At 55.5% G+C, this 133,227-nt stretch overlaps 9 protein-coding genes, 1 long non-coding RNA gene and 4 other non-coding genes across 24 annotated transcripts; 13 read left to right on the top strand and 1 right to left on the bottom strand.

The window, feature by feature from the left end:
• Positions 1-15,547: 15,547 nt before the first annotated feature.
• On the bottom strand, positions 15,548-19,967 carry LOC104352873 (endosome-associated-trafficking regulator 1-like). The gene is given in 6 exon segments (XM_086480635.1): positions 15,548-15,631; positions 15,721-15,900; positions 16,719-16,916; positions 18,412-18,491; positions 18,829-19,796; positions 19,798-19,967. Coding segments are annotated over 6 exon segments (1,680 nt in total).
• A 3,040-nt stretch (positions 19,968-23,007) lies between these two features.
• LOC147413103 (maestro heat-like repeat-containing protein family member 7) lies at positions 23,008-36,717 on the top strand. Of its 4 annotated transcripts, XM_086480673.1 has the most exons (14): positions 23,008-23,035; positions 23,514-23,656; positions 24,792-24,858; positions 27,276-27,391; positions 27,880-28,015; positions 29,003-29,091; positions 32,488-32,570; positions 32,848-32,945; positions 33,536-33,712; positions 34,001-34,162; positions 35,285-35,386; positions 35,785-35,887; positions 36,154-36,213; positions 36,503-36,717. In XM_086480673.1, exons 7-14 carry the CDS (start codon positions 32,489-32,491, stop codon positions 36,637-36,639), a joined length of 921 nt encoding a protein of 306 aa, XP_086336799.1. In that variant the 5' UTR covers positions 23,008-23,035; positions 23,514-23,656; positions 24,792-24,858; positions 27,276-27,391; positions 27,880-28,015; positions 29,003-29,091; position 32,488; the 3' UTR covers positions 36,640-36,717. The 4 variants fall into 4 exon arrangements, with proteins under 4 accessions (XP_086336799.1, XP_086336798.1, XP_086336800.1 ...); XM_086480672.1 differs by lacking the exon at positions 23,008-23,035 and having other exon boundaries at positions 23,376-23,656; XM_086480674.1 differs by lacking the exons at positions 23,008-23,035; positions 27,276-27,391 and having other exon boundaries at positions 23,376-23,656.
• LOC147413104 (small nucleolar RNA SNORD45) lies at positions 26,175-26,259 on the top strand. The gene has a single exon (XR_015184114.1). It is a non-coding gene; the product is annotated as a small nucleolar RNA SNORD45 (small nucleolar RNA).
• A 1,655-nt stretch (positions 36,718-38,372) lies between the features above and the next one.
• On the top strand, positions 38,373-40,622 carry LOC147413102 (medium-chain specific acyl-CoA dehydrogenase, mitochondrial-like). Its single transcript, XM_086480634.1, has 4 exons — positions 38,373-39,400; positions 39,475-39,570; positions 40,238-40,486; positions 40,542-40,622. Exons 1-4 carry the CDS (start codon positions 39,263-39,265, stop codon positions 40,620-40,622), a joined length of 564 nt encoding a protein of 187 aa, XP_086336760.1. The 5' UTR covers positions 38,373-39,262.
• A 10,851-nt stretch (positions 40,623-51,473) lies between these two features.
• On the top strand, positions 51,474-61,407 carry LOC147413100 (uncharacterized). 2 transcript variants are annotated; one of them, XR_015184110.1, is made up of 8 exons: positions 51,474-51,511; positions 51,990-52,132; positions 53,270-53,336; positions 55,760-55,875; positions 56,361-56,496; positions 57,484-57,572; positions 60,969-61,051; positions 61,329-61,407. It is a non-coding gene; the product is annotated as an uncharacterized LOC147413100 (long non-coding RNA). The 2 variants fall into 2 exon arrangements; XR_015184109.1 differs by lacking the exon at positions 51,474-51,511 and having other exon boundaries at positions 51,852-52,132.
• Positions 54,653-54,737, top strand: LOC147413101 (small nucleolar RNA SNORD45). Its single transcript, XR_015184121.1, has one exon. It is a non-coding gene; the product is annotated as a small nucleolar RNA SNORD45 (small nucleolar RNA).
• Positions 61,408-61,971: 564 nt separating the features above from the next.
• On the top strand, positions 61,972-65,198 carry LOC147413099 (maestro heat-like repeat-containing protein family member 7). Its single transcript, XM_086480681.1, has 6 exons — positions 61,972-62,193; positions 62,482-62,643; positions 63,766-63,867; positions 64,266-64,368; positions 64,635-64,694; positions 64,984-65,198. The coding sequence occupies exons 1-6, from the start codon at positions 62,050-62,052 to the stop codon at positions 65,118-65,120; spliced, it is 708 nt and encodes a 235-aa protein (XP_086336807.1). The 5' UTR covers positions 61,972-62,049; the 3' UTR covers positions 65,121-65,198.
• A 1,655-nt stretch (positions 65,199-66,853) lies between these two features.
• Positions 66,854-69,665, top strand: LOC147413098 (medium-chain specific acyl-CoA dehydrogenase, mitochondrial-like). Its single transcript, XM_086480633.1, has 4 exons — positions 66,854-67,881; positions 67,956-68,051; positions 68,719-68,967; positions 69,597-69,665. The coding sequence occupies exons 1-4, from the start codon at positions 67,744-67,746 to the stop codon at positions 69,663-69,665; spliced, it is 552 nt and encodes a 183-aa protein (XP_086336759.1). The 5' UTR covers positions 66,854-67,743.
• A 10,253-nt stretch (positions 69,666-79,918) lies between these two features.
• Positions 79,919-93,636, top strand: LOC147413096 (maestro heat-like repeat-containing protein family member 7). Of its 4 annotated transcripts, XM_086480685.1 has the most exons (14): positions 79,919-79,939; positions 80,424-80,545; positions 81,702-81,768; positions 84,194-84,309; positions 84,798-84,933; positions 85,922-86,010; positions 89,407-89,489; positions 89,767-89,864; positions 90,455-90,631; positions 90,920-91,081; positions 92,204-92,305; positions 92,704-92,806; positions 93,073-93,132; positions 93,422-93,636. In XM_086480685.1, the coding sequence occupies exons 7-14, from the start codon at positions 89,408-89,410 to the stop codon at positions 93,556-93,558; spliced, it is 921 nt and encodes a 306-aa protein (XP_086336811.1). In that variant the 5' UTR covers positions 79,919-79,939; positions 80,424-80,545; positions 81,702-81,768; positions 84,194-84,309; positions 84,798-84,933; positions 85,922-86,010; position 89,407; the 3' UTR covers positions 93,559-93,636. The 4 variants fall into 4 exon arrangements, with proteins under 4 accessions (XP_086336811.1, XP_086336810.1, XP_086336813.1 ...); XM_086480684.1 differs by lacking the exon at positions 79,919-79,939 and having other exon boundaries at positions 80,286-80,545; XM_086480687.1 differs by lacking the exons at positions 79,919-79,939; positions 80,424-80,545; positions 84,194-84,309 and having other exon boundaries at positions 80,562-81,768.
• On the top strand, positions 83,085-83,169 carry LOC147413097 (small nucleolar RNA SNORD45). The gene has a single exon (XR_015184120.1). It is a non-coding gene; the product is annotated as a small nucleolar RNA SNORD45 (small nucleolar RNA).
• A 1,810-nt stretch (positions 93,637-95,446) lies between the features above and the next one.
• On the top strand, positions 95,447-97,541 carry LOC147413095 (medium-chain specific acyl-CoA dehydrogenase, mitochondrial-like). The gene is made up of 4 exons (XM_086480632.1): positions 95,447-96,319; positions 96,394-96,489; positions 97,157-97,405; positions 97,461-97,541. The coding sequence occupies exons 1-4, from the start codon at positions 96,182-96,184 to the stop codon at positions 97,539-97,541; spliced, it is 564 nt and encodes a 187-aa protein (XP_086336758.1). The 5' UTR covers positions 95,447-96,181.
• A 10,797-nt stretch (positions 97,542-108,338) lies between these two features.
• LOC147413093 (maestro heat-like repeat-containing protein family member 7) lies at positions 108,339-122,044 on the top strand. Of its 4 annotated transcripts, XM_086480670.1 has the most exons (13): positions 108,339-108,368; positions 108,847-108,989; positions 110,122-110,188; positions 113,212-113,347; positions 114,335-114,423; positions 117,820-117,902; positions 118,180-118,277; positions 118,868-119,044; positions 119,333-119,494; positions 120,617-120,718; positions 121,117-121,219; positions 121,486-121,545; positions 121,835-122,044. In XM_086480670.1, exons 6-13 carry the CDS (start codon positions 117,821-117,823, stop codon positions 121,969-121,971), a joined length of 921 nt encoding a protein of 306 aa, XP_086336796.1. In that variant the 5' UTR covers positions 108,339-108,368; positions 108,847-108,989; positions 110,122-110,188; positions 113,212-113,347; positions 114,335-114,423; position 117,820; the 3' UTR covers positions 121,972-122,044. The 4 variants fall into 4 exon arrangements, with proteins under 4 accessions (XP_086336796.1, XP_086336795.1, XP_086336797.1 ...); XM_086480669.1 differs by lacking the exon at positions 108,339-108,368 and having other exon boundaries at positions 108,709-108,989; XM_086480671.1 differs by lacking the exons at positions 108,339-108,368; positions 113,212-113,347 and having other exon boundaries at positions 108,709-108,989.
• Positions 111,505-111,589, top strand: LOC147413094 (small nucleolar RNA SNORD45). The gene has a single exon (XR_015184119.1). It is a non-coding gene; the product is annotated as a small nucleolar RNA SNORD45 (small nucleolar RNA).
• A 1,660-nt stretch (positions 122,045-123,704) lies between the features above and the next one.
• Positions 123,705-125,954, top strand: LOC147413092 (medium-chain specific acyl-CoA dehydrogenase, mitochondrial-like). The gene is made up of 4 exons (XM_086480631.1): positions 123,705-124,732; positions 124,807-124,902; positions 125,570-125,818; positions 125,874-125,954. Exons 1-4 carry the CDS (start codon positions 124,595-124,597, stop codon positions 125,952-125,954), a joined length of 564 nt encoding a protein of 187 aa, XP_086336757.1. The 5' UTR covers positions 123,705-124,594.
• Positions 125,955-133,227: the final 7,273 nt, after the last annotated feature.

Below are 133,227 nucleotides of genomic sequence, written 5' to 3'. Positions count from 1 at the left end.
CCCTCCCCATACCTGCTCCTCCCTCTGGCGGGCCTCGTCCCGCAGCGTGGTGGCCTCCCGCTGGTACAGGGCCAACTCCTTCTGCAGCCAGGCTGCCTTGGCCACTGCCACTGCCTGCTCTGCTCGTGCCAGCTCCACCTCATGCTGCAGCTGCCGCAGCGCCGCTGCCTGCTCTGCCGCCAGCGTCTCCATCTCAGCCTTCAGCATCTTCAGGTCCTCTGTGGGAACAGGGGACACTTGGCACAGGTCGGGGGGGTGCCCCCCCAGGGGTGCCCATTCCTAGAGACTGCCCAGCCCTAGGGCTTCTCATCCCCTCCATGGCGTGCTCACCTGTGGGGTTGGCCACCTGTGGGTTGGTGGGGGATGCCGGTGCCCCCTGCTCACGCTCCGTGTAGGAGGAGGCCCTGCTGCCCATGGCGCTGCTCTGGGGCACCTCACGCTCTGACTTTGTCCCCTCAGCTCCGAGTGTATTTATGCGTGTTTGAGGGTTATGACCTCATAGGTGCTACTGTGACATCATGCTGAGAACATTGTGACCTCACCTGACCCCTCCCTGTCCCCTCCGTTCCCCCCTATATCCGCCTCCATGCCCACCCCAGCACCCAAGCCCCACGATACCCTGGGGCACAAGGTGCCACTGTCCCTCTGCACCCTCCCAGCAGTTCACCCCCGAAAAGTGCACCCTAACATTGCACCCCACTGGCAGTGCACCCCTCTGCAGTGACACCCCCCATCAATGCACACCCCCCCAGCACTGCATGCCCCCGGCATTGACCCCATGTCTCGCATTGGCCGGGTTGGCATCACAGCGCAGCCATGCTTTGCAGGCTCAAGCCAGGCAGGGCAGCTGCCCTGCGGTAGCTACAGGGGTAGCCCATCGCATCATGTCAGGGTCAGTACAAAGGAGGAGGGTTGCTGAGGAGAGGGAGCTCCTGTGAGGCTCTTCCTGCGGGGGTTCCTCCTGCTCCTGCTTTGGCCTCTGCTGAGGACGACTCTGCAGTAGGGCCTGGCATCAGCATATTCCTTTGGCTGAGTATTTTCTGCTTGTACTGGTGGTGGTTTGAGTGAATCTCTTGTCCTTTCACCTAGGGGTCTGCTCTTCTTTTTCCCGGTTCCCCTCCTGGGCTGGTGAGGGTTCAGCGGGTGACAGAGCGACTGTTACCGTTTGGCCCCGGGTGCAGGCTAAACGTGGACAGGGGAGTCCACCCGCATGCCTGGGTCCTCTTCAACACCCTTGGGCCCAGGCTGCGGGGGGTGCGGGTGTGGACACTTGGGTGCTCCAGACCTAGGTCCTCTGGGGAGGAGCATTTGTAGGCAGGGGTGTATCGGGTTCCCCCCGTTTCCCATGTCTGGCGTTGACACCGTTGTTTCCACGTGGCACCATCCCCTTGGGGACCCTCAAAACGACATCAACTGTGCAGGGGTGCATTTAGTTTATTGCTGGCGGGGGGGAGGTGAAGGTGCTGCAGGGGGTGTCAGGGTGCTCCAGGGGAGGTGAGGGTGCTCCGCTGGGGGTCGGGGCCTCAGCCCTTCTTCAGGCAGCCGTATACAAAGATGAGTGTTGAGGCCACAAAAAAGAGGCTGATTGGGATGAGCCTTCGCCTGCCTGTTGTCACCTAGGGAGTGGACGGGGGTCAGGGTCACCCCTACCTCAGTAGCATCCCGACCTCCGTGTCCCCCCTGCCCCCAAACCCACCCTCCCCATACCTGCTCCTCCCTCTGGCGGGCCTCGTCCTGCAGCTTGGCGGCCTCCATCTGGTACTGGGCACAGAGATCTTCTCTGCGCCCCAGCTCTTCCTGCAGCCCAGCCAACTCCTCCTGCCACCGGCCTGCCTTGACCACTGCCGCTGCCCACTCTGCCTGTGCCAACCTCAGGTTCTGCTGCAGCCGGCCCATCGCGGCCGCCTGCACTGCCTGCATCTTGTCCACCTCTGCCTGCATCTGCCGCAGGTCCTCTATGGAAACAGGAGGCACTTTGATCAGGTCGGGCAGCGCCAGCCCCTAGGGGTGCCCATATCTCTGGGGGTGCACAAGCCAGGGGTACCAATTCCTAAAGGGTGCCCAGCCCAGGGAGTGCCAGTTCATAGAGAGTGCCCATCCCTGGGCTGTGTGTCTCTGGGCATGCCTATTCCCAGAGGGTGTCCAGCCCTGGGGGTGCCCATCCCGTCAATGGGGTGCTCACCTCCAGGGTTCCCCATCTGTGGTCTTTGGTGAGAGCCGCCTCCCCCCCTACTCAGGATGCCCCCACTCGGGATCCCAAAAAACTAATCTAGAAACCCTCCCCTCCCCAGGCCCCCAAGTGAGTCCCCAGAAACACTTCCCAGGACCCCACAGTTCAGGAAACCCACCTGGGACACCACCAAGCACCCCCCACACACACAACCCCTACCCTTTTGGCCACTTCCCCAATGCCTCCATCAGATCCCCCCTTCCCAGGCGAGCACCTCATGCCGTGGTTCCCCTCGGTCATGCCTCACCATGCCCACCACCCCACAACACCCGGGCCACCACCCTGACTAGAGTGTCACCCCACTACACAATGGCCACCACCCTGCCATGCAATGGCCACCATCCCACTACACCATGCCCACCATCGCCAACGTCCCACCATGCCATGGCCTCCCCCCTGCCACGTGCCGGTACCTCCAAGTCGTCCCGCATCGGCTCTGGCACCCTGGCACTGCTCCTCCCTCTGGCGGGCCTCGACTGGCAGCGTGCTGGCCTTCTGCTGGTACCGGGACAACTCCTCCTGCAGCCAGGCTGCCTTGGCCACCGCCACTGCCTGCTCTGCCCGTGCCATCTTCAGCTCCTGCTGCAGCCGCCCCAGCACTGTTGCCTGCGCTGCCTCCAGCGTCTTGATCTCAGCCTTCAGCATCTTCAGGTCCTCTGTGGGAACAGGGGGCAATTGGCACAGGTCGGGCGGGTGCCACCCCCTAGGGGTGCCTGTCTGTCCCTAGGGCTGCCCATTCCTAGGGACTGCCCAGCCCTAGGGCTTCCCATCCCCTCCATGGCGTGCTCACCTGTGGGGTTGGCCACCTCTGGGTTGGTGGGGGATGCCGGTGCCCCCTGCTCACGCTCCGTGTAGGAGGAGGCCCTGCTGTCCATGGCGCTGCTCTAGGGCACCTCATGCTCTGGCTTTGTCCCCTCAGCTCCGAGTGTATTTATGCGTGTTTGAGGGTTATGACCTCATAGGTGCTACTGTGACGTCATGCTGAGAACACTGTGACCTCACCTGACCCCTCCCTGTCCCCTCCCTTACCCCTCCATAACTGCCCCCATCCACTCCTCCACAGAATGAAGCCCCACACGTGCCCGGGGGCACGAGGTGCCACTGTCCCGCCACACCCCCCAGCAATTCACCCATCGAAAGTGCACACCAATAATGCTCCCCACTGGCAGGGAGAGGGGCCCTCGCAGCCCTGCCCTGCCCCGCCGTGGGGTCCCTCTCCCGGCAGACATTAGTCCTCCAACTGCCCCAACGCGAGTCCCTCCTGCAGGGCCACAGCTCCCCAGAGCCACCCTGGCGCGGGTCCCTCCCGGGGCTGCTGGCCAACGGCTGGGCCACCGGTAACCTCTGCGGGCTGAGGGGCTCAGCCGCCATCTTACCGCGGCCAGAGGGCACCTCTGCCCGGCGCAGCCCCGCTCCTTCCTCCCTGACCGGTTGTCCACAGGGCTGGGTCTCTCTCATCCCTCTCCTCTCCTCTGCTCACCCACAAAAAAACCCGAACAAACAACTCCCCCCGCAGGTTCTTTCGCTCCTAACTCGAGTTATTCCCGGCGGCACCTTTGGCCTGGCCTTGGCCAGAGGCCGGTCGGATTTGGAGCCTGGGGAGCTTCTCGAAGCCTCTTACAGAAGCCACCTCTGCAGGCCCCTCCCCCACTACCAACACCCCGCCAGGCACCGGCCCCTAAAGCTCTTGTTCACCCAGGTCCCCGGCGCCAGCACACCTGCCACTGAAATTGGGAATAAACCTCTTCACCCCAACGCATTAGTATAAGGCCGGCATTCTTTCTTGCAGTGCCGGATGCACGGGGATGGCTGCACCCAACGTGCATCCCTTGCGTGGTTCCTAAAGGAGGAACCCTTCAGGTTGGCGGCCTCTAATTTAGGGCTGAGCAGGGCTTTTGCACCCCTTGGGTGCCCTTTCCCAGTGCCCCCTGCGCTCCCTCCCCCTCCCACACAGGCACGGAGCAGTTCTGGAGAAATGGCATTTAATGGACCACAGAGCAGAAGTGTCATGAAATCTCCTCTAATATAACAGCACACCACTACCAGCATAACCTGCTCCCCCTCCCCCCAGCCACCTCAGCCCTGCTGTGGCTCTAATGGTCCCTTCTCAGACAATGTCTGGCTACCAGAATCTTGGATTTCTGCATGAGTTTGGCAAGGGGCTCTTCCGTGGTGAGGGGCTTTTGTGTCGCTTCTTCGCCGGCTTTTCTAGCCTGCCAGGCTGGGACGTTCCAGGCTGTGGTGGGGGCAGGTCCGTCCCCGCGTTGCAGCACGGCTCCAAGGGCTCCCTGGTGACGGTGGTGGGCTCAGTAGAGTGGCTGAGGAGGACGTCGCTGCTTGGAGGGATGTTGCTTCCTGCAGGAGCTCCTGCCGGGGTGGCTGTGTCTGAGATCCTGAGGATTTCAAACAACCTCACCGTGTCCTCGTAGTCGGGGACGCATGACGTCAGCACCGGGGGCGCAGCCAGGGGTGCCCCCCCTTGCTGGGGTTGCCCAGGCTGCTGGGATGTTGCTGCCCGCAGAAGCCCCCGCTGGGGTGGCCGCATCGGAGATCCTGAGGCTTTCAAACAACCTCACCATGTCCTCGTAGTCAGCATCACATGGTGTCAGCACTGGGGGGGGGTGGCCAGGAGTACCCCTCTGCCGGAGATGCCCAGGCTGCTGGGAAGGGCTGCTCCTGCCCAGGCAGTTGGCACAGGTTGGCTGAGCCTGAAAGAGAGACAGGAGCCATGGCCGGCTGTCACCTCTGCTCTTGTCCCCAGGCTGACCACCCTACTCCTTAAAAGATACTCCCTTTGGAAGAGCCAGATGAAACCTCTCAGGAGACATGAGCTGTCTTAACTCCTTGCTGAGGTTCCCCACTTTTGCTGCCTTTATGGAGCTGGGCCAGAGCCTCTTCAACCTCAAAAATGGCCCTTCAGTTAAACACCAGGAACTTTATGAGTTTCCCATGTCAACCCTTTTCTCCCTTGCTCTCGTCATCCTGAACAAAGACACAGAAAGACTCGCAAAACCCTGCTATCTCTGTGTCCGGCCTGCCCAACTACAGGTATTACGCTAGAGATCTCCTGTGCCACGATCTGCTCGTGCTAGCCAGCTGCGTCATTCGCAGCAATGCCAAAGCAGCTCCTCTTGGGGAACGAAAACCAAAACAAGACACTACCCATGAGCAGAAACGTGTCTTTTCCAACTGGCATTGGTCCAAAAAGCAGCAACCTGCCTAGCTACAATGGGAAAGGAATACAGTTTCCTTTGAGCACTCTGTACTACGGAGCAGGACTGCCCAGTCTCTTCGACAACTATTCTGTCGGTTACATTGCTCCATTTGCATTTGAAACAGTAAAAAGTCATACAAGCCTCTCTCGATGTGGTCAGAGGAACAGCCACTCTCACAGTGGCTCTTCAAGACTGAGTCCACAAGCTCAGCCAAGACCTGCTGAGCAAAGGCCCACGCTGCTGTCTTCTTGGAGCTCTCCTCCTGTGCCTGCCCTGGTTGTGCCTGCCGGCCCTCTCAAGATTCCTGCCAAGAAAACGCCGCCTGTAAAACATTCTGGCTTTAGCTGCCACTTCTCTGACCTGGAAGAACGACTCCGCAGACAACGTAAGGATCGAGGACATCAGGACATGAAGCATCTGGTCCCTCCAGCCTGTATGTCTGTCAAAAGCACTCCTAGGAGAAAGTGCTGGAAAGCAGGCTCGCATTCAGCCTGTGCAGTAGCTAAACCCCCACGGGCTAGAAGGGAGCTTCTTCCTCAACATACCCGCTTTCTTTTTGGTAAGTCTGAAAACCAAGCGTCTTGTGACTGGCCCAACTCAGCCTTCCCTGCTGCCTTAGCGTGCCCTGATCTCCAGACACGTGGCTTTATTGGGGTTGCAAATAGAGACGGCAGGTAGCCTTGGGGCAAGCGGAAGGTGGTCCGGGATTTTCTGCATTATCCAGCATTCCTATTTTCTGCCCTGCTTGTTAGAGCAAACAGCATATCCTGTTACAGCCTTAGGAGGCAGGATTGAAAAACACAAATGTAGGAGGCTGAATGGCAAGGAATAACACAGGCTTGCCTTTTCTGCTTCCTCCTGACTGGGAATGACTCCTATCATCCACTGACTACTTGGAAATCACAGGTGCATGTGCGCTCCTGCTTAGGCTATAAGGTAGGAGGATGCTTGTTTGAATTTCAGAGCCGTGCGAGTATTCGTGGAGGGCGTTATCATCATGACCGTGGCTAAGCTAACTAGCTGCTTGACCTACAACTGTACGAGGTACAGAAGACAATGGCTCTCCAGCTTGTCCTCTTGATCAGGCATCTAACGAGGCACAGTCACCGGAGCATGACTGCTTCCAAGAAAGCAGTCTTCTGCCTTGCTTTTGCCTCAGAAACTGGCTGCAGATACAGGTTGTTTTGCTGTGGGGTTTGTGAGCCCAGCTTTGCCTCGTGCCTCTCCTTCTTCAGCTTGCCCAGCCGTGGCTCCTTCTCCTCCTGCCAGGCCGGAGAGCAAAGAGGGTGGTCGCTTGAGAGGCACGTCTGCCTGACGTACCATCTCCACCTTTACGTCGCAGTCCCCAGGCTCATCTGAACACAGCTCTGGAAAGCAAAGGCGTAAGGGACGACACGTGTTCGGCTTGGTTGAGCTTTAAAAGTCATGACCCTGCCCGATGATTCAGCAGGACAAACTACATGCCAAGAACGTGCAGCAGAAGGACTCCTGTGAAGTAAACCAGCCAAAACCTACACTCCAGCTGAAGAGCGACATTGTTTGGATCTGTCAGCCCTCTGATGCCGTGTGCTCCGCAACCGCTGCTGCCCTCCTTGGGAGGGACTCGGGGCAGCTCTTGTCACTGTGGCTGAAATGCTATGCCAATGGAGAAAGGCCTCAGTGCCGCTGCCTCAGAGGGGCCCCAGCAGCGGCACTGTTCACAAAGCGCAGGCCATGTCTCATGAGCAGCTGCAAAGAGCAGAGAAAGCAGCCCTGGCTTGTGTTCCAGGATGTGCCCCGAAACCTGAAGAAAGGTCAATTAAACTCTGCAAAACATCACCCTAATTTGCCCTGTTTGTTAACATTCAAAGCCCTGACTCCCAGGATGGGATAAGGGCAACAGTTAGAGAAACACAACCCGAGGCGATGCTCCCAACTGCACCATCAACTGCCTCTTCGAGGTGCATCTGGATCTATGGGCTTTGAGTTGGACATGAAATGAAACCCATCACAGCATGCTACCCGTCTGCACATCGTTGGGCTCCGGCGCTTTTGACTCCAGTTCAGAACAGACAGGGAACTGCTGGAGAGAGGCCAACAAGGTCGATGAAGATAGATGATAAGGGGGGCTGGAGCATCACTTTTATAAGGAAAGGCTGAGGGACGTGGGGCTCTTTAGCCTGGAGAAGAAAAGACTGAGAGGGAACCTTAGTATGCTTATAAAGATGTAAAGGGTGGGAGTCAAGAGGGTGGGGCCAGGCTCTTTTCAGTGGTGCCCAGTGACAAGACAAGGGGCAACGGGCACAAACTGGAGCACAGGAAGTTCTGCCTGAACGTGAGGAAAAACTTTTTTACTCTGAGGGTGCCAGAGCACTGGAACAGGCTGCCCAGGGAGGCTGTGGAGTCTCCTTCCCTGGAGATATTCAAAACCCGCCTGGATGCAGTGCTCTGTGACCTGCTCTGGGTGAATGTGCTTCAGCAGGGGCTTGGACTCGATGACCTCCAAAGGTCCCTTCCAACCCGACCATTCTGGGTGATTCCCCCAGAGCCCCCCCCCCCCAAAAAACTCCCCTTCAGACCCATCCCACCATAAGAAACGCCCCCCCCGCACCACCCTTCCCAGGTGAGCACCCCAAGCTGTGGTTCCCCTCAGCCATGCCTCAGTTTCCCCATTGGGGTGGCTCATGGAGGGAGGGGGACAAGGCTCAATCATCTTCGAGGGTGGCCCCCTCAGTGACCCCTGGACTCCGCTGCCCCCTACCATAACTGCGTGCCCGCCCCCAGCCCACTATCCCGGTTTCTATCCTGGGATTCTATCCCAGCCCAACCTTCAGCAGGCTCAAGCCAGGCAGGGCAGCTGCTCTGCGGTAGCTACAGGGGTAGCCCTTCCCATCATGTCAGGGTCAGTACAAAGGAGGAGGGTTGCTGAGGAGAGGGAGCTCCTGTGAGGCTCTTCCTGCGGGGGTTCCTCCTGCTCCTGCTTTGGCCTCTGCTGAGGACGACTCTGCAGTAGGGCCTGGCATCAGCATATTCCTTTGGCTGAGTATTTTCTGCTTGTACTGGTGGTGGTTTGAGTGAATCTCTTGTCCTTTCACCTAGGGGTCTGCTCTTCTTTTTCCCAATTCCCCTCCTGGGCTGGTGAGGGTTCAGCGGGTGACAGAGCGACTGTTACCGTTTGGCCCCGGGTGCAGGCTAAACGTGGACAGGGGAGTCCACCCGCATGCCTGGGTCCTCTTCAACACCCTTGGGCCCAGGCTGCGGGGGGTGCGGGTGTGGACACTTGGGTGCTCCAGACCTAGGTCCTCTGGGGAGGAGCATTTGTAGGCAGGGGTGTATCGGGTTCCCCCCGTTTCCCATGTCTGGCGTTGACACCGTTGTTTCCACGTGGCACCATCCCCGTGGGGACCCTCAAAACGACATCAACTGTGCAGGGGTGCATTTAGTTTATTGCTGGCGGGGGGGAGGTGAAGGTGCTGCAGGGGGTGTCAGGGTGCTCCAGGGGAGGTGAGGGTGCTCCGCTGGGGGTCGGGGCCTCAGCCCTTCTTCAGGCAGCCGTATACAAAGATGAGTGTTGAGGCCACAAAAAAGAGGCTGATTGGGATGAGCCTTCGCCTGCCTGTTGTCACCTAGGCAGTGGACGGGGGTCAGGGTCACCCCTACCTCAGTGGCATCCCGACCTCCGTGTCCCCCCTGCCCCCAAACCCACCCTCCCCATACCTGCTCCTCCCTCTGGCGGGCCTCGTCCTGCAGCTTGGCGGCCTCCATCTGGTACTGGGCACAGAGATCTTCTCTGCGCCCCAGCTCTTCCTGCAGCCTAGCCAACTCCTCCTGCCACCGGCCTGCCTTGACCACTGCCGCTGCCCACTCTGCCTGTGCCAGCCTCAGGTTCTGCTGCAGCCGGCCCATCGCGGCCGCCTGCACTGCCTGCATCTTGTCCACCTCTGCCTGCATCTGCCGCAGGTCCTCTATGGAAACAGGAGGCACTTTGATCAGGTCGGGCAGCGCCAGCCCCTAGGGGTGCCCATATCTCTGGGGGTGCACAAGCCAGGGGTACCAATTCCTAAAGGGTGCCCAGCCCAGGGAGTGCCAGTTCATAGAGAGTGCCCCTCCCTGGGCTGTGTGTCTCTGGGCGTGCCCATTCCCAGAGGGTGTCCGGCCCTGGGGGTGCCCATCCCGTCAATGGGGTGCTCACCTCCAGGGTTCCCCATCTGTGGTCTTTGGTGAGAGCCCCCTCCCCCCCTACTCAGGATGCCCCCACTCAGGATCCCAAAAAACTAACCTAGGAACCCTCCCCTCCCCAGGCCCCCAAGTGAGTCCCCAGAAACACCTCCCAGGACCCCACAGTTCAGGAAACCCACCTGGGACACCACCAAGCACCCCCCACACACACGACCCCTACCCTTTTGGCCACTTCCCCAATGCCTCCATCAGACTCCCCCTTCCCAGGTGAGCACCTCATGCCATGGTTCCCCTCGGCCATGCCTCACCATGCCCACCACCCCACAACACCCGGGCCACCACCCTGACTAGAGTGTCACCCCACTACACAATGGCCACCACCCTGCCATGCAATGGCCACCATCCCACTACACCATGCCCACCATCGCCAACGTCCCACCATGCCATGGCCTCCCCCCTGCCACGTGCCGGTACCTCCAAGTCGTCCCGCATCGGCTCTGGCACCCTGGCACTGCTCCTCCCTCTGGCGGGCCTCGACTGGCAGCGTGCTGGCCTTCTGCTGGTACTGGGACAACTCCTCCTGCAGCCAGGCTGCCTTGGCCACCGCCACTGCCTGCTCTGCCCGTGCCATCTTCAGCTCCTGCTGCAGCCGCCCCAGCACTGTTGCCTGCGCTGCCTCCAGCGTCTTGATCTCAGCCTTCAGCATCTTCAGGTCCTCTATGGGAACAGGGGGCAATTGGCACAGGTCGGGCGGGTGCCACCCCCTAGGGGTGCCTGTCTGTCCCTAGGGCTGCCCATTCCTAGGGACTGCCCAGCCCTAGGGCTTCCCATCCCCTCCATGGCGTGCTCACCTGTGGGGTTGGCCACCTGTGGGTTGGTGGGGGATGCCGGTGCCCCCTGCTCACGCTCCGTGTAGGAGGAGGCCCTGCTGTCCATGGCGCTGCTCTAGGGCACCTCATGCTCTGGCTTTGTCCCCTCAGCTCCAAGTGTATTTATGCGTGTTTGAGGGTTATGACCCCATAGGTGCTACTGTGATGTCATGCTGAGAACACTGTGACCTCACCTGACCCCTCCCTGTCCCCTCCCTTACCCCTCCATAACTGCCCCCATCCACTCCCCCCCAGAACGAAGCCCCACACGTGCCCGGGGGCACAAGGTGCCACTGTCCCGCCACACCCCCCAGCAATTCACCCATCGAAAGTGTACACCAATAATGCACCCCACTGGCAGTGCACCCCTCTGCAGTGACACCCCCCATCAATGCACATCCCCCCAGCACTGCATCCCCTCCACCTTTACAGCCCCAAGTCCTGGACCCGGGGGACTGTGGGGGCACCCTAGGGTGCTCAGGGAGGTGACCTCAGTGGGGGACTCCAAACCCTGGGATAGTCCTGTCCCTGAGCGCTGGTGCTTGGTAGACCTGGACCCCCCCAGGACCCCCCCTTGGCCCTGGTGTCCTGGCTTGGCCTCCCCCATCCCACCCCAGGACCCCAGAATCCTGTCCCAGAACCCTCAGCGCACCCCAGGATCCTGACCTGGACCATCCCAGGATATCGCAGGGTGTGATGTCATTACTTTTCTACCGGCTTTCTGAGATTTCAGACTGCCTTGCCGATGGCTTTTGGAGGTTTTGAAGAGTTTGGCTTTTCACTGTGGTTTTTGCTCTTCTCTGTAACAGAGGCAAAAGTTCTGGTTGACATAAGAACATCGAGAATCATCCCAGAATGGAAAGGAGAAATCTTGTCCCTTAGGCTCCAAGAAATCACTTGAAGAACTCAGTAGCTGAGAATGACTAAAAGAACCCAACAAACCAACACCAAAACCACCCCAAAACTCCAAAGCCCTTTGTCATGGTTTGAGCCCACCCAGCTGGCAGCAAAGCCCCGCTTTGAGGGGACGGGGAGGAGAAAATACAACCAAAAGGCCCGAGGGTCGGGACTCAGGACAGGGAGGGCTCACTCACCAGCTGTGGGCAGGGGGAAGGACAATTCATCCATCGAAAGTGCACACCAATAATGCTCCCCACTGGCAGGGAGAGGGGCCCTCGCAGCCCTGCCCTGCCCCGCCGTGGGGTCCCTCTCCCGGCAGACATTAGTCCTCCAACTGCCCCAACGCGAGTCCCTCCTGCAGGGCCACAGCTCCCCAGAGCCACCCTGGCGCGGGTCCCTCCCGGGGCTGCTGGCCAACGGCTGGGCCACCGGTAACCTCTGCGGGCTGAGGGGCTCAGCCGCCATCTTACCGCGGCCAGAGGGCACCTCTGCCCGGCGCAGCCCCGCTCCTTCCTCCCTGACCGGTTGTCCGCAGGGCTGGGTCTCTCTCATCCCTCTCCTCTCCTCTGCTCACCCACAAAAAAACCCGAACAAACAACTCCCCCCGCAGGTTCTTTCGCTCCTAACTCGAGTTATTCCCGGCGGCACCTTTGGCCTGGCCTTGGCCAGAGGCCGGTCGGATTTGGAGCCTGGGGAGCTTCTCGAAGCCTCTTACAGAAGCCACCTCTGCAGGCCCCTCCCCCACTACCAACACCCCGCCAGGCACCGGCCCCCAAAGCTCTTGTTCACCCAGGTCCCCGGCGCCAGCACACCTGCCACTGAAATTGGGAATAAACCTCTTCACCCCAACGCATTAGTACAAGGCGGGCATTCTTTCTTGCGGTGCCGGATGCACGGGGATGGCTGCACCCAACGTGCATCCCTTGCGTGGTTCCTAAAGGAGGTCCTTTATATGAATGGGGGTTATTTTGGAAGCAGATCTTGCGTTTGCTTAACAGGCTTTTAATAATTCCTGTCATCCTTATGCTGAGTACCCAGCTTCCCGAGCGATCTAGAACAGCCTCTGCCCCGCAAGGCGTTGCACTGTGTTTCTCCTCTGCTGACTGCTTCATTACGGCCTGCGCTACTGTGACTCTCCTATCTCGAGTCGCCCACCATCCTTCAGGATTCCAATCAGCTTTTAGTATTTCAGCCAATTGATTATCCTGATTCTGACATTCAGGCGTCCCTTTCGGTAAGGTTCTCTGTTTGGACAATACAACAGCTAGGACGCTTTGTTTTGCCACCTCTTTTGCCGTTTCATCTGCCAATCGACTCCCTATATTGACCGAAGTAGGCCCGGCTTCCACAATTTTAGTCTGAGTTACAGCTGCGTAGCCAGCTCTTCATTTCCTTTCATGCACGCAGCTGCTACCATCTGTAAATAATCCCTCCTCAGGGTCTTCTATCGGAGTCTCCTTTAAGTCTTCCCTACTTGAATCGACCTGTTTGCTAGTTTGAAGACAATCGTGGTGTAACACTTCCTCCATTCCAGTCGCAGGGTCTAGAAACATGGCGGGTTAAGAGCAGTAGTTGTCTTCAGTTCCACATCTTGCTCTCGGAGGACCACTTGGTGCTTTAGCATGCTGCTTGGGGATAACCAGTGAACCCCTTTTTGCTCCAGTAAGGCAATTGCCATGTGAGGCACGTAGACAGTCATTTTCTTTCCCATGGTTAACTTTCGCGCTTCTTGGATCAGCAGGACGGTGGCAGCCACGGCCCTTAAACATGCTGGCCATCCTTTGCTGACACGATCGAGCTGTTTAGAAAAATATCCTACAGCTCTTCTCCAGGATCCCAGCCTTTGAGTTAGCACTCCCAGAGCTTGATGGAGTCTCTCATGTACAAAAAGTTCAAGGGTTTAGTTAAAATCAGGTAGGCCCAAGGCTGGGGCAGTCATCAAAGCCTTCTTGGGGCTTTGAAAGGCAGATCTGCACTTGCAGGTCCAATGCGGTCCTTTGAGTCCTTGAGCGTCTCATACACAAGCTTTACAATTAGCCCATAATTAGGAATCCAGGGATGACCCCAAACTCCTGGCACCCCAGCACCCTCAAACCTCAGCACGTCTGAAGCCTCAGCACCTCTGAAACACTGGCAACGCAAAACCCCAGCACCCCACTACCCCAGCAGCCCGATAGCCCAGGCACCTCACCACCACAGGGACAGCAAGCACCCCCATACGTGGCACCCCAGCACCCCAGCCACCTGGGCATCCCAATACCTGGCATCCCAGCACCCAACCCCCAGGCAGCACAGCACGCGGCACCCCAAGACCCCCCCCCCGAAGACCCCTCAGGAAACTCACTCACTCGAGACCCCTCCAGGAGTCTCAGCCACGATGCCCCACTCTCAGGACACCCCCGCTTAGGTCCCACCCCAAAAAGTCACCTAAGAACCACCGCCCCCCAGGACCACAACCGAGACTCCCCAAACACCCCCACGGACCCCAGCCAGGACCCCACCCAAGCACCAACCCCACAGCGGCACCTCCCCTTGGGATCCCCTTTTGGTTTTCCAGGTAGGCGGTGATGAAGTCCTGAGAAGAAGTCCTGGGGCAATGAAGAACCATTTCAGGGCCCTGGGACAACTGGACAAGGGATTGGGAGCAAAGTTGTGTTTCCTCTGTGCCTCCAGTTGAGGGGAACGATGAGGTGGTAAAGAGGAAGAGCCAGCAGATGAATGCCTGCCTGTGAGCCTGGTGCCACCAGCAGGACTTTGGGTTCTTTGATCACGGGTTGATCCTTGAGACAGTCCTACTGTCAAAGGATGGGGAAAACTCCCCTTACAGAGGGAAGAGGGTTCCAGGACAAGCGTTAGCAGGGGTCATAGACAGAGCTTTAAACTGGATTTGAAGGCGGATGGGGATGTATCTGGGCCTGCCAGAGAGGCACCTGGGGGGAATAGCTTAGTACCCGTGGGGCAGCGTACGAGTATTTTGGAGAAGCAAAAGGCCTACCACCCCTCGTGGTGACACCTGTACGCTGAGCTCCCTTCCTGAAATACTCGTACACCAATGCACGCAGCACAGGGGATAAGGAGGAAGAGCTGGGGGTCTGTGTGCGGCTGGTCTCAGGGCCACGATCTCGTCGCGATTACTGAGACGTGGTGGGACAGCTGCCATGATTGTAATGCTGTCATGGACTGCGATGGACTCTTTAGGAAAGACAGGCCACCTAGGCGAGGTGCGGGAGTTGCTCTTTATGTGGGAGAGCACGTGGAGTGTATTGAGCTGTGCTTAGCGGGGGTGACAAGCGAGTTGAGAGCTTCTGGGTAGGAATTAGGGAGCAGGCTAATATGGGTGGCATTGTTGTAGGTGTTTACCACAGGCCGCCTGATCAGGATGAGGAGGTAGGTGAAGCCTTCTACAGAGAGCTGGAAGCAGCCTCACAATCCCAGGCCCTGGTCCTCATGGGGGGCTTCAGCCACCCTGATAGCTGCTGGAAAAGCAACACAGCCAAGCAGCCACAGTCCAGGAGGTTCCTGCAAAACATTGATGACAACTTTTTGACTCGGTTGGTGGAGGAACCAACAAGGAGAGGTGCTGTCCCCTACCATCGCTGCTGACCCCCCATGCCCGCCATGCTGGGAGGGGTCCACCCGGACGCCTGGGTCCTCCTCAACACCCTTGGGCCCAGGCTGGGGGGGGGTGGGGGGGTAGGCACTTGGGTGCTCCAGCCCTAGGTCCTCTGGGGGTGGCAGTTGTGGGCAGGGGTGTATTGGGTTCCCCCCTCTTTCCGGTCTGGCGTCACCATCACCGTGTCACCACTAGCCACCCACTCAGGTACGATCCAGCGGGTGGGGGGTGTGGGGAGCACCCCAGGTGGACAGCAGGTGGCACGGGGGGGACACAGAGTGGTCCAGGTGCCTGCACCACCACCCAGCACCCAAAATACCCAGGGAGAGGGAGGGGATAGAGCGTCACGGCCTGCTTAGGGGGGTGACTGACCCGTGTGGCACATGGGTGACACCCACAGCGGAGTGCACCCATGGCTGGCACCATCACCCCGGAGTCTCTCAAAGCAATGACAACTGTGCAGGGGTGTATTTTTTTTACTGCTGGAGGGAGGTGTCAGGGTGCTCTGGGGGGTGTTGGGGTGCTCCGGGGGAGGTGAGGTGAGGGTGCTCCGCTGGGCGCCTCAGCCCTTCTTCAGGCAGGTGTAACCAAAGATGATTGTTGAGGCCATGACAAAGAGGCCAAAGGGCACGAGCCTGCCGTTGGTCTGCTGGGGAGGGGACGGGAGTCAGGGCCACCCCCACCACGGTGGCACCCCGAGCACCGTGTCCCCCCACCCTCCCAACCTGCCCTCACTATACCTAGCTCGGGGTGTCCCCCACTGGGCACTGGGACTGGGCATCCTTCTGGTCCTTGGGTAGGGGGGACACTGGGCAGGGACACTCTCTGTGTCCCCTGGCCCCTCAGGACACCTGCAGGAGGTGGCGGTGATAGGGGCATGGCTGGGGGGGACATGGCCAAGGAGACAGGGGGACACTGTGGTCATGGCCAGGGGAACAGGGGGCACCGGCTGGGGGCACCAGAAGAAATGGTCGAGGGGACAAGGCCATGGGCACAAGGGGGATATGAGTCAGGGGGGCACAGCAGACTTGGCTAGGGGGCACCGGGGATGCAGCCATGGGCACGAGGGACATGGGGACAGGAGGACATGGCTGGAGGCCAAGGGGGACATGGCCTGAGGGTACAGGGGACATATCTGTGTGACATGGGGGACATGACCGTGGGGATAAGAGAGCCATGAGGACACAAGGGACACGGGCCAGGGGCCATGGCTGGGGGGTAGCGGGGACACGTATGAGGCCACATCCAGGAGGGCAGAAGGGCAGGGACATGGAGGTCCCAGGGAGTCCCTGGGGTGCCAAGGGTGTTATAGGCAGGGGGGCGTGGGTCCTGTAGGTGCCATGGGGCAGTGCCGGTGGCAGCGGGTCCAACGGAGGTGCCGGAAGAGGTGGTGGTACCAACGGTGCTGCAGTGCCCAGAGCTCCTCGCTCAGCGCCTCCTGCGCCCACCGCCTGGCCCGCTTCTCTGTGCAACACCCTCACCTCAGCCCCCCGGCACCGCGCCCCACAGCACTGTGCCCCACGGCATTGGCCCCTGCTGCCAAACCACACCCTGTGCCGCAACCTCACGCCATCCCACCACGGCCACCAACCTGCCATGCAGTGCAGACCATCCCACCATGCCACCATCCAACAATGCTATGCCCGCCATCACACAACACCATGGCCACCATCCCACCACGGCCACAACCCCACCATGCCATGGTCTCACCCCTGCCATTCCCCGGTACCTACAAGCTGTGCAACCTGGGCGCTGGCACCCTGGCACTGCTCCTCCCTCTCACGGGCCTTGTCCCACAGCACGGTGGCCTCCTGCTGGTACCGGGCACAGAGCTCCTCCCTGCGCCCCAGCTCTGCCTGCAGCCCGGCCAACTCCTCCTCCAGCGTCACCCAGAAGGGATTTATTTCCAGAGGGTGCAGAACATCCCCCTTCTTTCAAAGAGAATTAAAAAAAGGGACAGGTAGAGCCAAGAAGGAGAACTGATGGAAAGGAATGGCTTAGGGGTAGCTGAGGAGAAGCCGGTTCGAGCAAACAGACCTTGCCCTGTATATGCCCTGTCTACAGCAGGCAAGGAGCGGCTCAGCAGCAGAGCCCTGGGGAGGATGTCCAGCAGATGTTACGTGCCGAGCCAGTGCTCCCCGAACTGAAGACCCGGGAAACTGAAGACTCAAGACCGAATGCCCAGAGCTGCTGGGGAGTGAAGTGCAGTGAGGGGGTAATGACTCACAGATTAGGAAGGGCTTTGTACACCCGTGCTAATCCTGCACTGTAACCTTTGGTTTACAGCAGTCAGTGCGGAACGCAGGACACAGACAGAGCCAGCTGGTTCACTATCTCCCAGCCCCACCGATGAGCAACCAGTGGTTGCCATATCTGGGACAAATCCAAGCGGTTTTGGTTCAAATCCAAGGTTTAGAGCTGCTTGCAAGTGGTCACGCAGGAGAGAGGAACAGCAAGTCATGTAGTGTGTGATGGAAAAGCTGGTGAGAACCATCCTCGTCTCATCATCAGTGTTGCAGAACGGGGCTTCGTGTGGCTAAGGGTGACCACCAGCTTTCCCCAGGTAGGAGCACAGACTGGAAAGCAGCAAGTAAGAGACCTTCCTCCAGAGACCAAGGTTACTGAGGCAGTTTAAACTCTGTGGCAACACAAACATGGTTGTTTAGACCAAGGATATTACAGGACCAGGAGAAGACAGCATCCTTGTAGTCCAGAACTGACCACATAGAGGAAAAAGTGAAGAGCTGCCCAAAAATTCCCATCAGGAAAAAGCACTTTGGCACTGAACTCTGCCAGCACCCACCCCCTCACGTCAATCAGCATCCGAGTCTTTTAAGAAGGGTCGGTTTGGACAGATAGGGCAAATTTTGTTGTGCAGCTTGGTAAACCTACAGCAGAAGCTGGGGTCAGTATCCTACATTCAGCAGAAATGTTGAGGGATGATGAGGTGATGAAGAAAGGTCACTTCATGCCCACAGATGGTCCTGCTAGGATACAGCTAAGCTGCATCTTCAGTGATTACACGGTGAGTTTGGACTGCAGGGTCCCACGGGTCTTTAGGAGGTGCCGAAGGCAGGCGCTTTAGGTGTACAGCTCTCTGTGCCAGCTCCAGCCAGGAGAGGAAGGGCATCCTCTCCAACCAGAGCCTTCCTTAGCCAGCCTGAATAAGCCAGGCTCATCCTTAGCCAGCACCGGCACTGATACCAGAGGAAAGGCACTGCCACGGCTCACGTGGATACTTCACCACTTCCTAAAGGTTTCTGATCACCACCACCTCCCTTTCCCCAGCTGCAGGAACAAGTGCACAATTTCTAGACTTTCGATTTCTGGCCCAGGCAGTGGCCAGCTCCGAAAGAAGAGGGAGGACCTAAGGAGCTTCTGCTCACTGAAACCACGTACAGCAGCACCCAGATCTCCGCTCCTCACCTTGCCCACCTCACGGGAAGGGGCAAAGGAAGCAGATGAAATGCAAGGGCTTTGCTTATCTCCACTTCTGGCTGGTACAGCTACGGGAAGGGATAGGTACACTGTTTAAGAGCGCTGCAGCTTGTGCTGTTTCCTCCTGGCTCCCACAGAAGCTCAAGTCAGCCGGAGCTGTGGCACAGCCTCTTGTGCAGAGCCCACCACAGCTGAACCCTGCAGCTCAGAGCCTGGGAAACGTTCACTGCTGGCTCCGCAGTGCCAGACCAGAGCATCGGCAGCTGAAACTACATCACTGCCTGCAATTTGTACTCAATCACAAGAAAAGTATTTCCATGAAGAATAAAGACTCTGAATCTGAACACACCCGTTCAAGCTTGTGAGAGCAAATGGTTTTAATATAGGCTGTAGGGGGAGACCTACGGTTTCGGTCCATACACCCATCCGTAGGACCCACAGAGAATTGAGTTGATAGCTCTTTTTCTGCTTCGACTTTGAAAATTTTGCCAGTAGATTTGAGGACGTCAGCAACAAAATGCAGCGACTCCACTCCAGCGGTGAGCTGTCTGACGGACCAGTTCGCACCCGTTATGATCTCATGGAGGCTCTGCAAGGTGAAGTCTGTGTTGTGCTTCACTGCCCCCAGGTCAGTCATTTGGCCCGTTCTTAGGTTTTCGTTCTCCACCTTGGAGCTCTCCAGCTCTTCCTGGAGAATAAAGATCTCCTGCTTCAGCTTCTCCACATTGCTTTCTGCTTCCAGAGCCCTCTGGGTCGTTAGCTGGAGACTCCACTCAGCCTGCTGGACAAAGGACTGTAGCTTTTGGATTTCCCTCTCTTTGGCCAGGCTGGCCTTCAGCTGCCTCTCCAGCGTCTGCACTGGGCACGCCTGGCTCTCCAAGGAGCCCTGCACGCTCCCGACCGCCCTCCTGAGCATGGCATTCTCCTCCCTGAGCATGTCGTAGGCCGGCTGCAGGGATGGGAACTCCCTGTCTCCGATGGCCTCCTCGAGCAGCATGTGGGGCTGTGCTCCCCTAGTGCCCTGTGAGTATCCCAGAGAAGGGTCACTGGCATGGGCCCGTGGGGCAAAGGTGTCCATCCCCAAGCGCTCGCCCACACTGCCCTGGAAAGAGCTGTAGGAGCCACGCGGTGCCATACCCACAGTTGGGAGAACAGGCAACCTTTGATGCACAGGACAGCGATAGGTTCAGCGGTGGTCCTCACCTTTGGACAAGCTGCCAGGCATTTCCATGTCTTTGTACAGTGGTTCCTGAAACTCCTGAGCTTCCTCCTCAAGCTCCAGTGCATGCTTCGCCAACCTCTTGGCATATGTTCTATTTTTCACTCCTTCACGTTTCACCATGTGAGAGCGGCTGGGCTTTAGGGAAAATGGGATCCTCCACCTGACTGTCACTCGAGCAGTCATAGCTCTTGCACTGCGGTGGAGCATGTGCAGGGCGGCAGAAGTAGCTGAGGTCGTTATCATCGTGACCATCATCTTCCAAGCCTTGAGACTCTGGGCAGACCTTCTCCATTGTCCCAGAGGTGCCAAACAGCCGTGACATTTTTCAGGACACTTTGGGCTGCAGCAAGTGGGAGGATCCAAATTATCCTCCTGGAGCCCCGGTCACCCAGGCAGACGACACTGACAAGCAGTGTGGCAGCTTCTGCAGCCTCAGCGATGCTTGTGGGGGAAAAGGCAGTCACCAAAATCCTTCCTTTTAGATCACCATGGAGTTTGGGAGGGAGCGGAGAGGAGGACCAACCATCTGTGTCTTTGCTGTGGAGAGAACAGGAATCACCAAGATCTGTGAGGTCAGCTGTGGGGTATGACCAGGGGGCAGAGGAACCCATCAACTGCCAAAGTGCTTTTTTGGCAGCAGGAGGATAAGCTGGACCCTCATGGCCGCCGAGCCGACCCCAGCTCGGGAATGCTGCCAGTGGACGTAGAGGAAGGAGCTCATGAAGCCACCTGCGACCTCCAGCGTGCAGGGAGCAGCCAGCCCCAGGCAGGCAGCGTGGAGCAGAGGGGACAACCCTGCCCCACAGGCTACCAAAACATTTCCAGCAGCAAGAACAAGAGGCTGATGCCAGGTGCCACATTTTGGTGCCGGGGCTCACCCTGGGCAGAGGCAGGAGACATCCATCACCAGCGCTTTGGCCAGAGGCAATGCCCCGAGCTGGCCAGCCAGGGAGCCGTGGTGCTGCTGATCCGATTCACCCCCGGCTGCCAGCTGGCGCAGGGAAGCATTAATAATACCGGGCGCCACAAATGCAGAGGGGGGAGCCAGGAGATGAACGAAAATAAACCCGCTTACCACTTCCACCCCAACACACCCCCACAGCGCATGGTGCCGCCATGGGAGAGACAGACAGGCAAGCAAGAAGCCCTAGGCTAGCGACTGCCATTGCATTGGGCCGGCGTTGGCTTTAAAGCCCTGTCCTGGTTTGGGCTAAACTAGAACTAATTCTGTTTCAGTGCTTTAACTTCTCGGTTCAGTCTCCTCTAACGGCCCTTTCTGAAACAGCCGCATGTTTTTCCAGACAGTGACTGCTCCCAGCAGTGTCAAGGCCTGATGTTTATAGTTCGTACCAAGGAATGGGATGCAGAGAGGCCCTTGCTTATACTTGTTCTTGTAGCGACCAAAGTCACTGCTAAATCTTGTACTGCGTGTTGGGGTGCCGGGAGTGAAAAGGGTCACAAGTACGAAAAAGGCCGCACCTGCAGGGAGGAGGGAACTGGACAGGTGACCCAAACCTGACCAACAGAATATTCCATCCCATATACATCATATGTAGTATGAAGCTGAGAGATCACGTGGGTCTTGCTCTCTTCTTCGATGGCCAACATCTGAGGAGGACTCTGTCTGTTCTTCCGTCATCGATCCCGATCTGTGCATCCCTGAATCCAGTGCCTGAGTCCAGCTCCTGCATCCCGTCCCTGCCTGCTGCCGAGTCCAGCCTGGGACTGCCCCAGTGCCAGCCCTGCAGCGTGGTGGTGACGTATCGTCATCAGGGTGGGGGGAGCTGGGTTCGGTATTGGTTTTGTAGATATTTGTACATATTGTATATATTTCATTATTTTCCTTATTCTTATTATTATCTGTAACGGGTCTGCGTGGCAAGGTTTTGGTAGCAGGGGGCGTTACAGGGGTGGCTTCTGTACAAAGCTGCCCAAAGTCTCCCCTATGTCAGATATAACCAATTCCTGCCGGCTTTAAGACGGACCCACCGCTGGCCAAGGCCGAGCCCATCAGCGACAGCGTTTTTCGCCTCTGTGATAACGTATTTAAGAGAGTGAAAAAGTTGTCGGGCAGCAGGAATTGCAGCGAGTGAGAGGAGTGAGAATATGGGAGAGGAACAGCCCTGCAGACACCCAGGTCGGTGCAGAAGGAGGGGCAGGAGATGCTGCAGGCGCCTGAGCAGCGATTCCCCTGAGGCCTGTGGCGAAGACCACGGTGAGGCAGGCTGTGCCCCTGCAGCCCTTGGGCGGTGGAGCAGATGACTGCCTACACCCCGGGGAGGACCCCACGCTGGAGTAGGTGGGTGCCTGAAGGAAGCTGTGACCCCGTGGGAAGCCTGCACCGGAGCAGGCTCCTGGCAGGACCTGTGGCCCGTGCAGAGAGGGAAGCCCACGCTGGAGCAGGTTTGCTGCCGGTGACCCCGTGAGGGGGGCTCATGCTGGAGCAGTCGGTTCCTGAAGGACTGCACCCCATGGAGGAGACCCACGTTGGAGCAGTTCATGAAGGACTGAACCCGTGGGAAGACTCACGCTGGAGAAGTCATGGAGGACTTTCTCCCGTGAGGGGGACCCCACATTGGGGCAGGGGAAACGTGTGAGGAGTCCTCCCCCGGAGGAGGAAGGAGCAGCAGAAAACAACAACTGACCCCAACCCCCATTCCCTGTTCCTCCGTGCCGACGGGGGGGAAGGAGGGAGAGAAATCAGGATCAAAGTTCAGCCCGGGAAAGGAGGGAGGGGTGGGGGGAAGGTGTTTTAAGATTTGGTGTTATTTCTCATTACTCCTCTCTGAGTTAATTGGTAATAAATCACATTTTCCTTTAATCGAGTCTGTTTTGCCCGTGACGGTCAATGCTGAGGGATCCCCCTGTCCTTATCTCAACCCCACAAGCCTCTTGGTATTTTTTTTTTTTTTTCTCTTCCCTGTCCACTTCAGGAGGGGAGTGATAGAGCGGCTTTGGTGGGCACCTGGCATTTTGGTCAGGGTCAACCCACCACAGGCGGAAAGGGGGCAATTCCTGAAGGAAAGGGTCAATTTCTGATGGAAAAGGGGGCAACTCCTGACGGAACACAGCAGCCGCCGCCGCCACCTGCACAAACCCCACCCGCTCCACTCAGCCGCGGCGAGCGACCGCTGGTGAAAGGCCCCGCTTCCGCCCGGGGTCCTTCCTCCCTCCCTCCCTCCCTCCCTCCCTGCCTGCCTGCCTGCCTGCCTGCCTGCCTGCCGCGGGGCACCTTCAGCACTGCCGGCCCGTCCCGCCCGCGGCGCCGCCTCAGCCCACGATGCTCGGATCAGGCGAACGGCAGGGCCACCTATAGCGGGCTCGTTCCGCCAGCGACGTCTTGCCCCGCCCCGCGGCGTGGCGCCCTTTCCGGCGCGGGCGGCGGCGGCGGTGGGTGCTGCTGCTGCTGCCGCGTGGGGCGGAGAGGGCCCGGCCCGGGGGCTCGGGGGGCTCCGGGGGGCTCCGGCAGCGATCGCTCCTTTGCGGAGCTGCCGCGGACCCGGCGGGGAGGCTGAGCCCGCCCGGCCGGGCCTGGCGGCGTGGGTCCCGGGTCCGCGGGGCTGCGGGGAGGCCCCGGCGGGCCCTCGGCCTCCGCCGGTCGGGGCGGTCGGCAGCCGCTGGCGGTTCGGCTCGGCCGCGTCGCGGGGGGTTTCCGCGGTGCCTGGGGAGGGTTCGGCCGAGCCGGGAAGCCAGGGGGGGACGTGCCCCGCGGGGAGGGCGGGCGGGCGGAGCCAGGTCGGTGTCCGAGCGGGCACGTCCCGCTGCCGAATTGCCCGAGTTAGCCGGGGGAAAAATCCCGGGTTTAGAGAGATATGAATGTTAAAACTTGTGCCCCTCTGTGATCTTTCCCGTGGCTTTTTTTCCCCAGTTTCCTCTGTGATGTCTCTGTGTTGCTGATGCAAACGAAGGCGTTGAGGGTGTAGAGAGCTGGCAGGAAGAAGCTGGATTGCTCGCTGGAGGCTCACGGGGTAGTTTTTAGATCTTTAAGAGGTAGTGGCTGTGTTGACATGGGTAAGTCTATGACCTTGGGGTTCCTTGGGTGGCGCCTTTGCGTCTGTAGGTGAAGGTGTGTTTGTTTGCTGTGATGAAAGAGGAGGTTTTGTGAAGGGCGGAGTTGTGTCTTGTTCCTTTCTGCAAGGTTCTGAGCTTCGGGTCTTTTCTTGCCTGAAAAAGAAATGGTTCTGCTTGCGAAGAAGGCAGCCTTTGGGCACTTTTCACTGCCAGCAGCTGGATGTGCCAGTGACAGTAGCCCCCGAGTAACGTTCTGTGGTGGCAACCTCCTGGCAGCCAATTGCGGTCTTTACTGGGGTGGGCTGTGAAAGGCATCGCGCTGTGCGGTGTGAGAACACAGAGAACTCCCTGTGCTCGTCAGGTTCTCCCTCGGCACCGCAGCGGGGGACGCTGCGCGAGAGCCTGACGGGAAACCTGGTGCCCCGAGCGTGTGACTCGTGGGGAGTCACGCGGCCCGTGCGGCTCCTGTGGGACGGGGAGAGGTGGCCACGCGAGTCCTGTCCTGTTCCAGCGCGGCCGCGCTGCTCTGAGGAGCGCCAGCCCTCGCCTTCCCCGGGAGATTTGGGCTGGGGGCGCTCCCCAGCCCTGCTCTTGCCCCGCCATCGCCCGTGACGTGCCCACAGGAGCCGCTTGGCTCGTTTCCCGCGGTCTGTGATGGGTTTTGGCATGTATTACCTGAGCAGAACGCTGAGGATGGTCAGTTCAGCTCTGGAGCTGCTCTGAGACCCGGGATGCGAGCTCCTCGTCGCTCCTCTGCGTGCGAGGAGGCTGCGGCTGCGTTTGCGTGCGGCTCCCGCGGCAGGAGGCTGGCGGCGTCTGGGCGCGGCCCTGCCCTGAGCTTGCTGGGGCTGAGCAACGCCATGGGTGTGAGAGGTGTGGGCTGCCTGGCAGGTGTCGCCCCAAGGATTGGATTCCAGTCCCAGGAGGTGGGAAATGCCAAGAATTGCCTGTGTCCGCATGCCCCGCCGGGAGCTGGAGGCACCCTGGGTTGTGGTGGTTGTGGCTGTGCTGAACGCCCAGGGCTGGAGGTGCTGCATTGAGGCAGCGCAGGGAAGCAGAAGGAGGTGTATAGGAGATGTGTGTGTATATATGTATATATGTATGTACACATATCTATGTCTCTCTTTCTCTGCAGGTAGATGTGCGTGTGTGAGCTGCTTTCCCAGTGCAGCTCCCGATTGTGACAGCTTTGGCACTTGACGGTGAGTTTTATTAAATGTCAGACGGGTTATTTCTGAGTCGTGGTGGTCTGAGGGTTGGTTTGGACGCTGAGGTAAGAACTGAGGGTCTGAAGCGAATGGGTCCCTTCCCACGTGCGTGGTCTTCGCGGGAGTGTCCGCACGCGGGCGTGACGCAGGGCGTCTCGACGGGCGGTTCGTCCCTCCGGAGTCGTTCCTGGGAGGGAAAACATTCCCCGGGCTGCAGCCTTAGTCCGTGTTAACGAAGGCCTTGTCGTTGCTGTGTTTTGGCGCTGGGCTCTCCTGCGGAAGGGCTGCAATAACGCCCCGCTGGGGGCGCGGTCTGTCGGGGTGTTTGGGGACGAGCGGTGTTCCCTGGCGGTGGGCAGCACGGGGTCCCGTGGGCCGGCTGCTCCGGACGAAGGCGGCTGAAATTGTGGCGTTCATCGAATCCCGTCGGCACGAGGTGGGGCAGCAAGTGCCAGCCCAGGCCACGGTCCTCGTCTTCTGCCGCCCCTCGGCACATCCAGGGGACTGTCACGGGGGAGGGGTCGACACAAGCCCCTTCATTGAGTGAGCTTTGGTGACTGGAGACTCGGGAGGCGGGTGCTGTGGCAAAAACGGTTTTGGCACCTCGTTGACAAGGTGATACCGTGACTGGAGAACTGGAGGGTTCACGCCCTTAAAAACCATGGTCAGGTTGGGAATGTTGTACTTTTAATGTTCCTTGGGTGACGGTTTTGTCTGCGTTCTCGATAGCTTTTGTGGCAGTCTTGTCAAATTATTTCTTAGCTACAGGTTTTACTGGGATTGTGCAGATAATTACTCATTAAAATCTGTTTAAATAAGGATGCTTGGTGATGTGAACGATAGGACATAGAGTTTTTATATGCACGTGGTGTGTTTACGCTTGGGGCTGTCCAAAAGAACATTGTGGTGGTCGGTTCTTCTGTGGTGTTCCTCAAACCCACCTTTTTTTTCCTGTCTGACTTGAGAACGGTACCGGTCTGCTGAGCAGTTAACTTTCTTGGTGTGCGCTTTTCCCCTGAGGAAAAGGCCTTGGTCTGTGTCTTACTGGTTCACCACAGCCATCTCCCCTGTAGGTGAAGTTTCTCACCGTCTGTTGTGACTTTTGTTATCCTTCTGGTGCAAACGCGGTGGAAAACGATAACCAAAAGGCTCTGGTGCTTCCCGACAGCAGCTGGTGGCTTGTGTCACGTGTTTGTGTCCCGCCTGAAGGAAAACCCCACTGGTGTTAGAATAAGGCAGGGTCCTGCTTTAGGAAGAAGGCGTGTTGGGTTCGAAAGCCTTGGGCGGGCTGGAAGGAGGTCGCCTCCGTGGGTCCGTGATGAGCGCTGGCATGTATGACCTGACCTGGAGTTGATGACTGTCACCGCTTTAGCTCTAGAATTACTCTGAGACCCACGAGACTCCGGTTTCCTTGGGCTGCGCCCTTGGAGCTCTTCCAAAGCGTGGAGCCAAGGTCCTGTCCCAGCCCGGCCCGGCGTGAGGAGAAGCGGCCACCGTGGGAGTTTGCTTCCAGGCGGGCGTCGGGGAGGTCTGGTTCTTGGCTTGGCAGCGGCTGTCGCTGGCAGAGGCCGTCACGGGAACTGGCGGCAGCTCCGGCGCCCGAAGCTGGGCGGTGTGAGCCAATGTCTGGAGGACTCGGTGGGTGACCAGGGAAGGTATTAGTTGTTGCCTTTGATTTGATCAAAGCTCAATGGAGGTTATTTTTTTAAGTTGAAGAATCCGGGGAAAATAATGTCGTTTCTCTTATGGAATACTTTGTGAACTGCTCAGAGTATTTCAGCCGTTGTTTTGGTGCTTCATTTTGTCACTAACACTCTCACGCAGTCTTTAACTGCTCTCAGGTTGAGGCCTTACCTTAGGAAAGGATATGTGCTGTGTATCTTGCTGATCACTTGGACCTGTACCCTGTTAAATCAGGCTCTGAAATGTTTTTTGTCATGCAAATTATCCCTTTTGCCTGGATGTTAGTCCCAGGTAGAATAGTGTTTCACATCGCAGTGGAAAATGCTATAACCTGGCATAAACTCCACTGACAAATGGATAATCAACCAACAGATTCTTCCCCCCCCCCCCCGCCGCCCAGAAATCAGAAGTGATTGGTCTGAAGCTTTTTGTCTTTACTCATGGAAAAGGTGCTGTGGATTTTTAGCCCCTCCCGTAGAAGGTGATGGCTGTTTGAAAATCACATCCTTGCGTTTTTATTTGTGGAAGGGAAGAGACTAAAAAGAGACTGCATCCAGGAGCTTTCTTCTCTTTTCCCCTGAAGAAACTCTGCAGTGTGGTTTCTCTGCACCAGTAGTAGTTTGCAGGATCACCCACACCATTTGCAATGCCACATTTGAAAGAAAAATAACGTTTTGCTTCTCTTGTTTGCTGGTGTCCTGGTGTGTGATGCTGGTGGTGGGTGCTAGCGCCCCTGCAGGTGCTTGGCAGGGGGCGCTGGACTGATGGAGAGAAGCTCTGCTGCTGTGCTGTGCCTTGCCTGGCTGGGGAGGCTGGAGGACTTGCTGACAGACCAGGAGACATGGTAAATAATGCTGAACTAGATAAAGGGTAATGAACGGAAGCCTTAAACTGAAAAAGTGTTTTTTTCCCATCAAAGTGTACCTCACCACCCAGCTGTAAGCGTTTTGCAGAGCTGCAGTTTGATTAGAGGGAAAGAACAGGGTGGAGTTGCTTTGCGAGGCTCACTGGGGAGCACGGGATACTTCACATCGCACGTGCACTGCGACATCCCACGCTGAGGTCACGTGCCGCTCCTTGCGTAATTCTGGTTCCCAAAACACGTACCACACGGATCGTTTCTCACAAGACAACGTAGAAGATCTCTGTAAAAATACTATTGTAAAAAAATAAACTTGCAAGCTTCTCAAGACCACTGTTGGTTGATTAGTCTCCAACTCTTGGTGCTTTTGCCTGATCTAAACAAATCAGAAATGACTGTTAAGAACGCCTACACCCCCATGCCTGTTGTGCGCACCCACTGAATAAATCCTCTCGTTGTCATTTCTCTAGATGAAGGAGGAAGGAGATTTTGGGGTAACGTGATGAAGAGGCTTGTGGTATGGATTTTCCCTGTGGTTGAGAGCCCATTATGGCTTAGCTGGTCTGTTCTGTCCCATTTCAAGTGGAAATAAAGAAGGTTGTCCAGGTAAAGTAGCAAACTGAGATCATGTCTTTCAAGGGTGCTGGTCAGATCAAATTAAAAGTGTTATGAGACCTCAGTGATACTCCAGTAGAACGTAGGAGCTGGCAGGGACAGGAGCAGGGGTGCTGCTGGAGCAGGGAATTCCCAGCATAGCAAGGCCTGAGGAAGGGCCCTGGAGACTGCAGGGCCCACGGGCCAGTTCACCAGCCCTGGGCCCGAGTGCTCAGCCCCAGGGACAGCCCCACACCCAGGGTCAGAGCGGCTCCTGCTGCTGCCCCCAGGGTCGCCACCCCTCCCACCAGCCCTGAGCCAGCCTGCAGGGGCCTGAGCCAGGGTGAGGTGGAGGAGCCTGGAAAACAACTCGTGGACGAGGCGAGGGAAGAAGGTGCAGCGGGTGTGGCCCCTGGGGTTCACTGACCCCCTCAGTTTCGTGTCTGGATCAGTGCTGGCCTTGGGCACGGACTGACCCCAGCTGAGAGCGGGAATTCCCTTTACTAATCCTGCGTGCCCGGGGCTGTTCCTGCCCTCTCCTCCCTGGTGTGACCCGAGCACACGCCTGCCCTGCCTGCTCCTGCCCTGGTGCTTTGGGACCTCGGGGTGAAAGGGAGAGAGGGACTCGTGTAGTCAGGGGGTCTCTTGGGGTGCCCTGGGTTTGCTTTGCTGCTCACTTCTGTGCCGTTTCCTGGGCTATTCAGCGTGTGGGTGCCTAAAGAGGCAAATGAGGCCCTGAACTAATTTCCAGTTCAGGTTTTCCTCTGAGAATAAACCACGCTTCCGTTTTCTCATCGGTCACAGCCTGAAAGATCGACGCTGAAGCAGCACGTGCCTCTGGCGACAACAGGGTGTTTTCACAACAGATGGTTGTGTTCAGTTGGTCCTTGCTTGCTTTGGGCGTAGGAAAACAGTAGAGCAATGTTACCTTGTGGGCACCGTGTGTGTGGTTGTCTGGTTTTCTGCAGATTTATGACTGCTTTTTCTTGTTTCTTTTAGACAAGAAGATGTTGATATGTGCTGCCAAGGACAGAACAAAATGCGCAGAACTGATAAAGCCAGAGGGGCCAATCAAGGAGGGCGTGCAGGTTGGTGCTGGTTTTAAATGTTCTCAAGTGTGTTCTAGCTAAAAGCCTTGCCTTAAACGATTGAAACGAGCTGAGCCATTGGGTATTTTTCATCTTAACAATTCTGTATTGCTATGGACTTTACCAGCCGTAGTCATGGACTCTGGGCCTGTCCTGCAGTGAGCTCAGAACAGGAGTTGAGGAAAAAAATGTGTGATTTTCCACAATGCTGATGAGAGAAGGCAACAGCTGGCTGTGGGCAGGTGGGAACGCAGGGAAATGGGCCGTGTCGCTGAGAATGAGGAAGAGCGGCGTGGGGACAGCCGCGGTGTGACAGTTGTGGTGGCCTGGAGCAGCACGGCACGGGTTTTTCAGGCAGCAAGGCCGGCTGGCAGGGTGGGTGAACGGCTCCTCCCGAGCGTGGAGATGGGCATGGGAGAAGCCAGGGCTGTTGTGTAGTGGGGGGACAGTGGGTAGAAGCTGCTCTCGGGGCCTGTAATTCATAGAATCATCATAGAATGGTTTGGGTTGGAAAGGCCCTTAAAGATCATCCAGTTCCAACCCCCCTGCCATGGCAGGGACACCTCCCACTAGACCAGGTTGCCCAAGGCTTCATCCAACCTGGGCTTTAACACCGCCAGGGATGGAGCATCCACAGCTTCCTCAGGCACCCTGGTCCAGTGTCTCACCACCCTCAGAGTGAAGAACTTCTTCCTTGTATCTAGTCTAATCCTGCCCTCTCCCAGCTTTCAACTATCGCCCCTTGTCCTGTCACTGCAGGCCCTTGTAAATAGCCCCTCCCCAGCCTTCTTGTAGGCCCCCTTCAGGTTCTGGGAGGCTGCTGTAAGGTCTCCCCAGAGCCTTCTCTTTTCCAGGCTGAAGAAGCCCAACTCTCTGAGCCTGTCCTCATAGGAAAAGTGTTCCAACCCTCTGACCATCTTGAGAGCCCTCCTCTGGAGTCGCTCCGGCGGCTGCATGTCTGTGTTATGTTGGGGGCTCCAGAGCTGGAGGCGGTATTCCAGCTGGGGTCTCACAAGGGCAGAGCAGAGGGGCAGAATCCCCTCCCTCCACCTGCTGGCCACAGTGCTCTGGATGCAGGCCAGGAAACGGTTGGCTTGTTGGGTTGGCTCTTGTTCATCTTACCACCCACCAGCCCGCCCAAGTCCTTCTCCCCAGGGCTGCTCTCCATCCGCTCCTTGCCCAGCCTGTGTCTGTGCTTCGAGTTGCCCCGACCCAGGTGCAGGACCTTGCACTTGGCCTTGCTGAACTCCATGAGGTTGGCCTGGGCCCACCCCTCCAGCCTGTCAGGGTCCCTCTGGATGGCCTCGCTTGCCTCCAGCATGTTGACCTCACCACACAGCTTGGAGTCGTCGGCAAATCTGCTGGGGGTGCACTCGATGCCACCGTACGTGTTGCCGACAAAGCTGTTCCCTAGCACCGGTCCCAGCACCAATCCCTGAGGAACACGGCTTGTCACTGCTCTCCCCTCGGACACCAAGCTGTTGATCTGCGGAGCTCCTGCTGCTGACTGATGCGGTTCAGACTGGACCCCCTTTGCTTTCTAATCTCCCTCTCAGAGAAGGAATCCAGCCTTAGCCCCTGATGCGAAGAAGAGTTGGGACCCCCGGTTCTGCCCCAGAGCCGGTTTCTCTCAGCTCGAGCTGGCTTCCTCCGGGGAGGGACACCCTTCTGCTGTTTCCCTGTGCCTTTTAAGGCCTCACAGTGGATTTCATGGGGTGCTCATGGGCCCGTCCACACAGCAGGCACCGACTTTTTGTCCAGTTAGCTGTTTAATAACGCAGCCCATTCCCATCTGCTCTGGGCACAGGGGCAGCCTGAGCCAGTCTGCACCAACAGGACGGGCCCAGACCTTGCCTTTGCAATGTCAGTGTGGTCTGAAGCGGTTTTGGAAGTGGGGGTGTGAAACATGGCACTAGTCACGTGACCTGTTTCATCTAATGAACAGATTTAGCAGTCCCTTGGACATTTTTAGTGGCCACAAGATAAGCAAAAGCACCAGTCAGTGGGGCCGCCCTGTTCGGCCTCAAAATGAATGTGTGGGTCGTCGAAGAATCGGAGGTCCCGCAGAACAAAGCCCTTGGTTGGCGAGGTTTGATCCCTCCTCTGCCCTCTCTGGGGTGCCCGTTGGCTGGCTGTGGGGGGCGCTCCAGGCCCGCCTGACTACAGCAGCCAGTCAAACACAGGCGGTCCGGTCAGGACAACAGGTTTCTTGCCCTGCTGCAGGCTGCACGAGCAGGTACAGGGCTGCTGGACTGGGACCCCCAGGCGTCCTCGGCTCATTTTCAGCTGCACCTTCAGGTCCCTCTTCCCCCCTTTTCTCCTGACCCTCTCCTTACTGGTCTTCTGTCTAGCAGGTGTTATGGTCCCACCAGTTTGACCCCAGGCCAGTTTTCTCCTTTCATGGCCTGCCATCTCCCACAGCTTCTCACTTTATAAAGCGGTTGGCCAGGGGTGATGAAGGCAGAAGCGAAGGAGAGCTTCTGTCAGCCATGAGACCGTAGCTGCCATCCAACAATGTCTGTCCTCTCCACTGCCCACCTTAGAAACCTCGAGAAATCTCTGAAGGCACAAGAAAGGAGCAGCTTCGAAGCTGTCCAGAGCAGTTGGGTGTGGTTTGGGTCCCAGTGAGACCCGTGTGCTTAGAGAAGGCTTTTCTGGATGAGTCATCCAGTTCTCTGTCTCTTAGGCTGTAGGTGAGGGCATTGATTCAAGACATTAAGGCAGTGTAAAAAGAAAGAGAGGACTTCTTTTGGGTTTCGTCTTCTGACAGGGCCTGGTGAGCGATAGGCCCAGTAAGAGTCCCATCGACAGCTGTATCCCCGAGCAGGGACTGGAGTAGAGGAGCAGGCGTGAACACCTTTTGATTCCTGGTGCTGAGCGAGACTTTCAGAGTGGGGGAAGAGACGTAACCGCGAGATGCCACAAAGTGTAGAGATGTGCAGAGAGCACCACACGGAGGGGGAAGCGGGGGTGTCCCAGAGAGGTGCTGGGGCCATGCCAGGGCGCGTGAGCGCAAGGCTCTGGGACAAGCAGGTGGGTACAGGAAGGTCCTGAGGGGACATAAGGGCGGACGGGGGCTTGGGGGCACCCTGCGAGGACCCATGGGCCAACGGCGAGCTGGCTCCTGCCCCCACCCCCGCAGTGGGTGCCCTGCCCCTCCCAGCCCGGGTGGCGTGTCACAGTGGGGCCCTGACCCCCGCCCAGTGTCTTAGTAACCAGTGTGACTGTGGCCTGCAGTGTCTGACGGGACAGCAAGGGGACAGTCAGGAGTGTGGAGCTGGCGAGGAGACCCCAGCACAGCCCACCTCTGTCCCTGCCACCCCTGGCAGCCCCGTGGTGCCAAGGCGTTTCCCTAAGCTGCGCGCCCCCGCACAAACACTTTCCTCCGTTTGACAGGATGGTGGAGAGACCCCCCAGCTACCCCAGCAGCTCTCTGCCAGAGCCCTACGAGATACCCAGGGTCCAGGTGCTGCAGACTGGTGAGTGAGGGGCCTCCAGGGCTGGGCAGGTTTGGGGCCAGCCAGTGTGACCAGCTCGACGCCAGGATTCCCTTTCCTGGTCAGGCTGGCAGCAGGGATCCCATGGGCGGGGAGCACGGTGGTGCTTGAATGTCAGGGCTGCTTGGGGCTGGGAGCCAGCCCCAGCACAGCCTCTCTCTTCAGCTGTGCGGAGTTCAAAGGTCTTTTTGCCCTTTGGGAAGCTCGTTGGCAAAGGGGCTGTGTCCGACTGACTCTTCTGGGTTTCCCCTCTGTGTAGGCAAGACGCTGTCAGAGGAGAACGTGGAGTTCCAGCGTGAATGGGATTCTGAGAGCACCTGGGAGCTTTCTTTGCTCGACATCCTCGACACGCTCATGGTAATGAGCCCACCCCTCACTGGGAGTCTTGTCTGTGGTATGGGCAGGGCAAAGGGACCCAGAATCGCTGACCCTGGGGCGAGGGTTCCTGCTGTCCCCGATCAGGGCCTATCCAAGGGCAGCCCTCCAGTGTCCCAGCAGCTTTCCGAGATACCTGGGCTGGTGAGCGGGCTGTAGTCAAGTGGAGCCGTGTTGGCAGCTGGGGCCTGGGGCAGGGAGTAGTGCGGTGGCTTGGCCTTGCCTGGGCGTCACAATGCGGAGTGATGGCTCCGATCACCCTCCCCGCTCTGGAGGGGGCTGGCGGGTGCCTGGGGAGCCCTCCAGGCCCAGGGGGTTCCCAACCCATCTGCCCCTTGGGGGCGGTCAGAACAGGGAGCGGCTGAGCAGGGGACGCTGCTCTCCTGCGCTCCCTTCCCTTCCTCGTGCTCTCCCCACAGCCCCGCCAGCGGCCACTGCCTGCCAGGAGGCTGCTGCAGTGACTCCTGTGCCACCTGCTGGGGAGCCGGACGGGAGGCCGGTGCTCAGCGCCCAGCACATTTCCAGGTGGCCTTTCAGCGCCTCGCCGTAAGGAAACGCTGTGTTTCGTACAGGCAAAAGAAGTGCTGGTCCTGCTGCCGGACATCATGGAGACCCTGCAGGATGGCAACGCTGATGTCAAGATGAATGCCCTGCTCTTCTTGTGGAGTGTGATGGGTCACCTGAGGAGGGAGGAGGCCAGCCTCGTTGGTGTGCAGCTGGCAGAGAAGCTCCTGCCCCTCTTTGATGATGTAAGGCTGCCGGGGGAGCCTCAGCCCTACAGATGGGCGCCCTGCAGAGGCCGCTGCCCCTCAGCCCAGCCCTGTGGGCAGTGCTCGGGCAGGGCTCCCCTCCTTACTCCTCCTGCTGGGCCTTTCAGGGCTCTGGGGCCGCTCAGCTGCAGCTGCAGATCTGGCCCACAGCTCCTGCGCTCGGGATCCGACCCCAGAGCCTCCCCCTGTACATCAGCCGTGCCAACACGCCTGCTCAGCGTGGGCAGGGAGCGGCTCTTGAAGTCCCTCTGTTCTCCTCCCTACCAGGGGTCCAGCCAGGTGCGGGAGCTCGCCATCAGGCTCTTCGAAGATGTGATCAAGGCTGTGGTGGGGAGAAGCAAGAAGAAGATGAAGAAGATGGTGCAGAGGGTCCTGGTCCTGCTCCCGCTGCTCCTCCATATGAGTGACCAGGTGGAGAGCGTGGCCAAGGTGAGCGGCGGCCGGTGGTGTGGGCAGGGCATGCTGACACCACCGGGGTGGCCTGGGCACGAGGGCCAAGGGCTGCTGGACGTCAGAGTCTGGAAATGTGCGTCACCTCAGGGTCCCACCGCTCCCCTCCTTCTCTGCACTGGTCCCCCCACTTCCTTCCTCCTACCCCCCTGCTGCAGAGGTGGATGGGGAGGTGGGGTCCCCTCTCAGCCGCACTCTCCCTGTTAAGCCCCTCCTCCAGCCCAGCCCAGAGGAAGGGTCCCTGCTGACCCCGCAAGAGCAGGACTGGAGAACCCGGCACCGGCACTTCCCAGAGCTGCCCTGCCGGCTCCAGTGGGGCTCAGCAGCAGCCCGTGGCCACCAGACACACGAGTCCCTACAGGCTTCCGCGCTGTCCCTGCAGGAGTCGGAGGCCAGGGCGTTGAGCCCCAATCCCCATCCCCCAGGGCTGTGCCCAAGAGAGCACCAGGTGTTGGGGCCAGGGCATGTCCCAGCTCCCGGGGAGCAGGACGGCCCCAGGAGCGAGGCCCTGCTCACCCAGGTGCCCCTCCGTGGGGCCAGTGAACTTGGTCTGCACAGAGGGCTGCAGCACTTCCAAGGGGTGGAGAGCCAGCTTGTTGCCCAGCCTGGGGCAGGGGGAGTGGTGGGAAGGGAGATGGAGCCTGGGGGAGACTGGCCCTGCATCGCGGGATCAGAGCTCTGCCCATGCGGAGCCTGGGCTGAAGGAGCTGGGGCAGCCCCGGCTGGGGAGCCAAGCGTCCTGCTGGGGGACGCCCATGGGCCGTGCTGCTGGCTCCGTCCTGCCCCGGTGCCTCTGGCACTCCAGGCCTTGCTGCCTACAGCCCTGGGCCCACCCCTCCTTTGCCCTTCGCTCTGCCCCCACCCCTGGCAGCAGCTCAGCAGCTCTTGAGGGTCTCTGTTCTGCTGGCCGCAGTATGAGGTCCCTGAGCTGGTGGCTGCCCCGTGTCCCTGCCCTGGGCGCTGAAGCCAGTTCAGACTGGGGCCCCCATGCCCCTTCCCCTAAGGGACTGGGAGTGGCTGGGAGCCTGGCCAAGAGGAGGAGGATGCCAGGTCTCCTTCCCTGGGCTGTGGTGCCATCTCCCATCCTCTGCTTCTCTGCAGGCCTCTGGATGCACCCTCCTCACCTGTGTGGAGTTCCTGGGGTGGAGGCTGCCCAGCTACATGTCTGAGCCATATCGGACACAGCTGATCGAAGAGTCCTTGGTGAGGATGACCCCAAACCCCAGGGCTGGGCTGGCCGAGGGCTGCCCCACACACCCATGGGGTGGGCTGTGCAGCTGTGCCTCACCTGCCCTGCTCCAGCCCGCAGCCCAGAGCCGTGTTCTCCCCTGCCTTCAAGCATGGAGCCCCCACGGGCTCTTCTCCAGGCCCCTCACCCCTCCCTGTCCCCAGGGTGCTGAAGGAGACCCAGCTGGCAGTGGGACAGAGGAGTCTTGGCACCCCAGCCCCCTCTGCCTGCGTCTGTCTCTTGAACCTCAGTCCCACAGGGCTCTGTCTGGGGACGGGAATTGCCAGGGGGGAAGGGGGTGCTGGGAGGAGGGACTGGTCCGGCCGAGTCGGGGAGGAGTCTGCTGAGCCCCGTGCCCTTGTGCTCTCTCCAGTTAGCGCACAACAAGAGCAAGGTGGAAGAATACGTGCAGCAGAGCCTGACGTACCTGGAAGCTGCTCAGGCCACCTTGCGAGAGGCGGCCGTCAGGTTCATCGGTGAGCCACAGCCCCGGGACCCTCCTGTGGCAGCCCGGCCCCAATCGCTGCCACCGCGCTGGCAGCAAGGGGCAGCCCTGTGGCTGCCAGAGCCCCAGCTGCCCCGAGGAGGGCCCACCACACGGGTGGGCTTGCTGGGAGCCTGGCTCAGGGCCGCTGCCTCGGGTACTGTCCTTCCCTGGGAGGAGGGTGTGCGGCAGGGCCAGGGGCCGTGCTGCTGGGAGCGTGCTGGGGAGCGGGAGGTCTGACGTGAGCTCTGTGCCTAGGGCTTGCTGCACGGCACCGGAGGAGGCTGAGCAGGGAGACGCTGTTGGACGTCTGCAATGGTGAGTAGGGGCAGCGCTGGGTGTGCCGGGGCTGGTGGGGCAGGAGGCAGAGCCTGGGCAGGGTGCTGCTGTGCCTGGTCCTGCTCCAGGACAGCGCTCCAGGGGCAGAGGAAGTTGCCAGGGGCACACGGGCCATGCCTGAGCAGCAGCTGCCAGCTGGTCTGTTGGTCTCAGCTGCTCCTCCTGGCCAGGGGAGGAGAAGGGTGGGGCTGGCACGGTCTGGAGGGGACTCCTGGGCGTCTCTGCAGGCAGCGGGGGTTCATGGCGGCTCTGCTTCCTTCTCTTGCAGCCCTGCAGCCCTTGGGGAGAGACGCCAGCCTCTCAGTCAGGTCCCTGGCAAGTGAGACTGTCTTTGTCCTGACACCTCTAAAGAAGCAGAAAGCATCAGGATGGAGCCTGCCGTTGCTCTTCTGCTGCTTCAGCTGAGCCTTGGAGAGGTGAAATTATACCTCTGGCCGTGTTTGAATCAATCTGGTTTTTAATAAAGTTGGAGCAACAAGCCCAGTCCCGTGGGGTCCTTCCCAGAGGGAGCACCCCGAGTGCGCTGAGCAGACAGCGTCACTCCTGGCCTCCGCTGCTGCCTGCGGAAGAGCACCCCCAGGCCCAGGGTGTCCTTGCGACAAAGCCCCAGCTGCCCCGTGGGACCACAGAGGGGAGGAGAGAAGCTTTGCCCAGCCTGTCCCTCTGGAGACGCCTCAGGGCAGGAAAAGGCACCAAGCTGGGCCGTTGTCATTTGTCCTGGTGACAAAATCCTCTCCTGCCCTGGGGAGCTGTGCTGGTGTTGGCTGGGACAGAGTTAATTGTCTCCACTAGAGGCTGGTGGGGCTGTGTTTTGGCTTTGTGCTGGAAAGCGTGTGGATAATACAGGGATCTTTAGTTACAGCTGAGCAGAGCTGTGATGGGTCTGTGGGGCAAGGTTTTGGTAGTGAAGGGGCTACAGGGGTGGCTTCTGTGAGAAGCTGCTGGAAGCTTCCCCTGTGTCTGGTACAGCCAGTGCCAGCAGCTCCAAGACGGACCTGCCGCTGGCCAAGGCCGAGCCCGTCAGCGATGGTGGCAGCGCCTCGGGGAGAGCGTGTTTAAGATGAGGACAAAGTTACTGGTCAGCAGCAATTGCAGCTGGAGAGAGGAGTGAGAACAGGGGAGAGGAACAGCCCTGCAGGCGCCCAGGGCAGTGGGGAAGAGGGGGAGGAGGTGCTGCAGGTGCTGGAGCAGAGATTCCCCCGGAGCCCGTGGTGAGGACCATGGTGAGGCAGGCTGTCCCCCTGCAGCCCGTGGAGGTCCACGGTGGAGCAGATAGCCCCCTGCAGCCTGTGGAGGACCCCACAGCGGAGCAGGTGGATGCCCAAAGGGGGCTGTGACCCTGTGGGGAGCTCGCAGTGGAACAGGCTCCTGGCAGGACCTGTGGAGAGAGGAGCCCACGCTGGAGCGGGTTTGCTGGCAGGACTTGTGACCCCCCATGCTGGAGCAGCCTGTTCCTGAAGGACTGCACCCCATAGAGGAGACCCACGCTGGAGCAGGTCGTGCAGAACTGCAGCCCATGGGAAGGACTCATGTTGGAGAAGTTCGTGGAGGACTGTCTGCCGTGGAGTGACCCCAGGCTGGAGCAGGGGAAGCGTGTGAGGAGCCCTGCCCCTGAGGAGGAAGGAGGGGCAGAGCCAATGTGTGGTGAACTGACCCCAACCCCCATTCCCCCTCCCCCTGTGCCGCTCGGGAGGAGGAGGGAGAGAAATCGGGAATAAAGTTGAGCCTGGCAAGAAGGGAGGGGTGGGGGGGGAAGGTGGTTTTAAGATCTGGTTGTATTTCTCATTATTCTACTCTGATTTGATTGGTAATAATTAAACTAATTTTCACCAAGTCGAGTCGGTTTTGCCCGTGACAGTAACTGGTGAATTATCTTTCCCTGTCCTCATCTCAACCCACGAGCCTTTTGTTATATTTTCCCTCCCCTGCCCAGCTGGGGAGGGGAGTGACACGAGCGGCTTTGGTGGGCTCCTGTTATCCAGCCAGGGTCAACCCAGCACAGTTGTGTGCGTGTGATCCCAGTTAGCGTGCTCAGAGTAAAATTCATGCTGCTCACCAAAAAAAACAAACTATTTCTCAGTAAAATGGGATTGACATACTTCTCTGTATCACAGGCCTGTTGTGATGATATGAGGACTACTGAGAGGTGAGGTCTGCAGAAACCACACAAGTAAGAGATCAGCAACACACGAACAGAAAGTGGGCTGCTCAGGAACTAAAACTCCCACACCATAGAAACACGACCTACGGAGCAGAACCCTATATAAAGCGGTGCACAGAACACAGGCTTGAGCTGATATTCAAAAGTCCCAAAGCCACCCCATCCCGTGTGCTTGAGACTTGATTTAAAATAGGAAGAATATGCAAAAATCTTCATGAAATATTCAAATAACATAAACGCCTGGAGTCACATCAGTACAAAGCCTGTGCAAGATTACAAGCAGCATTTTTCTAATCTGATGTGTGTGCCAAATAATAACTTAAGAAGGGTAGCCCCCTGCTGAAGTCTTTCTGCTGCTTTAAGTACAAAATCGATTCTCACAGCTGTCAGTAACAAACCAAGCAATCAAGAAACAAACACCCCAAGGCAGTAACGGTGCTACAAATATTTGGCACACCTTACTTAGACCTGTTACGCCAAATAAAGCACTATCCAAAATCCAGCTTTCAGAGAAGGGCTTTACATTTCGGCAAGTCGGTTAAAATTTTCATAGCAAAGAAGGCTGGTCGCAGAGAAATCAAAGGAGCTATGTCTCTTGAAGGCGTTATTTTAACAAAGCCTGAAATAGCTCTGCTTTAATCCACTGAAAGAATAATATTCAAAAAAGGGTATTTCACAGCGCTGCAGACGATTGGCAAGACCGATGCTGTTGCTTTTAGCCTACAGCCAGAACGAGGAGCGTCCAGGAGGGCATTCCACACCACTCTCCAGCCCGTACGCGTGACGACGGCCTCTCCGATGCAGAAAGCTCTTATTTGTGCCAAAAAATGAATTTTAAAAGCCTCTGTAAACTTCCCGTTTTGGGAAATGAATATGGGTCAGCGCTGCTCCGATACAAGAGGTATTGTCTTTGAAGATGTAAGAGTTCTGAAAGAAAGTGTCTTAATTGTGGAGGGAGCTGGCTTTAGAATTGCAGTGGGAGCTTTTGATAAGGCCAGACCACCCGTAAGTGTCGGAAATGTTACTTTAAGGATATAATAGGAATTTCTGATTTTCATTCTGTGCTCTGTTGAATTCAGGCGGCAGCTGGTGCTGTTGGGTTGGCAAAACGAGCACTTGATGAAGCTACTAAATATGCTTTGGAGAGAAAAACCTTTGGGAAACCAATTGTTGAAGTAAGTTAAATACATAAAAATAAATACATCCAAAAGCTGTCTTTTCCTACCAGATGTACCACTAGTGGATTTTCGAGGTTGTTCCTTGATATTTAGGACGTGTGATTTATTCCATCTCTGCCGTTGCTTGGGTTTTCAAGTATACAGGTCAGCACTGCCCAAGCAAATCTAGCTGTGCAGCAAATCCTGGGATTCTTCTAAAACTTGTTGATGATAATAGCAAAACCACAAAGAAAACTCCACCCAAACCCTGAAACTTATGTACCATCAGGACATACTTAAGTTCTTCGACTAATGAACAGGGATTTTGAGGGAAGGGAACAACCTCTGTGAGGTACATGAAACCAGACTTTTAATATTATTATTATTGATATTAATAGAAAACAATCGCACTGCTTACCAGGTTTTAAGAAATAAGAATAAAGACAGATCTCACGAAAACTAAAGCACAACTTCGTGATTCAATATTGAAGCCCTATGACTAAGTGGATTTTAGAATTAAAACATGGAAGTCTAATTCAACACAGAGTTGAGAGCCCGATCCAAATTCTGTAGCACTCCTCAGGCACAATTTCCTGAGTGTGTTGAATCTGCAAATCAAGAACTTCTTGGACGCCACAGAATTTTAAGCAGGCAATGTTGACTTAGTTTATGTCATCGTTCGTAGCACCAGGCAGCGTCTTTCACGCTTGCTGAAACGGCAGCGAAGGTGGAACTGGGTGGGATGGCTTCCCAGAGAGCTGCGTGGGAAGTCGATGCTGGGCGCAGCAATACCTGCTGCGCTTCCCTTGCAAAGGCATTCGCGGGTCATGTTGCAAACCAAGTGGCCGCAGGTGCAGCGCAGATTTTTGGAGGAAATGGCTTTAACACCGAGTATCCTGTAGAAAAACTAATGAGAGATCCTAAAATCTACCAGGTAAGGAAAAAACAAAGTGATCTTTATAGAAATGCGTGTGTTTTATCTAAAATAGACTAATGGCTACTTATTTGAAGTCATGATGTACGCATATGAAAGAAGTTTGAAGGATGAGAGCGATAATCCTGCCATTTAAAGAAAGGGCACTCAAATCAGGCAAATTCTTGCCTACAAAACTCCTTGCATTAAGATCGACAACTTAACCTACACGAGAGAAATAAATTTAGCGGTGTGAGGTTTTTTTTCCTGATGTGGTAACTCTTTCAAATTCTTGGACTCTCCATTTTGAAGCTTTTGAACTCTTAGAAAAAAGCACCATAGAATACAGTGATGAAAATGCTCGATTTGGTATTCTGTAAGTAGCGATGGTTATAAGCGCTGTCCTCGCCTTGCTATGCTCTAAACCTTCTGTCTGAAACTTTGGTACCATCACCTGGGCAGATTACTACAGGTGGGACCTCACCAGCACGGAGCACCACGGATTAGTTACCTCATGTATGTTGCATTAACAGAAGCGCAGCGCAACCGGCCAGGATTAGCTGCTTGGGTTTTTCTTCAAAGAGGAAAAACCAGGCTCATTCGCGTGTTTAGCCCACAGCCACTCATAATCCCCCGAGATTTTTCTGCAGTATTATTACCAGGAAAGTGTTCCACGTTGTAACCCTTCTCTTTGCGTATACGATGCTACGGTTCTTTAACCAGCAAGAGTAATTTCATTATGTTCAGCAAAACCAGTCATCTTTATCTTTCCGCCTCTTTCTGACATTAATAATGACTACATAAAACATATCGAAATAGATGACATCAAGAAATGCATGCGGACCATGATCCGTAATCGTTGTAACAGCTTCTTAAGAATCCAGGCAGTTCAAATTTCTCTTACAGCTGACTCTAAAATCAAAACTATTCTCTGTAGCTGAGGATTTTTCTCTGTCTACAGACAGAAAACTACTGGTTTGGAATGGAAAGGCTCTTACTCCTAATTGCAGTCTTGCGAGTGAGGAAAGCAATGAGTAATTGAACTTTGTTATGGTTGGGCTGGCTTTCCTGTCAGGTTCCACGCTTTTCTAGAGAAAGACGGTGGGAGGGTTGCAAGGTTGTTTGACAAATAAACAGTTATTTAGACTTTCCGTTACACTGATCCATTACCAATGCATGGCTAGGTAGACTTTCTTTTTTTTTTTTTTTCCCCCAATTGTTCAAATTTATCAGATTTAGTATTAGTTCTTTGGTGTTTTTTCTGCTCCCCTTCATCCCCAAACGAATACAGGAAGGGCTTTTGTCTTTGCAGTTATTTCATCCATGCCTCTTGATTACGCTTTCCTATATTACTGCCCAATTCCCAAAAACTGCTTTTGGGCATTTGTTTCAAGTACAGAAACTTTGTTGTCCTCCTGTGCTTTTCTTCCCTATCGTTCTCCTGGGTGGCTGACGGTGATGAAGAACTTAACAGAAGAAAACTGAAAGCTCTGTGGTGTTTGAATTCTGAGATTACTCCAGTGGCCCTAATGTTTTTAAGTTCTGACAGTATTGTTACTAGGAAATAGTGTTGAGAAGATGTAAAAAGTAATGTTTGTGTTCTGCAGTGTTGCAAGTGTGATGAGTCCATTTTTACGTGTTACATGTGTGTGTAAAACGTGCAGTTTGTGGAAGGCTCTAGCATTTGGAGAAGGTTCAGGGAAAAAGACACTTTAAATGCGTCTTGGGATGTTGTCAAATACCGAGTTTTTAGGCTAAAAATACCTTGTGTTGATCTGTGTGTATATTTTATAAGCAAGTAAATCAGCGTTGATCTATTAAATACGCTCTTACTTAAATAATGACAGAGTAACTGTGATTGAAGTTGATTGTATAACAATTCATCGCTTCTGGTTCTAGTTACCTTAAATGCTGCACAGCTAAAAGCTCTGGCACCGCCTCTGTGGGCAATGAGCTCAGTGCCACAGGGGCCAGTTGCTTCTGCTCCGGTGATTCCGCTGGTTTAGGCAGGCTGTTTTGTGAGAGGCTTCTGTGAGAGCTGTGTAGCAGAATTGAAGAGCCTTCCTGGCAGGTTGTCTGTGGGTGGTTTTAGTATAATCTGCCGTGTGTTCTAAAGGTTTTAACAGCCCCCTCGATATCTGATGGGATAGCTGAAAGAGAATAGTTGGGCTCAAGTGACAAATGAATCCTGGAATGTTACCGGCCCTGTGTTTTCCTCTCGCTGAGGATAAATATCACTGCCCCCTCCGAAGGGTTTGTTCAGCCTTGCCAAAACCTGGTGCTCAGGTTCTTCCCAGCTGATGCAGAACTCCCAGGAATGAATCACTTCCCAGCCAAAAGTGTCCTTTTCGCAGTAGGGACCGACACCGACAAAAATATATGTAAGAAGGCAGCCTTTATTAAGTTACAAAAGGCCAAGGTGGCCGAGATGGCGCAGCAGAAAAAGCTTACCCTTTTGTAACCTTTCTTATCTGTCCACCAGTTCACGCACTAATGCTGCTAAAATGATTCGCTCAATAGCTCTGTCCATTCACCTCTATTCACGTACTGGTTGGCTGGAGCTCCTACTGTACTTCCTACTTCATCTACTATTCTCTTGACAAATTTCTGCTCTGTGGTATTCATTTGTTCAGTCTCTCCTTGCTCAGTCTCTTATCACCTCCTCAAACCTGTTTACAACATTCTTCATCCACTTCTTTCATCTTCTCACGGGTATGCTGGGACGCTGTCGAGGCCAATTTCATCTTCCTCAGTCAGGCTATCCCCGACACGTCCTGGATATTTCTGTGACAGTGTTTGTTTTTTCTCACTGTGATTTCCTTCCAGCAGGCATAGGCCTGGGGCCTGAGGGACAAATATTGGTGTGATAAAAGTCCTTTGAAATGCCGGTCGGACCTCCCCAGTTTCAGTTTTCAGAAAACCCAACAAACCAAATCCTAGGCATTTCTGTTTGCTTTTGCATTTTAATAACTGCAGTGCATCAGTGTTCCTCAAAACTGTAGCAACTTTCCAAATGCTGCGGATCTTCTACAGTTTCAGGCTTCTAAATCATCCGTATGTTGTTCTGTCATGTATCTGGGTGCCCTGGATAACTTTAGGATCTCATTTTCACAGACTTCAGCTGTATGCCAAATCCCTTCTTGTTTCTGGGTACATTAAAGAAATCCATGAGCTTGTTGCCCCTTTCCAGCTACTGCAAACACTTATTTCCGTTGTACTGTACTTGTTTTTCTCTACCAGCTAGATCACAGGAAAGCAAAAGAGACACGGCAAGAAGGTGCTTTGGCTTCCCCTAGACCTTTTTCTGTGGTTGTAGAACTACTTAAAAGGTGCAGTACCCAGCTACAGATGACTCTGCTGATTGGTGTTCTGTGAAGAAAGGAGCAACTGAAAGAGCTCCCTTTGTCCTGGCACTCCTGTTTCACAGCCAGGTGAATGGAGCCGGAATAAAATTCCCAAGGCTGACATGGGTGCTGTGTTCCTTTACCGCAGGAGAAGGGACGTCCCTGGGGCAGCACCAGGGAAAAGTAGAGAAACTTCCTTTTATTGTTTTTACTCTAGGATGGTTCATTTGCCTTTTTAGGCCTGAAAATTTTCCTCTGTGTTTAAGAGGATAAGAGCAAAGTGCCTTTGGCCACCATCTCTTTAAATGCCAGTAGTGCGGAGCTCTTCTTGTCATGGCAAACGTTTTCATGGAAGACTCCTAGACCTATTTCTATTGTTATTGCTGTATATTTGAGACATATTCTGCAAGTTTAGCTGCACACAGTTGAAAATGTTTGTCCTGTGCTTCTGAAGAACATCTTGCAAAAGCAGAATGAACTCATCTGTCCAGCTTCTCAGCATGTGAGACCTTGGTTCCAAGTGAACTGCCCTGGATAATGCTCACCCGATGTTTTGCAAAATTCTGTTCTAATTCCTTGGCCTGAGGTCTGTCAGGAAGACTTGCCGATCTGGAATTTGGAGACTGCTGAAAGACAGAGTTGAAGTGGCTCCTGTCTGCCCAGTTATGCTTTTTCTTCATAGTGAATCTGTGTACGCAGCTTACACGTCTGTGTAGAAAATGAGATTCCGAATGTTTCTGTTTATCCAAGGAATAAGCTGATGGATCTACATTTTTTTTCACCTGGTTACCATTTGTATCTAGAACAGAGCGAAAGTCTGGACTAGGTTTGTTTTAAGGAAGCTGTACTTTAGGGAGCAGTGAGCACTGCAGGGATGCATTTTATGTAATCATCCTTTGGAATAATACAGCTGGACCAAATTCACTCTTTAAAATAGCCAGTAAAGCTGGTGTTGATGCATGGAGAAGCAAAATGTGCTTTTGCAGATGGAGTTCCTACTAACTAGGTCAGCCACTGCAATCAGCTGTCAAGGCAAGATCACGATGTTGGAGTAGCTGTGGCTGCATCAGGGTTTTTTTTTTGTAGAAAAATCATCTCTAACCCTCTGCCAGGGAAGAAACTGGCACCGGAGATTGGACCTTAAAAAAATGGGCTCTCTGTGAGCAGTTCTGGGTCAGAAAGAAACAGGTGGAGTCTCGTGTTTCTGTTCTCTCTAGGTGACGTATCTGATAGCGACCAACGGGACACCAGAGCTGCAGAACCGCGAGCAACTGTCCGCTGAGTTTCGGGCCTTTTGGAGCTGCTGCCTGGAGGTGGACCTGGGCAGGCGAGGGTCTGCCAAGGACCTTCTGCAGGTAAAACGCAAAGCAGCTGCAGATGAAAGAGCTGCGCTGTGTCATGGTTTTGTCATCAGCTGAACTCGAAGGCGTCAGATGGAGCCCCCTCATACAGCCTGGTCTGTACTTGCAGGCCGATAACGGGCTTTGGTACCGAATGGAAGAGGCCTCAACAGCCCTTCCTGATACCAAACCGGTGCTCAGTCCACGCGCTTACGTACTGTTTTGTATCAGGTGATAACAACTACCGGTCGCTGGGCAGGGCGGGACCTGCACCTCTGAGCACACTGACGTATCTGGTGCCCACGTGGAGGGGACAGCAGAAGTGACCCTGGACTGCTCTTCCGGACCCGCCTGGGTATAGCCCGCGGGCATCTGGAGAACCAGCGTGCCTGTGAGGTCAGACATACTGCATTTGGCTCCCAAGGAAAGGCACAAAAGATTTCAGCCATTAACTTTGAAGTGCACTGCAGTTAGACAGGTCGCTGTCCTCGGAGGCTCACCATCTGCTCCAGCCTTTCAGGCTCTTTCACCAGTGGGTTCCTGAAGCCACACTTGAGAAGACAGGCCTTGTTTTCCTTCATTTCTTAACCCAGAAAGCAAACAGGGTATATAACTCTCCCTCTCATCTCAAAGACAGAGAAAGGTGTTTTGAAATATATTCATGCAAGAGTTCTATCCTAGAGGCACGACAGGTGAGGTACTAGAGACACGACACCTGCCAAAACAGGTCCATCCACCCTTCTCCGCTTCGGCTTCTTCCCCACGCACGGAGAACGAGGAAACACAAGAGTGTGCAGACTCGGTAACTCAATGGCACCGGGTGTACGCTGGGGGGGCCTGGGGGGGCATGTGGCCTGACAGGTCTCTGAGGTGACAGAGCCTCGCTCTGCTGTGCTGTGCCACGCCAGCTGTGGGCAACACTCCGGCAGCGGTGGCAGCAGCAGCAGCCGGTAGCAGCATGGTGCAAGTGTGTGGGGCCCGGGTCCTTACCCGCCTCCTCCTCCTGGTGGTCCTGCAAGCCCGCAGGCTGCTCCAAGACGAGCACAGGGAGCAGGTAGGCAGGCAGAGGGCCAGCACCCAGCCCCGAGGAGTGCGGTGTGGCATCCAATGCGCCTCAGTGGGGCGGCGTGGGGCCAAGGCTAAGACTGGGTCTGGGAGAGCAGCTGGGCCGGGCCGGGCAAGCCAGGCAGGCACCGCGGTGCCGGCAGAGGGGCAGACACCCTGCGGGGAGCTGTAGAGGGGCCGTGGCTGCTTTGGGGGGATTTTCTGGTGGGAGCGGCCGTGCAGGGTAAGAAACCCAGCACTAAAGTCCCTGTGGGGACACTCGGCCTCATGCCACACTGCCCTGCCCCAGGGCAGCCTGCCCCCACTGTGTGCCAGGGCAGGTGAGCGCATGGCACCGTGGGAGCCAGACAACAGCCCACGGCAACATTTCTCCCTGGGCTCGCTGCAGCCGTGCCCAGGGCCGTGGCTCTGCCACTCCCTGGCTGGATCCCGGCTGTCAGCCTCGGGGCCACCCCAGAGGGGCACGCTCAGGAGAGGTCTGCTCGGGAAAACAGGAGCATTTCTGCTCTAGTCCTGCAGTCCTGCTCCCCTCGGATGAACCGCAGGTCCCCAGCCTGCAGGAACACACAGGGGTAGCGCTGCTGCCGCCTGTCACAGTCTGTTGTCGCTTTTTCCTCCAGTTCCCAGGGGTGGGCTTCCTCTGTGTGTGTGTGTGTAAACTTCTCTGAGCTCTGCTTGATTGCAGGTGATGGCCTTGGCCTGGCTTATCGAACTTCTCAGCTGGAGCCCAATTATGAGCCTTGGGAGTTCCAGGGAGCTGACAGCTCTACGCTACTGCAGGCAGCCGGTAACTATCTGCAAGAGGCACCTGAGCAGAAGGCGAGAGGAGCGCTCTGGAGCAGTGCTGTGTCTGAGCTGCGTTCACTGGCATTCAGACCTGAAGCAGCACATTGAAAAGTTTCACAGGAGCTGCTCTGTGTTGTGGTCATTCACGGACACGGTTGCAGGTGAGGTCTGTCCAGCTTCCCGGCTGGGTTCCAGGGCTGAGCTGCAGAGAGGTCGCGCGGGTGCGTCATGGCCTTGTCCTTAAACCTTCGGGAGCTGCCAGCTCAAAGCCCAAAGTCAGCCAGGAGCCTCTGCGGGGGTGAGAACGCAGCCCCACGCGCCTGTGCCGTGTCATGACATGGCCCCTTTCTATGTTCTGCTGTTCAGTTATGGCCACGTGGGTCAGAACACGTGACGGTAACTTCTCATGGGTGTTTGGTTGCAGATGCGGCCACCGGGAGGGCTTTTCGAACTCCTCGGCTGGATCCCAGGCTGATTCCTAGCTGGCATCCCAGGGGTGAGTAGTCCAGCTTTGCTGACTTTACAGAGTAAGAATGCATTTTCAGTATTTTATTCGTGCGACATTTACCTTCATACTTTCTGTTAATGTTGTCAGAGGGAAGTAGAAAGCTAGAATAGGGAGCTATTCCCCAAAACCCACCGAAGTTCCAAAGAAAATCCCAAGAGCCTTGGAGAAAGCAGCACCCAGTCAGTGTATTTCCCTCTGGTAACCATCTGACTTTGGAAGCTGAGGTTCAGATCCATGCGTGGACGTGCTGTAGCCTGCACAGCAGGAAGGGATCAGTCAGAGCCTCGCTGCAGCGATGCTCAATTTCATGCCTTGTGTGGGCTGGTGAGCCACAGAGATGGCCCAGCACAGCGTCTGCTACCAGTTGTGGTTCCAGCTGAGTCCCAGGGGCAGCTGCTGCGCCAGTTGCACTGGTCAGAGGTGCTTTGTGCAGATGCTGGTATCCAGATGTCAGGAACCAGATGGTTTGGCCACCACGATGATGTCATTGATGTATTGCAGGTGTTCTGGAGCTTCACCTGTTCCAGTGTAGTCTGAATCTGTCCATGGGAAATGGTGGGACTGTGTTTCCACCCCTGGGGCAGTCGATTCCAGGGGTACTGGACACCCCTCCGAGTGAAAGCAGACGGTGCCCTGCACTCTTCTGCCAAAGGGATTGAGAAAAACGCACGAGTGATACCAGTTGTGGCGTACCCCTTGGCTGCCTTTGACTACAGTTGGGATTGAAGTTCTAGCGTGGCTGGCACGGCAGCACTCAGGGGTGGCGTGACTTCATTCAGGCCACGATAGTCTACTGTTAGTCTCCACTCTCCATTAGATTTTCGCACTGGCCACGTGGGGCTGTTAAAGGGTGAGCGAGTTGTGCCGATCACCCCTTGACTCTCCAGTTGACGAATCAGCTCATGGGTGGGAATCGGAGAGTCTCGGTCGGTGCGATATTGCCGCCGATGTACCGAAGTGGTAGCGATTGGCACCCGTTATTCTTCAACCTTCAGCAACCACACCACAGAAGGGTCCTCCAAGAGACCCGGCAAGGTGGACAACTATTCAACTTCCTCCGTCTCCAAGGCAGCTATACCAAAGGCCCATGGGTACTCTCTTGGGTCCTTGAAATACCCCCTCCTGAGGTAGTCTGTGCCAAAGATGCACGGAGCCTCTGGGCCAGTCACAATGGGGTGTTTATGCCACTCATTCCCACTTAGACTCACGTCAGCTTCCAGTACAGTTAGCTGTTGGGATGCCCCTGTCACTCCAGAAAGACAAATGGGTTCTGCCCCTCTGTAACTCAATGGCATTAGGGTATAGTGTGAAAATTACTTAGAAGGTCCAGAGACCTTCTCTTCCCCTTGAGGGCACTGAGCAGTGCCGAGAAGGGCTCGGTAGGCATGGGCCAGGCCCCAGAATATTGCAGTGATTTGTGTCTCTCTGGAATTGCCAGGGTGACAGCATACCTTTTCCAAGTATTTTACTAGTTTTTCAGGATTCTGTATTTGTTCAGGTGTGAAATTCCAAAACACTGAGGGTAACCACTGTCCCAGGCACTTGCCCGTACTCTCCCACACACCCTGCCACTCATAATTATCCAGCCTCAGGGCAGATCTCTGGGTGGTGTTCTTAGCAAAAGTTTGTTTAACCGTGAACAATACCCTGGGACACATTCAGGAGATACAGCAAGAAGAACATGGTGGCTTGGGCATCCCAGAGATATTTGGAATTCTCAAAAGCTGCTCTAATGAGCCTGAATGTGGAAGGAGAGGTGGAAGAGTGGGAGAAAGTGTCCTCCTTTGTCCCTCCTGTGGACTGGGTGCGATGAGTAACAAATGCCGTGAGAAGGTGCCTGGGGGATGGGCATGACAGCAATGCCACATACAAATACCAGCTTAACCTCGTGACCAGTGATGCAATCAGATCATAAGTTGACATTAGACAGTGCAGCAAGATGCTAGTCCTGATCCCCCTCCCAGAGGTCCCAACTATCAGCGCAGGGAGCACACAGTGCATGTACGAGTTGACACAGCGCCGCCGCGTGAGCAGACAAACCAGCGTGAACAGCGGTGATTTAGCTGATGTAACAGATGGGTCTGACTGTGGTGGTTTGGTCCTGGCCAGATACCAGGTGCCCACCAGAGCCACTCTATCACTCCAACCCCCTGAGCTGGACAGGGGAGAGAAAAAATAACAACAGACACGTGGGTCAGATAAAGACAGTTTAATGAAGGAAAAGCTGTGCGTGGAAGCAAAAGCAAAACAACAGATCTTATTCTCTCCTTCCCATCAGCAGGCGATGTCCAGCCACTTTCTGGGAAGCAGGACTCCGGTATGCGTAGTGGTTACTCCGGACAACAAATGCGAAATGAATGTGCCCCCCTTCTTCCTGTTTTCCCCAGCTTATATTGCTAGAGGTGGAATGTAATGGGTCTGCGTGGCAAGGTTTTGGTAGTGGGGGGTGTTACAGAGGTGGCTTCTGTATGAAGTTGCTAGAAGTCTCCCCTATGTCAGATATAACCAATGCCAGCTGGCTTTAAGACGGACCCGCCGCTGGCCAAGGCCGAGCCCATCAGCGACAGCGTTTTTCGCCTCTGTGATAACGTATTTAAGAGAGTGAAAAAGTTGTCGGGCAGCAGGAATTGCAGCGAGTGAGAGGAGTGAGAATATGGGAGAGAAACATCCTGCAGACACCCAGGTCGGTGCAGAAGGAGGGGCAGGAGATGCTGCAGGCGCCGGAGCAGCGATTCCCCTGAGGCCTGTGGCGAAGACCACGGTGAGGCAGGCTGTCCCCCTGCAGCCCGTGGGCGGTGGAGCAGATGACTGCCTACACCCCGTGGAGGACCCCACGCTGGAGTAGGTGGGTGCCTGAAGGAAGCTGTGACCCCGTGGGAAGCCTGCACCGGAGCAGGCTCCTGGCAGGACCTGTGGCCCGTGCAGAGAGGGAAGCTCACGCTGGAGCAGGTTTGCTGCCGGTGACCCTGTGAGGGGGGCTCATGCTGGAGCAGTCGGTTCCTGAAGGACTGCACCCCATGGAGGAGACCCACGTTGGAGCAGTTCATGAAGGACTGAACCCGTGGGAAGACTCACGCTGGAGAAGTCATGGAGGACTTTCTCCCGTGAGGGGGACCCCACATTGGGGCAGGGGAAACGTGTGAGGAGTCCTCCCCCAGAGGAGGAAGGAGCAGCAGAAAACAACAACTGACCCCAACCCCCATTCCCTGTTCCTCCGTGCCGACGGGGGGGAAGGAGGGAGAGAAATCAGGATCAAAGTTCAGCCCGGGAAAGGAGGGAGGGGTGGGGGGAAGGTGTTTTAAGATTTGGTGTTATTTCTCATTACTCCTCTCTGAGTTAATTGGTAATAAATCACATTTTCCTTTAATCGAGTCTGTTTTGCCCGTGACGGTCAATGCTGAGGGATCCCCCTGTCCTTATCTCAACCCCACAAGCCTCTTGGTATTTTTTTTTTTTTTCTCTTCCCTGTCCACTTCAGGAGGGGAGTGATAGAGCGGCTTTGGTGGGCACCTGGCATTTTGGTCAGGGTCAACCCACCACAGGCGGAAAGGGGGCAATTCCTGAAGGAAAGGGTCAATTTCTGATGGAAAAGGGGGCAACTCCTGACGGAACACAGCAGCCGCCGCCGCCGCCTGCACAAACCCCACCCGCTCCACTCAGCCGCGGCGAGCGACCGCTGGTGAAAGGCCCCGCTTCCGCCCGGGGTCCTTCCTCCCTCCCTGCCTGCCTGCCTCCCTGCCTGCCTGCCTGCCTGCCTGCCTGCCTGCCTGCCTGCCTGCCTCCCTGCCTGCCTGCCTGCCTGCCTGCCTGCCTGCCTGCCTGCCTGCCTGCCTGTCGCGGGGCACCCTCAGCACTGCCGGCCCGTCCCGCCCGCGGCGCCGCCTCAGCCCGCGATGCTCGGATCAGGCGAACGGCAGGGCCACCTATAGCGGGCTCGTTCCGCCAGCGACGTCTTGCCCCGCCCCGCGGCGTGGCGCCCTTTCCGGCGCGGGCGGCGGCGGCGGTGGGTGCTGCTGCTGCTGCCGCGTGGGGCGGAGAGGGCCCGGCCCGGGGGCTCGGGGGGCTCCGGGGGGCTCCGGCAGCGATCGCTCCTTTGCGGAGCTGCCGCGGACCCGGCGGGGAGGCTGAGCCCGCCCGGCCAGGCCTGGCGGCGTGGGTCCCGGGTCCGCGGGGCTGCGGGGAGGCCCCGGCGGGCCCTCGGCCTCCGCCGGTCGGGGCGGTCGGCAGCCGCTGGCGGTTCGGCTCGGCCGCGTCGCGGGGGGTTTCCGCGGTGCCTGGGGAGGGTTCGGCCGAGCCGGGAAGCCAGGGGGGGACGTGCCCCGCGGGGAGGGCGGGCGGGCGGAGCCAGGTCGGTGTCCGAGCGGGCACGTCCCGCTGCCGAATTGCCCGAGTTAGCCGGGGGAAAAATCCCGGGTTTAGAGAGATATGAATGTTAAAACTTGTGCCCCTCTGTGATCTTTCCCGTGGCTTTTTTTCCCCAGTTTCCTCTGTGATGTCTCTGTGTTGCTGATGCAAACGAAGGCGTTGAGGGTGTAGAGAGCTGGCAGGAAGAAGCTGGATTGCTCGCTGGAGGCTCACGGGGTAGTTTTTAGATCTTTAAGAGGTAGTGGCTGTGTTGACATGGGTAAGTCTATGACCTTGGGGTTCCTTGGGTGGCGCCTTTGCGTCTGTAGGTGAAGGTGTGTTTGTTTGCTGTGATGAAAGAGGAGGTTTTGTGAAGGGCGGAGTTGTGTCTTGTTCCTTTCTGCAAGGTTCTGAGCTTCGGGTCTTTTCTTGCCTGAAAAAGAAATGGTTCTGCTTGCGAAGAAGGCAGCCTTTGGGCACTTTTCACTGCCAGCAGCTGGATGTGCCAGTGACAGTAGCCCCCGAGTAACGTTCTGTGCTGGCAACCTCCTGGCAGGCAATTGCGGTCTTTACTGGGGTGGGCTGTGAAAGGCATCGCGCTGTGCGGTGTGAGAACACAGAGAACTCCCTGTGCTCGTCAGGTTCTCCCTCGGCACCGCAGCGGGGGACGCTGCGCGAGAGCCTGACGGGAAACCTGGTGCCCCGAGCGTGTGACTCGTGGGGAGTCACGCGGCCCGTGCGGCTCCTGTGGGACGGGGAGAGGTGGCCACGCGAGTCCTGTCCTGTTCCAGCGCGGCCGCGCTGCTCTGAGGAGCGCCAGCCCTCGCCTTCCCCGGGAGATTTGGGCTGGGGGCGCTCCCCAGCCCTGCTCTTGCCCCGCCATCGCCCGTGACGTGCCCACAGGAGCCGCTTGGCTCGTTTCCCGCGGTCTGTGATGGGTTTTGGCATGTATTACCTGAGCAGAACGCTGAGGATGGTCAGTTCAGCTCTGGAGCTGCTCTGAGACCCGGGATGCGAGCTCCTCGTCGCTCCTCTGCGTGCGAGGAGGCTGCGGCTGCGTTTGCGTGCGGCTCCCGCGGCAGGAGGCTGGCGGCGTCTGGGCGCGGCCCTGCCCTGAGCTTGCTGGGGCTGAGCAACGCCATGGGTGTGAGAGGTGTGGGCTGCCTGGCAGGTGTCGCCCCAAGGATTGGATTCCAGTCCCAGGAGGTGGGAAATGCCAAGAATTGCCTGTGTCCGCATGCCCCGCCGGGAGTTGGAGGCACCCTGGGTTGTGGTGGTTGTGGCTGTGCTGAACGCCCAGGGCTGGAGGTGCTGCATTGAGGCAGCGCAGGGAAGCAGAAGGAGGTGTATAGGAGATGTGTGTATACATATATGTATATATGTATGTACACATATCTATGTCTCTCTTTTTCTGCAGGTAGATGTGCGTGTGTGAGCTGCTTTCCCAGTGCAGCTCCCGATTGTGACAGCTTTGGCACTTGACGGTGAGTTTTATTAAATGTCAGACGGGTTATTTCTGAGTCGTGGTGGTCTGAGGGTTGGTTTGGACGCTGAGGTAAGAACTGAGGGTCTGAAGCGAATGGGTCCCTTCCCACGTGCGTGGTCTTCGCGGGAGTGTCCGCACGCGGGCGTGACGCAGGGCGTCTCGACGGGCGGTTCGTCCCTCCGGAGTCGTTCCTGGGAGGGAAAACATTCCCCGGGCTGCAGCCTTAGTCCGTGTTAACGAAGGCCTTGTCGTTGCTGTGTTTTGGCGCTGGGCTCTCCTGCAGAAGGGCTGCAATAACGCCCCGCTGGGGGCGCGGTCTGTCGGGGTGTTTGGGGACGAGCGGTGTTCCCTGGCGGTGGGCAGCGTGGCGTCCCGTGGGCCGGCTGCTCCGGACGAAGGCGGCTGAAATTGTGGCGTTCATCGAATCCCGTCGGCACGAGGTGGGGCAGCAAGTGCCAGCCCAGGCCACGGTCCTCGTCTTCTGCCGCCCCTCGGCACATCCAGGGGACTGTCACGGGGGAGGGGTCGACACAAGCCCCTTCATTGAGTGAGCTTTGGTGACTGGAGACTCGGGAGGCGGGTGCTGTGGCAAAAACGGTTTTGGCACCTCGTTGACAAGGTGATACCGTGACTGGAGAACTGGAGGGTTCACGCCCTTAAAAACCATGGTCAGGTTGGGAATGTTGTACTTTTAATGTTCCTTGGGTGACGGTTTTGTCTGCGTTCTCGATAGCTTTTGTGGCAGTCTTGTCAAATTATTTCTTAGCTACAGGTTTTACTGGGATTGTGCAGATAATTACTCATTAAAATCTGTTTAAATAAGGATGCTTGGTGATGTGAACGATAGGACATAGAGTTTTTATATGCACGTGGTGTGTTTACGCTTGGGGCTGTCCAAAAGAACATTGTGGTGGTCGGTTCTTCTGTGGTGTTCCTCAAACCCACCTTTTTTTTCCTGTCTGACTTGAGAACGGTACCGGTCTGCTGAGCAGTTAACTTTCTTGGTGTGCGCTTTTCCCCTGAGGAAAAGGCCTTGGTCTGTGTCTTACTGGTTCACCACAGCCATCTCCCCTGTAGGTGAAGTTTCTCACCGTCTGTTGTGACTTTTATTATCCTTCTGGTGCAAACGCGGTGGAAAACGATAACCAAAAGGCTCTGGTGCTTCCCGACAGCAGCTGGTGGCTTGTGTCACGTGTTTGTGTCCCGCCTGAAGGAAAACCCCACTGGTGTTAGAATAAGGCAGGGTCCTGCTTTAGGAAGAAGGCGTGTTGGGTTCGAAAGCCTTGGGCGGGCTGGAAGGAGGTCGCCTCCATGGGTCCGTGATGAGCGCTGGCATGTATGACCTGACCTGGAGTTGATGACTGTCACCGCTTTAGCTCTAGAATTACTCTGAGACCCACGAGACTCCGGTTTCCTTGGGCTGCGCCCTTGGAGCTCTTCCAAAGCGTGGAGCCAAGGTCCTGTCCCAGCCCGGCCCGGCGTGAGGAGAAGCGGCCACCGTGGGAGTTTGCTTCCAGGCGGGCGTCGGGGAGGTCTGGTTCTTGGCTTGGCAGCGGCTGTCGCTGGCAGAGGCCGTCACGGGAACTGGCGGCAGCTCCGGCGCCCGAAGCTGGGCGGTGTGAGCCAATGTCTGGAGGACTCGGTGGGTGACCAGGGAAGGTATTAGTTGTTGCCTTTGGTTTGATCAAAGCTCAATGGAGGTTATTTTTTTAAGTTGAAGAATCCGGGGAAAATAATGTCGTTTCTCTTATGGAATACTTTGTGAACTGCTCAGAGTATTTCAGCCGTTGTTTTGGTGCTTCATTTTGTCACTAACACTCTCACGCAGTCTTTAACTGCTCTCAGGTTGAGGCCTTACCTTAGGAAAGGATATGTGCTGTGCATCTTGCTGATCACTTGGACCTGTACCCTGTTAAATCAGGCTCTGAAATGTTTTTTGTCGTGCAAATTATCCCTTTTGCCTGGATGTTAGTCCCAGGTAGAATAGTGTTTCACATCGCAGTGGGAAATGCTATAACCTGGCATAAACTCCACTGACAAATGGATAATCAACCAACAGATTCTTCCCCCCCCCCCCCCCCGCCGCCCAGAAATCAGAAGTGATTGGTCTGAAGCTTTTTGCCTTTACTCATGGAAAAGGTGCTGTGGATTTTTAGCCCCTCCCGTAGAAGGTGATGGCTGTTTGAAAATCACATCCTTGCGTTTTTATTTGTGGAAGGGAAGAGACTAAAAAGAGACTGCATCCAGGAGCTTTCTTCTCTTTTCCCCTGAAGAAACTCTGCAGTGTGGTTTCTCTGCACCAGTAGTAGTTTGCAGGATCACCCACACCATTTGCAATGCCACATTTGAAAGAAAAGAAATAACGTTTTGCTTCTCTTGTTTGCTGGTGTCCTGGTGTGTGATGCTGGTGGTGGGTGCTAGCGCCCCTGCAGGTGCTTGGCAGGGGGCGCTGGACTGATGGAGAGAAGCTCTGCTGCTGTGCTGTGCCTTGCCTGGCTGGGGAGGCTGGAGGACTTGCTGACAGACCAGGAGACATGGTAAATAATGCTGAACTAGATAAAGGGTAATGAACGGAAGCCTTAAACTGAAAAAGTGTTTTTTTCACATCAAAGTGTACCTCACCACCCAGCTGTAAGCGTTTTGCAGAGCTGCAGTTTGATTAGAGGGAAAGAACAGGGTGGAGTTGCTTTGCGAGGCTCACTGGGGAGCACGGGATACTTCACATCGCACGTGCACTGCGACATCCCACGCTGAGGTCACGTGCCGCTCCTTGCGTAATTCTGGTTCCCAAAACACGTACCACACGGATCGTTTCTCACAAGACAACGTAGAAGATCTCTGTAAAAATACTATTGTAAAAAAATAAACTTGCAAGCTTCTCAAGACCACTGTTGGTTGATTAGTCTCCAACTCTTGGTGCTTTTGCCTGATCTAAACAAATCAGAAATGACTGTTAAGAACGCCTACACCCCCATGCCTGTTGTGTGCACCCACTGAATAAATCCTCTCGTCATTTCTCTAGATGAAGGAGGAAGGAGATTTTGGGGTAACGTGATGAAGAGGCTTGTGGTATGGATTTTCCCTGTGGTTGAGAGCCCATTATGGCTTAGCTGGTCTGTTCTGTCTCATTTCAAGTGGAAATAAAGAAGGTTGTCCAGGTAAAGTAGCAAACTGAGATCATGTCTTTCAAGGGTGCTGGTCAGATCAAATTAAAAGTGTTATGAGACCTCAGTGATACTCCAGTAGAACGTAGGAGCTGGCAGGGACAGGAGCAGGGGTGCTGCTGGAGCAGGGAATTCCCAGCATAGCAAGGCCTGGGGAAGGGCCCTGGAGACTGCAGGGCCCACGGGCCAGTTCACCAGCCCTGGGCCCGAGTGCTCAGCCCCAGGGACAGCCCCACACCCAGGGTCAGAGCGGCTCCTGCTGCTGCCCCCAGGGTCGCCACCCCCCCCACCAGCCCTGAGCCAGCCTGCAGGGGCCTGAGCCAGGGTGAGGTGGAGGAGCCTGGAAAACAACTCGTGGACGAGGCGAGGGAAGAAGGTGCAGCGGGTGTGGCCCCTGGGGTTCACTGACCCCCTCAGTTTCGTGTCTGGATCAGTGCTGGCCTTGGGCACGGACTGACCCCAGCTGAGAGCGGGAATTCCCTTTACTAATCCTGCGTGCCCGGGGCTGTTCCTGCCCTCTCCTCCCTGGTGTGACCCGAGCACACGCCTGCCCTGCCTGCTCCTGCCCTGGTGCTTTGGGACCTCGGGGTGAAAGGGAGAGAGGGACTCGTGTAGTCAGGGGGTCTCTTGGGGTGCCCTGGGTTTGCTTTGCTGCTCACTTCTGCGCCGTTTCCTGGGCTATTCAGCGTGTGGGTGCCTAAAGAGGCAAATGAGGCCCTGAACTAATTTCCAGTTCAGGTTTTCCTCTGAGAATAAACCACGCTTCCGTTTTCTCATCGGTCACAGCCTGAAAGATCGACGCTGAAGCAGCACGTGCCTCTGGCGACAACAGGGTGTTTTCACAACAGATGGTTGTGTTCAGTTGGTCCTTGCTTGCTTTGGGCGTAGGAAAACAGTAGAGCAATGTTACCTTGTGGGCACCGTGTGTGTGGTTGTCTGGTTTTCTGCAGATTTATGACTGCTTTTTCTTGTTTCTTTTAGACAAGAAGATGTTGATATGTGCTGCCAAGGACAGAACAAAATGCGCAGAACTGATAAAGCCAGAGGGGCCAATCAAGGAGGGCGTGCAGGTTGGTGCTGGTTTTAAATGTTCTCAAGTGTGTTCTAGCTAAAAGCCTTGCCTTAAACGATTGAAACGAGCTGAGCCATTGGGTATTTTTCATCTTAACAATTCTGTATTGCTATGGACTTTACCAGCCGTAGTCATGGACTCTGGGCCTGTCCTGCAGTGAGCTCAGAACAGGAGTTGAGGAAAAAAATGTGTGATTTTCCACAATGCTGATGAGAGAAGGCAACAGCTGGCTGTGGGCAGGTGGGAACGCAGGGAAATGGGCCGTGTCGCTGAGAATGAGGAAGAGCGGTGTGGGGACAGCCGCGGTGTGACAGTTGTGGTGGCCTGGAGCAGCACGGCACGGGTTTTTCAGGCAGCAAGGCCGGCTGGCAGGGTGGGTGAACGGCTCCTCCCGAGCGTGGAGATGGGCATGGGAGAAGCCAGGGCTGTTGTGTAGTGGGGGGACAGTGGGTAGAAGCTGCTCTCGGGGCCTGTAATTCATAGAATCATCATAGAATGGTTTGGGTTGGAAAGGCCCTTAAAGATCATCCAGTTCCAACCCCCCTGCCATGGCAGGGACACCTCCCACTAGACCAGGTTGCCCAAGGCTTCATCCAACCTGGGCTTTAACACCGCCAGGGATGGAGCATCCACAGCTTCCTCAGGCACCCTGGTCCAGTGTCTCACCACCCTCAGAGTGAAGAACTTCTTCCTTGTATCTAGTCTAATCCTGCCCTCTCCCAGCTTTCAACTATCGCCCCTTGTCCTGTCACTGCAGGCCCTTGTAAATAGCCCCTCCCCAGCCTTCTTGTAGGCCCCCTTCAGGTTCTGGGAGGCTGCTGTAAGGTCTCCCCAGAGCCTTCTCTTTTCCAGGCTGAAGAAGCCCAACTCTCTGAGCCTGTCCTCATAGGAAAAGTGTTCCAACCCTCTGACCATCTTGAGAGCCCTCCTCTGGAGTCGCTCCGGCGGCTGCATGTCTGTGTTATGTTGGGGGCTCCAGAGCTGGAGGCGGTATTCCAGCTGGGGTCTCACAAGGGCAGAGCAGAGGGGCAGAATCCCCTCCCTCCACCTGCTGGCCACAGTGCTCTGGATGCAGGCCAGGATACGGTTGGCTTGTTGGGTTGGCTCTTGTTCATCTTACCACCCACCAGCCCGCCCAAGTCCTTCTCCCCAGGGCTGCTCTCCATCCGCTCCTTGCCCAGCCTGTGTCTGTGCTTCGAGTTGCCCCGACCCAGGTGCAGGACCTTGCACTTGGCCTTGCTGAACTCCATGAGGTTGGCCTGGGCCCACCCCTCCAGCCTGTCAGGGTCCCTCTGGATGGCCTCGCTTGCCTCCAGCATGTTGACCTCACCACACAGCTTGGAGTCGTCGGCAAATCTGCTGGGGGTGCACTCGATGCCACCGTACGTGTTGCCGACAAAGCTGTTCCCTAGCACCGGTCCCAGCACCAATCCCTGAGGAACACGGCTTGTCACTGCTCTCCCCTCGGACACCAAGCTGTTGATCTGCGGAGCTCCTGCTGCTGACTGATGCGGTTCAGACTGGACCCCCTTTGCTTTCTAATCTCCCTCTCAGAGAAGGAATCCAGCCTTAGCCCCTGATGCGAAGAAGAGTTGGGACCCCCGGTTCTGCCCCAGAGCCGGTTTCTCTCAGCTCGAGCTGGCTTCCTCCGGGGAGGGACACCCTTCTGCTGTTTCCCTGTGCCTTTTAAGGCCTCACAGTGGATTTCATGGGGTGCTCATGGGCCCGTCCACACAGCAGGCACCGACTTTTTGTCCAGTTAGCTGTTTAATAACGCAGCCCATTCCCATCTGCTCTGGGCACAGGGGCAGCCTGAGCCAGTCTGCACCAACAGGACGGGCCCAGACCTTGCCTTTGCAATGTCAGTGTGGTCTGAAGCGGTTTTGGAAGTGGGGGTGTGAAACATGGCACTAGTCACGTGACCTGTTTCATCTAATGAACAGATTTAGCAGTCCCTTGGACATTTTTAGTGGCCACAAGATAAGCAAAAGCACCAGTCAGTGGGGCCGCCCTGTTCGGCCTCAAAATGAATGTGTGGGTCGTCGAAGAATCGGAGGTCCCGCAGAACAAAGCCCTTGGTTGGCGAGGTTTGATCCCTCCTCTGCCCTCTCTGGGGTGCCCGTTGGCTGGCTGTGGGGGGCGCTCCAGGCCCGCCTGACTACAGCAGCCAGTCAAACACAGGCGGTCCGGTCAGGACAACAGGTTTCTTGCCCTGCTGCAGGCTGCACGAGCAGGTACAGGGCTGCTGGACTGGGACCCCCAGGCGTCCTCGGCTCATTTTCAGCTGCACCTTCAGGTCCCTCTTCCCCCCTTTTCTCCTGACCCTCTCCTTACTGGTCTTCTGTCTAGCAGGTGTTATGGTCCCACCAGTTTGACCCCAGGCCAGTTTTCTCCTTTCATGGCCTGCCATCTCCCACAGCTTCTCACTTTATAAAGCGGTTGGCCAGGGGTGATGAAGGCAGAAGCGAAGGAGAGCTTCTGTCAGCCATGAGACCGTAGCTGCCATCCAACAATGTCTGTCCTCTCCACTGCCCACCTTAGAAACCTCGAGAAATCTCTGAAGGCACAAGAAAGGAGCAGCTTCGAAGCTGTCCAGAGCAGTTGGGTGTGGTTTGGGTCCCAGTGAGACCCGTGTGCTTAGAGAAGGCTTTTCTGGATGAGTCATCCAGTTCTCTGTCTCTTAGGCTGTAGGTGAGGGCATTGATTCAAGACATTAAGGCAGTGTAAAAAGAAAGAGAGGACTTCTTTTGGGTTTCGTCTTCTGACAGGGCCTGGTGAGCGATAGGCCCAGTAAGAGTCCCATCGACAGCTGTATCCCCGAGCAGGGACTGGAGTAGAGGAGCAGGCGTGAACACCTTTTGATTCCTGGTGCTGAGCGAGACTTTCAGAGTGGGGGAAGAGACGTAACCGCGAGATGCCACAAAGTGTAGAGATGTGCAGAGAGCACCACACGGAGGGGGAAGCGGGGGTGTCCCAGAGAGGTGCTGGGGCCATGCCAGGGCGCGTGAGCGCAAGGCTCTGGGACAAGCAGGTGGGTACAGGAAGGTCCTGAGGGGACATAAGGGCGGACGGGGGCTTGGGGGCACCCTGCGAGGACCCATGGGCCAACGGCGAGCTGGCTCCTGCCCCCACCCCCGCAGTGGGTGCCCTGCCCCTCCCAGCCCGGGTGGCGTGTCACAGTGGGGCCCTGACCCCCGCCCAGTGTCTTAGTAACCAGTGTGACTGTGGCCTGCAGTGTCTGACGGGACAGCAAGGGGACAGTCAGGAGTGTGGAGCTGGCGAGGAGACCCCAGCACAGCCCACCTCTGTCCCTGCCACCCCTGGCAGCCCCGTGGTGCCAAGGCGTTTCCCTAAGCTGCGCGCCCCCGCACAAACACTTTCCTCCGTTTGACAGGATGGTGGAGAGACCCCCCAGCTACCCCAGCAGCTCTCTGCCAGAGCCCTACGAGATACCCAGGGTCCAGGTGCTGCAGACTGGTGAGTGAGGGGCCTCCAGGGCTGGGCAGGTTTGGGGCCAGCCAGTGTGACCAGCTCGACGCCAGGATTCCCTTTCCTGGTCAGGCTGGCAGCAGGGATCCCATGGGCGGGGAGCACGGTGGTGCTTGAATGTCAGGGCTGCTTGGGGCTGGGAGCCAGCCCCAGCACAGCCTCTCTCTTCAGCTGTGCGGAGTTCAAAGGTCTTTTTGCCCTTTGGGAAGCTCGTTGGCAAAGGGGCTGTGTCCGACTGACTCTTCTGGGTTTCCCCTCTGTGTAGGCAAGACGCTGTCAGAGGAGAACGTGGAGTTCCAGCGTGAATGGGATTCTGAGAGCACCTGGGAGCTTTCTTTGCTCGACATCCTTGACACGCTCATGGTAATGAGCCCACCCCTCACTGGGAGTCTTGTCTGTGGTATGGGCAGGGCAAAGGGACCCAGAATCGCTGACCCTGGGGCGAGGGTTCCTGCTGTCCCCGATCAGGGCCTATCCAAGGGCAGCCCTCCAGTGTCCCAACAGCTTTCCGAGATACCTGGGCTGGTGAGCGGGCTGTAGTCAAGTGGAGCTGTGTTGGCAGCTGGGGCCTGGGGCAGGGAGTAGTGCGGTGGCTTGGCCTTGCCTGGGCGTCACAATGCGGAGTGATGGCTCCGATCACCCTCCCCGCTCTGGAGGGGGCTGGCGGGTGCCTGGGGAGCCCTCCAGGCCCAGGGGGTTCCCAACCCATCTGCCCCTTGGGGGCGGTCAGAACAGGGAGCGGCTGAGCAGGGGACGCTGCTCTCCTGCGCTCCCTTCCCTTCCTCGTGCTCTCCCCACAGCCCCGCCAGCGGCCACTGCCTGCCAGGAGGCTGCTGCAGTGACTCCTGTGCCACCTGCTGGGGAGCCGGACGGGAGGCCGGTGCTCAGCGCCCAGCGCATTTCCAGGTGGCCTTTCAGCGCCTCGCCGTAAGGAAACGCTGTGTTTCGTACAGGCAAAAGAAGTGCTGGTCCTGCTGCCGGACATCATGGAGACCCTGCAGGATGGCAACGCTGATGTCAAGATGAATGCCCTGCTCTTCTTGTGGAGTGTGATGGGTCACCTGAGGAGGGAGGAGGCCAGCCTCGTTGGTGTGCAGCTGGCAGAGAAGCTCCTGCCCCTCTTTGATGATGTAAGGCTGCCGGGGGAGCCTCAGCCCTACAGATGGGCGCCCTGCAGAGGCCGCTGCCCCTCAGCCCAGCCCTGTGGGCAGTGCTCGGGCAGGGCTCCCCTCCTTACTCCTCCTGCTGGGCCTTTCAGGGCTCTGGGGCCGCTCAGCTGCAGCTGCAGATCTGGCCCACAGCTCCTGCGCTCGGGATCCGACCCCAGAGCCTCCCCCTGTACATCAGCCGTGCCAACACGCCTGCTCAGCGTGGGCAGGGAGCGGCTCTTGAAGTCCCTCTGTTCTCCTCCCTACCAGGGGTCCAGCCAGGTGCGGGAGCTCGCCATCAGGCTCTTCGAAGATGTGATCAAGGCTGTGGTGGGGAGAAGCAAGAAGAAGATGAAGAAGATGGTGCAGAGGGTCCTGGTCCTGCTCCCGCTGCTCCTCCATATGAGTGACCAGGTGGAGAGCGTGGCCAAGGTGAGCGGCGGCCGGTGGTGTGGGCAGGGCATGCTGACACCACCGGGGTGGCCTGGGCACGAGGGCCAAGGGCTGCTGGACGTCAGAGTCTGGAAATGTGCGTCACCTCAGGGTCCCACCGCTCCCCTCCTTCTCTGCACTGGTCCCCCCACTTCCTTCCTCCTACCCCCCTGCTGCAGAGGTGGATGGGGAGGTGGGGTCCCCTCTCAGCCGCACTCTCCCCGTTAAGCCCCTCCTCCAGCCCAGCCCAGAGGAAGGGTCCCTGCTGACCCCGCAAGAGCAGGACTGGAGAACCCGGCACCGGCACTTCCCAGAGCTGCCCTGCCGGCTCCAGTGGGGCTCAGCAGCAGCCCGTGGCCACCAGACACACGAGTCCCTACAGGCTTCCGCGCTGTCCCTGCAGGAGTCGGAGGCCAGGGCGTTGAGCCCCAATCCCCATCCCCCAGGGCTATGCCCAAGAGAGCACCAGGTGTTGGGGCCAGGGCATGTCCCAGCTCCCGGGGAGCAGGACGGCCCCAGGAGCGAGGCCCTGCTCACCCAGGTGCCCCTCCGTGGGGCCAGTGAACTTGGTCTGCACAGAGGGCTGCAGCACTTCCAAGGGGTGGAGAGCCAGCTTGTTGCCCAGCCTGGGGCAGGGGGAGTGGTGGGAAGGGAGATGGAGCCTGGGGGAGACTGGCCCTGCATCGCGGGATCAGAGCTCTGCCCATGCGGAGCCTGGGCTGAAGGAGCTGGGGCAGCCCCGGCTGGGGAGCCAAGCGTCCTGCTGGGGGACGCCCATGGGCCGTGCTGCTGGCTCCGTCCTGCCCCAGTGCCTCTGGCACTCCAGGCCTTGCTGCCTGCAGCCCTGGGCCCACCCCTCCTTTGCCCTTCGCTCTGCCCCCACCCCTGGCAGCAGCTCAGCAGCTCTTGAGGGTCTCTGTTCTGCTGGCCGCAGTATGAGGTCCCTGAGCTGGTGGCTGCCCCGTGTCCCTGCCCTGGGCGCTGAAGCCAGTTCAGACTGGGGCCCCCATGCCCCTTCCCCTAAGGGACTGGGAGTGGCTGGGAGCCTGGCCAAGAGGAGGAGGATGCCAGGTCTCCTTCCCTGGGCTGTGGTGCCATCTCCCATCCTCTGCTTCTCTGCAGGCCTCTGGATGCACCCTCCTCACCTGTGTGGAGTTCCTGGGGTGGAGGCTGCCCAGCTACATGTCTGAGCCATATCGGACACAGCTGATCGAAGAGTCCTTGGTGAGGATGACCCCAAACCCCAGGGCTGGGCTGGCCGAGGGCTGCCCCACACACCCATGGGGTGGGCTGTGCAGCTGTGCCTCACCTGCCCTGCTCCAGCCCGCAGCCCAGAGCCGTGTTCTCCCCTGCCTTCAAGCATGGAGCCCCCACGGGCTCTTCTCCAGGCCCCTCACCCCTCCCTGTCCCCAGGGTGCTGAAGGAGACCCAGCTGGCAGTGGGACAGAGGAGTCTTGGCACCCCAGCCCCCTCTGCCTGCGTCTGTCTCTTGAACCTCAGTCCCACAGGGCTCTGTCTGGGGACGGGAATTGCCAGGGGGGAAGGGGGTGCTGGGAGGAGGGACTGGTCCGGCCGAGTCGGGGAGGAGTCTGCTGAGCCCCGTGCCCTTGTGCTCTCTCCAGTTAGCGCACAACAAGAGCAAGGTGGAAGAATACGTGCAGCAGAGCCTGACGTACCTGGAAGCTGCTCAGGCCACCTTGCGAGAGGCGGCCGTCAGGTTCATCGGTGAGCCACAGCCCCGGGACCCTCCTGTGGCAGCCCGGCCCCAATCGCTGCCACCGCGCTGGCAGCAAGGGGCAGCCCTGTGGCTGCCAGAGCCCCAGCTGCCCCGAGGAGGGCCCACCACACGGGTGGGCTTGCTGGGAGCCTGGCTCAGGGCCGCTGCCTCGGGTACTGTCCTTCCCTGGGAGGAGGGTGTGCGGCAGGGCCAGGGGCCGTGCTGCTGGGAGCGTGCTGGGGAGCGGGAGGTCTGACGTGAGCTCTGTGCCTAGGGCTTGCTGCACGGCACCGGAGGAGGCTGAGCAGGGAGACGCTGTTGGACGTCTGCAATGGTGAGTAGGGGCAGCGCTGGGTGTGCCGGGGCTGGTGGGGCAGGAGGCAGAGCCTGGGCAGGGTGCTGCTGTGCCTGGTCCTGCTCCAGGACAGCGCTCCAGGGGCAGAGGAAGTTGCCAGGGGCACACGGGCCATGCCTGAGCAGCAGCTGCCAGCTGGTCTGTTGGTCTCAGCTGCTCCTCCTGGCCAGGGGAGGAGAAGGGTGGGGCTGGCACGGTCTGGAGGGGACTCCTGGGCGTCTCTGCAGGCAGCGGGGGTTCATGGCGGCTCTGCTTCCTTCTCTTGCAGCCCTGCAGCCCTTGGGGAGAGACGCCAGCCTCTCAGTCAGGTCCCTGGCAAGTGAGACTGTCTTTGTCCTGACACCTCTAAAGAAGCAGAAAGCATCAGGATGGAGCCTGCCGTTGCTCTTCTGCTGCTTCAGCTGAGCCTTGGAGAGGTGAAATTATACCTCTGGCCGTGTTTGAATCAATCTGGTTTTTAATAAAGTTGGAGCAACAAGCCCAGTCCCGTGGGGTCCTTCCCAGAGGGAGCACCCCGAGTGCGCTGAGCAGACAGCGTCACTCCTGGCCTCCGCTGCTGCCTGCGGAAGAGCACCCCCAGGCCCAGGGTGTCCTTGCGACAAAGCCCCAGCTGCCCCGTGGGACCACAGAGGGGAGGAGAGAAGCTTTGCCCAGCCTGTCCCTCTGGAGACGCCTCAGGGCAGGAAAAGGCACCAAGCTGGGCCGTTGTCATTTGTCCTGGTGACAAAATCCTCTCCTGCCCTGGGGAGCTGTGCTGGTGTTGGCTGGGACAGAGTTAATTGTCTCCACTAGAGGCTGGTGGGGCTGTGTTTTGGCTTTGTGCTGGAAAGCGTGTGGATAATACAGGGATCTTTAGTTACAGCTGAGCAGAGCTGTGATGGGTCTGTGGGGCAAGGTTTTGGTAGTGAAGGGGCTACAGGGGTGGCTTCTGTGAGAAGCTGCTGGAAGCTTCCCCTGTGTCTGGTACAGCCAGTGCCAGCAGCTCCAAGACGGACCTGCCGCTGGCCAAGGCCGAGCCCGTCAGCGATGGTGGCAGCGCCTCGGGGAGAGCGTGTTTAAGATGAGGACAAAGTTACTGGTCAGCAGCAATTGCAGCTGGAGAGAGGAGTGAGAACAGGGGAGAGGAACAGCCCTGCAGGCGCCCAGGGCAGTGGGGAAGAGGGGGAGGAGGTGCTGCAGGTGCTGGAGCAGAGATTCCCCCGGAGCCCGTGGTGAGGACCATGGTGAGGCAGGCTGTCCCCCTGCAGCCCGTGGAGGTCCACGGTGGAGCAGATAGCCCCCTGCAGCCTGTGGAGGACCCCACAGCGGAGCAGGTGGATGCCCAAAGGGGGCTGTGACCCTGTGGGGAGCTCGCAGTGGAACAGGCTCCTGGCAGGACCTGTGGAGAGAGGAGCCCACGCTGGAGCGGGTTTGCTGGCAGGACTTGTGACCCCCCATGCTGGAGCAGCCTGTTCCTGAAGGACTGCACCCCATAGAGGAGACCCACGCTGGAGCAGGTCGTGCAGAACTGCAGCCCATGGGAAGGACTCATGTTGGAGAAGTTCGTGGAGGACTGTCTGCCGTGGAGTGACCCCAGGCTGGAGCAGGGGAAGCGTGTGAGGAGCCCTGCCCCTGAGGAGGAAGGAGGGGCAGAGCCAATGTGTGGTGAACTGACCCCAACCCCCATTCCCCCTCCCCCTGTGCCGCTCGGGAGGAGGAGGGAGAGAAATCGGGAATAAAGTTGAGCCTGGCAAGAAGGGAGGGGTGGGGGGGGAAGGTGGTTTTAAGATCTGGTTGTATTTCTCATTATTCTACTCTGATTTGATTGGTAATAATTAAACTAATTTTCACCAAGTCGAGTCGGTTTTGCCCGTGACAGTAACTGGTGAATTATCTTTCCCTGTCCTCATCTCAACCCACGAGCCTTTTGTTATATTTTCCCTCCCCTGCCCAGCTGGGGAGGGGAGTGACACGAGCGGCTTTGGTGGGCTCCTGTTATCCAGCCAGGGTCAACCCAGCACAGTTGTGTGCGTGTGATCCCAGTTAGCGTGCTCAGAGTAAAATTCATGCTGCTCACCAAAAAAAACAAACTATTTCTCAGTAAAATGGGATTGACATACTTCTCTGTATCACAGGCCTGTTGTGATGATATGAGGACTACTGAGAGGTGAGGTCTGCAGAAACCACACAAGTAAGAGATCAGCAACACACGAACAGAAAGTGGGCTGCTCAGGAACTAAAACTCCCACACCATAGAAACACGACCTACGGAGCAGAACCCTATATAAAGCGGTGCACAGAACACAGGCTTGAGCTGATATTCAAAAGTCCCAAAGCCACCCCATCCCGTGTGCTTGAGACTTGATTTAAAATAGGAAGAATATGCAAAAATCTTCATGAAATATTCAAATAACATAAACGCCTGGAGTCACATCAGTACAAAGCCTGTGCAAGATTACAAGCAGCATTTTTCTAATCTGATGTGTGTGCCAAATAATAACTTAAGAAGGGTAGCCCCCTGCTGAAGTCTTTCTGCTGCTTTAAGTACAAAATCGATTCTCACAGCTGTCAGTAACAAACCAAGCAATCAAGAAACAAACACCCCAAGGCAGTAACGGTGCTACAAATATTTGGCACACCTTACTTAGACCTGTTACGCCAAATAAAGCACTATCCAAAATCCAGCTTTCAGAGAAGGGCTTTACATTTCGGCAAGTCGGTTAAAATTTTCATAGCAAAGAAGGCTGGTCGCAGAGAAATCAAAGGAGCTATGTCTCTTGAAGGCGTTATTTTAACAAAGCCTGAAATAGCTCTGCTTTAATCCACTGAAAGAATAATATTCAAAAAAGGGTATTTCACAGCGCTGCAGACGATTGGCAAGACCGATGCTGTTGCTTTTAGCCTACAGCCAGAACGAGGAGCGTCCAGGAGGGCATTCCACACCACTCTCCAGCCCGTACGCGTGACGACGGCCTCTCCGATGCAGAAAGCTCTTATTTGTGCCAAAAAATGAATTTTAAAAGCCTCTGTAAACTTCCCGTTTTGGGAAATGAATATGGGTCAGCGCTGCTCCGATACAAGAGGTATTGTCTTTGAAGATGTAAGAGTTCTGAAAGAAAGTGTCTTAATTGTGGAGGGAGCTGGCTTTAGAATTGCAGTGGGAGCTTTTGATAAGGCCAGACCACCCGTAAGTGTCGGAAATGTTACTTTAAGGATATAATAGGAATTTCTGATTTTCATTCTGTGCTCTGTTGAATTCAGGCGGCAGCTGGTGCTGTTGGGTTGGCAAAACGAGCACTTGATGAAGCTACTAAATATGCTTTGGAGAGAAAAACCTTTGGGAAACCAATTGTTGAAGTAAGTTAAATACATAAAAATAAATACATCCAAAAGCTGTCTTTTCCTACCAGATGTACCACTAGTGGATTTTCGAGGTTGTTCCTTGATATTTAGGACGTGTGATTTATTCCATCTCTGCCGTTGCTTGGGTTTTCAAGTATACAGGTCAGCACTGCCCAAGCAAATCTAGCTGTGCAGCAAATCCTGGGATTCTTCTAAAACTTGTTGATGATAATAGCAAAACCACAAAGAAAACTCCACCCAAACCCTGAAACTTATGTACCATCAGGACATACTTAAGTTCTTCGACTAATGAACAGGGATTTTGAGGGAAGGGAACAACCTCTGTGAGGTACATGAAACCAGACTTTTAATATTATTATTATTGATATTAATAGAAAACAATCGCACTGCTTACCAGGTTTTAAGAAATAAGAATAAAGACAGATCTCACGAAAACTAAAGCACAACTTCGTGATTCAATATTGAAGCCCTATGACTAAGTGGATTTTAGAATTAAAACATGGAAGTCTAATTCAACACAGAGTTGAGAGCCCGATCCAAATTCTGTAGCACTCCTCAGGCACAATTTCCTGAGTGTGTTGAATCTGCAAATCAAGAACTTCTTGGACGCCACAGAATTTTAAGCAGGCAATGTTGACTTAGTTTATGTCATCGTTCGTAGCACCAGGCAGCGTCTTTCACGCTTGCTGAAACGGCAGCGAAGGTGGGACTGGGTGGGATGGCTTCCCAGAGAGCTGCGTGGGAAGTCGATGCTGGGCGCAGCAATACCTGCTGCGCTTCCCTTGCAAAGGCATTCGCGGGTCATGTTGCAAACCAAGTGGCCGCAGGTGCAGCGCAGATTTTTGGAGGAAATGGCTTTAACACCGAGTATCCTGTAGAAAAACTAATGAGAGATCCTAAAATCTACCAGGTAAGGAAAAAACAAAGTGATCTTTATAGAAATGCGTGTGTTTTATCTAAAATAGACTAATGGCTACTTATTTGAAGTCATGATGTACACATATGAAAGAAGTTTGAAGGATGAGAGCGATAATCCTGCCATTTAAAGAAAGGGCACTCAAATCAGGCAAATTCTTGCCTACAAAACTCCTTGCATTAAGATCGACAACTTAACCTACACGAGAGAAATAAATTTAGCGGTGTGAGGTTTTTTTTCCTGATGTGGTAACTCTTTCAAATTCTTGGACTCTCCATTTTGAAGCTTTTGAACTCTTAGAAAAAAGCACCATAGAATACAGTGATGAAAATGCTCGATTTGGTATTCTGTAAGTAGCGATGGTTATAAGCGCTGTCCTCGCCTTGCTATGCTCTAAACCTTCTGTCTGAAACTTTGGTACCATCACCTGGGCAGATTACTACAGGTGGGACCTCACCAGCACGGAGCACCACGGATTAGTTACCTCATGTATGTTGCATTAACAGAAGCGCAGCGCAACCTGCCAGGATTAGCTGCTTGGGTTTTTCTTCAAAGAGGAAAAACCAGGCTCATTCGCGTGTTTAGCCCACAGCCACTCATAATCCCCCGAGATTTTTCTGCAGTATTATTACCAGGAAAGTGTTCCACGTTGTAACCCTTCTCTTTGCGTATACGATGCTACGGTTCTTTAACCAGCAAGAGTAATTTCATTATGTTCAGCAAAACCAGTCATCTTTATCTTTCCGCCTCTTTCTGACATTAATAATGACTACATAAAACATATCGAAATAGATGACATCAAGAAATGCATGCGGACCATGATCCGTAATCGTTGTAACAGCTTCTTAAGAATCCAGGCAGTTCAAATTTCTCTTACAGCTGACTCTAAAATCAAAACTATTCTCTGTAGCTGAGGATTTTTCTCTGTCTACAGACAGAAAACTACTGGTTTGGAATGGAAAGGCTCTTACTCCTAATTGCAGTCTTGCGAGTGAGGAAAGCAATGAGTAATTGAACTTTGTTATGGTTGGGCTGGCTTTCCTGTCAGGTTCCACGCTTTTCTAGAGAAAGACGGTGGGAGGGTTGCAAGGTTGTTTGACAAATAAACAGTTATTTAGACTTTCCGTTACACTGATCCATTACCAATGCATGGCTAGGTAGACTTTCTTTTTTTTTTTTTTCCCCCAATTGTTCAAATTTATCAGATTTAGTATTAGTTCTTTGGTGTTTTTTCTGCTCCCCTTCATCCCCAAACGAATACAGGAAGGGCTTTTGTCTTTGCAGTTATTTCATCCATGCCTCTTGATTACGCTTTCCTATATTACTGCCCAATTCCCAAAAACTGCTTTTGGGCATTTGTTTCAAGTACAGAAACTTTGTTGTCCTCCTGTGCTTTTCTTCCCTATCGTTCTCCTGGGTGGCTGACGGTGATGAAGAACTTAACAGAAGAAAACTGAAAGCTCTGTGGTGTTTGAATTCTGAGATTACTCCAGTGGCCCTAATGTTTTTAAGTTCTGACAGTATTGTTACTAGGAAATAGTGTTGAGAAGATGTAAAAAGTAATGTTTGTGTTCTGCAGTGTTGCAAGTGTGATGAGTCCATTTTTACGTGTTACATGTGTGTGTAAAACGTGCAGTTTGTGGAAGGCTCTAGCATTTGGAGAAGGTTCAGGGAAAAAGACACTTTAAATGCGTCTTGGGATGTTGTCAAATACCGAGTTTTTAGGCTAAAAATACCTTGTGTTGATCTGTGTGTATATTTTATAAGCAAGTAAATCAGCGTTGATCTATTAAATACGCTCTTACTTAAATAATGACAGAGTAACTGTGATTGAAGTTGATTGTATAACAATTCATCGCTTCTGGTTCTAGTTACCTTAAATGCTGCACTCCTAAAAGCTCTGGCACCGCCTCTGTGGGCAATGAGCTCAGTGCCACAGGGGCCAGTTGCTTCTGCTCCGGTGATTCCGCTGGTTTAGGCAGGCTGTTTTGTGAGAGGCTTCTGTGAGAGCTGTGTAGCAGAATTGAAGAGCCTTCCTGGCAGGTTGTCTGTGGGTGGTTTTAGTATAATCTGCCGTGTGTTCTAAAGGTTTTAACAGCCCCCTCGATATCTGATGGGATAGCTGAAAGAGAATAGTTGGGCTCAAGTGACAAATGAATCCTGGAATGTTACCGGCCCTGTGTTTTCCTCTCGCTGAGGATAAATATCACTGCCCCCTCCGAAGGGTTTGTTCAGCCTTGCCAAAACCTGGTGCTCAGGTTCTTCCCAGCTGATGCAGAACTCCCAGGAATGAATCACTTCCCAGCCAAAAGTGTCCTTTTCGCAGTAGGGACCGACACCGACAAAAATATATGTAAGAAGGCAGCCTTTATTAAGTTACAAAAGGCCAAGGTGGCCGAGATGGCGCAGCAGAAAAAGCTTACCCTTTTGTAACCTTTCTTATCTGTCCACCAGTTCACGCACTAATGCTGCTAAAATGATTCGCTCAATAGCTCTGTCCATTCACCTCCATTCACGTACTGGTTGGCTGGAGCTCCTACTGTACTTCCTACTTCATCTACTATTCTCTTGACAAATTTCTGCTCTGTGGTATTCATTTGTTCAGTCTCTCCTTGCTCAGTCTCTTATCACCTCCTCAAACCTGTTTACAACATTCTTCATCCACTTCTTTCATCTTCTCACGGGTATGCTGGGACGCTGTCGAGGCCAATTTCATCTTCCTCAGTCAGGCTATCCCCGACACGTCCTGGATATTTCTGTGACAGTGTTTGTTTTTTCTCACTGTGATTTCCTTCCAGCAGGCATATGCCTGGGGCCTGAGGGACAAATATTGGTGTGATAAAAGTCCTTTGAAATGCCGGTCGGACCTCCCCAGTTTCAGTTTTCAGAAAACCCAACAAACCAAATCCTAGGCATTTCTGTTTGCTTTTGCATTTTAATAACTGCAGTGCATCAGTGTTCCTCAAAACTGTAGCAACTTTCCAAATGCTGCGGATCTTCTACAGTTTCAGGCTTCTAAATCATCCGTATGTTGTTCTGTCATGTATCTGGGTGCCCTGGATAACTTTAGGATCTCATTTTCACAGACTTCAGCTGTATGCCAAATCCCTTCTTGTTTCTGGGTACATTAAAGAAATCCATGAGCTTGTTGCCCCTTTCCAGCTACTGCAAACACTTATTTCCGTTGTACTGTACTTGTTTTTCTCTACCAGCTAGATCACAGGAAAGCAAAAGAGACACGGCAAGAAGGTGCTTTGGCTTCCCCTAGACCTTTTTCTGTGGTTGTAGAACTACTTAAAAGGTGCAGTACCCAGCTACAGATGACTCTGCTGATTGGTGTTCTGTGAAGAAAGGAGCAACTGAAAGAGCTCCCTTTGTCCTGGCACTCCTGTTTCACAGCCAGGTGAATGGAGCCGGAATAAAATTCCCAAGGCTGACATGGGTGCTGTGTTCCTTTACCGCAGGAGAAGGGACGTCCCTGGGGCAGCACCAGGGAAAAGTAGAGAAACTTCCTTTTATTGTTTTTACTCTAGGATGGTTCATTTGCCTTTTTAGGCCTGAAAATTTTCCTCTGTGTTTAAGAGGATAAGAGCAAAGTGCCTTTGGCCACCATCTCTTTAAATGCCAGTAGTGCGGAGCTCTTCTTGTCATGGCAAACGTTTTCATGGAAGACTCCTAGACCTATTTCTATTGTTATTGCTGTATATTTGAGACATATTCTGCAAGTTTAGCTGCACACAGTTGAAAATGTTTGTCCTGTGCTTCTGAAGAACATCTTGCAAAAGCAGAATGAACTCATCTGTCCAGCTTCTCAGCATGTGAGACCTTGGTTCCAAGTGAACTGCCCTGGATAATGCTCACCCGATGTTTTGCAAAATTCTGTTCTAATTCCTTGGCCTGAGGTCTGTCAGGAAGACTTGCCGATCTGGAATTTGGAGACTGCTGAAAGACAGAGTTGAAGTGGCTCCTGTCTGCCCAGTTATGCTTTTTCTTCATAGTGAATCTGTGTACGCAGCTTACACGTCTGTGTAGAAAATGAGATTCCGAATGTTTCTGTTTATCCAAGGAATAAGCTGATGGATCTACATTTTTTTTCACCTGGTTACCATTTGTATCTAGAACAGAGCGAAAGTCTGGACTAGGTTTGTTTTAAGGAAGCTGTACTTTAGGGAGCAGTGAGCACTGCAGGGATGCATTTTATGTAATCATCCTTTGGAATAATACAGCTGGACCAAATTCACTCTTTAAAATAGCCAGTAAAGCTGGTGTTGATGCATGGAGAAGCAAAATGTGCTTTTGCAGATGGAGTTCCTACTAACTAGGTCAGCCACTGCAATCAGCTGTCAAGGCAAGATCACGATGTTGGAGTAGCTGTGGCTGCATCAGGGTTTTTTTTTTGTAGAAAAATCATCTCTAACCCTCTGCCAGGGAAGAAACTGGCACCGGAGATTGGACCTTAAAAAAATGGGCTCTCTGTGAGCAGTTCTGGGTCAGAAAGAAACAGGTGGAGTCTCGTGTTTCTGTTCTCTCTAGGTGACGTATCTGATAGCGACCAACGGGACACCAGAGCTGCAGAACCGCGAGCAACTGTCCGCTGAGTTTCGGGCCTTTTGGAGCTGCTGCCTGGAGGTGGACCTGGGCAGGCGAGGGTCTGCCAAGGACCTTCTGCAGGTAAAACGCAAAGCAGCTGCAGGTGAAAGAGCTGCGCTGTGTCCTGGTTTTGTCATCAGCTGAACTCGAAGGCGTCAGATGGAGCCCCCTCATACAGCCTGGTCTGTACTTGCAGGCCGGTGACGGGCTTTGGTACCGAATGGAAGAGGCCTCAACAGCCCTTCCTGATACCAAACCGGTGCTCAGTCCACGCGCTTACGTACTGTTTTGTATCAGGTGATAACAACTACCGGTCGCTGGGCAGGGCGGGACCTGCACCTCTGAGCACACTGACGTATCTGGTGCCCACGTGGAGGGGACAGCAGAAGTGACCCTGGACTGCTCTTCCGGACCCGCCTGGGTATAGCCCGCGGGCATCTGGAGAACCAGTGTGCCTGTGAGGTCAGACATACTGCATTTGGCTCCCAAGGAAAGGCACAAAAGATTTCAGCCATTAACTTTGAAGTGCACTGCAGTTAGACAGGTCGCTGTCCTCGGAGGCTCACCATCCGCTCCAGCCTTTCAGGCTCTTTCACCAGTGGGTTCCTGAAGCCACACTTGAGAAGACAGGCCTTGTTTTCCTTCATTTCTTAACCCAGAAAGCAAACAGGGTATATAACTCTCCCTCTCATCTCAAAGACAGAGAAAGGTGTTTTGAAATATATTCATGCAAGAGTTCTATCCTAGAGGCACGACAGGTGAGGTACTAGAGACACGACACCTGCCAAAACAGGTCCATCCACCCTTCTCCGCTTCGGCTTCTTCCCCACGCACGGAGAACGAGGAAACACAAGAGTGTGCAGACTCGGTAACTCAATGGCACCGGGGGTACGCTGGGGGGGCCTGGGGGGGCATGTGGCCTGACAGGTCTCTGAGGTGACAGAGCCTCGCTCTGCTGTGCTGTGCCACGCCAGCTGTGGGCAACACTCCGGCAGCGGTGGCAGCAGCAGCAGCCGGTAGCAGCATGGTGCAAGTGTGTGGGGCCCGGGTCCTTACCCGCCTCCTCCTCCTGGTGGTCCTGCAAGCCCGCAGGCTGCTCCAAGACGAGCACAGGGAGCAGGTAGGCAGGCAGAGGGCCAGCACCCAGCCCCGAGGAGTGCGGTGTGGCATCCAATGCGCCTCAGTGGGGCGGCGTGGGGCCAAGGCTAAGGCTGGGTCTGGGAGAGCAGCTGGGCCGGGCCGGGCAAGCCAGGCAGGCACCGCGGTGTGGGCAGAGGGGCAGACACCCTGCGGGGAGCTGTAGAGGGGCCGTGGCTGCTTTGGGGGGATTTTCTGGTGGGAGCGGCCGTGCAGGGTAAGAAACCCAGCACTAAAGTCCCTGTGGGGACACTCGGCCTCATGCCACACTGCCCTGCCCCAGGGCAGCCTGCCCCCACTGTGTGCCAGGGCAGGTGAGCGCATGGCACCGTGGGAGCCAGACAACAGCCCACGGCAACATTTCTCCCTGGGCTCGCTGCAGCCGTGCCCAGGGCCGTGGCTCTGCCACTCCCTGGCTGGATCCCGGCTGTCAGCCTCGGGGCCACCCCAGAGGGGCACGCTCAGGAGAGGTCTGCTCGGGAAAACAGGAGCATTTCTGCTCTAGTCCTGCAGTCCTGCTCCCCTCGGATGAACCGCAGGTCCCCAGCCTGCAGGAACACACAGGGGTAGCGCTGCTGCCGCCTGTCACAGTCTGTTGTCGCTTTTTCCTCCAGTTCCCAGGGGTGGGCTTCCTCTGTGTGTGTGTGTGTAAACTTCTCTGAGCTCTGCTTGATTGCAGGTGATGGCCTTGGCCTGGCTTATCGAACTTCTCAGCTGGAGCCCAATTATGAGCCTTGGGAGTTCCAGGGAGCTGACAGCTCTACGCTACTGCAGGCAGCCGGTAACTATCTGCAAGAGGCACCTGAGCAGAAGGCGAGAGGAGCGCTCTGGAGCAGTGCTGTGTCTGAGCTGCGTTCACTGGCATTCAGACCTGAAGCAGCACATTGAAAAGTTTCACAGGAGCTGCTCTGTGTTGTGGTCATTCACGGACACGGTTGCAGGTGAGGTCTGTCCAGCTTCCCGGCTGGGTTCCAGGGCTGAGCTGCAGAGAGGTCGCGCGGGTGCGTCATGGTCTTGTCCTTAAACCTTCGGGAGCTGCCAGCTCAAAGCCCAAAGTCAGCCAGGAGCCTCTGCGGGGGTGAGAACGCAGCCCCACGCGCCTGTGCCGTGTCATGACATGGCCCCTTTCTATGTTCTGCTGTTCAGTTATGGCCACGTGGGTCAGAACACGTGACGGTAACTTCTCATGGGTGTTTGGTTGCAGATGCGGCCACCGGGAGGGCTTTTCGAACTCCTCGGCTGGATCCCAGGCTGATTCCTAGCTGGCATCCCAGGGGTGAGTAGTCCAGCTTTGCTGACTTTACAGAGTAAGAATGCATTTTCAGTATTTTATTCGTGCGACATTTACCTTCATACTTTCTGTTAATGTTGTCAGAGGGAAGTAGAAAGCTAGAATAGGGAGCTATTCCCCAAAACCCACCGAAGTTCCAAAGAAAATCCCAAGAGCCTTGGAGAAAGCAGCACCCAGTCAGTGTATTTCCCTCTGGTAACCATCTGACTTTGGAAGCTGAGGTTCAGATCCATGCGTGGACGTGCTGTAGCCTGCACAGCAGGAAGGGATCAGTCAGAGCCTCGCTGCAGCGATGCTCAATTTCATGCCTTGTGTGGGCTGGTGAGCCACAGAGATGGCCCAGCACAGCGTCTGCTACCAGTTGTGGTTCCAGCTGAGTCCCAGGGGCAGCTGCTGCGCCAGTTGCACTGGTCAGAGGTGCTTTGTGCAGATGCTGGTATCCAGATGTCAGGAACCAGATGGTTTGGCCACCACGATGATGTCATTGATGTATTGCAGGTGTTCTGGAGCTTCACCTGTTCCAGTGTAGTCTGAATCTGTCCATGGGAAATGGTGGGACTGTGTTTCCACCCCTGGGGCAGTCGATTCCAGGGGTACTGGACACCCCTCCGAGTGAAAGCAGACGGTGCCCTGCACTCTTCTGCCAAAGGGATTGAGAAAAACGCACGAGTGATACCAGTTGTGGCGTACCCCTTGGCTGCCTTTGACTACAGTTGGGATTGAAGTTCTAGCGTGGCTGGCACGGCAGCACTCAGTGGTGGCGTGACTTCATTCAGGCCACGATAGTCTACTGTTAGTCTCCACTCTCCATTAGATTTTCGCACTGGCCACGTGGGGCTGTTAAAGGGTGAGCGAGTTGTGCCGATCACCCCTTGACTCTCCAGTTGACGAATCAGCTCATGGGTGGGAATCGGAGAGTCTCGGTCGGTGCGATATTGCCGCCGATGTACCGAAGTGGTAGCGATTGGCACCCGTTATTCTTCAACCTTCAGCAACCACACCACAGAAGGGTCCTCCAAGAGACCCGGCAAGGTGGACAACTATTCAACTTCCTCCGTCTCCAAGGCAGCTATACCAAAGGCCCATGGGTACTCTCTTGGGTCCTTGAAATACCCCCTCCTGAGGTAGTCTGTGCCAAAGATGCACGGAGCCTCTGGGCCAGTCACAATGGGGTGTTTATGCCACTCATTCCCACTTAGACTCACGTCAGCTTCCAGTACAGTTAGCTGTTGGGATGCCCCTGTCACTCCAGAAAGACAAATGGGTTCTGCCCCTCTGTAACTCAATGGCATTAGGGTATAGTGTGAAAATTACTTAGAAGGTCCAGAGACCTTCTCTTCCCCTTGAGGGCACTGAGCAGTGCCGAGAAGGGCTCAGTAGGCATGGGCCAGGCCCCAGAATATTGCAGTGATTTGTGTCTCTCTGGAATTGCCAGGGTGACAGCATACCTTTTCCAAGTATTTTACTAGTTTTTCAGGATTCTGTATTTGTTCAGGTGTGAAATTCCAAAACACTGAGGGTAACCACTGTCCCAGGCACTTGCCCGTACTCTCCCACACACCCTGCCACTCATAATTATCCAGCCTCAGGGCAGATCTCTGGGTGGTGTTCTTAGCAAAAGTTTGTTTAACCGTGAACAATACCCTGGGACACATTCAGGAGATACAGCAAGAAGAACATGGTGGCTTGGGCATCCCAGAGATATTTGGAATTCTCAAAAGCTGCTCTAATGAGCCTGAATGTGGAAGGAGAGGTGGAAGAGTGGGAGAAAGTGTCCTCCTTTGTCCCTCCTGTGGACTGGGTGCGATGAGTAACAAATGCCGTGAGAAGGTGCCTGGGGGATGGGCATGACAGCAATGCCACATACAAATACCAGCTTAACCTCGTGACCAGTGATGCAATCAGATCATAAGTTGACATTAGACAGTGCAGCAAGATGCTAGTCCTGATCCCCCTCCCAGAGGTCCCAACTATCAGCGCAGGGAGCACACAGTGCATGTACGAGTTGACACAGCGCCGCCGCGTGAGCAGACAAACCAGCGTGAACAGTGGTGATTTAGCTGATGTAACAGATGGGTCTGACTGTGGTGGTTTGGTCCTGGCCAGATACCAGGTGCCCACCAGAGCCACTCTATCACTCCAACCCCCTGAGCTGGACAGGGGAGAGAAAAAATAACAACAGACACGTGGGTCAGATAAAGACAGTTTAATGAAGGAAAAGCTGTGCGTGGAAGCAAAAGCAAAACAACAGATCTTATTCTCTCCTTCCCATCAGCAGGCGATGTCCAGCCACTTTCTGGGAAGCAGGACTCCGGTATGCGTAGTGGTTACTCCGGACAACAAATGCGAAATGAATGTGCCCCCCTTCTTCCTGTTTTCCCCAGCTTATATTGCTAGAGGTGGAATGTAATGGGTCTGCGTGGCAAGGTTTTGGTAGTGGGGGGTGTTACAGAGGTGGCTTCTGTATGAAGTTGCTAGAAGTCTCCCCTATGTCAGATATAACCAATGCCAGCTGGCTTTAAGACGGACCCGCCGCTGGCCAAGGCCGAGCCCATCAGCGACAGCGTTTTTCGCCTCTGTGATAACGTATTTAAGAGAGTGAAAAAGTTGTCGGGCAGCAGGAATTGCAGCGAGTGAGAGGAGTGAGAATATGGGAGAGAAACATCCTGCAGACACCCAGGTCGGTGCAGAAGGAGGGGCAGGAGATGCTGCAGGCGCCGGAGCAGCGATTCCACTGTGGCCTGTGGCGAAGACCACGGTGAGGCAGGCTGTCCCCCTGCAGCCCGTGGGCGGTGGAGCAGATGACTGCCTACACCCCGTGGAGGACCCCACGCTGGAGTAGGTGGATACTTGAAGGAAGCTGTGACCCCGTGGGAAGCCTGCACCGGAGCAGGCTCCTGGCAGGACCTGTGGCCCGTGCAGAGAGGGAAGCTCACGCTGGAGCAGGTTTGCTGCCGGTGACCCTGTGAGGGGGGCTCATGCTGGAGCAGTCGGTTCCTGAAGGACTGCACCCCATGGAGGAGACCCACGTTGGAGCAGTTCATGAAGGACTGAACCCGTGGGAAGACTCACGCTGGAGAAGTCATGGAGGACTTTCTCCCGTGAGGGGGACCCCACATTGGGGCAGGGGAAACGTGTGAGGAGTCCTCCCCCGGAGGAGGAAGGAGCAGCAGAAAACAACAACTGACCCCAACCCCCATTCCCTGTTCCTCCGTGCCGACGGGGGGGAAGGAGGGAGAGAAATCAGGATCAAAGTTCAGCCCGGGAAAGGAGGGAGGGGTGGGGGGAAGGTGTTTTAAGATTTGGTGTTATTTCTCATTACTCCTCTCTGAGTTAATTGGTAATAAATCACATTTTCCTTTAATCGAGTCTGTTTTGCCCGTGACGGTCAATGCTGAGGGATCCCCCTGTCCTTATCTCAACCCCACAAGCCTCTTGGTATTTTTTTTTTTTTTCTCTTCCCTGTCCACTTCAGGAGGGGAGTGATAGAGCGGCTTTGGTGGGCACCTGGCATTTTGGTCAGGGTCAACCCACCACAGGCGGAAAGGGGGCAATTCCTGAAGGAAAGGGTCAATTTCTGATGGAAAAGGGGGCAACTCCTGACGGAACACAGCAGCCGCCGCCGCCGCCTGCACAAACCCCACCCGCTCCACTCAGCCGCGGCGAGCGACCGCTGGTGAAAGGCCCCGCTTCCGCCCGGGGTCCTTCCTCCCTCCCTCCCTGCCTGCCTGCCTGCCTGCCTGCCTGCCTGCCTGCCTGCCTGCCTGCCTGCCTGCCTGTCGCGGGGCACCCTCAGCACTGCCGGCCCGTCCCGCCCGCGGCGCCGCCTCAGCCCGCGATGCTCGGATCAGGCGAACGGCAGGGCCACCTATAGCGGGCTCGTTCCGCCAGCGACGTCTTGCCCCGCCCCGCGGCGTGGCGCCCTTTCCGGCGCGGGCGGCGGCGGCGGTGGGTGCTGCTGCTGCTGCCGCGTGGGGCGGAGAGGGCCCGGCCCGGGGGCTCGGGGGGCTCGGGGGGCTCCGGCAGCGATCGCTCCTTGCGGAGCTGCCGCGGACCCGGCGGGGAGGCTGAGCCCGCCCGGCCGGGCCTGGCGGCGTGGGTCCCGGGTCCGCGGGGCTGCGGGGAGGCCCCGGCGGGCCCTCGGCCTCCGCCGGTCGGGGCGGTCGGCAGCCGCTGGCGGTTCGGCTCGGCCGCGTCGCGGGGGGTTTCCGCGGTGCCTGGGGAGGGTTCGGCCGAGCCGGGAAGCCAGGGGGGGACGTGCCCCGCGGGGAGGGCCGGCGGGCGGGCGGGCGGAGCCAGGTCGGTGTCCGAGCGGGCACGTCCCGCTGCCGAATTGCCCGAGTTAGCCGGGGGAAAAATCCCGGGTTTAGAGAGATATGAATGTTAAAACTTGTGCCCCTCTGTGATCTTTCCCGTGGCTTTTTTTCTCCAGTTTCCTCTGTGATGTCTCTGTGTTGCTGATGCAAACGAAGGCGTTGAGGGTGTAGAGAGCTGGCAGGAAGAAGCTGGATTGCTCGCTGGAGGCTCACGGGGTAGTTTTTAGATCTTTAAGAGGTAGTGTCTGTGTTGACATGGGTAAGTCTATGACCTTGGGGTTCCTTGGGTGGCGCCTTTGCGTCTGTAGGTGAAGGTGTGTTTGTTTGCTGTGATGAAAGAGGAGGTTTTGTGAAGGGCGGAGTTGTGTCTTGTTCCTTTCTGCAAGGTTCTGAGCTTCGGGTCTTTTCTTGCCTGAAAAAGAAATGGTTCTGCTTGCGAAGAAGGCAGCCTTTGGGCACTTTTCACTGCCAGCAGCTGGATGTGCCAGTGACAGTAGCCCCCGAGTAACGTTCTGTGCTGGCAACCTCCTGGCAGCCAATTGCGGTCTTTACTGGGGTGGGCTGTGAAAGGCATCGCGCTGTGCGGTGTGAGAACACAGAGAACTCCCTGTGCTCGTCAGGTTCTCCCTCGGCACCGCAGCGGGGGACGCTGCGCGAGAGCCTGACGGGAAACCTGGTGCCCCGAGCGTGTGACTCGTGGGGAGTCACGCGGCCCGTGCGGCTCCTGTGGGACGGGGAGAGGTGGCCACGCGAGTCCTGTCCTGTTCCAGCGCGGCCGCGCTGCTCTGAGGAGCGCCAGCCCTCGCCTTCCCCGGGAGATTTGGGCTGGGGGCGCTCCCCAGCCCTGCTCTTGCCCCGCCATCGCCCGTGACGTGCCCACAGGAGCCGCTTGGCTCGTTTCCCGCGGTCTGTGATGGGTTTTGGCATGTATTACCTGAGCAGAACGCTGAGGATGGTCAGTTCAGCTCTGGAGCTGCTCTGAGACCCGGGATGCGAGCTCCTCGTCGCTCCTCTGCGTGCGAGGAGGCTGCGGCTGCGTTTGCGTGCGGCTCCCGCGGCAGGAGGCTGGCGGCGTCTGGGCGCGGCCCTGCCCTGAGCTTGCTGGGGCTGAGCAACGCCATGGGTGTGAGAGGTGTGGGCTGCCTGGCAGGTGTCGCCCCAAGGATTGGATTCCAGTCCCAGGAGGTGGGAAATGCCAAGAATTGCCTGTGTCCGCATGCCCCGCCGGGAGCTGGAGGCACCCTGGGTTGTGGTGGTTGTGGCTGTGCTGAACGCCCAGGGCTGGAGGTGCTGCATTGAGGCAGCGCAGGGAAGCAGAAGGAGGTGTATAGGAGATGTGTGTGTATATATGTATATATGTATGTACACATATCTATGTCTCTCTTTCTCTGCAGGTAGATGTGCGTGTGTGAGCTGCTTTCCCAGTGCAGCTCCCGATTGTGACAGCTTTGGCACTTGACGGTGAGTTTTATTAAATGTCAGACGGGTTATTTCTGAGTCGTGGTGGTCTGAGGGTTGGTTTGGACGCTGAGGTAAGAACTGAGGGTCTGAAGCGAATGGGTCCCTTCCCACGTGCGTGGTCTTCGCGGGAGTGTCCGCACGCGGGCGTGACGCAGGGCGTCTCGACGGGCGGTTCGTCCCTCCGGAGTCGTTCCTGGGAGGGAAAACATTCCCTGGGCTGCAGCCTTAGTCCGTGTTAACGAAGGCCTTGTCGTTGCTGTGTTTTGGCGCTGGGCTCTCCTGCGGAAGGGCTGCAATAACGCCCCGCTGGGGGCGCGGTCTGTCGGGGTGTTTGGGGACGAGCGGTGTTCCCTGGCGGTGGGCAGCACGGGGTCCCGTGGGCCGGCTGCTCCGGACGAAGGCGGCTGAAATTGTGGCGTTCATCGAATCCCGTCGGCACGAGGTGGGGCAGCAAGTGCCAGCCCAGGCCACGGTCCTCGTCTTCTGCCGCCCCTCGGCACATCCAGGGGACTGTCACGGGGGAGGGGTCGACACAAGCCCCTTCATTGAGTGAGCTTTGGTGACTGGAGACTCGGGAGGCGGGTGCTGTGGCAAAAACGGTTTTGGCACCTCGTTGACAAGGTGATACCGTGACTGGAGAACTGGAGGGTTCACGCCCTTAAAAACCATGGTCAGGTTGGGAATGTTGTACTTTTAATGTTCCTTGGGTGACGGTTTTGTCTGCGTTCTCGATAGCTTTTGTGGCAGTCTTGTCAAATTATTTCTTAGCTACAGGTTTTACTGGGATTGTGCAGATAATTACTCATTAAAATCTGTTTAAATAAGGATGCTTGGTGATGTGAACGATAGGACATAGAGTTTTTATATGCACGTGGTGTGTTTACGCTTGGGGCTGTCCAAAAGAACATTGTGGTGGTCGGTTCTTCTGTGGTGTTCCTCAAACCCACCTTTTTTTTCCTGTCTGACTTGAGAACGGTACCGGTCTGCTGAGCAGTTAACTTTCTTGGTGTGCGCTTTTCCCCTGAGGAAAAGGCCTTGGTCTGTGTCTTACTGGTTCACCACAGCCATCTCCCCTGTAGGTGAAGTTTCTCACCGTCTGTTGTGACTTTTGTTATCCTTCTGGTGCAAACGCGGTGGAAAACGATAACCAAAAGGCTCTGGTGCTTCCCGACAGCAGCTGGTGGCTTGTGTCACGTGTTTGTGTCCCGCCTGAAGGAAAACCCCACTGGTGTTAGAATAAGGCAGGGTCCTGCTTTAGGAAGAAGGCGTGTTGGGTTCGAAAGCCTTGGGCGGGCTGGAAGGAGGTCGCCTCCGTGGGTCCGTGATGAGCGCTGGCATGTATGACCTGACCTGGAGTTGATGACTGTCACCGCTTTAGCTCTAGAATTACTCTGAGACCCACGAGACTCCGGTTTCCTTGGGCTGCGCCCTTGGAGCTCTTCCAAAGCGTGGAGCCAAGGTCCTGTCCCAGCCCGGCCCGGCGTGAGGAGAAGCGGCCACCGTGGGAGTTTGCTTCCAGGCGGGCGTCGGGGAGGTCTGGTTCTTGGCTTGGCAGCGGCTGTCGCTGGCAGAGGCCGTCACGGGAACTGGCGGCAGCTCCGATGCCCGAAGCTGGGCGGTGTGAGCCAATGTCTGGAGGACTCGGTGGGTGACCAGGGAAGGTATTAGTTGTTGCCTTTGGTTTGATCAAAGCTCAATGGAGGTTATTTTTTTAAGTTGAAGAATCCGGGGAAAATAATGTCGTTTCTCTTATGGAATACTTTGTGAACTGCTCAGAGTATTTCAGCCGTTGTTTTGGTGCTTCATTTTGTCACTAACACTCTCACGCAGTCTTTAACTGCTCTCAGGTTGAGGCCTTACCTTAGGAAAGGATATGTGCTGTGTATCTTGCTGATCACTTGGACCTGTACCCTGTTAAATCAGGCTCTGAAATGTTTTTTGTCGTGCAAATTATCCCTTTTGCCTGGATGTTAGTCCCAGGTAGAACAGTGTTTCACATCGCAGTGGGAAATGCTATAACCTGGCATACACTCCACTGACAAATGGATAATCAACCAACAGATTCTTCCCCCCCCCCCCCCCCCCCCCGCCCAGAAATCAGAAGTGATTGGTCTGAAGCTTTTTGCCTTTACTCATGGAAAAGGTGCTGTGGATTTTTAGCCCCTCCCGTAGAAGGTGATGGCTGTTTGAAAATCACATCCTTGCGTTTTTATTTGTGGAAGGGAAGAGACTAAAAAGAGACTGCATCCAGGAGCTTTCTTCTCTTTTCCCCTGAAGAAACTCTGCAGTGTGGTTTCTCTGCACCAGTAGTAGTTTGCAGGATCACCCACACCATTTGCAATGCCACATTTGAAAGAAAAGAAATAACGTTTTGCTTCTCTTGTTTGCTGGTGTCCTGGTGTGTGATGCTGGTGGTGGGTGCTAGCGCCCCTGCAGGTGCTTGGCAGGGGGCGCTGGACTGATGGAGAGAAGCTCTGCTGCTGTGCTGTGCCTTGCCTGGCTGGGGAGGCTGGAGGACTTGCTGACAGACCAGGAGACATGGTAAATAATGCTGAACTAGATAAAGGGTAATGAACGGAAGCCTTAAACTGAAAAAGTGTTTTTTTCACATCAAAGTGTACCTCACCACCCAGCTGTAAGCGTTTTGCAGAGCTGCAGTTTGATTAGAGGGAAAGAACAGGGTGGAGTTGCTTTGCGAGGCTCACTGGGGAGCACGGGATACTTCACATCGCACGTGCACTGCGACATCCCACGCTGAGGTCACGTGCCGCTCCTTGCGTAATTCTGGTTCCCAAAACACGTACCACACGGATCGTTTCTCACAAGACAACGTAGAAGATCTCTGTAAAAATACTATTGTAAAAAAATAAACTTGCAAGCTTCTCAAGACCACTGTTGGTTGATTAGTCTCCAACTCTTGGTGCTTTTGCCTGATCTAAACAAATCAGAAATGACTGTTAAGAACGCCTACACCCCCATGCCTGTTGTGCGCACCCACTGAATAAATCCTCTCGTTGTCATTTCTCTAGATGAAGGAGGAAGGAGATTTTGGGGTAACGTGATGAAGAGGCTTGTGGTATGGATTTTCCCTGTGGTTGAGAGCCCATTATGGCTTAGCTGGTCTGTTCTGTCCCATTTCAAGTGGAAATAAAGAAGGTTGTCCAGGTAAAGTAGCAAACTGAGATCATGTCTTTCAAGGGTGCTGGTCAGATCAAATTAAAAGTGTTATGAGACCTCAGTGATACTCCAGTAGAACGTAGGAGCTGGCAGGGACAGGAGCAGGGGTGCTGCTGGAGCAGGGAATTCCCAGCATAGCAAGGCCTGAGGAAGGGCCCTGGAGACTGCAGGGCCCACGGGCCAGTTCACCAGCCCTGGGCCCGAGTGCTCAGCCCCAGGGACAGCCCCACACCCAGGGTCAGAGCGGCTCCTGCTGCTGCCCCCAGGGTCGCCACCCCCCCCACCAGCCCTGAGCCAGCCTGCAGGGGCCTGAGCCAGGGTGAGGTGGAGGAGCCTGGAAAACAACTCGTGGACGAGGCGAGGGAAGAAGGTGCAGCGGGTGTGGCCCCTGGGGTTCACTGACCCCCTCAGTTTCGTGTCTGGATCAGTGCTGGCCTTGGACACGGACTGACCCCAGCTGAGAGCGGGAATTCCCTTTACTAATCCTGCGTGCTCCGGGGCTGTTCCTGCCCTCTCCTCCCTGGTGTGACCCGAGCACACGCCTGCCCTGCCTGCTCCTGCCCTGGTGCTTTGGGACCTCGGGGTGAAAGGGAGAGAGGGACTCGTGTAGTCAGGGGGTCTCTTGGGGTGCCCTGGGTTTGCTTTGCTGCTCACTTCTGCGCCGTTTCCTGGGCTATTCAGCGTGTGGGTGCCTAAAGAGGCAAATGAGGCCCTGAACTAATTTCCAGTTCAGGTTTTCCTCTGAGAATAAACCACGCTTCCGTTTTCTCATCGGTCACAGCCTGAAAGATCGACGCTGAAGCAGCACGTGCCTCTGGCGACAACAGGGTGTTTTCACAACAGATGGTTGTGTTCAGTTGGTCCTTGCTTGCTTTGGGCGTAGGAAAACAGTAGAGCAATGTTACCTTGTGGGCACCGTGTGTGTGGTTGTCTGGTTTTCTGCAGATTTATGACTGCTTTTTCTTGTTTCTTTTAGACAAGAAGATGTTGATATGTGCTGCCAAGGACAGAACAAAATGCGCAGAACTGATAAAGCCAGAGGGGCCAATCAAGGAGGGCGTGCAGGTTGGTGCTGGTTTTAAATGTTCTCAAGTGTGTTCTAGCTAAAAGCCTTGCCTTAAACGATTGAAACGAGCTGAGCCATTGGGTATTTTTCATCTTAACAATTCTGTATTGCTATGGACTTTACCAGCCGTAGTCATGGACTCTGGGCCTGTCCTGCAGTGAGCTCAGAACAGGAGTTGAGGAAAAAAATGTGTGATTTTCCACAATGCTGATGAGAGAAGGCAACAGCTGGCTGTGGGCAGGTGGGAACGCAGGGAAATGGGCCGTGTCGCTGAGAATGAGGAAGAGCGGTGTGGGGACAGCCGCGGTGTGACAGTTGTGGTGGCCTGGAGCAGCACGGCACGGGTTTTTCAGGCAGCAAGGCCGGCTGGCAGGGTGGGTGAACGGCTCCTCCCGAGCGTGGAGATGGGCATGGGAGAAGCCAGGGCTGTTGTGTAGTGGGGGGACAGTGGGTAGAAGCTGCTCTCGGGGCCTGTAATTCATAGAATCATCATAGAATGGTTTGGGTTGGAAAGGCCCTTAAAGATCATCCAGTTCCAACCCCCCTGCCATGGCAGGGACACCTCCCACTAGACCGGGTTGCCCAAGGCTTCATCCAACCTGGGCTTTAACACCGCCAGGGATGGAGCATCCACAGCTTCCTCAGGCACCCTGGTCCAGTGTTTCACCACCCTCAGAGTGAAGAACTTCTTCCTTGTATCTAGTCTAATCCTGCCCTCTCCCAGCTTTCAACTATCGCCCCTTGTCCTGTCACTGCAGGCCCTTGTAAATAGCCCCTCCCCAGCCTTCTTGTAGGCCCCCTTCAGGTTCTGGGAGGCTGCTGTAAGGTCTCCCCAGAGCCTTCTCTTTTCCAGGCTGAAGAAGCCCAACTCTCTGAGCCTGTCCTCATAGGAAAAGTGTTCCAACCCTCTGACCATCTTGAGAGCCCTCCTCTGGAGTCGCTCCGGCGGCTGCATGTCTGTGTTATGTTGGGGGCTCCAGAGCTGGAGGCGGTATTCCAGCTGGGGTCTCACAAGGGCAGAGCAGAGGGGCAGAATCCCCTCCCTCCACCTGCTGGCCACAGTGCTCTGGATGCAGGCCAGGATACGGTTGGCTTGTTGGGTTGGCTCTTGTTCATCTTACCACCCACCAGCCCGCCCAAGTCCTTCTCCCCAGGGCTGCTCTCCATCCGCTCCTTGCCCAGCCTGTGTCTGTGCTTCGAGTTGCCCCGACCCAGGTGCAGGACCTTGCACTTGGCCTTGCTGAACTCCATGAGGTTGGCCTGGGCCCACCCCTCCAGCCTGTCAGGGTCCCTCTGGATGGCCTCGCTTGCCTCCAGCATGTTGACCTCACCACACAGCTTGGAGTCGTCGGCAAATCTGCTGGGGGTGCACTCGATGCCACCGTACGTGTTGCCGACAAAGCTGTTCCCTAGCACCGGTCCCAGCACCAATCCCTGAGGAACACGGCTTGTCACTGCTCTCCCCTCGGACACCAAGCTGTTGATCTGCGGAGCTCCTGCTGCTGACTGATGCGGTTCAGACTGGACCCCCTTTGCTTTCTAATCTCCCTCTCAGAGAAGGAATCCAGCCTTAGCCCCTGATGCGAAGAAGAGTTGGGACCCCCGGTTCTGCCCCAGAGCCGGTTTCTCTCAGCTCGAGCTGGCTTCCTCCGGGGAGGGACACCCTTCTGCTGTTTCCCTGTGCCTTTTAAGGCCTCACAGTGGATTTCATGGGGTGCTCATGGGCCCGTCCACACAGCAGGCACCGACTTTTTGTCCAGTTAGCTGTTTAATAACGCAGCCCATTCCCATCTGCTCTGGGCACAGGGGCAGCCTGAGCCAGTCTGCACCAACAGGACGGGCCCAGACCTTGCCTTTGCAATGTCAGTGTGGTCTGAAGCGGTTTTGGAAGTGGGGGTGTGAAACATGGCACTAGTCACGTGACCTGTTTCATCTAATGAACAGATTTAGCAGTCCCTTGGACATTTTTAGTGGCCACAAGATAAGCAAAAGCACCAGTCAGTGGGGCCGCCCTGTTCGGCCTCAAAATGAATGTGTGGGTCGTCGAAGAATCGGAGGTCCCGCAGAACAAAGCCCTTGGTTGGCGAGGTTTGATCCCTCCTCTGCCCTCTCTGGGGTGCCCGTTGGCTGGCTGTGGGGGGCGCTCCAGGCCCGCCTGACTACAGCAGCCAGTCAAACACAGGCGGTCCGGTCAGGACAACAGGTTTCTTGCCCTGCTGCAGGCTGCACGAGCAGGTACAGGGCTGCTGGACTGGGACCCCCAGGCGTCCTCGGCTCATTTTCAGCTGCACCTTCAGGTCCCTCTTCCCCCCTTTTCTCCTGACCCTCTCCTTACTGGTCTTCTGTCTAGCAGGTGTTATGGTCCCACCAGTTTGACCCCAGGCCAGTTTTCTCCTTTCATGGCCTGCCATCTCCCACAGCTTCTCACTTTATAAAGCGGTTGGCCAGGGGTGATGAAGGCAGAAGCGAAGGAGAGCTTCTGTCAGCCATGAGACCGTAGCTGCCATCCAACAATGTCTGTCCTCTCCACTGCCCACCTTAGAAACCTCGAGAAATCTCTGAAGGCACAAGAAAGGAGCAGCTTCGAAGCTGTCCAGAGCAGTTGGGTGTGGTTTGGGTCCCAGTGAGACCCGTGTGCTTAGAGAAGGCTTTTCTGGATGAGTCATCCAGTTCTCTGTCTCTTAGGCTGTAGGTGAGGGCATTGATTCAAGACATTAAGGCAGTGTAAAAAGAAAGAGAGGACTTCTTTTGGGTTTCGTCTTCTGACAGGGCCTGGTGAGCGATAGGCCCAGTAAGAGTCCCATCGACAGCTGTATCCCCGAGCAGGGACTGGAGTAGAGGAGCAGGCGTGAACACCTTTTGATTCCTGGTGCTGAGCGAGACTTTCAGAGTGGGGGAAGAGACGTAACCGCGAGATGCCACAAAGTGTAGAGATGTGCAGAGAGCACCACACGGAGGGGGAAGCGGGGGTGTCCCAGAGAGGTGCTGGGGCCATGCCAGGGCGCGTGAGCGCAAGGCTCTGGGACAAGCAGGTGGGTACAGGAAGGTCCTGAGGGGACATAAGGGCGGACGGGGGCTTGGGGGCACCCTGCGAGGACCCATGGGCCAACGGCGAGCTGGCTCCTGCCCCCACCCCCGCAGTGGGTGCCCTGCCCCTCCCAGCCCGGGTGGCGTGTCACAGTGGGGCCCTGACCCCCGCCCAGTGTCTTAGTAACCAGTGTGACTGTGGCCTGCAGTGTCTGACGGGACAGCAAGGGGACAGTCAGGAGTGTGGAGCTGGCGAGGAGACCCCAGCACAGCCCACCTCTGTCCCTGCCACCCCTGGCAGCCCCGTGGTGCCAAGGCGTTTCCCTAAGCTGCGCGCCCCCGCACAAACACTTTCCTCCGTTTGACAGGATGGTGGAGAGACCCCCCAGCTACCCCAGCAGCTCTCTGCCAGAGCCCTACGAGATACCCAGGGTCCAGGTGCTGCAGACTGGTGAGTGAGGGGCCTCCAGGGCTGGGCAGGTTTGGGGCCAGCCAGTGTGACCAGCTCGACGCCAGGATTCCCTTTCCTGGTCAGGCTGGCAGCAGGGATCCCATGGGCGGGGAGCACGGTGGTGCTTGAATGTCAGGGCTGCTTGGGGCTGGGAGCCAGCCCCAGCACAGCCTCTCTCTTCAGCTGTGCGGAGTTCAAAGGTCTTTTTGCCCTTTGGGAAGCTCGTTGGCAAAGGGGCTGTGTCCGACTGACTCTTCTGGGTTTCCCCTCTGTGTAGGCAAGACGCTGTCAGAGGAGAACGTGGAGTTCCAGCGTGAATGGGATTCTGAGAGCACCTGGGAGCTTTCTTTGCTCGACATCCTCGACACGCTCATGGTAATGAGCCCACCCCTCACTGGGAGTCTTGTCTGTGGTATGGGCAGGGCAAAGGGACCCAGAATCGCTGACCCTGGGGCGAGGGTTCCTGCTGTCCCCGATCAGGGCCTATCCAAGGGCAGCCCTCCAGTGTCCCAGCAGCTTTCCGAGATACCTGGGCTGGTGAGCGGGCTGTAGTCAAGTGGAGCCGTGTTGGCAGCTGGGGCCTGGGGCAGGGAGTAGTGCGGTGGCTTGGCCTTGCCTGGGCGTCACAATGCGGAGTGATGGCTCCGATCACCCTCCCCGCTCTGGAGGGGGCTGGCGGGTGCCTGGGGAGCCCTCCAGGCCCAGGGGGTTCCCAACCCATCTGCCCCTTGGGGGCGGTCAGAACAGGGAGCGGCTGAGCAGGGGACGCTGCTCTCCTGCGCTCCCTTCCCTTCCTCGTGCTCTCCCCACAGCCCCGCCAGCGGCCACTGCCTGCCAGGAGGCTGCTGCAGTGACTCCTGTGCCACCTGCTGGGGAGCCGGACGGGAGGCCGGTGCTCAGCGCCCAGCACATTTCCAGGTGGCCTTTCAGCGCCTCGCCGTAAGGAAACGCTGTGTTTCGTACAGGCAAAAGAAGTGCTGGTCCTGCTGCCGGACATCATGGAGACCCTGCAGGATGGCAACGCTGATGTCAAGATGAATGCCCTGCTCTTCTTGTGGAGTGTGATGGGTCACCTGAGGAGGGAGGAGGCCAGCCTCGTTGGTGTGCAGCTGGCAGAGAAGCTCCTGCCCCTCTTTGATGATGTAAGGCTGCCGGGGGAGCCTCAGCCCTACAGATGGGCGCCCTGCAGAGGCCGCTGCCCCTCAGCCCAGCCCTGTGGGCAGTGCTCGGGCAGGGCTCCCCTCCTTACTCCTCCTGCTGGGCCTTTCAGGGCTCTGGGGCCGCTCAGCTGCAGCTGCAGATCTGGCCCACAGCTCCTGCGCTCGGGATCCGACCCCAGAGCCTCCCCCTGTACATCAGCCGTGCCAACACGCCTGCTCAGCGTGGGCAGGGAGCGGCTCTTGAAGTCCCTCTGTTCTCCTCCCTACCAGGGGTCCAGCCAGGTGCGGGAGCTCGCCATCAGGCTCTTCGAAGATGTGATCAAGGCTGTGGTGGGGAGAAGCAAGAAGAAGATGAAGAAGATGGTGCAGAGGGTCCTGGTCCTGCTCCCGCTGCTCCTCCATATGAGCGACCAGGTGGAGAGCGTGGCCAAGGTGAGCGGCGGCCGGTGGTGTGGGCAGGGCATGCTGACACCACCGGGGTGGCCTGGGCACGAGGGCCAAGGGCTGCTGGACGTCAGAGTCTGGAAATGTGCGTCACCTCAGGGTCCCACCGCTCCCCTCCTTCTCTGCACTGGTCCCCCCACTTCCTTCCTCCTACCCCCCTGCTGCAGAGGTGGATGGGGAGGTGGGGTCCCCTCTCAGCCGCACTCTCCCCGTTAAGCCCCTCCTCCAGCCCAGCCCAGAGGAAGGGTCCCTGCTGACCCCGCAAGAGCAGGACTGGAGAACCCGGCACCGGCACTTCCCAGAGCTGCCCTGCCGGCTCCAGTGGGGCTCAGCAGCAGCCCGTGGCCACCAGACACACGAGTCCCTACAGGCTTCCGCGCTGTCCCTGCAGGAGTCGGAGGCCAGGGCGTTGAGCCCCAATCCCCATCCCCCAGGGCTATGCCCAAGAGAGCACCAGGTGTTGGGGCCAGGGCATGTCCCAGCTCCCGGGGAGCAGGACGGCCCCAGGAGCGAGGCCCTGCTCACCCAGGTGCCCCTCCGTGGGGCCAGTGAACTTGGTCTGCACAGAGGGCTGCAGCACTTCCAAGGGGTGGAGAGCCAGCTTGTTGCCCAGCCTGGGGCAGGGGGAGTGGTGGGAAGGGAGATGGAGCCTGGGGGAGACTGGCCCTGCATCGCGGGATCAGAGCTCTGCCCGTGCGGAGCCTGGGCTGAAGGAGCTGGGGCAGCCCTGGCTGGGGAGCCAAGCGTCCTGCTGGGGGACGCCCATGGGCCGTGCTGCTGGCTCCGTCCTGCCCCGGTGCCTCTGGCACTCCAGGCCTTGCTGCCTACAGCCCTGGGCCCACCCCTCCTTTGCCCTTCGCTCTGCCCCCACCCCTGGCAGCAGCTCAGCAGCTCTTGAGGGTCTCTGTTCTGCTGGCCGCAGTATGAGGTCCCTGAGCTGGTGGCTGCCCCGTGTCCCTGCCCTGGGCGCTGAAGCCAGTTCAGACTGGGGCCCCCATGCCCCTTCCCCTAAGGGACTGGGAGTGGCTGGGAGCCTGGCCAAGAGGAGGAGGATGCCAGGTCTCCTTCCCTGGGCTGTGGTGCCATCTCCCATCCTCTGCTTCTCTGCAGGCCTCTGGATGCACCCTCCTCACCTGTGTGGAGTTCCTGGGGTGGAGGCTGCCCAGCTACATGTCTGAGCCATATCGGACACAGCTGATCGAAGAGTCCTTGGTGAGGATGACCCCAAACCCCAGGGCTGGGCTGGCCGAGGGCTGCCCCACACACCCATGGGGTGGGCTGTGCAGCTGTGCCTCACCTGCCCTGCTCCAGCCCGCAGCCCAGAGCCGTGTTCTCCCCTGCCTTCAAGCATGGAGCCCCCACGGGCTCTTCTCCAGGCCCCTCACCCCTCCCTGTCCCCAGGGTGCTGAAGGAGACCCAGCTGGCAGTGGGACAGAGGAGTCTTGGCACCCCAGCCCCCTCTGCCTGCGTCTGTCTCTTGAACCTCAGTCCCACAGGGCTCTGTCTGGGGACGGGAATTGCCAGGGGGGAAGGGGGTGCTGGGAGGAGGGACTGGTCCGGCCGAGTCGGGGAGGAGTCTGCTGAGCCCCGTGCCCTTGTGCTCTCTCCAGTTAGCGCACAACAAGAGCAAGGTGGAAGAATACGTGCAGCAGAGCCTGACGTACCTGGAAGCTGCTCAGGCCACCTTGCGAGAGGCGGCCGTCAGGTTCATCGGTGAGCCACAGCCCCGGGACCCTCCTGTGGCAGCCCGGCCCCAATCGCTGCCACCGCGCTGGCAGCAAGGGGCAGCCCTGTGGCTGCCAGAGCCCCAGCTGCCCCGAGGAGGGCCCACCACACGGGTGGGCTTGCTGGGAGCCTGGCTCAGGGCCGCTGCCTCGGGTACTGTCCTTCCCTGGGAGGAGGGTGTGCGGCAGGGCCAGGGGCCGTGCTGCTGGGAGCGTGCTGGGGAGCGGGAGGTCTGACGTGAGCTCTGTGCCTAGGGCTTGCTGCACGGCACCGGAGGAGGCTGAGCAGGGAGACGCTGTTGGACGTCTGCAATGGTGAGTAGGGGCAGCGCTGGGTGTGCCGGGGCTGGTGGGGCAGGAGGCAGAGCCTGGGCAGGGTGCTGCTGTGCCTGGTCCTGCTCCAGGACAGCGCTCCAGGGGCAGAGGAAGTTGCCAGGGGCACACGGGCCATGCCTGAGCAGCAGCTGCCAGCTGGTCTGTTGGTCTCAGCTGCTCCTCCTGGCCAGGGGAGGAGAAGGGTGGGGCTGGCACGGTCTGGAGGGGACTCCTGGGCGTCTCTGCAGGCAGCGGGGGTTCATGGCGGCTCTGCTTCCTTCTCTTGCAGCCCTGCAGCCCTTGGGGAGAGACGCCAGCCTCTCAGTCAGGTCCCTGGCAAGTGAGACTGTCTTTGTCCTGACACCTCTAAAGAAGCAGAAAGCATCAGGATGGAGCCTGCCGTTGCTCTTCTGCTGCTTCAGCTGAGCCTTGGAGAGGTGAAATTATACCTCTGGCCGTGTTTGAATCAATCTGGTTTTTAATAAAGTTGGAGCAACAAGCCCAGTCCCGTGGGGTCCTTCCCAGAGGGAGCACCCCGAGTGCGCTGAGCAGACAGCGTCACTCCTGGCCTCCGCTGCTGCCTGCGGAAGAGCACCCCCAGGCCCAGGGTGTCCTTGCGACAAAGCCCCAGCTGCCCCGTGGGACCACAGAGGGGAGGAGAGAAGCTTTGCCCAGCCTGTCCCTCTGGAGACGCCTGAGGGCAGGAAAAGGCACCAAGCTGGGCCGTTGTCATTTGTCCTGGTGACAAAATCCTCTCCTGCCCTGGGGAGCTGTGCTGGTGTTGGCTGGGACAGAGTTAATTTTCTCCACTAGAGGCTGGTGGGGCTGTGTTTTGGCTTTGTGCTGGAAAGCGTGTGGATAATACAGGGATCTTTAGTTACAGCTGAGCAGAGCTGTGATGGGTCTGTGGGGCAAGGTTTTGGTAGTGAAGGGGCTACAGGGGTGGCTTCTGTGAGAAGCTGCTGGAAGCTTCCCCTGTGTCTGGTACAGCCAGTGCCAGCAGCTCCAAGACGGACCTGCCGCTGGCCAAGGCCGAGCCCGTCAGCGATGGTGGCAGCGCCTCGGGGAGAGCGTGTTTAAGATGAGGACAAAGTTACTGGTCAGCAGCAATTGCAGCTGGAGAGAGGAGTGAGAACAGGGGAGAGGAACAGCCCTGCAGGCGCCCAGGGCAGTGGGGAAGAGGGGGAGGAGGTGCTGCAGGTGCTGGAGCAGAGATTCCCCCGGAGCCCGTGGTGAGGACCATGGTGAGGCAGGCTGTCCCCCTGCAGCCCGTGGAGGTCCACGGTGGAGCAGATAGCCCCCTGCAGCCTGTGGAGGACCCCACAGCGGAGCAGGTGGATGCCCAAAGGGGGCTGTGACCCTGTGGGGAGCTCGCAGTGGAACAGGCTCCTGGCAGGACCTGTGGAGAGAGGAGCCCACGCTGGAGCGGGTTTGCTGGCAGGACTTGTGACCCCCCATGCTGGAGCAGCCTGTTCCTGAAGGACTGCACCCCATAGAGGAGACCCACGCTGGAGCAGGTCGTGCAGAACTGCAGCCCATGGGAAGGACTCATGTTGGAGAAGTTCGTGGAGGACTGTCTGCCGTGGAGTGACCCCAGGCTGGAGCAGGGGAAGCGTGTGAGGAGCCCTGCCCCTGAGGAGGAAGGAGGGGCAGAGCCAATGTGTGGTGAACTGACCCCAACCCCCATTCCCCCTCCCCCTGTGCCGCTCGGGAGGAGGAGGGAGAGAAATCGGGAATAAAGTTGAGCCTGGCAAGAAGGGAGGGGTGGGGGGGGAAGGTGGTTTTAAGATCTGGTTGTATTTCTCATTATTCTACTCTGATTTGATTGGTAATAATTAAACTAATTTTCACCAAGTCGAGTCGGTTTTGCCCGTGACAGTAACTGGTGAATTATCTTTCCCTGTCCTCATCTCAACCCACGAGCCTTTTGTTATATTTTCCCTCCCCTGCCCAGCTGGGGAGGGGAGTGACACGAGCGGCTTTGGTGGGCTCCTGTTATCCAGCCAGGGTCAACCCAGCACAGTTGTGTGCGTGTGATCCCAGTTAGCGTGCTCAGAGTAAAATTCATACTGCTCACCAAAAAACCCAAACTATTTCTCAGTAAAATGGGATTAACATACTTCTCTGTATCACAGGCCTGTTGTGATGATATGAGGACTACTGAGAGGTGAGGTCTGCAGAAACCACACAAGTAAGAGATCAGCAACACACGAACAGAAAGTGGGCTGCTCAGGAACTAAAACTCCCACACCATAGAAACACGACCTACGGAGCAGAACCCTATATAAAGCGGCGCACAGAACACAGGCTTGAGCTGATATTCAAAAGTCCCAAAGCCACCCCATCCCGTGTGCTTGAGACTTGATTTAAAATAGGAAGAATATGCAAAAATCTTCATGAAATATTCAAATAACATAAACGCCTGGAGTCACATCAGTACAAAGCCTGTGCAAGATTACAAGCAGCATTTTTCTAATCTGATGTGTGTGCCAAATAATAACTTAAGAAGGGTAGCCCCCTGCTGAAGTCTTTCTGCTGCTTTAAGTACAAAATCGATTCTCACAGCTGTCAGTAACAAACCAAGCAATCAAGAAACAAACACCCCAAGGCAGTAACGGTGCTACAAATATTTGGCACACCTTACTTAGACCTGTTACGCCAAATAAAGCACTATCCAAAATCCAGCTTTCAGAGAAGGGCTTTACATTTCGGCAAGTCGGTTAAAATTTTCATAGCAAAGAAGGCTGGTCGCAGAGAAATCAAAGGAGCTATGTCTCTTGAAGGCGTTATTTTAACAAAGCCTGAAATAGCTCTGCTTTAATCCACTGAAAGAATAATATTCAAAAAAGGGTATTTCACAGCGCTGCAGACGATTGGCAAGACCGATGCTGTTGCTTTTAGCCTACAGCCAGAACGAGGAGCGTCCAGGAGGGCATTCCACACCACTCTCCAGCCCGTACGCGTGACGACGGCCTCTCCAATGCAGAAAGCTCTTATTTGTGCCAAAAAATGAATTTTAAAAGCCTCTGTAAACTTCCCGTTTTGGGAAATGAATATGGGTCAGCGCTGCTCCGATACAAGAGGTATTGTCTTTGAAGATGTAAGAGTTCTGAAAGAAAGTGTCTTAATTGTGGAGGGAGCTGGCTTTAAAATTGCAGTGGGAGCTTTTGATAAGGCCAGACCACCCGTAAGTGTCGGAAATGTTACTTTAAGGATATAATAGGAATTTCTGATTTTCATTCTGTGCTCTGTTGAATTCAGGCGGCAGCTGGTGCTGTTGGGTTGGCAAAACGAGCACTTGATGAAGCTACTAAATATGCTTTGGAGAGAAAAACCTTTGGGAAACCAATTGTTGAAGTAAGTTAAATACATAAAAATAAATACATCCAAAAGCTGTCTTTTCCTACCAGATGTACCACTAGTGGATTTTCGAGGTTGTTCCTTGATATTTAGGACGTGTGATTTATTCCATCTCTGCCGTTGCTTGGGTTTTCAAGTATACAGGTCAGCACTGCCCAAGCAAATCTAGCTGTGCAGCAAATCCTGGGATTCTTCTAAAACTTGTTGATGATAATAGCAAAACCACAAAGAAAACTCCACCCAAACCCTGAAACTTATGTACCATCAGGACATACTTAAGTTCTTCGACTAATGAACAGGGATTTTGAGGGAAGGGAACAACCTCTGTGAGGTACATGAAACCAGACTTTTAATATTATTATTATTGATATTAATAGAAAACAATCGCACTGCTTACCAGGTTTTAAGAAATAAGAATAAAGACAGATCTCATGAAAACTAAAGCACAACTTCGTGATTCAATATTGAAGCCCTATGACTAAGTGGATTTTAGAATTAAAACATGGAAGTCTAATTCAACACAGAGTTGAGAGCCCGATCCAAATTCTGTAGCACTCCTCAGGCACAATTTCCTGAGTGTGTTGAATCTGCAAATCAAGAACTTCTTGGACGCCACAGAATTTTAAGCAGGCAATGTTGACTTAGTTTATGTCATCGTTCGTAGCACCAGGCAGTGTCTTTCACGCTTGCTGAAATGGCAGCGAAGGTGGAACTGGGTGGGATGGCTTCCCAGAGAGCTGCGTGGGAAGTCGATGCTGGGCGCAGCAATACCTGCTGCGCTTCCCTTGCAAAGGCATTCGCGGGTCATGTTGCAAACCAAGTGGCCGCAGGTGCAGCGCAGATTTTTGGAGGAAATGGCTTTAACACCGAGTATCCTGTAGAAAAACTAATGAGAGATCCTAAAATCTACCAGGTAAGGAAAAAACAAAGTGATCTTTATAGAAATGCGTGTGTTTTATCTAAAATAGACTAATGGCTACTTATTTGAAGTCATGATGTACGCATATGAAAGAAGTTTGAAGGATGAGAGCGATAATCCTGCCATTTAAAGAAAGGGCACTCAAATCAGGCAAATTCTTGCCTACAAAACTCCTTGCATTAAGATCGACAACTTAACCTACACGAGAGAAATAAATTTAGCGGTGTGAGGTTTTTTTTCCTGATGTGGTAACTCTTTCAAATTCTTGGACTCTCCATTTTGAAGCTTTTGAACTCTTAGAAAAAAGCACCATAGAATACAGTGATGAAAATGCTCGATTTGGTATTCTGTAAGTAGCGATGGTTATAAGCGCTGTCCTCGCCTTGCTATGCTCTAAACCTTCTGTCTGAAACTTTGGTACCATCACCTGGGCAGATTACTACAGGTGGGACCTCACCAGCACGGAGCACCACGGATTAGTTACCTCATGTATGTTGCATTAACAGAAGCGCAGCGCAACCTGCCAGGATTAGCTGCTTGGGTTTTTCTTCAAAGAGGAAAAACCAGGCTCATTCGCGTGTTTAGCCCACAGCCACTCATAATCCCCCGAGATTTTTCTGCAGTATTATTACCAGGAAAGTGTTCCACGTTGTAACCCTTCTCTTTGCGTATACGATGCTACGGTTCTTTAACCAGCAAGAGTAATTTCATTATGTTCAGCAAAACCAGTCATCTTTATCTTTCCGCCTCTTTCTGACATTAATAATGACTACATAAAACATATCGAAATAGATGACATCAAGAAATGCATGCGGACCATGATCCGTAATCGTTGTAACAGCTTCTTAAGAATCCAGGCAGTTCAAATTTCTCTTACAGCTGACTCTAAAATCAAAACTATTCTCTGTAGCTGAGGATTTTTCTCTGTCTACAGACAGAAAACTACTGGTTTGGAATGGAAAGGCTCTTACTCCTAATTGCAGTCTTGCAAGTGAGGAAAGCAATGAGTAATTGAACTTTGTTATGGTTGGGCTGGCTTTCCTGTCAGGTTCCACGCTTTTCTAGAGAAAGACGGTGGGAGGGTTGCAAGGTTGTTTGACAAATAAACAGTTATTTAGACTTTCCGTTACACTGATCCATTACCAATGCATGGCTAGGTAGACTTTCTTTTTTTTTTTTTTTCCCCCAATTGTTCAAATTTATCAGATTTAGTATTAGTTCTTTGGTGTTTTTTCTGCTCCCCTTCATCCCCAAACGAATACAGGAAGGGCTTTTGTCTTTGCAGTTATTTCATCCATGCCTCTTGATTACGCTTTCCTATATTACTGCCCAATTCCCAAAAACTGCTTTTGGGCATTTGTTTCAAGTACAGAAACTTTGTTGTCCTCCTGTGCTTTTCTTCCCTATCGTTCTCCTGGGTGGCTGACGGTGATGAAGAACTTAACAGAAGAAAACTGAAAGCTCTGTGGTGTTTGAATTCTGAGATTACTCCAGTGGCCCTAATGTTTTTAAGTTCTGACAGTATTGTTACTAGGAAATAGTGTTGAGAAGATGTAAAAAGTAATGTTTGTGTTCTGCAGTGTTGCAAGTGTGATGAGTCCATTTTTACGTGTTACATGTGTGTGTAAAACGTGCAGTTTGTGGAAGGCTCTAGCATTTGGAGAAGGTTCAGGGAAAAAGACACTTTAAATGCGTCTTGGGATGTTGTCAAATACCGAGTTTTTAGGCTAAAAATACCTTGTGTTGATCTGTGTGTATATTTTATAAGCAAGTAAATCAGCGTTGATCTATTAAATACGCTCTTACTTAAATAATGACAGAGTAACTGTGATTGAAGTTGATTGTATAACAATTCATCGCTTCTGGTTCTAGTTACCTTAAATGCTGCACAGCTAAAAGCTCTGGCACCGCCTCTGTGGGCAATGAGCTCAGTGCCACAGGGGCCAGTTGCTTCTGCTCCGGTGATTCCGCTGGTTTAGGCAGGCTGTTTTGTGAGAGGCTTCTGTGAGAGCTGTGTAGCAGAATTGAAGAGCCTTCCTGGCAGGTTGTCTGTGGGTGGTTTTAGTATAATCTGCCGTGTGTTCTAAAGGTTTTAACAGCCCCCTCGATATCTGATGGGATAGCTGAAAGAGAATAGTTGGGCTCAAGTGACAAATGAATCCTGGAATGTTACCGGCCCTGTGTTTTCCTCTCGCTGAGGATAAATATCACTGCCCCCTCCGAAGGGTTTGTTCAGCCTTGCCAAAACCTGGTGCTCAGGTTCTTCCCAGCTGATGCAGAACTCCCAGGAATGAATCACTTCCCAGCCAAAAGTGTCCTTTTCGCAGTAGGGACCGACACCGACAAAAATATATGTAAGAAGGCAGCCTTTATTAAGTTACAAAAGGCCAAGGTGGCCGAGATGGCGCAGCAGAAAAAGCTTACCCTTTTGTAACCTTTCTTATCTGTCCACCAGTTCACGCACTAATGCTGCTAAAATGATTCGCTCAATAGCTCTGTCCATTCACCTCCATTCACGTACTGGTTGGCTGGAGCTCCTACTGTACTTCCTACTTCATCTACTGTTCTCTTGACAAATTTCTGCTCTGTGGTATTCATTTGTTCAGTCTCTCCTTGCTCAGTCTCTTATCACCTCCTCAAACCTGTTTACAACATTCTTCATCCACTTCTTTCATCTTCTCACGGGTATGCTGGGACGCTGTCGAGGCCAATTTCATCTTCCTCAGTCAGGCTATCCCCGACACGTCCTGGATATTTCTGTGACAGTGTTTGTTTTTTCTCACTGTGATTTCCTTCCAGCAGGCATATGCCTGGGGCCTGAGGGACAAATATTGGTGTGATAAAAGTCCTTTGAAATGCCGGTCGGACCTCCCCAGTTTCAGTTTTCAGAAAACCCAACAAACCAAATCCTAGGCATTTCTGTTTGCTTTTGCATTTTAATAACTGCAGTGCATCAGTGTTCCTCAAAACTGTAGCAACTTTCCAAATGCTGCGGATCTTCTACAGTTTCAGGCTTCTAAATCATCCGTATGTTGTTCTGTCATGTATCTGGGTGCCCTGGATAACTTTAGGATCTCATTTTCACAGACTTCAGCTGTATGCCAAATCCCTTCTTGTTTCTGGGTACATTAAAGAAATCCATGAGCTTGTTGCCCCTTTCCAGCTACTGCAAACACTTATTTCCGTTGTACTGTACTTGTTTTTCTCTACCAGCTAGATCACAGGAAAGCAAAAGAGACACGGCAAGAAGGTGCTTTGGCTTCCCCTAGACCTTTTTCTGTGGTTGTAGAACTACTTAAAAGGTGCAGTACCCAGCTACAGATGACTCTGCTGATTGGTGTTCTGTGAAGAAAGGAGCAACTGAAAGAGCTCCCTTTGTCCTGGCACTCCTGTTTCACAGCCAGGTGAATGGAGCCGGAATAAAATTCCCAAGGCTGACATGGGTGCTGTGTTCCTTTACCGCAGGAGAAGGGACGTCCCTGGGGCAGCACCAGGGAAAAGTAGAGAAACTTCCTTTTATTGTTTTTACTCTAGGATGGTTCATTTGCCTTTTTAGGCCTGAAAATTTTCCTCTGTGTTTAAGAGGATAAGAGCAAAGTGCCTTTGGCCACCATCTCTTTAAATGCCAGTAGTGCGGAGCTCTTCTTGTCATGGCAAACGTTTTCATGGAAGACTCCTAGACCTATTTCTATTGTTATTGCTGTATATTTGAGACATATTCTGCAAGTTTAGCTGCACACAGTTGAAAATGTTTGTCCTGTGCTTCTGAAGAACATCTTGCAAAAGCAGAATGAACTCATCTGTCCAGCTTCTCAGCATGTGAGACCTTGGTTCCAAGTGAACTGCCCTGGATAATGCTCACCCGATGTTTTGCAAAATTCTGTTCTAATTCCTTGGCCTGAGGTCTGTCAGGAAGACTTGCCGATCTGGAATTTGGAGACTGCTGAAAGACAGAGTTGAAGTGGCTCCTGTCTGCCCAGTTATGCTTTTTCTTCATAGTGAATCTGTGTACGCAGCTTACACGTCTGTGTAGAAAATGAGATTCCGAATGTTTCTGTTTATCCAAGGAATAAGCTGATGGATCTACATTTTTTTTCACCTGGTTACCATTTGTATCTAGAACAGAGCGAAAGTCTGGACTAGGTTTGTTTTAAGGAAGCTGTACTTTAGGGAGCAGTGAGCACTGCAGGGATGCATTTTATGTAATCATCCTTTGGAATAATACAGCTGGACCAAATTCACTCTTTAAAATAGCCAGTAAAGCTGGTGTTGATGCATGGAGAAGCAAAATGTGCTTTTGCAGATGGAGTTCCTACTAACTAGGTCAGCCACTGCAATCAGCTGTCAAGGCAAGATCACGATGTTGGAGTAGCTGTGGCTGCATCAGGGTTTTTTTTTTGTAGAAAAATCATCTCTAACCCTCTGCCAGGGAAGAAACTGGCACCGGAGATTGGACCTTAAAAAAATGGGCTCTCTGTGAGCAGTTCTGGGTCAGAAAGAAACAGGTGGAGTCTCGTGTTTCTGTTCTCTCTAGGTGACGTATCTGATAGCGACCAACGGGACACCAGAGCTGCAGAACCGCGAGCAACTGTCCGCTGAGTTTCGGGCCTTTTGGAGCTGCTGCCTGGAGGTGGACCTGGGCAGGCGAGGGTCTGCCCAGGACCTTCTGCAGGTAAAACGCAAAGCAGCTGCAGGTGAAAGAGCTGCGCTGTGTCATGGTTTTGTCATCAGCTGAACTCGAAGGCGTCAGATGGAGCCCCCTCATACAGCCTGGTCTGTACTTGCAGGCCGGTGACGGGCTTTGGTACCGAATGGAAGAGGCCTCAACAGCCCTTCCTGATACCAAACCGGTGCTCAGTCCACGCGCTTACGTACTGTTTTGTATCAGGTGATAACAACTACCGGTCGCTGGGCAGGGCGGGACCTGCACCTCTGAGCACACTGACGTATCTGGTGCCCACGTGGAGGGGACAGCAGAAGTGACCCTGGACTGCTCTTCCGGACCCGCCTGGGTATAGCCCGCGGGCATCTGGAGAACCAGTGTGCCTGTGAGGTCAGACATACTGCATTTGGCTCCCAAGGAAAGGCACAAAAGATTTCAGCCATTAACTTTGAAGTGCACTGCAGTTAGACAGGTCGCTGTCCTCGGAGGCTCACCATCCGCTCCAGCCTTTCAGGCTCTTTCACCAGTGGGTTCCTGAAGCCACACTTGAGAAGACAGGCCTTGTTTTCCTTCATTTCTTAACCCAGAAAGCAAACAGGGTATATAACTCTCCCTCTCATCTCAAAGACAGAGAAAGGTGTTTTGAAATATATTCATGCAAGAGTTCTATCCTAGAGGCACGACAGGTGAGGTACTAGAGACACGACACCTGCCAAAACAGGTCCATCCACCCTTCTCCGCTTCGGCTTCTTCCCCACGCACGGAGAACGAGGAAACACAAGAGTGTGCAGACTCGGTAACTCAATGGCACCGGGGGTACGCTGGGGGGGCCTGGGGGGGCATGTGGCCTGACAGGTCTCTGAGGTGACAGAGCCTCGCTCTGCTGTGCTGTGCCACGCCAGCTGTGGGCAACACTCCGGCAGCGGTGGCAGCAGCAGCAGCCGGTAGCAGCATGGTGCAAGTGTGTGGGGCCCGGGTCCTTACCCGCCTCCTCCTCCTGGTGGTCCTGCAAGCCCGCAGGCTGCTCCAAGACGAGCACAGGGAGCAGGTAGGCAGGCAGAGGGCCAGCACCCAGCCCCGAGGAGTGCGGTGTGGCATCCAATGCGCCTCAGTGGGGCGGCGTGGGGCCAAGGCTAAGACTGGGTCTGGGAGAGCAGCTGGGCCGGGCCGGGCAAGCCAGGCAGGCACCGCGGTGCCGGCAGAGGGGCAGACACCCTGCGGGGAGCTGTAGAGGGGCCGTGGCTGCTTTGGGGGGATTTTCTGGTGGGAGCGGCCGTGCAGGGTAAGAAACCCAGCACTAAAGTCCCTGTGGGGACACTCGGCCTCATGCCACACTGCCCTGCCCCAGGGCAGCCTGCCCCCACTGTGTGCCAGGGCAGGTGAGCGCATGGCACCGTGGGAGCCAGACAACAGCCCACGGCAACATTTCTCCCTGGGCTCGCTGCAGCCGTGCCCAGGGCCGTGGCTCTGCCACTCCCTGGCTGGATCCCGGCTGTCAGCCTCGGGGCCACCCCAGAGGGGCACGCTCAGGAGAGGTCTGCTCGGGAAAACAGGAGCATTTCTGCTCTAGTCCTGCAGTCCTGCTCCCCTCGGATGAACCGCAGGTCCCCAGCCTGCAGGAACACACAGGGGTAGCGCTGCTGCCGCCTGTCACAGTCTGTTGTCGCTTTTTCCTCCAGTTCCCAGGGGTGGGCTTCCTCTGTGTGTGTGTGTGTAAACTTCTCTGAGCTCTGCTTGATTGCAGGTGATGGCCTTGGCCTGGCTTATCGAACTTCTCAGCTGGAGCCCAATTATGAGCCTTGGGAGTTCCAGGGAGCTGACAGCTCTACGCTACTGCAGGCAGCCGGTAACTATCTGCAAGAGGCACCTGAGCAGAAGGCGAGAGGAGCGCTCTGGAGCAGTGCTGTGTCTGAGCTGCGTTCACTGGCATTCAGACCTGAAGCAGCACATTGAAAAGTTTCACAGGAGCTGCTCTGTGTTGTGGTCATTCACGGACACGGTTGCAGGTGAGGTCTGTCCAGCTTCCCGGCTGGGTTCCAGGGCTGAGCTGCAGAGAGGTCGCGCGGGTGCGTCATGGTCTTGTCCTTAAACCTTCGGGAGCTGCCAGCTCAAAGCCCAAAGTCAGCCAGGAGCCTCTGCGGGGGTGAGAACGCAGCCCCACGCGCCTGTGCCGTGTCATGACATGGCCCCTTTCTATGTTCTGCTGTTCAGTTATGGCCACGTGGGTCAGAACACGTGACGGTAACTTCTCATGGGTGTTTGGTTGCAGATGCGGCCACCGGGAGGGCTTTTCGAACTCCTCGGCTGGATCCCAGGCTGATTCCTAGCTGGCATCCCAGGGGTGAGTAGTCCAGCTTTGCTGACTTTACAGAGTAAGAATGCATTTTCAGTATTTTATTCGTGCGACATTTACCTTCATACTTTCTGTTAATGTTGTCAGAGGGAAGTAGAAAGCTAGAATAGGGAGCTATTCCCCAAAACCCACCGAAGTTCCAAAGAAAATCCCAAGAGCCTTGGAGAAAGCAGCACCCAGTCAGTGTATTTCCCTCTGGTAACCATCTGACTTTGGAAGCTGAGGTTCAGATCCATGCGTGGACGTGCTGTAGCCTGCACAGCAGGAAGGGATCAGTCAGAGCTTCGCTGCAGCGATGCTCAATTTCATGCCTTGTGTGGGCTGGTGAGCCACAGAGATGGCCCAGCACAGCGTCTGCTACCAGTTGTGGTTCCAGCTGAGTCCCAGGGGCAGCTGCTGCGCCAGTTGCACTGGTCAGAGGTGCTTTGTGCAGATGCTGGTATCCAGATGTCAGGAACCAGATGGTTTGGCCACCACGATGATGTCATTGATGTATTGCAGGTGTTCTGGAGCTTCACCTGTTCCAGTGTAGTCTGAATCTGTCCATGGGAAATGGTGGGACTGTGTTTCCACCCCTGGGGCAGTCGATTCCAGGGGTACTGGACACCCCTCCGAGTGAAAGCAGACGGTGCCCTGCACTCTTCTGCCAAAGGGATTGAGAAAAACGCACGAGTGATACCAGTTGTGGCGTACCCCTTGGCTGCCTTTGACTACAGTTGGGATTGAAGTTCTAGCGTGGCTGGCACGGCAGCACTCAGGGGTGGCGTGACTTCATTCAGGCCACGATAGTCTACTGTTAGTCTCCACTCTCCATTAGATTTTCGCACTGGCCACGTGGGGCTGTTAAAGGGTGAGCGAGTTGTGCCGATCACCCCTTGACTCTCCAGTTGACGAATCAGCTCATGGGTGGGAATCGGAGAGTCTCGGTCGGTGCGATATTGCCGCCGATGTACCGAAGTGGTAGCGATTGGCACCCGTTATTCTTCAACCTTCAGCAACCACACCACAGAAGGGTCCTCCAAGAGACCCGGCAAGGTGGACAACTATTCAACTTCCTCCGTCTCCAAGGCAGCTATACCAAAGGCCCATGGGTACTCTCTTGGGTCCTTGAAATACCCCCTTCTGAGGTAGTCTCTGCCAAGGATGCACGGAGCCTCTGGGCCAGTCACAATGGGGTGTTTATGCCACTCATTCCCACTTAGACTCACGTCAGCTTCCAGTACAGTTAGCTGTTGGGATGCCCCTGTCACTCCAGAAAGACAAATGGGTTCTGCCCCTCTGTAACTCAATGGCATTAGGGTATAGTGTGAAAATTACTTAGAAGGTCCAGAGACCTTCTCTTCCCCTTGAGGGCACTGAGCAGTGCCGAGAAGGGCTCGGTAGGCATGGGCCAGGCCCCAGAATATTGCAGTGATTTGTGTCTCTCTGGAATTGCCAGGGTGACAGCATACCTTTTCCAAGTATTTTACTAGTTTTTCAGGATTCTGTATTTGTTCAGGTGTGAAATTCCAAAACACTAGGGGTAACCACTGTCCCAGGCACTTGCCCGTACTCTCCCACACACCCTGCCACTCATAATTATCCAGCCTCAGGGCAGATCTCTGGGTGGTGTTCTTAGCAAAAGTTTGTTTAACCGTGAACAATACCCTGGGACACATTCAGGAGATACAGCAAGAAGAACATGGTGGCTTGGGCATCCCAGAGATATTTGGAATTCTCAAAAGCTGCTCTAATGAGCCTGAATGTGGAAGGAGAGGTGGAAGAGTGGGAGAAAGTGTCCTCCTTTGTCCCTCCTGTGGACTGGGTGCGATGAGTAACAAATGCCGTGAGAAGGTGCCTGGGGGATGGGCATGACAGCAATGCCACATACAAATACCAGCTTAACCTCGTGACCAGTGATGCAATCAGATCATAAGTTGACATTAGACAGTGCAGCAAGATGCTAGTCCTGATCCCCCTCCCAGAGGTCCCAACTATCAGCGCAGGGAGCACACAGTGCATGTACGAGTTGACACAGCGCCGCCGCGTGAGCAGACAAACCAGCGTGAACAGCGGTGATTTAGCTGATGTAACAGATGGGTCTGACTGTGGTGGTTTGGTCCTGGCCAGATACCAGGTGCCCACCAGAGCCACTCTATCACTCCAACCCCCTGAGCTGGACAGGGGAGAGAAAAAATAACAACAGACACGTGGGTCAGATAAAGACAGTTTAATGAAGGAAAAGCTGTGCGTGGAAGCAAAAGCAAAACAACAGATCTTATTCTCTCCTTCCCATCAGCAGGCGATGTCCAGCCACTTTCTGGGAAGCAGGACTCCGGTATGCGTAGTGGTTACTCCGGACAACAAATGCGAAATGAATGTGCCCCCCTTCTTCCTGTTTTCCCCAGCTTATATTGCTAGAGGTGGAATGTAATGGGTCTGCGTGGCAAGGTTTTGGTAGTGGGGGGTGTTACAGAGGTGGCTTCTGTATGAAGTTGCTAGAAGTCTCCCCTATGTCAGATATAACCAATGCCAGCCGGCTTTAAGACGGACCCGCCGCTGGCCAAGGCCGAGCCCATCAGCGACAGCGTTTTTCGCCTCTGTGATAACGTATTTAAGAGAGTGAAAAAGTTGTCGGGCAGCAGGAATTGCAGCGAGTGAGAGGAGTGAGAATATGGGAGAGAAACATCCTGCAGACACCCAGGTCGGTGCAGAAGGAGGGGCAGGAGATGCTGCAGGCGCCGGAGCAGCGATTCCCCTGAGGCCTGTGGCGAAGACCACGGTGAGGCAGGCTGTCCCCCTGCAGCCCGTGGGCGGTGGAGCAGATGACTGCCTACACCCCGTGGAGGACCCCACGCTGGAGTAGGTGGATACTTGAAGGAAGCTGTGACCCCGTGGGAAGCCTGCACCGGAGCAGGCTCCTGGCAGGACCTGTGGCCCGTGCAGAGAGGGAAGCTCACGCTGGAGCAGGTTTGCTGCCGGTGACCCTGTGAGGGGGGCTCATGCTGGAGCAGTCGGTTCCTGAAGGACTGCACCCCATGGAGGAGACCCACGTTGGAGCAGTTCATGAAGGACTGAACCCGTGGGAAGACTCATGCTGGAGAAGTCATGGAGGACTTTCTCCCGTGAGGGGGACCCCACATTGGGGCAGGGGAAACGTGTGAGGAGTCCTCCCCCGGAGGAGGAAGGAGCAGCAGAAAACAACAACTGACCCCAACCCCCATTCCCTGTTCCTCCGTGCCGACGGGGGGGAAGGAGGGAGAGAAATCAGGATCAAAGTTCAGCCCGGGAAAGGAGGGAGGGGTGGGGGGAAGGTGTTTTAAGATTTGGTGTTATTTCTCATTACTCCTCTCTGAGTTAATTGGTAATAAATCACATTTTCCTTTAATCGAGTCTGTTTTGCCCGTGACGGTCAATGCTGAGGGATCCCCCTGTCCTTATCTCAACCCCACAAGCCTCTTGGTATTTTTTTTTTTTCTCTTCCCTGTCCACTTCAGGAGGGGAGTGATAGAGCGGCTTTGGTGGGCACCTGGCATTTTGGTCAGGGTCAACCCACCACAGGCGGAAAGGGGGCAATTCCTGAAGGAAAGGGTCAATTTCTGATGGAAAAGGGGGCAACTCCTGACGGAACACAGCAGCCGCCGCCGCCGCCTGCACAAACCCCACCCGCTCCACTCAGCCGCGGCGAGCGACCGCTGGTGAAAGGCCCCGCTTCCGCCCGGGGTCCTTCCTCCCTGCCTGCCTGCCTGCCTGCCTGCCTGCCTGCCTGCCTGCCTGCCTGCCTGCCTGCCTGTCGCGGGGCACCTTCAGCACTGCCGGCCCGTCCCGCCCGCGGCGCCGCCTCAGCCCGCGATGCTCGGATCAGGCGAACGGCAGGGCCACCTATAGCGGGCTCGTTCCGCCAGCGACGTCTTGCCCCGCCCCGCGGCGTGGCGCCCTTTCCGGCGCGGGCGGCGGCGGCGGTGGGTGCTGCTGCTGCTGCCGCGTGGGGCGGAGAGGGCCCGGCCCGGGGGCTCGGGGGGCTCCGGGGGGCTCCGGCAGCGATCGCTCCTTTGCGGAGCTGCCGCGGACCCGGCGGGGAGGCTGAGCCCGCCCGGCCGGGCCTGGCGGCGTGGGTCCCGGGTCCGCGGGGCTGCGGGGAGGCCCCGGCGGGCCCTCGGCCTCCGCCGGTCGGGGCGGTCGGCAGCCGCTGGCGGTTCGGCTCGGCCGCGTCGCGGGGGGTTTCCGCGGTGCCTGGGGAGGGTTCGGCCGAGCCGGGAAGCCAGGGGGGGACGTGCCCCGCGGGGAGGGCGGGCGGGCGGAGCCAGGTCGGTGTCCGAGCGGGCACGTCCCGCTGCCGAATTGCCCGAGTTAGCCGGGGGAAAAATCCCGGGTTTAGAGAGATATGAATGTTAAAACTTGTGCCCCTCTGTGATCTTTCCCGTGGCTTTTTTTCCCCAGTTTCCTCTGTGATGTCTCTGTGTTGCTGATGCAAACGAAGGCGTTGAGGGTGTAGAGAGCTGGCAGGAAGAAGCTGGATTGCTCGCTGGAGGCTCACGGGGTAGTTTTTAGATCTTTAAGAGGTAGTGGCTGTGTTGACATGGGTAAGTCTATGACCTTGGGGTTCCTTGGGTGGCGCCTTTGCGTCTGTAGGTGAAGGTGTGTTTGTTTGCTGTGATGAAAGAGGAGGTTTTGTGAAGGGCGGAGTTGTGTCTTGTTCCTTTCTGCAAGGTTCTGAGCTTCGGGTCTTTTCTTGCCTGAAAAAGAAATGGTTCTGCTTGCGAAGAAGGCAGCCTTTGGGCACTTTTCACTGCCAGCAGCTGGATGTGCCAGTGACAGTAGCCCCCGAGTAACGTTCTGTGCTGGCAACCTCCTGGCAGCCAATTGCGGTCTTTACTGGGGTGGGCTGTGAAAGGCATCGCGCTGTGCGGTGTGAGAACACAGAGAACTCCCTGTGCTCGTCAGGTTCTCCCTCGGCACCGCAGCGGGGGACGCTGCGCGAGAGCCTGACGGGAAACCTGGTGCCCCGAGCGTGTGACTCGTGGGGAGTCACGCGGCCCGTGCGGCTCCTGTGGGACGGGGAGAGGTGGCCACGCGAGTCCTGTTCCAGCGCGGCCGCGCTGCTCTGAGGAGCGCCAGCCCTCGCCTTCCCCGGGAGATTTGGGCTGGGGGCGCTCCCCAGCCCTGCTCTTGCCCCGCCATCGCCCGTGACGTGCCCACAGGAGCCGCTTGGCTCGTTTCCCGCGGTCTGTGATGGGTTTTGGCATGTATTACCTGAGCAGAACGCTGAGGATGGTCAGTTCAGCTCTGGAGCTGCTCTGAGACCCGGGATGCGAGCTCCTCGTCGCTCCTCTGCGTGCGAGGAGGCTGCGGCTGCGTTTGCGTGCGGCTCCCGCGGCAGGAGGCTGGCGGCGTCTGGGCGCGGCCCTGCCCTGAGCTTGCTGGGGCTGAGCAACGCCATGGGTGTGAGAGGTGTGGGCTGCCTGGCAGGTGTCGCCCCAAGGATTGGATTCCAGTCCCAGGAGGTGGGAAATGCCAAGAATTGCCTGTGTCCGCATGCCCCGCCGGGAGCTGGAGGCACGCTGGGTTGTGGTGGTTGTGGCTGTGCTGAACGCCCAGGGCTGGAGGCGCTGCATTGAGGCAGCGCAGGGAAGCAGAAGGAGGTGTATAGGAGATGTGTGTATACATATATGTATATATGTATGTACACATATCTATGTCTCTCTTTTTCTGCAGGTAGATGTGCGTGTGTGAGCTGCTTTCCCAGTGCAGCTCCCGATTGTGACAGCTTTGGCACTTGACGGTGAGTTTTATTAAATGTCAGACGGGTTATTTCTGAGTCGTGGTGGTCTGAGGGTTGGTTTGGACGCTGAGGTAAGAACTGAGGGTCTGAAGCGAATGGGTCCCTTCCCACGTGCGTGGTCTTCGCGGGAGTGTCCGCACGCGGGCGTGACGCAGGGCGTCTCGACGGGCGGTTCGTCCCTCCGGAGTCGTTCCTGGGAGGGAAAACATTCCCCGGGCTGCAGCCTTAGTCCGTGTTAACGAAGGCCTTGTCGTTGCTGTGTTTTGGCGCTGGGCTCTCCTGCAGAAGGGCTGCAATAACGCCCCGCTGGGGGCGCGGTCTGTCGGGGTGTTTGGGGACGAGCGGTGTTCCCTGGCGGTGGGCAGCGTGGAGTCCCGTGGGCCGGCTGCTCCGGACGAAGGCGGCTGAAATTGTGGCGTTCATCGAATCCCGTCGGCACGAGGTGGGGCAGCAAGTGCCAGCCCAGGCCACGGTCCTCGTCTTCTGCCGCCCCTCGGCACATCCAGGGGACTGTCACGGGGGAGGGGTCGACACAAGCCCCTTCATTGAGTGAGCTTTGGTGACTGGAGACTCGGGAGGCGGGTGCTGTGGCAAAAACGGTTTTGGCACCTCGTTGACAAGGTGATACCGTGACTGGAGAACTGGAGGGTTCACGCCCTTAAAAACCATGGTCAGGTTGGGAATGTTGTACTTTTAATGTTCCTTGGGTGACGGTTTTGTCTGCGTTCTCGATAGCTTTTGTGGCAGTCTTGTCAAATTATTTCTTAGCTACAGGTTTTACTGGGATTGTGCAGATAATTACTCATTAAAATCTGTTTAAATAAGGATGCTTGGTGATGTGAACGATAGGACATAGAGTTTTTATATGCACGTGGTGTGTTTACGCTTGGGGCTGTCCAAAAGAACATTGTGGTGGTCGGTTCTTCTGTGGTGTTCCTCAAACCCACCTTTTTTTTCCTGTCTGACTTGAGAACGGTACCGGTCTGCTGAGCAGTTAACTTTCTTGGTGTGCGCTTTTCCCCTGAGGAAAAGGCCTTGGTCTGTGTCTTACTGGTTCACCACAGCCATCTCCCCTGTAGGTGAAGTTTCTCACCGTCTGTTGTGACTTTTATTATCCTTCTGGTGCAAACGCGGTGGAAAACGATAACCAAAAGGCTCTGGTGCTTCCCGACAGCAGCTGGTGGCTTGTCTCATGTGTCTCTGTCCCGCCTGAAGGAAAACCCCACTGGTGTTAGAATAAGGCAGGGTCCTGCTTTAGGAAGAAGGCGTGTTGGGTTCGAAAGCCTTGGGCGGGCTGGAAGGAGGTCGCCTCTGTGGGTCCGTGATGAGCGCTGGCATGTATGACCTGACCTGGAGTTGATGACTGTCACCGCTTTAGCTCTAGAATTACTCTGAGACCCACGAGACTCCGGTTTCCTTGGGCTGCGCCCTTGGAGCTCTTCCAAAGCGTGGAGCCAAGGTCCTGTCCCAGCCCGGCCCGGCGTGAGGAGAAGCGGCCACCGTGGGAGTTTGCTTCCAGGCGGGCGTCGGGGAGGTCTGGTTCTTGGCTTGGCAGCGGCTGTCGCTGGCAGAGGCCGTCACGGGAACTGGCGGCAGCTCCGGCGCCCGAAGCTGGGCGGTGTGAGCCAATGTCTGGAGGACTCGGTGGGTGACCAGGGAAGGTATTAGTTGTTGCCTTTGGTTTGATCAAAGCTCAATGGAGGTTATTTTTTTAAGTTGAAGAATCCGGGGAAAATAATGTCGTTTCTCTTATGGAATACTTTGTGAACTGCTCAGAGTATTTCAGCCGTTGTTTTGGTGCTTCGTTTTGTCACTAACACTCTCACGCAGTCTTTAACTGCTCTCAGGTTGAGGCCTTACCTTAGGAAAGGATATGTGCTGTGCATCTTGCTGATCACTTGGACCTGTACCCTGTTAAATCAGGCTCTGAAATGTTTTTTGTCGTGCAAATTATCCCTTTTGCCTGGATGTTAGTCCCAGGTAGAATAGTGTTTCACATCGCAGTGGGAAATGCTATAACCTGGCATAAACTCCACTGACAAATGGATAATCAACCAACAGATTCTTCCCCCCCCCCCCCCCGCCGCCCAGAAATCAGAAGTGATTGGTCTGAAGCTTTTTGTCTTTACTCATGGAAAAGGTGCTGTGGATTTTTAGCCCCTCCCGTAGAAGGTGATGGCTGTTTGAAAATCACATCCTTGCGTTTTTATTTGTGGAAGGGAAGAGACTAAAAAGAGACTGCATCCAGGAGCTTTCTTCTCTTTTCCCCTGAAGAAACTCTGCAGTGTGGTTTCTCTGCACCAGTAGTAGTTTGCAGGATCACCCACACCATTTGCAATGCCACATTTGAAAGAAAAATAACGTTTTGCTTCTCTTGTTTGCTGGTGTCCTGGTGTGTGATGCTGGTGGTGGGTGCTAGCGCCCCTGCAGGTTCTTGGCAGGGGGCGCTGGACTGATGGAGAGAAGCTCTGCTGCTGTGCTGTGCCTTGCCTGGCTGGGGAGGCTGGAGGACTTGCTGACAGACCAGGAGACATGGTAAATAATGCTGAACTAGATAAAGGGTAATGAACGGAAGCCTTAAACTGAAAAAGTGTTTTTTTCACATCAAAGTGTACCTCACCACCCAGCTGTAAGCGTTTTGCAGAGCTGCAGTTTGATTAGAGGGAAAGAACAGGGTGGAGTTGCTTTGCGAGGCTCACTGGGGAGCACGGGATACTTCACATCGCACGTGCACTGCGACATCCCACGCTGAGGTCACGTGCCGCTCCTTGCGTAATTCTGGTTCCCAAAACACGTACCACACGGATCGTTTCTCACAAGACAACGTAGAAGATCTCTGTAAAAATACTATTGTAAAAAAATAAACTTGCAAGCTTCTCAAGACCACTGTTGGTTGATTAGTCTCCAACTCTTGGTGCTTTTGCCTGATCTAAACAAATCAGAAATGACTGTTAAGAACGCCTACACCCCCATGCCTGTTGTGCGCACCCACTGAATAAATCCTCTCGTTGTCATTTCTCTAGATGAAGGAGGAAGGAGATTTTGGGGTAACGTGATGAAGAGGCTTGTGGTATGGATTTTCCCTGTGGTTGAGAGCCCATTATGGCTTAGCTGGTCTGTTCTGTCCCATTTCAAGTGGAAATAAAGAAGGTTGTCCAGGTAAAGTAGCAAACTGAGATCATGTCTTTCAAGGGTGCTGGTCAGATCAAATTAAAAGTGTTATGAGACCTCAGTGATACTCCAGTAGAACGTAGGAGCTGGCAGGGACAGGAGCAGGGGTGCTGCTGGAGCAGGGAATTCCCAGCATAGCAAGGCCTGAGGAAGGGCCCTGGAGACTGCAGGGCCCACGGGCCAGTTCACCAGCCCTGGGCCCGAGTGCTCAGCCCCAGGGACAGCCCCACACCCAGGGTCAGAGCGGCTCCTGCTGCTGCCCCCAGGGTCGCCACCCCCCCCACCAGCCCTGAGCCAGCCTGCAGGGGCCTGAGCCAGGGTGAGGTGGAGGAGCCTGGAAAACAACTCGTGGACGAGGCGAGGGAAGAAGGTGCAGCGGGTGTGGCCCCTGGGGTTCACTGACCCCCTCAGTTTCGTGTCTGGATCAGTGCTGGCCTTGGGCACGGACTGACCCCAGCTGAGAGCGGGAATTCCCTTTACTAATCCTGCGTGCCCGGGGCTGTTCCTGCCCTCTCCTCCCTGGTGTGACCCGAGCACACGCCTGCCCTGCCTGCTCCTGCCCTGGTGCTTTGGGACCTCGGGGTGAAAGGGAGAGAGGGACTCGTGTAGTCAGGGGGTCTCTTGGGGTGCCCTGGGTTTGCTTTGCTGCTCACTTCTGCGCCGTTTCCTGGGCTATTCAGCGTGTGGGTGCCTAAAGAGGCAAATGAGGCCCTGAACTAATTTCCAGTTCAGGTTTTCCTCTGAGAATAAACCACGCTTCCGTTTTCTCATCGGTCACAGCCTGAAAGATCGACGCTGAAGCAGCACGTGCCTCTGGCGACAACAGGGTGTTTTCACAACAGATGGTTGTGTTCAGTTGGTCCTTGCTTGCTTTGGGCGTAGGAAAACAGTAGAGCAATGTTACCTTGTGGGCACCGTGTGTGTGGTTGTCTGGTTTTCTGCAGATTTATGACTGCTTTTTCTTGTTTCTTTTAGACAAGAAGATGTTGATATGTGCTGCCAAGGACAGAACAAAATGCGCAGAACTGATAAAGCCAGAGGGGCCAATCAAGGAGGGCGTGCAGGTTGGTGCTGGTTTTAAATGTTCTCAAGTGTGTTCTAGCTAAAAGCCTTGCCTTAAACGATTGAAACGAGCTGAGCCATTGGGTATTTTTCATCTTAACAATTCTGTATTGCTATGGACTTTACCAGCCGTAGTCATGGACTCTGGGCCTGTCCTGCAGTGAGCTCAGAACAGGAGTTGAGGAAAAAAATGTGTGATTTTCCACAATGCTGATGAGAGAAGGCAACAGCTGGCTGTGGGCAGGTGGGAACGCAGGGAAATGGGCCGTGTCGCTGAGAATGAGGAAGAGCGGTGTGGGGACAGCCGCGGTGTGACAGTTGTGGTGGCCTGGAGCAGCACGGCACGGGTTTTTCAGGCAGCAAGGCCGGCTGGCAGGGTGGGTGAACGGCTCCTCCCGAGCGTGGAGATGGGCATGGGAGAAGCCAGGGCTGTTGTGTAGTGGGGGGACAGTGGGTAGAAGCTGCTCTCGGGGCCTGTAATTCATAGAATCATCATAGAATGGTTTGGGTTGGAAAGGCCCTTAAAGATCATCCAGTTCCAACCCCCCTGCCATGGCAGGGACACCTCCCACTAGACCAGGTTGCCCAAGGCTTCATCCAACCTGGGCTTTAACACCGCCAGGGATGGAGCATCCACAGCTTCCTCAGGCACCCTGGTCCAGTGTCTCACCACCCTCAGAGTGAAGAACTTCTTCCTTGTATCTAGTCTAATCCTGCCCTCTCCCAGCTTTCAACTATCGCCCCTTGTCCTGTCACTGCAGGCCCTTGTAAATAGCCCCTCCCCAGCCTTCTTGTAGGCCCCCTTCAGGTTCTGGGAGGCTGCTGTAAGGTCTCCCCAGAGCCTTCTCTTTTCCAGGCTGAAGAAGCCCAACTCTCTGAGCCTGTCCTCATAGGAAAAGTGTTCCAACCCTCTGACCATCTTGAGAGCCCTCCTCTGGAGTCGCTCCGGCGGCTGCATGTCTGTGTTATGTTGGGGGCTCCAGAGCTGGAGGCGGTATTCCAGCTGGGGTCTCACAAGGGCAGAGCAGAGGGGCAGAATCCCCTCCCTCCACCTGCTGGCCACAGTGCTCTGGATGCAGGCCAGGATACGGTTGGCTTGTTGGGTTGGCTCTTGTTCATCTTACCACCCACCAGCCCGCCCAAGTCCTTCTCCCCAGGGCTGCTCTCCATCCGCTCCTTGCCCAGCCTGTGTCTGTGCTTCGAGTTGCCCCGACCCAGGTGCAGGACCTTGCACTTGGCCTTGCTGAACTCCATGAGGTTGGCCTGGGCCCACCCCTCCAGCCTGTCAGGGTCCCTCTGGATGGCCTCGCTTGCCTCCAGCATGTTGACCTCACCACACAGCTTGGAGTCGTCGGCAAATCTGCTGGGGGTGCACTCGATGCCACCGTACGTGTTGCCGACAAAGCTGTTCCCTAGCACCGGTCCCAGCACCAATCCCTGAGGAACACGGCTTGTCACTGCTCTCCCCTCGGACACCAAGCTGTTGATCTGCGGAGCTCCTGCTGCTGACTGATGCGGTTCAGACTGGACCCCCTTTGCTTTCTAATCTCCCTCTCAGAGAAGGAATCCAGCCTTAGCCCCTGATGCGAAGAAGAGTTGGGACCCCCGGTTCTGCCCCAGAGCCGGTTTCTCTCAGCTCGAGCTGGCTTCCTCCGGGGAGGGACACCCTTCTGCTGTTTCCCTGTGCCTTTTAAGGCCTCACAGTGGATTTCATGGGGTGCTCATGGGCCCGTCCACACAGCAGGCACCGACTTTTTGTCCAGTTAGCTGTTTAATAACGCAGCCCATTCCCATCTGCTCTGGGCACAGGGGCAGCCTGAGCCAGTCTGCACCAACAGGACGGGCCCAGACCTTGCCTTTGCAATGTCAGTGTGGTCTGAAGCGGTTTTGGAAGTGGGGGTGTGAAACATGGCACTAGTCACGTGACCTGTTTCATCTAATGAACAGATTTAGCAGTCCCTTGGACATTTTTAGTGGCCACAAGATAAGCAAAAGCACCAGTCAGTGGGGCCGCCCTGTTCGGCCTCAAAATGAATGTGTGGGTCGTCGAAGAATCGGAGGTCCCGCAGAACAAAGCCCTTGGTTGGCGAGGTTTGATCCCTCCTCTGCCCTCTCTGGGGTGCCCGTTGGCTGGCTGTGGGGGGCGCTCCAGGCCCGCCTGACTACAGCAGCCAGTCAAACACAGGCGGTCCGGTCAGGACAACAGGTTTCTTGCCCTGCTGCAGGCTGCACGAGCAGGTACAGGGCTGCTGGACTGGGACCCCCAGGCGTCCTCGGCTCATTTTCAGCTGCACCTTCAGGTCCCTCTTCCCCCCTTTTCTCCTGACCCTCTCCTTACTGGTCTTCTGTCTAGCAGGTGTTATGGTCCCACCAGTTTGACCCCAGGCCAGTTTTCTCCTTTCATGGCCTGCCATCTCCCACAGCTTCTCACTTTATAAAGCGGTTGGCCAGGGGTGATGAAGGCAGAAGCGAAGGAGAGCTTCTGTCAGCCATGAGACCGTAGCTGCCATCCAACAATGTCTGTCCTCTCCACTGCCCACCTTAGAAACCTCGAGAAATCTCTGAAGGCACAAGAAAGGAGCAGCTTCGAAGCTGTCCAGAGCAGCTGGGTGTGGTTTGGGTCCCAGTGAGACCCGTGTGCTTAGAGAAGGCTTTTCTGGATGAGTCATCCAGTTCTCTGTCTCTTAGGCTGTAGGTGAGGGCATTGATTCAAGACATTAAGGCAGTGTAAAAAGAAAGAGAGGACTTCTTTTGGGTTTCGTCTTCTGACAGGGCCTGGTGAGCGATAGGCCCAGTAAGAGTCCCATCGACAGCTGTATCCCCGAGCAGGGACTGGAGTAGAGGAGCAGGCGTGAACACCTTTTGATTCCTGGTGCTGAGCGAGACTTTCAGAGTGGGGGAAGAGACGTAACCGCGAGATGCCACAAAGTGTAGAGATGTGCAGAGAGCACCACACGGAGGGGGAAGCGGGGGTGTCCCAGAGAGGTGCTGGGGCCATGCCAGGGCGCGTGAGCGCAAGGCTCTGGGACAAGCAGGTGGGTACAGGAAGGTCCTGAGGGGACATAAGGGCGGACGGGGGCTTGGGGGCACCCTGCGAGGACCCATGGGCCAACGGCGAGCTGGCTCCTGCCCCCACCCCCGCAGTGGGTGCCCTGCCCCTCCCAGCCCGGGTGGCGTGTCACAGTGGGGCCCTGACCCCCGCCCAGTGTCTTAGTAACCAGTGTGACTGTGGCCTGCAGTGTCTGACGGGACAGCAAGGGGACAGTCAGGAGTGTGGAGCTGGCGAGGAGACCCCAGCACAGCCCACCTCTGTCCCTGCCACCCCTGGCAGCCCCGTGGTGCCAAGGCGTTTCCCTAAGCTGCGCGCCCCCGCACAAACACTTTCCTCCGTTTGACAGGATGGTGGAGAGACCCCCCAGCTACCCCAGCAGCTCTCTGCCAGAGCCCTACGAGATACCCAGGGTCCAGGTGCTGCAGACTGGTGAGTGAGGGGCCTCCAGGGCTGGGCAGGTTTGGGGCCAGCCAGTGTGACCAGCTCGACGCCAGGATTCCCTTTCCTGGTCAGGCTGGCAGCAGGGATCCCATGGGCGGGGAGCACAGTGGTGCTTGAATGTCAGGGCTGCTTGGGGCTGGGAGCCAGCCCCAGCACAGCCTCTCTCTTCAGCTGTGCGGAGTTCAAAGGTCTTTTTGCCCTTTGGGAAGCTCGTTGGCAAAGGGGCTGTGTCCGACTGACTCTTCTGGGTTTCCCCTCTGTGTAGGCAAGACGCTGTCAGAGGAGAACGTGGAGTTCCAGCGTGAATGGGATTCTGAGAGCACCTGGGAGCTTTCTTTGCTCGACATCCTCGACACGCTCATGGTAATGAGCCCACCCCTCACTGGGAGTCTTGTCTGTGGTATGGGCAGGGCAAAGGGACCCAGAATCGCTGACCCTGGGGCGAGGGTTCCTGCTGTCCCCGATCAGGGCCTATCCAAGGGCAGCCCTCCAGTGTCCCAGCAGCTTTCCGAGATACCTGGGCTGGTGAGCGGGCTGTAGTCAAGTGGAGCCGTGTTGGCAGCTGGGGCCTGGGGCAGGGAGTAGTGCGGTGGCTTGGCCTTGCCTGGGCGTCACAATGCGGAGTGATGGCTCCGATCACCCTCCCCGCTCTGGAGGGGGCTGGCGGGTGCCTGGGGAGCCCTCCAGGCCCAGGGGGTTCCCAACCCATCTGCCCCTTGGGGGCGGTCAGAACAGGGAGCGGCTGAGCAGGGGACGCTGCTCTCCTGCGCTCCCTTCCCTTCCTCGTGCTCTCCCCACAGCCCCGCCAGCGGCCACTGCCTGCCAGGAGGCTGCTGCAGTGACTCCTGTGCCACCTGCTGGGGAGCCGGACGGGAGGCCGGTGCTCAGCGCCCAGCACATTTCCAGGTGGCCTTTCAGCGCCTCGCCGTAAGGAAACGCTGTGTTTCGTACAGGCAAAAGAAGTGCTGGTCCTGCTGCCGGACATCATGGAGACCCTGCAGGATGGCAACGCTGATGTCAAGATGAATGCCCTGCTCTTCTTGTGGAGTGTGATGGGTCACCTGAGGAGGGAGGAGGCCAGCCTCGTTGGTGTGCAGCTGGCAGAGAAGCTCCTGCCCCTCTTTGATGATGTAAGGCTGCCGGGGGAGCCTCAGCCCTACAGATGGGCGCCCTGCAGAGGCCGCTGCCCCTCAGCCCAGCCCTGTGGGCAGTGCTCGGGCAGGGCTCCCCTCCTTACTCCTCCTGCTGGGCCTTTCAGGGCTCTGGGGCCGCTCAGCTGCAGCTGCAGATCTGGCCCACAGCTCCTGCGCTCGGGATCCGACCCCAGAGCCTCCCCCTGTACATCAGCCGTGCCAACACGCCTGCTCAGCGTGGGCAGGGAGCGGCTCTTGAAGTCCCTCTGTTCTCCTCCCTACCAGGGGTCCAGCCAGGTGCGGGAGCTCGCCATCAGGCTCTTCGAAGATGTGATCAAGGCTGTGGTGGGGAGAAGCAAGAAGAAGATGAAGAAGATGGTGCAGAGGGTCCTGGTCCTGCTCCCGCTGCTCCTCCATATGAGTGACCAGGTGGAGAGCGTGGCCAAGGTGAGCGGCGGCCGGTGGTGTGGGCAGGGCATGCTGACACCACCGGGGTGGCCTGGGCACGAGGGCCAAGGGCTGCTGGACGTCAGAGTCTGGAAATGTGCGTCACCTCAGGGTCCCACCGCTCCCCTCCTTCTCTGCACTGGTCCCCCCACTTCCTTCCTCCTACCCCCCTGCTGCAGAGGTGGATGGGGAGGTGGGGTCCCCTCTCAGCCGCACTCTCCCCGTTAAGCCCCTCCTCCAGCCCAGCCCAGAGGAAGGGTCCCTGCTGACCCCGCAAGAGCAGGACTGGAGAACCCGGCACCGGCACTTCCCAGAGCTGCCCTGCCGGCTCCAGTGGGGCTCAGCAGCAGCCCGTGGCCACCAGACACACGAGTCCCTACAGGCTTCCCCGCTGTCCCTGCAGGAGTCGGAGGCCAGGGCGTTGAGCCCCAATCCCCATCCCCCAGGGCTATGCCCAAGAGAGCACCAGGTGTTGGGGCCAGGGCATGTCCCAGCTCCCGGGGAGCAGGACGGCCCCAGGAGCGAGGCCCTGCTCACCCAGGTGCCCCTCCGTGGGGCCAGTGAACTTGGTCTGCACAGAGGGCTGCAGCACTTCCAAGGGGTGGAGAGCCAGCTTGTTGCCCAGCCTGGGGCAGGGGGAGTGGTGGGAAGGGAGATGGAGCCTGGGGGAGACTGGCCCTGCATCGCGGGATCAGAGCTCTGCCCATGCGGAGCCTGGGCTGAAGGAGCTGGGGCAGCCCTGGCTGGGGAGCCAAGCGTCCTGCTGGGGGACGCCCATGGGCCGTGCTGCTGGCTCCGTCCTGCCCCGGTGCCTCTGGCACTCCAGGCCTTGCTGCCTACAGCCCTGGGCCCACCCCTCCTTTGCCCTTCGCTCTGCCCCCACCCCTGGCAGCAGCTCAGCAGCTCTTGAGGGTCTCTGTTCTGCTGGCCGCAGTATGAGGTCCCTGAGCTGGTGGCTGCCCCGTGTCCCTGCCCTGGGCGCTGAAGCCAGTTCAGACTGGGGCCCCCATGCCCCTTCCCCTAAGGGACTGGGAGTGGCTGGGAGCCTGGCCAAGAGGAGGAGGATGCCAGGTCTCCTTCCCTGGGCTGTGGTGCCATCTCCCATCCTCTGCTTCTCTGCAGGCCTCTGGATGCACCCTCCTCACCTGTGTGGAGTTCCTGGGGTGGAGGCTGCCCAGCTACATGTCTGAGCCATATCGGACACAGCTGATCGAAGAGTCCTTGGTGAGGATGACCCCAAACCCCAGGGCTGGGCTGGCCGAGGGCTGCCCCACACACCCATGGGGTGGGCTGTGCAGCTGTGCCTCACCTGCCCTGCTCCAGCCCGCAGCCCAGAGCCGTGTTCTCCCCTGCCTTCAAGCATGGAGCCCCCACGGGCTCTTCTCCAGGCCCCTCACCCCTCCCTGTCCCCAGGGTGCTGAAGGAGACCCAGCTGGCAGTGGGACAGAGGAGTCTTGGCACCCCAGCCCCCTCTGCCTGCGTCTGTCTCTTGAACCTCAGTCCCACAGGGCTCTGTCTGGGGACGGGAATTGCCAGGGGGGAAGGGGGTGCTGGGAGGAGGGACTGGTCCGGCCGAGTCGGGGAGGAGTCTGCTGAGCCCCGTGCCCTTGTGCTCTCTCCAGTTAGCGCACAACAAGAGCAAGGTGGAAGAATACGTGCAGCAGAGCCTGACGTACCTGGAAGCTGCTCAGGCCACCTTGCGAGAGGCGGCCGTCAGGTTCATCGGTGAGCCACAGCCCCGGGACCCTCCTGTGGCAGCCCGGCCCCAATCGCTGCCACCGCGCTGGCAGCAAGGGGCAGCCCTGTGGCTGCCAGAGCCCCAGCTGCCCCGAGGAGGGCCCACCACACGGGTGGGCTTGCTGGGAGCCTGGCTCAGGGCCGCTGCCTCGGGTACTGTCCTTCCCTGGGAGGAGGGTGTGCGGCAGGGCCAGGGGCCGTGCTGCTGGGAGCGTGCTGGGGAGCGGGAGGTCTGACGTGAGCTCTGTGCCTAGGGCTTGCTGCACGGCACCGGAGGAGGCTGAGCAGGGAGACGCTGTTGGACGTCTGCAATGGTGAGTAGGGGCAGCGCTGGGTGTGCCGGGGCTGGTGGGGCAGGAGGCAGAGCCTGGGCAGGGTGCTGCTGTGCCTGGTCCTGCTCCAGGACAGCGCTCCAGGGGCAGAGGAAGTTGCCAGGGGCACACGGGCCATGCCTGAGCAGCAGCTGCCAGCTGGTCTGTTGGTCTCAGCTGCTCCTCCTGGCCAGGGGAGGAGAAGGGTGGGGCTGGCACGGTCTGGAGGGGACTCCTGGGCGTCTCTGCAGGCAGCGGGGGTTCATGGCGGCTCTGCTTCCTTCTCTTGCAGCCCTGCAGCCCTTGGGGAGAGACGCCAGCCTCTCAGTCAGGTCCCTGGCAAGTGAGACTGTCTTTGTCCTGACACCTCTGAAGAAGCAGAAAGCATCAGGATGGAGCCTGCCGTTGCTCTTCTGCTGCTTCAGCTGAGCCTTGGAGAGGTGAAATTATACCTCTGGCCGTGTTTGAATCAATCTGGTTTTTAATAAAGTTGGAGCAACAAGCCCAGTCCCGTGGGGTCCTTCCCAGAGGGAGCACCCCGAGTGCGCTGAGCAGACAGCGTCACTCCTGGCCTCCGCTGCTGCCTGCGGAAGAGCACCCCCAGGCCCAGGGTGTCCTTGCGACAAAGCCCCAGCTGCCCCGTGGGACCACAGAGGGGAGGAGAGAAGCTTTGCCCAGCCTGTCCCTCTGGAGACGCCTCAGGGCAGGAAAAGGCACCAAGCTGGGCCGTTGTCATTTGTCCTGGTGACAAAATCCTCTCCTGCCCTGGGGAGCTGTGCTGGTGTTGGCTGGGACAGAGTTAATTTTCTCCACTAGAGGCTGGTGGGGCTGTGTTTTGGCTTTGTGCTGGAAAGCGTGTGGATAATACAGGGATCTTTAGTTACAGCTGAGCAGAGCTGTGATGGGTCTGTGGGGCAAGGTTTTGGTAGTGAAGGGGCTACAGGGGTGGCTTCTGTGAGAAGCTGCTGGAAGCTTCCCCTGTGTCTGGTACAGCCAGTGCCAGCAGCTCCAAGACGGACCTGCCGCTGGCCAAGGCCGAGCCCGTCAGCGATGGTGGCAGCGCCTCGGGGAGAGCGTGTTTAAGATGAGGACAAAGTTACTGGTCAGCAGCAATTGCAGCTGGAGAGAGGAGTGAGAACAGGGGAGAGGAACAGCCCTGCAGGCGCCCAGGGCAGTGGGGAAGAGGGGGAGGAGGTGCTGCAGGTGCTGGAGCAGAGATTCCCCCGGAGCCCGTGGTGAGGACCATGGTGAGGCAGGCTGTCCCCCTGCAGCCCGTGGAGGTCCACGGTGGAGCAGATAGCCCCCTGCAGCCTGTGGAGGACCCCACAGCGGAGCAGGTGGATGCCCAAAGGGGGCTGTGACCCTGTGGGGAGCTCGCAGTGGAACAGGCTCCTGGCAGGACCTGTGGAGAGAGGAGCCCACGCTGGAGCGGGTTTGCTGGCAGGACTTGTGACCCCCCATGCTGGAGCAGCCTGTTCCTGAAGGACTGCACCCCATAGAGGAGACCCACGCTGGAGCAGGTCGTGCAGAACTGCAGCCCATGGGAAGGACTCATGTTGGAGAAGTTCGTGGAGGACTGTCTGCCGTGGAGTGACCCCAGGCTGGAGCAGGGGAAGCGTGTGAGGAGCCCTGCCCCTGAGGAGGAAGGAGGGGCAGAGCCAATGTGTGGTGAACTGACCCCAACCCCCATTCCCCCTCCCCCTGTGCCGCTCGGGAGGAGGAGGGAGAGAAATCGGGAATAAAGTTGAGCCTGGCAAGAAGGGAGGGGTGGGGGGGGAAGGTGGTTTTAAGATCTGGTTGTATTTCTCATTATTCTACTCTGATTTGACTGGTAATAATTAAACTAATTTTCACCAAGTCGAGTCGGTTTTGCCCGTGACAGTAACTGGTGAATTATCTTTCCCTGTCCTCATCTCAACCCACGAGCCTTTTGTTATATTTTCCCTCCCCTGCCCAGCTGGGGAGGGGAGTGACACGAGCGGCTTTGGTGGGCTCCTGTTATCCAGCCAGGGTCAACCCAGCACAGTTGTGTGCGTGTGATCCCAGTTAGCGTGCTCAGAGTAAAATTCATGCTGCTCACCAAAAAAAACAAACTATTTCTCAGTAAAATGGGATTGACATACTTCTCTGTATCACAGGCCTGTTGTGATGATATGAGGACTACTGAGAGGTGAGGTCTGCAGAAACCACACAAGTAAGAGATCAGCAACACACGAACAGAAAGTGGGCTGCTCAGGAACTAAAACTCCCACACCATAGAAACACGACCTACGGAGCAGAACCCTATATAAAGCGGTGCACAGAACACAGGCTTGAGCTGATATTCAAAAGTCCCAAAGCCACCCCATCCCGTGTGCTTGAGACTTGATTTAAAATAGGAAGAATATGCAAAAATCTTCATGAAATATTCAAATAACATAAACGCCTGGAGTCACATCAGTACAAAGCCTGTGCAAGATTACAAGCAGCATTTTTCTAATCTGATGTGTGTGCCAAATAATAACTTAAGAAGGGTAGCCCCCTGCTGAAGTCTTTCTGCTGCTTTAAGTACAAAATCGATTCTCACAGCTGTCAGTAACAAACCAAGCAATCAAGAAACAAACACCCCAAGGCAGTAACGGTGCTACAAATATTTGGCACACCTTACTTAGACCTGTTACGCCAAATAAAGCACTATCCAAAATCCAGCTTTCAGAGAAGGGCTTTACATTTCGGCAAGTCGGTTAAAATTTTCATAGCAAAGAAGGCTGGTCGCAGAGAAATCAAAGGAGCTATGTCTCTTGAAGGCGTTATTTTAACAAAGCCTGAAATAGCTCTGCTTTAATCCACTGAAAGAATAATATTCAAAAAAGGGTATTTCACAGCGCTGCAGACGATTGGCAAGACCGATGCTGTTGCTTTTAGCCTACAGCCAGAACGAGGAGCGTCCAGGAGGGCATTCCACACCACTCTCCAGCCCGTACGCGTGACGACGGCCTCTCCGATGCAGAAAGCTCTTATTTGTGCCAAAAAATGAATTTTAAAAGCCTCTGTAAACTTCCCGTTTTGGGAAATGAATATGGGTCAGCGCTGCTCCGATACAAGAGGTATTGTCTTTGAAGATGTAAGAGTTCTGAAAGAAAGTGTCTTAATTGTGGAGGGAGCTGGCTTTAAAATTGCAGTGGGAGCTTTTGATAAGGCCAGACCACCCGTAAGTGTCGGAAATGTTACTTTAAGGATATAATAGGAATTTCTGATTTTCATTCTGTGCTCTGTTGAATTCAGGCGGCAGCTGGTGCTGTTGGGTTGGCAAAACGAGCACTTGATGAAGCTACTAAATATGCTTTGGAGAGAAAAACCTTTGGGAAACCAATTGTTGAAGTAAGTTAAATACATAAAAATAAATACATCCAAAAGCTGTCTTTTCCTACCAGATGTACCACTAGTGGATTTTCGAGGTTGTTCCTTGATATTTAGGACGTGTGATTTATTCCATCTCTGCCGTTGCTTGGGTTTTCAAGTATACAGGTCAGCACTGCCCAAGCAAATCTAGCTGTGCAGCAAATCCTGGGATTCTTCTAAAACTTGTTGATGATAATAGCAAAACCACAAAGAAAACTCCACCCAAACCCTGAAACTTATGTACCATCAGGACATACTTAAGTTCTTCGACTAATGAACAGGGATTTTGAGGGAAGGGAACAACCTCTGTGAGGTACATGAAACCAGACTTTTAATATTATTATTATTGATATTAATAGAAAACAATCGCACTGCTTACCAGGTTTTAAGAAATAAGAATAAAGACAGATCTCACGAAAACTAAAGCACAACTTCGTGATTCAATATTGAAGCCCTATGACTAAGTGGATTTTAGAATTAAAACATGGAAGTCTAATTCAACACAGAGTTGAGAGCCCGATCCAAATTCTGTAGCACTCCTCAGGCACAATTTCCTGAGTGTGTTGAATCTGCAAATCAAGAACTTCTTGGACGCCACAGAATTTTAAGCAGGCAATGTTGACTTAGTTTATGTCATCGTTCGTAGCACCAGGCAGCGTCTTTCACGCTTGCTGAAACGGCAGCGAAGGTGGAACTGGGTGGGATGGCTTCCCAGAGAGCTGCGTGGGAAGTCGATGCTGGGCGCAGCAATACCTGCTGCGCTTCCCTTGCAAAGGCATTCGCGGGTCATGTTGCAAACCAAGTGGCCGCAGGTGCAGCGCAGATTTTTGGAGGAAATGGCTTTAACACCGAGTATCCTGTAGAAAAACTAATGAGAGATCCTAAAATCTACCAGGTAAGGAAAAAACAAAGTGATCTTTATAGAAATGCGTGTGTTTTATCTAAAATAGACTAATGGCTACTTATTTGAAGTCATGATGTACGCATATGAAAGAAGTTTGAAGGATGAGAGCGATAATCCTGCCATTTAAAGAAAGGGCACTCAAATCAGGCAAATTCTTGCCTACAAAACTCCTTGCATTAAGATCGACAACTTAACCTACACGAGAGAAATAAATTTAGCGGTGTGAGGTTTTTTTTCCTGATGTGGTAACTCTTTCAAATTCTTGGACTCTCCATTTTGAAGCTTTTGAACTCTTAGAAAAAAGCACCATAGAATACAGTGATGAAAATGCTCGATTTGGTATTCTGTAAGTAGCGATGGTTATAAGCGCTGTCCTCGCCTTGCTATGCTCTAAACCTTCTGTCTGAAACTTTGGTACCATCACCTGGGCAGATTACTACAGGTGGGACCTCACCAGCACGGAGCACCACGGATTAGTTACCTCATGTATGTTGCATTAACAGAAGCGCAGCGCAACCTGCCAGGATTAGCTGCTTGGGTTTTTCTTCAAAGAGGAAAATCCAGGCTCATTCGCGTGTTTAGCCCACAGCCACTCATAATCCCCCGAGATTTTTCTGCAGTATTATTACCAGGAAAGTGTTCCACGTTGTAACCCTTCTCTTTGCGTATACGATGCTACGGTTCTTTAACCAGCAAGAGTAATTTCATTATGTTCAGCAAAACCAGTCATCTTTATCTTTCCGCCTCTTTCTGACATTAATAATGACTACATAAAACATATCGAAATAGATGACATCAAGAAATGCATGCGGACCATGATCCGTAATCGTTGTAACAGCTTCTTAAGAATCCAGGCAGTTCAAATTTCTCTTACAGCTGACTCTAAAATCAAAACTATTCTCTGTAGCTGAGGATTTTTCTCTGTCTACAGACAGAAAACTACTGGTTTGGAATGGAAAGGCTCTTACTCCTAATTGCAGTCTTGCGAGTGAGGAAAGCAATGAGTAATTGAACTTTGTTATGGTTGGGCTGGCTTTCCTGTCAGGTTCCACGCTTTTCTAGAGAAAGACGGTGGGAGGGTTGCAAGGTTGTTTGACAAATAAACAGTTATTTAGACTTTCCGTTACACTGATCCATTACCAATGCATGGCTAGGTAGACTTTCTTTTTTTTTTTTTTTCCCCCAATTGTTCAAATTTATCAGATTTAGTATTAGTTCTTTGGTGTTTTTTCTGCTCCCCTTCATCCCCAAACGAATACAGGAAGGGCTTTTGTCTTTGCAGTTATTTCATCCATGCCTCTTGATTACGCTTTCCTATATTACTGCCCAATTCCCAAAAACTGCTTTTGGGCATTTGTTTCAAGTACAGAAACTTTGTTGTCCTCCTGTGCTTTTCTTCCCTATCGTTCTCCTGGGTGGCTGACGGTGATGAAGAACTTAACAGAAGAAAACTGAAAGCTCTGTGGTGTTTGAATTCTGAGATTACTCCAGTGGCCCTAATGTTTTTAAGTTCTGACAGTATTGTTACTAGGAAATAGTGTTGAGAAGATGTAAAAAGTAATGTTTGTGTTCTGCAGTGTTGCAAGTGTGATGAGTCCATTTTTACGTGTTACATGTGTGTGTAAAACGTGCAGTTTGTGGAAGGCTCTAGCATTTGGAGAAGGTTCAGGGAAAAAGACACTTTAAATGCGTCTTGGGATGTTGTCAAATACCGAGTTTTTAGGCTAAAAATACCTTGTGTTGATCTGTGTGTATATTTTATAAGCAAGTAAATCAGCGTTGATCTATTAAATACGCTCTTACTTAAATAATGACAGAGTAACTGTGATTGAAGTTGATTGTATAACAATTCATCGCTTCTGGTTCTAGTTACCTTAAATGCTGCACAGCTAAAAGCTCTGGCACCGCCTCTGTGGGCAATGAGCTCAGTGCCACAGGGGCCAGTTGCTTCTGCTCCGGTGATTCCGCTGGTTTAGGCAGGCTGTTTTGTGAGAGGCTTCTGTGAGAGCTGTGTAGCAGAATTGAAGAGCCTTCCTGGCAGGTTGTCTGTGGGTGGTTTTAGTATAATCTGCCGTGTGTTCTAAAGGTTTTAACAGCCCCCTCGATATCTGATGGGATAGCTGAAAGAGAATAGTTGGGCTCAAGTGACAAATGAATCCTGGAATGTTACCGGCCCTGTGTTTTCCTCTCGCTGAGGATAAATATCACTGCCCCCTCCGAAGGGTTTGTTCAGCCTTGCCAAAACCTGGTGCTCAGGTTCTTCCCAGCTGATGCAGAACTCCCAGGAATGAATCACTTCCCAGCCAAAAGTGTCCTTTTCGCAGTAGGGACCGACACCGACAAAAATATATGTAAGAAGGCAGCCTTTATTAAGTTACAAAAGGCCAAGGTGGCCGAGATGGCGCAGCAGAAAAAGCTTACCCTTTTGTAACCTTTCTTATCTGTCCACCAGTTCACGCACTAATGCTGCTAAAATGATTCGCTCAATAGCTCTGTCCATTCACCTCTATTCACGTACTGGTTGGCTGGAGCTCCTACTGTACTTCCTACTTCATCTACTATTCTCTTGACAAATTTCTGCTCTGTGGTATTCATTTGTTCAGTCTCTCCTTGCTCAGTCTCTTATCACCTCCTCAAACCTGTTTACAACATTCTTCATCCACTTCTTTCATCTTCTCACGGGTATGCTGGGACGCTGTCGAGGCCAATTTCATCTTCCTCAGTCAGGCTATCCCCGACACGTCCTGGATATTTCTGTGACAGTGTTTGTTTTTTCTCACTGTGATTTCCTTCCAGCAGGCATATGCCTGGGGCCTGAGGGACAAATATTGGTGTGATAAAAGTCCTTTGAAATGCCGGTCGGACCTCCCCAGTTTCAGTTTTCAGAAAACCCAACAAACCAAATCCTAGGCATTTCTGTTTGCTTTTGCATTTTAATAACTGCAGTGCATCAGTGTTCCTCAAAACTGTAGCAACTTTCCAAATGCTGCGGATCTTCTACAGTTTCAGGCTTCTAAATCATCCGTATGTTGTTCTGTCATGTATCTGGGTGCCCTGGATAACTTTAGGATCTCATTTTCACAGACTTCAGCTGTATGCCAAATCCCTTCTTGCTTCTGGGTACATTAAAGAAATTGAGGAGCTTATTGCCCCTTTGCAGCTACTGCAAACACTTCTTTCCTTTGTACTGTACTTGCTTTTCTCTGCCAGCTGGATCACAGGAAAGCAAAAGAGACACGGCAAGAAGGTGCTTCAGCTTCCCCTAGATCTTTTTCTGTGGTCGTAGAACTGTTTAAAAGGTGCAGTACCCAGCTACAGATGACTCTGCTGATTGGAGTTCTGTGAAGAAAGGAGCAGCTGAAAGAGCTCCCTTTGTCCTGGCACTCCTGTTTCACAGCCAGGTGAATGGAGCCGGAATAAAATTCCCAAGGCTGACATGGGTGCTGTGTTCCTTTACCGCAGGAGAAGGGACGTCCCTGGGGCAGCACCAGGGAAAAGTAGAGAAACTTCCTTTTATTGTTTTTACTCTAGGATGGTTCATTTGCCTTTTTAGGCCTGAAAATTTTCCTCTGTGTTTAAGAGGATAAGAGCAAAGTGCCTTTGGCCACCATCTCTTTAAATGCCAGTAGTGCGGAGCTCTTCTTGTCATGGCAAACGTTTTCATGGAAGACTCCTAGACCTATTTCTATTGTTATTGCTGTATATTTGAGACATATTCTGCAAGTTTAGCTGCACACAGTTGAAAATGTTTGTCCTGTGCTTCTGAAGAACATCTTGCAAAAGCAGAATGAACTCATCTGTCCAGCTTCTCAGCATGTGAGACCTTGGTTCCAAGTGAACTGCCCTGGATAATGCTCACCCGATGTTTTGCAAAATTCTGTTCTAATTCCTTGGCCTGAGGTCTGTCAGGAAGACTTGCCGATCTGGAATTTGGAGACTGCTGAAAGACAGAGTTGAAGTGGCTCCTGTCTGCCCAGTTATGCTTTTTCTTCATAGTGAATCTGTGTACGCAGCTTACACGTCTGTGTAGAAAATGAGATTCCGAATGTTTCTGTTTATCCAAGGAATAAGCTGATGGATCTACATTTTTTTTCACCTGGTTACCATTTGTATCTAGAACAGAGCGAAAGTCTGGACTAGGTTTGTTTTAAGGAAGCTGTACTTTAGGGAGCAGTGAGCACTGCAGGGATGCATTTTATGTAATCATCCTTTGGAATAATACAGCTGGACCAAATTCACTCTTTAAAATAGCCAGTAAAGCTGGTGTTGATGCATGGAGAAGCAAAATGTGCTTTTGCAGATGGAGTTCCTACTAACTAGGTCAGCCACTGCAATCAGCTGTCAAGGCAAGATCACGATGTTGGAGTAGCTGTGGCTGCATCAGGGTTTTTTTTTTGTAGAAAAATCATCTCTAACCCTCTGCCAGGGAAGAAACTGGCACCGGAGATTGGACCTTAAAAAAATGGGCTCTCTGTGAGCAGTTCTGGGTCAGAAAGAAACAGGTGGAGTCTCGTGTTTCTGTTCTCTCTAGGTGACGTATCTGATAGCGACCAACGGGACACCAGAGCTGCAGAACCGCGAGCAACTGTCCGCTGAGTTTCGGGCCTTTTGGAGCTGCTGCCTGGAGGTGGACCTGGGCAGGCGAGGGTCTGCCAAGGACCTTCTGCAGGTAAAACGCAAAGCAGCTGCAGGTGAAAGAGCTGCGCTGTGTCATGGTTTTGTCATCAGCTGAACTCGAAGGCGTCAGATGGAGCCCCCTCATACAGCCTGGTCTGTACTTGCAGGCCGGTGACGGGCTTTGGTACCGAATGGAAGAGGCCTCAACAGCCCTTCCTGACACCAAACCGGTGCTCAGTCCACGCGCTTACGTACTGTTTTGTATCAGGTGATAACAACTACCGGTCGCTGGGCAGGGCGGGACCTGCACCTCTGAGCACACTGACGTATCTGGTGCCCACGTGGAGGGGACAGCAGAAGTGACCCTGGACTGCTCTTCCGGACCCGCCTGGGTATAGCCCGCGGGCATCTGGAGAACCAGCGTGCCTGTGAGGTCAGACATACTGCATTTGGCTCCCAAGGAAAGGCACAAAAGATTTCAGCCATTAACTTTGAAGTGCACTGCAGTTAGACAGGTCGCTGTCCTCGGAGGCTCACCATCCGCTCCAGCCTTTCAGGCTCTTTCACCAGTGGGTTCCTGAAGCCACACTTGAGAAGACAGGCCTTGTTTTCCTTCATTTCTTAACCCAGAAAGCAAACAGGGTATATAACTCTCCCTCTCATCTCAAAGACAGAGAAAGGTGTTTTGAAATATATTCATGCAAGAGTTCTATCCTAGAGGCACGACAGGTGAGGTACTAGAGACACGACACCTGCCAAAACAGGTCCATCCACCCTTCTCCGCTTCGGCTTCTTCCCCACGCACGGAGAACGAGGAAACACAAGAGTGTGCAGACTCGGTAACTCAATGGCACCGGGGGTACGCTGGGGGGGCCTGGGGGGGCATGTGGCCTGACAGGTCTCTGAGGTGACAGAGCCTCGCTCTGCTGTGCTGTGCCACGCCAGCTGTGGGCAACACTCCGGCAGCGGTGGCAGCAGCAGCAGCCGGTAGCAGCATGGTGCAAGTGTGTGGGGCCCGGGTCCTTACCCGCCTCCTCCTCCTGGTGGTCCTGCAAGCCCGCAGGCTGCTCCAAGACGAGCACAGGGAGCAGGTAGGCAGGCAGAGGGCCAGCACCCAGCCCCGAGGAGTGCGGTGTGGCATCCAATGCGCCTCAGTGGGGCGGCGTGGGGCCAAGGCTAAGGCTGGGTCTGGGAGAGCAGCTGGGCCGGGCCGGGCAAGCCAGGCAGGCACCGCGGTGCCGGCAGAGGGGCAGACACCCTGCGGGGAGCTGTAGAGGGGCCGTGGCTGCTTTGGGGGGATTTTCTGGTGGGAGCGGCCGTGCAGGGTAAGAAACCCAGCACTAAAGTCCCTGTGGGGACACTCGGCCTCATGCCACACTGCCCTGCCCCAGGGCAGCCTGCCCCCACTGTGTGCCAGGGCAGGTGAGCGCATGGCACCGTGGGAGCCAGACAACAGCCCACGGCAACATTTCTCCCTGGGCTCGCTGCAGCCGTGCCCAGGGCCGTGGCTCTGCCACTCCCTGGCTGGATCCCGGCTGTCAGCCTCGGGGCCACCCCAGAGGGGCACGCTCAGGAGAGGTCTGCTCGGGAAAACAGGAGCATTTCTGCTCTAGTCCTGCAGTCCTGCTCCCCTCGGATGAACCGCAGGTCCCCAGCCTGCAGGAACACACAGGGGTAGCGCTGCTGCCGCCTGTCACAGTCTGTTGTCGCTTTTTCCTCCAGTTCCCAGGGGTGGGCTTCCTCTGTGTGTGTGTGTGTAAACTTCTCTGAGCTCTGCTTGATTGCAGGTGATGGCCTTGGCCTGGCTTATCGAACTTCTCAGCTGGAGCCCAATTATGAGCCTTGGGAGTTCCAGGGAGCTGACAGCTCTACGCTACTGCAGGCAGCCGGTAACTATCTGCAAGAGGCACCTGAGCAGAAGGCGAGAGGAGCGCTCTGGAGCAGTGCTGTGTCTGAGCTGCGTTCACTGGCATTCAGACCTGAAGCAGCACATTGAAAAGTTTCACAGGAGCTGCTCTGTGTTGTGGTCATTCACGGACACGGTTGCAGGTGAGGTCTGTCCAGCTTCCCGGCTGGGTTCCAGGGCTGAGCTGCAGAGAGGTCGCGCGGGTGCGTCATGGTCTTGTCCTTAAACCTTCGGGAGCTGCCAGCTCAAAGCCCAAAGTCAGCCAGGAGCCTCTGCGGGGGTGAGAACGCAGCCCCACGCGCCTGTGCCGTGTCATGACATGGCCCCTTTCTATGTTCTGCTGTTCAGTTATGGCCACGTGGGTCAGAACACGTGACGGTAACTTCTCATGGGTGTTTGGTTGCAGATGCGGCCACCGGGAGGGCTTTTCGAACTCCTCGGCTGGATCCCAGGCTGATTCCTAGCTGGCATCCCAGGGGTGAGTAGTCCAGCTTTGCTGACTTTACAGAGTAAGAATGCATTTTCAGTATTTTATTCGTGCGACATTTACCTTCATACTTTCTGTTAATGTTGTCAGAGGGAAGTAGAAAGCTAGAATAGGGAGCTATTCCCCAAAACCCACCGAAGTTCCAAAGAAAATCCCAAGAGCCTTGGAGAAAGCAGCACCCAGTCAGTGTATTTCCCTCTGGTAACCATCTGACTTTGGAAGCTGAGGTTCAGATCCATGCGTGGACGTGCTGTAGCCTGCACAGCAGGAAGGGATCAGTCAGAGCCTCGCTGCAGCGATGCTCAATTTCATGCCTTGTGTGGGCTGGTGAGCCACAGAGATGGCCCAGCACAGCGTCTGCTACCAGTTGTGGTTCCAGCTGAGTCCCAG

Source organism: Leptosomus discolor, unplaced genomic scaffold (assembly GCF_034619465.1).
Source record: "Leptosomus discolor isolate bLepDis1 unplaced genomic scaffold, bLepDis1.hap2 HAP2_SCAFFOLD_40, whole genome shotgun sequence".
Lineage (NCBI taxonomy): Eukaryota > Metazoa > Chordata > Aves > Leptosomiformes > Leptosomidae > Leptosomus > Leptosomus discolor.
Note: the sequence above shows the minus strand (reverse complement) of the source record. Positions and strands in the feature narration are given on the sequence as shown.

Coding starts and splice junctions, on each gene's coding strand:
- LOC147413096 (XM_086480685.1), top strand. CDS start 89,408: ATGGTGGAGAGACCCCCCAGCTACCCCAGCAGCTCTCTGCCAGAGCCC. Junction 89,865..90,454: donor ACATCCTCGACACGCTCATG/GTAATGAGCCCA, acceptor TGTTTCGTACAG/GCAAAAGAAGTGCTGGTCCT. Junction 93,133..93,421: donor GCTGTTGGACGTCTGCAATG/GTGAGTAGGGGC, acceptor CTTCTCTTGCAG/CCCTGCAGCCCTTGGGGAGA.
- LOC147413103 (XM_086480673.1), top strand. CDS start 32,489: ATGGTGGAGAGACCCCCCAGCTACCCCAGCAGCTCTCTGCCAGAGCCC. Junction 34,163..35,284: donor AGGTGGAGAGCGTGGCCAAG/GTGAGCGGCGGC, acceptor GCTTCTCTGCAG/GCCTCTGGATGCACCCTCCT. Junction 35,888..36,153: donor GGCGGCCGTCAGGTTCATCG/GTGAGCCACAGC, acceptor CTCTGTGCCTAG/GGCTTGCTGCACGGCACCGG.
- LOC147413099 (XM_086480681.1), top strand. CDS start 62,050: ATGGAGACCCTGCAGGATGGCAACGCTGATGTCAAGATGAATGCCCTG. Junction 62,644..63,765: donor AGGTGGAGAGCGTGGCCAAG/GTGAGCGGCGGC, acceptor GCTTCTCTGCAG/GCCTCTGGATGCACCCTCCT. Junction 64,695..64,983: donor GCTGTTGGACGTCTGCAATG/GTGAGTAGGGGC, acceptor CTTCTCTTGCAG/CCCTGCAGCCCTTGGGGAGA.
- LOC147413102 (XM_086480634.1), top strand. CDS start 39,263: ATGAATATGGGTCAGCGCTGCTCCGATACAAGAGGTATTGTCTTTGAA. Junction 39,571..40,237: donor TTGGGAAACCAATTGTTGAA/GTAAGTTAAATA, acceptor CATCGTTCGTAG/CACCAGGCAGCGTCTTTCAC. Junction 40,487..40,541: donor GAGATCCTAAAATCTACCAG/GTAAGGAAAAAA, acceptor TATCTAAAATAG/ACTAATGGCTACTTATTTGA.
- LOC147413098 (XM_086480633.1), top strand. CDS start 67,744: ATGAATATGGGTCAGCGCTGCTCCGATACAAGAGGTATTGTCTTTGAA. Junction 68,052..68,718: donor TTGGGAAACCAATTGTTGAA/GTAAGTTAAATA, acceptor CATCGTTCGTAG/CACCAGGCAGCGTCTTTCAC. Junction 68,968..69,596: donor GAGATCCTAAAATCTACCAG/GTAAGGAAAAAA, acceptor ATTTTTCTGCAG/TATTATTACCAGGAAAGTGT.
- LOC147413093 (XM_086480670.1), top strand. CDS start 117,821: ATGGTGGAGAGACCCCCCAGCTACCCCAGCAGCTCTCTGCCAGAGCCC. Junction 118,278..118,867: donor ACATCCTCGACACGCTCATG/GTAATGAGCCCA, acceptor TGTTTCGTACAG/GCAAAAGAAGTGCTGGTCCT. Junction 119,045..119,332: donor TCCTGCCCCTCTTTGATGAT/GTAAGGCTGCCG, acceptor CCTCCCTACCAG/GGGTCCAGCCAGGTGCGGGA.
- LOC147413095 (XM_086480632.1), top strand. CDS start 96,182: ATGAATATGGGTCAGCGCTGCTCCGATACAAGAGGTATTGTCTTTGAA. Junction 96,320..96,393: donor TTGATAAGGCCAGACCACCC/GTAAGTGTCGGA, acceptor TGTTGAATTCAG/GCGGCAGCTGGTGCTGTTGG. Junction 97,406..97,460: donor GAGATCCTAAAATCTACCAG/GTAAGGAAAAAA, acceptor TATCTAAAATAG/ACTAATGGCTACTTATTTGA.
- LOC147413092 (XM_086480631.1), top strand. CDS start 124,595: ATGAATATGGGTCAGCGCTGCTCCGATACAAGAGGTATTGTCTTTGAA. Junction 124,733..124,806: donor TTGATAAGGCCAGACCACCC/GTAAGTGTCGGA, acceptor TGTTGAATTCAG/GCGGCAGCTGGTGCTGTTGG. Junction 125,819..125,873: donor GAGATCCTAAAATCTACCAG/GTAAGGAAAAAA, acceptor TATCTAAAATAG/ACTAATGGCTACTTATTTGA.